At 41.8% G+C, this 144,179-nt stretch overlaps 3 protein-coding genes across 5 annotated transcripts; 2 read left to right on the top strand and 1 right to left on the bottom strand.

Annotated features, from left to right (window-relative positions):
* Positions 1 to 27,743: 27,743 nt before the first annotated feature.
* Positions 27,744 to 49,695, top strand: LOC120540135 (B-cell receptor CD22-like). The gene is made up of 4 exons (XM_039770635.1): positions 27,744 to 27,905; positions 39,943 to 40,043; positions 46,017 to 46,382; positions 49,593 to 49,695. The coding sequence occupies exons 2-4, from the start codon at positions 39,995 to 39,997 to the stop codon at positions 49,652 to 49,654; spliced, it is 477 nt and encodes a 158-aa protein (XP_039626569.1). The 5' UTR covers positions 27,744 to 27,905; positions 39,943 to 39,994; the 3' UTR covers positions 49,655 to 49,695.
* A 28-nt stretch (positions 49,696 to 49,723) lies between these two features.
* si:dkey-24p1.1 (uncharacterized protein LOC556718 homolog) lies at positions 49,724 to 90,011 on the top strand. Its single transcript, XM_039770623.1, has 16 exons — positions 49,724 to 49,854; positions 51,996 to 52,268; positions 53,772 to 54,044; positions 56,187 to 56,444; positions 59,528 to 59,794; positions 60,098 to 60,370; positions 63,909 to 64,178; positions 66,612 to 66,878; positions 69,366 to 69,641; positions 80,004 to 80,088; positions 82,405 to 82,477; positions 83,591 to 83,739; positions 85,078 to 85,156; positions 87,142 to 87,257; positions 87,390 to 87,483; positions 89,424 to 90,011. The coding sequence occupies exons 1-16, from the start codon at positions 49,743 to 49,745 to the stop codon at positions 89,634 to 89,636; spliced, it is 3,078 nt and encodes a 1,025-aa protein (XP_039626557.1). The 5' UTR covers positions 49,724 to 49,742; the 3' UTR covers positions 89,637 to 90,011.
* A 4,880-nt stretch (positions 90,012 to 94,891) lies between these two features.
* LOC120540130 (carcinoembryonic antigen-related cell adhesion molecule 5-like) lies at positions 94,892 to 143,143 on the bottom strand. Of its 3 annotated transcripts, none has more exons than XM_039770626.1 (9): positions 143,044 to 143,143; positions 124,396 to 124,473; positions 121,807 to 122,154; positions 121,374 to 121,679; positions 118,251 to 118,511; positions 115,057 to 115,323; positions 103,781 to 103,874; positions 102,404 to 102,479; positions 94,892 to 96,959 (listed from the first exon to the last, which is right to left on the bottom strand). In XM_039770626.1, exons 2-9 carry the CDS (start codon positions 124,439 to 124,441, stop codon positions 96,456 to 96,458), a joined length of 1,902 nt encoding a protein of 633 aa, XP_039626560.1. In that variant the 5' UTR covers positions 124,442 to 124,473; positions 143,044 to 143,143; the 3' UTR covers positions 94,892 to 96,455. The 3 variants fall into 3 exon arrangements, with proteins under 3 accessions (XP_039626560.1, XP_039626561.1, XP_039626562.1); XM_039770627.1 differs by lacking the exon at positions 143,044 to 143,143 and adding an exon at positions 142,018 to 142,082; XM_039770628.1 differs by lacking the exon at positions 121,807 to 122,154 and having other exon boundaries at positions 94,893 to 96,959.
* Between the last annotated feature and the right edge of the window lie 1,036 nt (positions 143,144 to 144,179).

Here is a 144,179-nt window from a genome sequence, read left to right as displayed (position 1 = left end):
AACTGGAGGAGGGCATTGTGGTGGTGAGAGGAGTTGGAAGGAAATAGATTTTTGTGTATTGGCGAGAGAAACCTGTGCTTTTGTGCTACTTTGTGGTATTGTGGAAGGAATAGACCATCCTTTATTTGCACCCGGGACTCTTTGTGTGTTCATGTTGGGAGTTTGAACCATTGACGCCCCGGTTTCCATCACAACACAAATCCCGATCTTTAGTCCACCCGCTGCATTGCGTCTTCTGTATCAACCACCACAGGATGTCCTGTTTCAGCTTCCTCTTTGTCCTGCCAAGCTCACGGCACTAACTTTTTATCAGTCTAAAAACAGCAGTGCAAATTTTGCAACATTTCTCTTGAATTTTATTTCTACAATCTTGTCTTATGTTTGAAATGCAGAACTTGTAATGAAGCAGAAGCACATTTTATTTGATGGAGAAGTCAAAATGAGGGGCATAAAGATAAAACAGTGCCGTGTGTTCTGAGTCATGAATTCCATTGAAAGAATAAAGTTTATTTTACATGTCACCACTGAAACGCCTGATCTCAGTCATTTAGGGGGGAGTCCACATACTTTTGGCCAAATAGTGTAGGAAGCATTAAGGTGTCTTACATTAAGACAGATATATCCAACCTTCATCCTCCTCATCATCATCGTCATTCTGCCCTTCCACTCATTCTGGTTATTTAAGCTCCTCGTATTTCTTAATGAGCATCACAGGGGCTGCAGCTTATCATTTGGTGTCATTTGCCCCCATGTTGTCATTAACTGTCATTATTAGGGCACCATTATGGGGCAAACTCCACAGATAAAAGCTGAACCACTACACAAATGACACAAGAACACCAAGGCAAACACATGAAACTGTCTTAGGAATATAAATCTCAAACTACTGGTCTTATGTAAGCGCAGACTAAACGGAGCAAATCAGGATGAGCAAATGAAAGGATGAGATCAATCAGAGGGAAAATGGCTGACTGAATGGGAAACCACTGGGGGTCCACGGGGAACTGTGACGTCAGGCCACATTCCTTCTTCAACAGTGAACTTGTGTCATTCATTCTTATGTCAAAACTGTCATAATGGTGGACTTGCCTTATAAATCCTTAACTCTATTACTGTTTGTTTGACAGGAGAAGGTCCCAGAAGACAAATCAGGAAAATGGTGACATCCAAGGAAGAAAAGAGGTGAGCCTTCATTTTATTTTCCTTTTCACTTTCTTTAAATAAAATCCACGCAGACCAGGTGAGAACGTACAAGTGACACACAGACGGTGACCAGGCCAACTTCCTGAAGCCATCAGACAGCAGTGTTAGTGACTTCCTTGCACATGGTGACTCCATATTTGTCCTTGTGTTGTGGCTGTGGGAGTCTGTATGAGTGTGTGGATTTGGGACCCCCTCACAGGCTCTGACATCAATGATTTAGTATTTTGACTGCACGGTGACGGCTGCCATCAATCGCACTGCCATCCTCAAGTGCTTTTAGAGCTGTGTGAATGCAATCACAGCTTTGCTTCTCGCTTCTGTCTTAGCGGATGTCTGTGTCAGACTCTGGGATTGTCTTCTTTATCAGGACCTTGAATCGTGTTGACCCCGCATGAAGTGTGCCTTGTAGTGAACAGGCGTCCCATCCAGATGAGCTTCCTGCCGTTGACAAAGAACAAGCCTGAATTTGGACTAAGCAGATTAGGAATTGGATGGATGAACGAACAAACTCCACAGAAAAAGAGAAGTGAGAAAGGAGAAGTGAGGTGGAAGACTGCTGAGCATTAAAAAATACAACTCTTTCAAAATTTCACACAGAAGAAAGTTTCACACATCTCGGTGACTTTCAGATTTTCAAATGACAACATAAAAAATCAAATTAAAGGAGCAGCTGCTTGGTAAGGCAGGAAACCCTCACTAATTTTGGAGGACTGGAGCTACTGGTGGCCCGGAAGGCCAAAGATTGTTTTAAAATTAGTCAGAAATCCTAGTAGTAGGGTGTTGTACCGTGTTAGCCATTATGAATGTAGAGAAAAGTCAAGCAAAATGACCCCTTTTATTGGCTAACTACAAAGATTACAATATGCAAGCTTCCGAGGTGAATCAGGCCCTTTCTTCTTGATTACATCTCGCCTGAAGAAGGGGCCCGAGTTGCCTCAGAAGCTTGCATAATATAATCTTTGTAGTTAGCCACTAAAAGGGGTCATTTTGCTTGACTTTTCTCAGAAATCCTAAAAATCATAACAGTAAAAATGTGGAAACTTTTTTTAGACCCCAAAAAATGAAGAATTCTAACATGAGGCATAATATGAAATTTGAAAGAGTGCAGAGGTCGCCAGGTAGCTGCGTAGTCCTCATCACTTGAGATTCTTAGTTATATAATCCGACTTCTTCATGGCAGCGAGATCCAGCGGTCACAGCTGTTAAGTGGGATGGGATCTCCTCCTCCTCAAAGTCGATTAGTGCGATGACAGCCTTACAGATCCATCACCCCTCCTCTAATTCTGCACCTGGGCTTTGTCTATGTGAGGTTCTCCTACAGGTCCACATCCTCAGACACACAGGTGGCAGGTGGCTTGCCAATCCCAAGATCCCTCTGTGTGATTATGTTCACGTGAGTCTGCCCCGTGATGGACTTGTGCCACATCCACAGATCAGATGGCTCCTGCTTTGTGCCCAGTGCTGATAGACATCTGGCCCTTGTGACCTTTCACCGAGTTACTGCAGGTTTGAGAACGTTATCACTTCACTCACCAAGTACAGTTGTTATCTGATTTTTAAAACACTACTTGAATTTTGTAGCTTTTGGAAGTGGAATGCAGATCTTCACATTGTTCCCTTCTTCTTAAGCTGCACTCTTGATATTCAGTCTCACTGCAGCTGCTTTTACATTTGGTACACAAATAAAGAACTGTCCCATATCAGGAAAAAGGAACAATTTGTCACAATTGGACTTTGGGCGGTCAGAAGAAAATGATCTTATCACCTGAAAAAACAATCACCTTTATTGCATATCATTTGTTATTCAAAAGGAACTCTTCTGAACTTCTCACAGATCATCAAAATGAGTCCAAAGGAACAGGGGCCTCATGTATAACGCCGTGCGTAGAACTCGCACTATAACATGGCGTAAGCACAAAAGCTGAAATGTGCTTACGCACAGAAAAATCAGGAATCTGTGCGTACTCCAACTTCCACGTTCTTCCGCTACATAAATACCGATCAGCGTGAAAACTAACGCTCGTGCACGCGCATTATGTTACGCCCCAAATCCTCCCAGAATTACGCCTATTTGAATATGCAAATCAAAATAAATCGCCCTTAAGCGCAGCCTTCTGTGAAAAGACAATGGGAAAAGCACGGGGAAAATATAAGAATTTCAGCGAATACCAAGTGGAGGCAAAGGAAAAACATACAATTTGTTCAAATAAACCGTGGAATAATCAACAAAAGGAAGTTGATCGAGTGACATAGCGTGTTGGAGAAACTTGAAAGCTCACGTTAACAAAATCGCACAGTGTCGGAAATAAAAAAGAAGTTGCATATCAAAGTCGCCGTGAAAAGCCGAGTTGTAGCCCACTGTCTGAGTGTCATATGAAAGATTATTAGGGTACAGAGAAAAAAGGCACACGGTGGGGAAAAAGCACAAAATGTCAACTTCAATCTCGACATTTCCACTTTAATCACGTAGTTTATTTTGTCATTAAAGTAGAACATTATAAACTTCATCTTAAAATCGTTTAATCAACCAGTTTCTCAAATCACATCGTAATTAAAGTAGCACGTTAAATGATTTGTTTTGTATTTGATCTTCTACTCGTATGTGCTCTCTGTGTGTGAATCACTACTTGCTTCTTAAACCGTCTCTCTTCCTCCAACTGGACACAGAGTCCATGACATTTGTGATATTACAGCTCTCTGAATAACTAAAATACTGAGATGTATACGTGATGTCATTTTCATGATGATAGGAGTTAAAGCACGTTATTAAACATGAGTTTCACTTCGATGAAATAATTTATTGCAGCAGTACTCAGGGGCGGCTCTAGGCTTGTGGTGGCACTGGGCAGAGGAAGAATCGGTGGCTCCTTCGTCGGCCAATGTCAGTAAGGTAGCTTATCACGGTGGATGGCCATGTCCGTTGCAGACACTGCATAGCAGCCTCGTGCTCATGACAAGCATTTAGCTTTTGTCGAAATTTGTCGCTGCGTTTTTAGCTGTGTTGTTATTTTCTCTTTCTGTTTTATATTCAATATATATTGGCGTGGCCGCCCCAAGAGTCCTTGCTTTTCTTTCCCCAAGTAACCGATCGCCACACAATCAGCTCTGTAATAGAAGTTAAGCCATCTGTAAGCTTAGCGCCAATTCTTCAAAACGTTTAAAGAACATTGAAATATCTTCGTAGTACATGTTTAATTATTCTATCCTTCACGACACTCCCAGTGAAGAATATAGATTATTTAAATGAAGTTAAAGTTTTATCTGTATAATTTAATAAACATATTTTGCTGCATTTCACCTTAAAAATGATATCGTCATCATATGTAAATACGCGCTTTATAAAGTGCCGCAGGTTGTGAGATATTATAACTGTAGTGCAAGTTTACAGTGAGGTGATTGTACTTATAAGTCCTAACAGTTCTACAAGGAGCACCTGATTGAGTGCGTTTATAGTTCTTGGGATGAAACTGTTTTGAACTGCGAGGTCCGTACAGGAAAGGCTTTGAAACGTTTTGCAGTGGCTGAGACAGCATGTCCTTGAAGCTGTATACTGATAATTCTCTTTCTGATCAGCTGCTGCTGTGATTCACACTCAGATACAGTGATATAAATACTCCGAGTCGTGCAGTGAGAGTAATATGGAAAAAGATGATCCGCTGTGGCAACTCCTAACAGGAGGAGCTGAAAGAAGAAGAAGAAGAAGAAGAAGAAGTGAGAGTAACAACACTAAAGCAGTTCTGGTATTTGAAATACTATGGCTGTTCCCTGGACCATTATATTGTTACGAGTTAATTACAATCAGATGCATTACACTAATAAACAATATGCGGTTAGTTTCTGTGTATTTATAAAGCCGCGTCATGAAAATAAAGAGTAATCACACAGGAACAGTAGCATTGCTTTGACGCTGGGTGCCGCCAGTCTGCAAAACCGAGCGGAGAACTTGCGTACGACAAGGCATGAGGTACCGTGGAAAAGTGCGTTGCTTTACGCCAAGTGTAGGTTTTATATATCGCGATTTGAACGTGGAAAAGTTCTTACGCAACATTTCTGTGCGTACGCACTGTTTATACATGAGGCCCCAGGCCATTAGTCTGGTAGGCTGTGTTTGGGCCTCGAGTGCAGTAGTAGTGGTAGTGAAGAGTGCTTGGGCGTCCCACCAACATGTCGCTCGTGTCACAGCCAGACAGAAGGCATTTCAGCCCAGTTCTGAACCACTGACAGAAAACCACTTAATTGATGTTTTCTTTAGTGCCGGGTCACCTGGAGCTGAAGCCATTCTTGCTCTGTTAGGCACAAGGCATTCATAAAGGAAAATCACTACTAATAAAATTAAACATGAAAACGATTTGGATGAGAACAGGCCGTTTAGCCCAACAAGGCCAGCAGTTTCACTCGCCTACCATTTCCAAAATAGCATCAAGTCGGGTTATGAAGGTCTTTTAAGTTGGCCAGCTGAGGCTCATTTTGAATTCCTATGGAGAGTCAATTGAGATAAGATCAGGCTGTTGAGCTGAACAACGCTTCTGTTTTCATCAACATCATTTATCAAAGTGCTTTACGAGAAGTCAAGGTTACAAGAAAAGAAAGACATGTTATATTAGGCAAGAATAATAATAAATAAGTATTTAGATTTGAATCAATCACTCATCACCCTGACATAGCCACTTTACCACTTCTCCATCCACAGTTAGTGTGTGGTGAGCAGAGCATTGCAGCTGCGTTTTTCCAAAATTACCAAAGTTCAGCAGCTCTAACTTAAAAAATGGGATTCAACAAAAGCCTGACGCACCAAAATGATTCCACAGACAAAAATCTTTGTTTTTAAAAGTTTTAATCAAAATTCAAAGTAAAACAATTCACACAAAAAAAGAAAATTAAAATAGCAAAAAAACCTCTTGTTAATATAAGTTGTGTTCAAAGCTTAAATCTTGTTACATTTCAAATCACTTCAAACATTTCTGAACCATTTCAAAATGACGACGGTCAGAAAACTGTATGCCTACCCCATTTCTAAGTTGAAAATGGGCTTTACAAGTCCCTGCTTACTGGGACCACCTGCTCGAAACACAACAGACTCAATTACCACACTGTATCTGAGTTATAGCAAGAAAGTTCAATCTTTACTAACTTATAAGGGGAAAAAACTATACCACTGACTATGACTATGAAAGAAATGTATATTCTATTCAAATTAATTAATATGAGTTTAACTCAAAACATTAACTTTCTAAGATTGGCTCTTACAAGCATATCTGCACAAAAATGGACGCCTTCGCATCATCTAAATGGATTGCTGCATATTAGTGATGGCTGATGTGGCTCCACACTCACTGAAGCACTCTGAGTATTGAATAAAAAGTGCTTTATAAATGTAAAGAATTATTATTAGGATAGCACTGTTCAGGGTCGGATACTCTGTCTGATGGTAGACATGTATGAAGATCCACACACCTCTGGTGAAAGGTTTGGGCGATTCGAAATGTCTTCACAAGTAAAATGGGTTCTGACTTGTCTCCTGTAAAAAATACAATCTAAGTATTTAGGTCTGTTAGGTAGAAGACGTCTTTTCTTTCCTTTATATGGAAATTTGATCCAAACTGTATTTGCATCAATTCTCAATCTGAATGCTTGAAAAATTATAACGGCTGGAAATTTTAGAAAAATTATTAGAACAATCTCGATGAGTACAGGCCATTCAGCCCCACCAAGACCATCAGTCCTGTCCACGTGCTTCTTCAAAAATAACATCAAGTCAAGTTTTGAAAGTCCCTAACGTCCTCCTGTCCACCACACTACTCGGTCACTTATTCCATGTGTTTATGGTTTTCTCCATGAAGAAAAACTTCCTAATGTTTGTGCAAAGTTTATAAGTTTACAAGTTTCAACTGTGTCCCCGTGTTCTCGATGAACTCATTTTAAAGTCACCGTCTTGCACCAATGGAAAGAATGGAAAGCCCTTTGGTTCAGATGACATACCTTTGGAAGCATGGAGGTGTTTAGGAGAGATGGCAGTGGAGTTTTTAACCAGTTTGTTTAATGGAATCTTGGAAAGTGAGAGGATGCCTGAGGAGTGGAGAAGAAGTTTACTGGTGGGCCGATATTTAAGAATAAGAGGGATGTGCAGGACTGCAGTAACTACAGGGGGATAAATCTGATGAGCCAAAGCATGAAGTTATGAGAAAGAGTAGTGGAAGGTCAGTTAAAAAGGGAGGTGATGATTGGTGAGCAGCAGTATGGTTTCATGCCAGGAAAGAGCACCACAGATGTGATGTTTGCTCTGAGGATGTTGATGGAGAAGTAGAGAGAAGGCCAGAAGGAGTTGCATTGCGTCTTTGTAGACCTGGAGAAAGAAAATGACAGGGTGACTGAGAGGAGCTGTGGTATTGTATGAGGACGTCAGGAGTAGCAGAGAAGTACGTAAGAGTTGTACAGGATATGTACAAGGGAAGTGTGACCGTGGTGAGGTCTGCAGTAGGAGTGACGGAGGTAGGATTACATAAGTGATTGGCTCTGAGGCCTTTCTTATTTGCAAAAGTGATGGACAGGCTGACAGACGAGATTAGACAGGAGTCCCCGTGGACTGTGATGTTTGTGGATGGCATTGTGATTTGTAGCGAGAGTAGGGAGCAGGTTGAGGAGACCCTGGAGAGGTGAAGATATGCAATAGAGAGGAGATGAATGAAGGTCAGTAGGACCACCAAGACAGAATACATGTGTGTGAATGAGAGGGAGGTCAGTGGAATGGTGAGGATGAGGGGAGTAGAGCTGGCCAAGATGGATGAGTTTAAATACTTAGAATCAACAGTATAAAGTAATTTGGATTATGGAAGAGAGGTGAAGAAGAGAGTGCAGGCAGGGTGGAGTGGGTGGAGAAGAGTGTCAGGAGTGATTTGTGAAAGACGGGGATCAGCAAGAGTGAAAGGGAAGGTCTACAGGACGGTAGTGAGACCAGCTATGTTACATGGGTAGGAGATGGTGGCACAGGAGACAGAGCTGGAGGTGGCAGAGTTAAAGATGTGAAGATTTGCATTGGGGGTGATAAGGATGGATAGGATTAGAAATGAGGACATTAGAGGGTCTGCTCAGGTTGAATGGTTTAGAGGCAAAGTCAGAGAGGTGAGCTTGTGTTGGTTTGGACATGTGCAGAGAAGAGATGCTGAGTGTATTGTGAAAAGGATGCTAGAGATAGACTTGCCAGGGAAGAGGAGAAGAGGAAGGTCTAAGAGATGGTTTATGGATGTGGTGAGAGAAGACATTCAGGTAATGAGTGTAACAGAACAAGATGACGAGGACAGAAAGATATGGAAGAAAATGATCTGCTGCAACCAAAAGAAGAAGAAGTCTTGCACCAATGGACTAATTCCCTTCATAATTTCAAACACTCAAATCGTGTCTCCTCTTCTTCCAAAAAAGGCTGCACAAACATGGAGGGCATGCAGCTTCCACACAGATTATGGGTGAATTCGGTGTCCCAAATAGTGCAGCTGAAGTCGAGACCCTGATCTCTATGTGGCTGTGCTACCAAAGAATCAAATCATTTGCAGTTCATTTCACCGTATCCATGCCATGGCTGCAATGAAATATTTTGTATCCCATAATAAATTAACCTACCGTATGTTGTATAAACTAAATGTAGCATGCTGGTTGACATTCATGGATTTCTTTCTTTGTTTTTAAAGAATTCTAAAGACAACATCTATGATAACGATATCTGCGCCTAATGAGGAACCTGCACAGCAGACTGAGGATGACCAGGGTGACCAAACTCTGAATTACGCGTCTGTTCAGTTTAAGACCAACTCAAATGAAAGGTACGTAACGACTTTTCAATTCAGCTGAGTGTCTCACCTATCCATGTGACACGTCTTCATCTGAAGAACAGCAGCTCAAGCCTCTGTTGTGCTCAGTTCGTTTTCCGATAATAAAATATTTTTTGCTTTTTTCTTAATACTGAATTCACCTGAAGGAGTCTCTCATCACATGTTGTACTAACATGCTGGAATTCTATGAGGGAGAAACAAAATAGTAGGATAAGAGTGGAGCCCATGATGTTATTAATCCAGACTTTCAGAAAGCATTTGATGAGATGCCACTTGAGAGGGTGGGCATCAAACTAAAAGAAGTGGCAGTTCAGGGTGATGTTTGTAGATGGGGGCAGAATTGGCTCAGACACAAGGAGCAGAGGGTGATGGCGTGAGGAACCTCATCAGAACTGGCCGATGTTAAGAGTGGTGACCAGCAGGGGGCAGTGCAGGGGCCGCTGCTATTTTTAATAAAAATAAATGATTTAGATGGCAATATAAAGAACAAGCTGGTTAAGTTTGTAGATGATACCAAGATAGGTGGATTAGCAGATAATTTGGAATCCGTTATATTATCACAGATGACTTGGATAGCAGACAGGCTTGGGAGATTTGTGAAAAATGAAATTTAATGTCAGTAAATGTAAAGAATTACACATAGGAAGTAAAAATGTGAGGTTTGAATACGCAATTGGCGGTCTGAACATCGAGAGTCCACCTTATGAGAAGGATTTAGGAGTCATAGTGGACTCTAAGCTATCAACTTCCTGACAGTGTTCAGAAGCCATTAAGAAGGCTAACAGACTGTCAGGTTATATAGCGCCTTGATGTGTGTGGTTCAAGAGGACTGGACCAAGAACTGACCCTTGAGGGCTACCTTGTGTGAGTGAAGTAGTGGCAGATTTGTGTTCCCTAATGAAGACATAATACTGGTGATCACTGAGGTGCGATGTGAACCAAGAAAGAGCAGCAGCAGAGATACCAAGAGCTGAAAGTCAGGACAGTAAAATGTTCTGGTTAACCGTATCAGATGTTAAAGAAAACTAGAATAGCGGCCATCCCAGAATCTGCGGATATAAGCAAGTCATTGGTTACCTTAAGTGAAGCAGTGTCAGTGCTCTGTACGGCTCTGAGTCCAGACTGAAAAGGTTCAAGCAAGTCATGCAAGTTGAAATAATCAGCAACAACCTGTTCTAAGATCTTAGCCATCAATGGAAGTTTTGAAATTGGGCGATAAAATTTTAGCTGTAATGGATCTAAGTCAGGTGTTTTTAAGATGAGGTCTACAGCATCAGCTTTTATATCACTTGGAATAACGCAGGTGTGGAAACTACAGTTGATAAAGTGAGAAATGAGAGCAGAGAAATTATGAGCACAATCCTTAATCAGTAGAGTAGGGGCAGGGCCTTGGTGGCAAGTAGATTGATTTGATTTAGTAATATAAGATGATGTAGTGGAGTTAAATTTAGATAAATAAGCTGTAGTACTAGTGTGTTCTACCGTGTTAGCCATTATGAATGTAGAGAAGAGCCAAGCAAAATGACACCTTTTATTGGCTAACTACAAAGATTACAATATGCAGGCTTTCGAGGCAACTCAGGCCCCTTCTTCAGGCGAGATGTAATCCAGAAACTGGAGTTTCCTGTGTTTATATCCACACAGTAGGACAAGAAACAACAATGGTAAATCTTCAAAGGAAAAATCTTAAATGTAAAAATGAATAGGTTCACTCAGGCTAAGATTAATTTAACAGGAGAGAGAAGAACAATGTATGGTCAAGAGATTTTGGATAAGATAACTGTCCAACAAAGTCCTTTGGAGTCTGTGATGAGTTTTTCAAAACAGTGTGGGTCTGTAGACAGGCTGTCTGTGTCAGTCTGAGAGATGCAAGCAGTCCTCATACCTGGCTATAAAACTCTTGTCTCTATTCAAGCCATGCTGTAATGGATTACATTTTAACATGAGCTTAACTTCCCATAAATAAACTGGAGATTTAGAAGTAGAAATGGTCGACGGAAGTGAGGAATGGGTAGTGGAGAAACCTTGATACCGTATGTGTTCATAATTTTTTACTGAAAATAGTCCAGAAATAGATTGTAGTGCCCAACAGCGGAATACCGTATATACTCACGTATAAGTCGGCTCTTGAAACCCAAAAAATCGATCATAAAATCAGACCCCGACTTATACGTTCGTTCAAAAATACAATATTTACAGTTTTTTTTTTGACATCTTCTTGCCTCCTCCAGTCTCTCATCAGTTTCTCAGATGCATCAAATTTTGTCGCAACAGCGTAGGTACCAATCTCTTTCGCCACTTCAGTGACGTTTAATTTAAAACCTGCTTCATATTTTCTTCTGATTGAACGCTCCATCGTAGATAAGGGATGCTCTTATGATAAAGGTGTATTAGGGTGTGACATACAAAAAACACAAATCTGTGCAAACGTCACTTCAACAACAACAACAACCACAACATTTATTTATATAGCACATTTTCATACAAACAGTAGCTCAAAGTGCTTTACATATTAAAGAATAGAAAAATGAAAGACATAATTATAAAAATAAACCAACATTAACATCGAATAAGAGTAAGGTTCAATGGCCCGGGGGGACAGAAAAAACAAAAACTCCAGACGGCTGGAGAGAAAAATAAAATCTGTAGGGATTCCAGACCATGAGACCCCCTGACCAGTCCCCTCTGGGCATTCTACCTAACATAAATGAAACAGTCCTCTTTGGATTTAGGGTTCTCATGGAAGGGCTTGATGATGATGATGGTCACGTAGACTTCTTCCTTTTAATCCGTCCATCATTGTTGGAGCATCATGAAGCTTTGAGTAGGTGGAGGTGGCGCAGGCCACCACCACAAAGAAACCGGAAAAAGAAACAGAAAAGAGAGTAGGGGTCAGTACCGATTTTAGAGCCACCATGAATAGTTGTTATGATGAATTGAACATACAGAGTATCAGGATTAAGTTAAATTAAGATTAAAATGAAGTTATAAAAAGTCCATGTTACAGTAATGTGTTTTCAGCAGTGTTTTAAAGTGCTCCACTGTATCAGCCTGGTGAATTCCTATTGGCAGGCTATTCCAGATTTTAGGTGCATAACAGCAGAAGGCCGCCTGCCCGCCTCACCACTTCTTTTAAGTTTTGTTCTTGGAATTCTAAGCAGACACTCATTTGAGGATCTGAGGTTACGATTTGGAATATAAGGTGTCAGACATTCCGATATATAAGATGGGGCGAGATTATTTAAGGCTTTATAAACCATAAGCAGAATTTTAAAGTCAATCCTGAATGACACAGGTAACCAGTGTAGTGACATCAAAACTGGAGAAATGTGTTCGGATTTTCTTTTCCCAGTTAGGATTCTAGCAGCTGCATTCTGCACTCGTTGCAAGTGATTTATGTCTTTTTTGGGTAGTCCTGAGAGGAGTGCGTTACAGTAATCTAGTCGACTGAAAACAAACGCGTGAACTAATTTCTCAGCATCTTTCAGAGATAAAAGAGGTCTAACTTTACTTATGTTTCTTAAGTGAAAAAATGCTGTCCTAGTGATCTGATTAATATGTGATTTAAAATTCAGATTACAGTCAACAATCACCCCTAAGCTTTTTACCTCCGTCTTGACTTTTAATCCTAATGTATCCAGTTTATTTCTAAAACTTCGGAACAGTTTGGGTATTACCGTGTGATCACGTTGGCACAATAGAGAGAGAGAGAGATGTTAGGATCACACGCTGATACAGCGCATTGCTGCACCCACATAGACAAGAAAGGCCATGTGCCCCGTGGTTAGTTTCTGATGTGGGAATTAGCATATCGTAATCTCTCAGACCAATAGCGGGAGTTTCCTTCATTCGACTTATATGACCGACATTATAAAATACCAGAAAATATGAGATAAAAGCAAGTCCCGACTTCTCCGCAGGAGAACTTATCAGCGAGTATATACGGTGAGGATTTTTAACAGCAGGTTGACAAAGTCTGTTAACTGTATTAAAAAGAGATTTAAGGAGACAAGTACCAAAGTCAGTAAGGGTGGAGCAGTATTGTGAACATGCAGCCGATAAGGCACATCTGTACTCCTTCAGGTGTTCAGGGCATGGACAGCCAGACCAGTCTTCTTCCCGAGCCTTTCCAAGTGGTGACCAGTTTGTTTCATGGTACGCAATTCTGCTGTAAACCATGGAGAGGTGCGGGTAGCAAGAACAATCAAGGATTTAAAAGGTGCAGAATGATCCAAAATTGTGTTCTAAAGTAGGCTATGTTGTCCATAAGAGCAACTATGCAAAATCAGGTCCCGATTGGTCAGAGGGTGTAGAACTGTATACGGAGCATGCAGAATGACAGACAGACATTTTATTTTCATTTTTTAGTTATTATTTTAAAATCTGCTAACACAGTCATCGAGTATACACTGTACCTGTTATTGTGAAAAGACACTTTGGTGTATTGTGTCAATAAAAAGGCCTTTATTTCAGGTGTATAGGCGTCCTGCCCGGGGTTTGTTTCCTGCCTTGCATCCTGTGCTGCCTGGGATTGGCTAAAGCAGACCCCGGTGACCCTCTAGTTAGGATATAGCGGGTTGGAAAATGACTGACTGACTTTAGGCGTATAGACAGATGTGAAAGGCACTATATAACAGATAGATAGATAGATAGATAGAGATAGACAGATATCTATCTATCATATAGTGCCTTTCATATCTATCTATCTATCTATCAATCATATAGTGCCTTTCATATCTATCTATCTATCATATAGTGCCTTTCATATCTATCTATCTATCTATCTATCTATCTATCTATCAATCATATAGTGCCTTTCATATCTATCTATCTATCTATCTATCAATCATATAGTGCCTTTCATATCTATCTACTGAATCTATGAAAGGCACTATATGATAGATAGATAGATAGATAGATAGATAGATAGATAGATAGATAGATAGATAGATAGATAGATAGATAGATAGATAGAGAGTGAACTGCATGTCATTTATTAATATTTTGCTTTATTGTTGTTCCTTTAGGACACGAGCCAAGGAAGAACCAAATAAAAAAGATGAAGCAGAGAACAATGGAGACATCATCTACGCTTCAGTTGCCAAGAAACGATGAGGCATGTGAGTGCATTTGAACCCTGACAACAAAAAGGTGGCTGAGCACAACTGGCTGGTGTGGAATTTAGCGAAGTGAGTGTCTTCATCAAAGAGGATGTCCATAATCAGGGGATAGATAAAACACATTTATGACCTCCTGAACTGTGTGTGAATGGCGGCCAGCACCGACCCTGTATGTCAGCCAACAGATAAAGCCAGTCTTTAATGACCATTATTCATGTCCATTCCCAGCTGATTTCTTGTCAGAAAGTGGAAGATAAATACTCCTCAAGCTAAGCTGTCAACAAGGACAGATTTTCTCAAATTAAAAGTGTGCGCCCAATGCTGTAAAGTGGCAGAATGTTTGAATCTAAAAAGTCCTCCCTTCCAAAACATTCAGTCAGTTTTTCAAAATGTCAGTGAAGGAGGAAGGTAGCAGAGCTGTGGCTCAACTGATGGCCAGGAGGTATTTTCTTTTTCTTTTTCTTTTCATTTTTTTGATATGTTAATAAAAAGATTTTGCAAAAGAAGGAGTGTCCAAGTCTTTAGAGTCCTGGTGTTTTGCTAGATGGTTGCGAGACATGGATGCTATCCTGTGACCTGAGACGAGGACTGGACCCCTACATGTGTGTCCCTTCAGGGAACCCTTGAGGGCCACTGGTTTGACTTTGTGCTGCTCACGGAGTCCCGAATGAGACACATGACCTGCATTGTGAGGGGGCATCAGTTACGGCACTACGGCCATGTGGCGCGATTCCCAGAGAGTGATCCTGCTCATTGTTGGCTGGACCAGGCCAAGGGGGGTCGCCCACGTAACACCAGGCTGTGGCAGATAGAGGGTCATTTCCAGGGGGTGCGCCATGCAGTCCAGCACATCTGCCTGGGGTGGGGGGGTGCCAACAAGGATTGCGAGCCTTTTCATTGTGTGGTGGGTGTGGCAGCTCACTATACCAGTGCAGGCTCCCCAGCCTCACCTGACCTGACCTGACCTCAACAACAAGAATTTAGAAGGCTGCCTTTGCATTCATATAACTAATGAAAGTTTAACAAAACCACCTGCCAAAATAAAAATATCAGGGTAAGCAATAAACAAAGCAAAGTCCTCAGCTGGTCATTCTGGGGGATGCCATTTAGGAATGTTAAGGTGCCCACACTCCAGACTCCAAGGGAGATCGCCCCCCAGGGTCGTAGAAGTGTGACAATGATGTCTGTGGTATGTCAAAGAAAGGTGAATGTGCATACACTACGAACACTGACTGGCAGCCCAGTTCTACCAATTCATTGAGCTCTGATGATATCGAGTGAAATTAAAGTACACCAAGGGGCATTGGGTAGGGCCGCCTTAACGCATGGGCACGCTGGGCAGTTGCCCGGGGCACCACGAGCATAGGGGCCCCATGCTAATCTATGTACGTTGTGACTTGCTGTCAATAAATAAATCCTAGACTCTACTAAACTATAAATATTTGTTTTTGCGTTACAAGTGGACATTGGCATTCACCTCGGATTTAGTATCACGGTCACCTCTGTGACCTCACGTGCCTGTATGTGTATGGAGAGCGTACAAGTGTAGATGTTAACGTCACTTCAGCTCCATTCTGTCCAAAGAAAATTCACAAATGTTTGTGTGGAACACTTGATTCATAATAAATAATTCAAAGTAATTTCATACTGCATGGTTTACTAATTGAGTATCATTTATAAGTTGAGATTTTTGTGTTCTATTGTTCAAATGTGTGTGTTGATTCATCTTTGCTGTACAGCATGTTTTTAATGTCTAAACACTGATTTTGTTTGTAAGTTCCAATACAATAAATATATATTCGATTTTATCGACTATTTACATTTTTATTCCTGTTAGTGGTTATGTAGGTAGTGACACCAGTGCACTGCTTTACCCTGGAGGGCCTATAATGCTGCTAAGATGGCTCTGGGCATGCACTCTTAAAAGTCCATGGTAAACGCACAATGGGGCACCGCTTGGGCTACTGAAGGGGCGCGTGCTCAGGACATCGAGGGGAAGCAGACCCCCAAACAGGTCATCGAACTCTAAGGGCCAGTTTATACTTCACGCTCAGAACGCGTATGTGCCCACATCATGGCTGCCACGCATTCCCAGCGTTCATTTCACACGTCCTCTGAGCAAGTCCTCAGAAATTAACGTGCAGTGTGCGCGAGTTGCAGTACCAGATAAGAGTCGGGGGGCGCAGTGTGCTAAAAGTCGTGATGTGACGTCAGAGTCTCTGTTTACTATCGACATGTGACTGAAAGCCTCCATGCGGATCCTACGGGGTTGATGTGCGCGCTTGATGTCGGATGAATGGTTTGATGTGGTGAAGCAAAATGCCGACACACAGATGCATTCGTGGTGCTTTTATATTCAAGCGTCGCATATTCCCGATCGTAATGACACGATACATTTTAAAAGTCTCAGGTACCGTCTTTTGTGCCGTCTTTTTTTTTTTGCAACGTCACAACAGCAACATGATGTACAGCGCTGTATTTGAGCCACAGAGAAAAAAAATGAAGGATGCAGTGAAATTTGTGTATTTTGTGATTAAAGTTGAAATTTCAGCTTGAATCTCAAAATGTCCGCTTTAACCTCGTAGTTTACTTTATCATTAAAGCAGACCATCGTAAACGTCATCCCAGTTTTTAATCGCTACGAGCTTCTCGGACCTGACAGCGGCGCCAAGCAGCAATAGATCGCCACACAGAACACATTAAAGGTATGATATTTCAATTCTCTGCAAATTTAGAATCTTTAGATTTATACCTGATGTCACTTTCATGATGAAATGCAAAGAAAAGCCAAGCAGAATGACCCCTTTTATTAGCTAACTAAAAAGATTACAATAGACAAGCTTTCGAGGCAACTCAGGCCCCTTCTTCAGGCGAGATATAAACATGATGTAATGCAATAAAGTATGGATGTTACATTTTACTGATAAATCGTTCATTTCGTTTAAATAATGAATGCTGTTAATAATTACACACATGGGGGTGACACGGTGGCGGAGCGGTGGCACTGCTGTCTCGCAGGGAGTCGTGTCACTGGTGTTCCCTGCTTGGAGTTTCCATGTTTTCCTGCTGGGATTCCACACTGGGCTCCGGTTTCCTTCCAAAGACATGCAGATCTGGTGACACTAAAATGACGCCAGTGTATGTGTGTTCTTGTATTCACCTTGCGATGAGCTGATGCCCCGTCCAGGGATTGTTTCTGCCTCGTGCCCAATGCTTGCTGGAATGGACAAATCCCTGGATTGATGGATTTAATCATTAAACATCCTTTTCAGAGATATTGCAGTAAGGTGTTGTCGGAATTTAATGGCTGTTCCAGGCAATTCACAACACAGAGAAGCCGAACCTGCGCTCACCGTGATGATATTTCACACTGCCACCTGGTGGATTCCTCCAGATTTACATAAAGCGTGCGCACAACTACAGTATAAACAGTACAACACTGGCGTAGCAGGAGCGTCTGCTGCAGCATACGTCACGTCACGTGAAGTATAACCCCAGCCTAATAATCCCAACTACCCCTATGGACAATGAGGGGTGATGTCAGTCAGCCTCGCCTTGGGCTCCAAATGGGCTTCCCCTGGCACTGCTCAACAGTGAATATGAGATCTGTCAAAATTAAAATGTAGCGACCCACCTCGGACAAGGCAGCAGGCCGACTCTCTTTCATTATTAACCGTCACTGTGTTGTCAACCTTCCCCATAAAAAGGATGTTTTTATTTAAAGAATTAAAGTGAAGTTTCTTCAAGTATCTCACTTTTAATGAACATCCGATTTGGATCAAATCAAAGCTGTGGACCACATTGCTTGTCACTGATCCTGTGCTCAGTTCTGCTCTCCATCTAATGCTGAGACACAGACCCCCTTGCCCAAACCATTTCTGAAGGTGAGCATTTGGACTTCTCCAGGCAGACCCCAGTCAATCTGAACTTCCAAGATAATGTCAAATTCATCCAAGTCTTGGTCTTGATGACAATCTGAATATCGCATGGAAGTGAAAGTAAATGAACTGCAGGGATACTGAGCCACTAGTCAATGAAAACACTGCGTAACACGAGGACCATGCCAGCAGGGGGAGACACGCTACACTACTGTACAGCAGACATAGTAACATCTACAGAAAGACATTTCTCTCAGATGCCAGTCTGGAATGAACTGAAGAACAGCACTGAGCTGGCGACAGCAATCCAAAGATGCGACAAGCCAATAAACACATGAAAAGCATTGAACACCATGGCAGATGCTGCAAGTTTAAAATAAGGCCATAAAAATCAAATATTATATTAACCAACAATCAGGAAATTACACTGTTTGGCCAAATGTATGTGGACATCCCTCCAAATCAATAACTTAAGGTGTTTCATTATTAGGGTGGCGCAGTGGTGTAGTTGGTAGCGCTGCTGTCTTGCAGTTAGGAGACCTGCGGGTTCGCTTCCCGGGTCCACCCTGCGTGGAGTTTGCATGTTCTCCCCGTGTCTGCGTGGGTTTCCTCCCACAGTCCAAAGACATGCAGGTCAGGTGTGTTGGTGACTCTAAATTGTCCCTAGTGTGTGTGTGCTCGCCCTGCGGTGGCCTGGCGCCTTGCTCAAGGTTTGTTTCCTGCCTTGCCCCCTGTGTTGGCTGGGATTGGCTCCAGCAGACCCTCGTGACCCTGTAGTTAAGATATAGCGAGCTGGATAATGGATGGATATTTCATTATTAACAGGTCCATTAAATCAAGTGCAAAGCCATGCAAACTCTTCAGACAAGCACTGGGTATTACTGAAGAGCTCAGTGATTTTAAACATGCCACTGTCATTGGATGCCCCCTTTGCCACAAGCCAATTTGTGTACAGTCGTGGCCAAAGGTTTTGAGAATGACACAAATATAAATGTTCACTAAGTTTGCTGCCTCAGTTTTTATGATGGCAGTTTGTATTTACTCCAGAATGTTACGAAGAGTCATCAGTCCCTCTTTGCCATGAAAATGAACTTCCTCCCCAAAAAACCATTTCCACTGCTGTTGTGAAGAAGGCTTCAGGGTGTCCAAGAAAGTCCAGCAAGTGCCAGGAGCATCTCCTAATGTTGATTCAGCTGTGGGCACCACCAGGGCAGAGCTTTCTTGGGATTGGCAGCAGGCAGGTGTGAGTGGGACAAAGACTTGTGGAGGATGGCCTGGTGGGTGTCAAGAAGGGTAGCAAAGAAGCCAAGAAAAACATCAGGGACAGACTGATATTCTGGGATTGGACTGCTGAGGACTGCTGGGTAAAGTCATTTTCTCTGATGAATCCCCTTTCTGATTGTTTGGGGCATCTGGAAAAAATAAAAGGTGAGCGGCACGACCATCAGTCCTGTGTCACGTCAACAGTAAAGCATCCTGAGACCATTCATGTCAGCCAAGGCAGTGGGCTCACTCACAATGTGGCCTAAGAACACAGACATGAATAAAGAATGGGACCAAAACATCCTCTGAGAGCAACTTCTACCAACCATCCAACAACAGTTTGGTGACCAACATGGTGGAGCTCCTGGCCAGAAGGCAAAAATGACAACTGAGTGGCTCTGGGAACAAAACATTGAAATTTGGGGTCCATGGCCAGGAAACTCTCCAGACCTTAATCTCACTGAGAACTCAAGACGTGGGGGGGACAAATAAAACCCCACTAATTCTAACAAACACCAAGCATTGATTCTTCAAGAATGGGCTGCTGCCACCAGTCAGGATTTGGCCCAGAAGTTGATTGCCAGCCTGCCAGGGCGAATTGCAGAAGTCTTGACAAAAAAGAAGGGCCAACACTGCAAATATGGACCCTTTGCAAAAACTTCATGTCAGTGTCAATAAAAGCCTTTGAAACTTCTGAACCGCTTGCCATTTGACTTTAGTGTACCATAGAAAGATCTGAGACAAAGATCTAAAAGCACTGAAGCAGCAAACTTGGTGAACACTTGGGGCATTCTCCAAACTTTTGGCCACGACTGTAATTTCTGTTCTGCTAGATTTGCTCCGGTCACCTGCAAGTGCTAGTATTGTGAAGCATTGAGGAGTAACAAAAGCTCAGCCATGAAGCAGCAGGCCATAAAGAGACACAGAGCGGGGCTGCTGAGTACTAAAGTGGGTACAAAAATGGCTTCTTATAAGGCCGTGATAAGGGAAAGATATGAATGGATGGATAGTCTTTTCTAGTTGGTCTTCTCTGGACTTTCTCGAGTGCTGCTATTTGTAATATGGAGACAAAAACTGCACACAGCACTCCAGGTGAATCCTCACGACTAAGAAGAACTTCCATGGATGTTTAGGTCCCCCTGTTGCTTTAATTATGAGATATTTAGCTGTTGACCTTGCGGGTGTGTGAAAGAAGCCAAACAGAGCAGATGCTTTCCACCCCGAAGTGGTGCAATCATCTGGAAATTACAGCAAACGTGCAGCATTGTGTAAAGTTCTGGGAAATCCCTGCGCAAGTTAAAAGGAAACTGAATCAGTATGCAAATGGTGAAGAGTCAGGCCAACTTTGCAGAGCACAAAAGAGCACAAACGTCAGTTATTACATGCTTTTGTATCCAGCCATTCTGCATCAGGTCTAATTGTAACTTAAAATGTCACTCAGCATAAAATCCCATTTTTCCTTCCTGCAAAATGAGATGAATTCCTTAGATGAATCTCCATCCATCCATTAATCGCATCCCCTTATTCCAATTTTAGGGTCATGGTGAGCTAAAGTCTGTCCTAGCAGTACAAGGCTAAGGGTGGATGTGGTGCCAGTGAATCACAGGACAGGACAGGCGCATCTATAGTGGGCCAGTTTAGAGTTAACTATCAACATGAGACCCTTCGGGATATTAATGGTGATTGGCACAGACAACGTAAAGTTAACCAGCATGAAGAAAGAAAACACAGAGCTGGCAAAGACAGTGACCAGGCCTGGACATGGACAATAACCCTGGGGCTCAGCACTACACCACTGTGTACCCCTCCTACCAATCTCACAGTCACCATATGTCCTGACACGCAGTGTGAATGGTGGACCTTCCATACACAGGAACACGGGTGCGCCATGTCCAGTCATTCAGTGTGCCACAGGTGGAAACATCTCAAGGAGAATTAAAGCAAAACAGGAGGCACCTGTGCACAATCTGGGGGTCCGCATATTTCTAGGAAGGAGAGATTTCAGTTTTTTATTATTAATAAATTTGGACACCATGTTTTCACTTTCTCATGAATGGTTTTGAGTGCAGACTGATGGCCAAAAATGGCTAATTTATCCATTTCAAATGAAACCTACAACACAATAAAGTGTGCAGAAAGTGAGGGGGTCGAAAACACTTTGTAAGCCCACTGTATCTATCCACATAAATGATTTTATGAGCCCCCATACCCAAGCACCTTTGGTTGACAGGAAGGAACCGACCCCAGTTACATGAAAGTTCATAAATGAGTTTACCCATTAGGCAACAGTGGTGGCCATTTAGGGTTGTTTTCTTCTTAGTGGCACCATTTATGAAATTTACCGAGTGAACGCTCTGGACCCCCAGGGACCATAGAAGTACGATAATTATGTCCATGGTATTTCTGAAAGCACACAATCCTGACACCAAGGAGAACCCCAACCTGGGCATCAAACTATGAAGATAAAGAGTGGGCACCGTTACTATAAGTAAAACCAAGGGACATCAAACTCTAATGATGCTGAGTTGGTTCCATTATCCGCCGGATACACCAAAGGGCATGTGCTCCTTAAAGTCCACAGTATACACACAAAGAGACACCGTTTGTGCTGTTGAAAGGGCGCGTGCTCAGGACACAGAGGGGGAACCCCCCAGCACAGGTCATCAAAGTCTACTAATGCTGACCGGCCACTGTGGACAACGCGGGGTGATGTCAGTTAACCCCTCCTAGAGTTCCAAAAGGGCTTCAACAGGGACTGGAGTTTAGGATTTAATAGCAAATGCTGACCAGAGAAAGGTGCAGTTTTTTATACAAAATATGGAGAAAGTAACACAATTGTAGCACACTGTTTGTAACTCATTACATTTTATACTAAGTAACTATATAAAATATCAAGTTCCATTTCTTATAAGTAATAAATAATGTAAATAATTTACTTTTAAAATTCAAAGTAACGCCTCCCCCCAACACCGGGGGCAGCACAGTTGTCTCAGTCAGTTGGTTTAGATGCTCCTCATGCAGGACAGTAGGCAGCTTCCTGAGTGGCCGCCTGTTCCAACACTTCCTGCAGTGAGTCCATCCTGACTTCCAAGAGTGACTCAGTCTTTTTAATCAGATGGTTTAGCCCATTGGCACCACCTGCACTGATGCCCTTTCTCCACTGCATTACCACTGCCAACCACAGACTGGTAGCAGATGACTAAGAGTGGCCTGAATACTCCAAATGACTTCGGACTCCTTGGGTAATCGAGGTGACTCTGACCCTTCATGTATGTGGATGGTCTCAGTGTTGATTCTCCACTCGAGTCTGTTGTTCAGATGTACCCGAGGTGCTTACAGTGGTGCTTGAAAGTTTCTGAACCCTTTAGAATTTTCTGTATTTCTGCATAAATATGACCTAAAACATCATCAGATTTTCACTCAAGTCCTCAAAGTAGATAAAGAGAAACCAGTTAAACAAATGAGACCAAAATATTCTACTTGGTCATTTATTTATTGAGGAAAATGATCGAATATTAGATATTAGTGAGTGGCAAAAGTATGTGAACCTCACGGATTATCAGATAGTTTGAAGGTGAAATTCGAGTTCGGTGTTTTCAATCAATGGGATGCCAATCAGGTGTAAGTGGGCATCCTGTGGTATTTAAAGAACAGGATCTATCAAAGTCTGCTCTTCACAACACATGTCTGTGGAACAAACAAAGGAGATTTCTGAGGACCTCACAAAAAGAGTTGTTGATGCTCATCAGGCTGGAAAAGGTTACAAGACCATCTCTAAAGAGTTTGGACTCCACCAATCCACAGTCAGACAGATTGTGTAAAAGTGGAGGAAATTCAAGACCATTGTTACCCTCCCCAGGAGTGGTCGACCAACAAAGATCACTCCAAGAGCAAGACACACGTGTAATAGTTGGCAAGGTCACAAAGGACCCCAGGGTCACTTCTAAGCAACTGAAGGCCTCTCTCACATTGGCTAATGTTCATGTTCATGAGTCCACCATCAGGAGAACACTGAACTACAATGGTGTGCATGGCAGGGTTGCAAGGAGAAAGCCACTGCTCTCCAAAAAAAACATTGCTGCTCGTCTGCAGTTTGCTAAAGATCACGTGGACAAACCAGAAGGCTACTGGAAGAATGCTTTGTGGACTAATGAGACTAAAATAGAACTTTTTGGTTTAAATGAAAAGTGTTATGTTTGGAGAATGGAACACACTGCATTCCAGCATAAGAACCTTATCCCATCTGTGAAACATGGTGGTGGTAGTATCATGGTTTGGACCTGTTTTGCTGCATCTGGGCCAGGACGGCTTGCCTTTAGTGATGGAACAAGGAATTGTGAATTATATCAGAGAATTATAAAGGAAAATGTCAAGACATCTGTCCATGAACTGAATCTCAAGAGAAGGTGGGTCATGCAGCAAGACAACCACCCTAAGCGCGCAAGTCGTTCTACCAAAGAAAGGTTCAAGAAGAATAAAGTAAATGTTTAGGAATGGCCAAGTCAAAGTCCTGACCTTAATCCAATTGAAATGTTGTGGAAGGACCTGAAGCGAGCAGTTCATGTGAGGAAACCCAACAACATCCCAGAGTTGAAGCTGTTCTGTACGGAGGAATGGGCTCAAATTCCTCCAATCTGGTGTGCAGGAATGAGCAAAATTTACCGGAAATGTTTAGTTGCAGTTATTGGAGGGGTCACACCAGATACTTAAAGCAAAGGTTCACATACTAATGGAATATTCGATCATTTTCCTCAATAAATAAATGACCAAGTATAATATTTTTGTCTCATTTGTTTTACTGGTTTCTCTTTATCTACTTTTAGGACTTGAGTGAAAATCTGATCATGTTTTAGGTCATATTTATGAGGAAATATAGAAAATTCTAAAGGCTTCACAAACTTTCAAGCACCACTGTATGTGTCCTCACCACCTCCACATCTTCACCATTAATGAGAGCCGGAGGGCATGGTGGGCTTGGACCTCCTGGAGTCTACAATTATCTCATTTCTCTTGCAGGTGGCTCAGTTTGCACTGATTTGACAAATTCCTCTCCTCGTGTCCTGTATTCATCCTCCCAATATAATACAAGTGTAATAAAATATAAAATTACCAGACTAAACTGTTAGCTTATTCAAGGGAATTTATAGTTGTGGAAGCACAATCACATATGAAATAAAAATTAATAAGTAATCAAATAATATCTGAATTGCTAGATTTAATTTACGCACCAGCTTCTCACTGTATGGGTGGAGTGGTGGCTCTGAGGCTAGGGATCTGCACTGGTATTCGGAAGACTGCTGATTCGAATCCCGTAAATTCCAAAAGTGACCCTACTCTGTTGGGCCCCTTGAGCAAGTAAGGCCCTTAGCCTGCGATTGCTCCATCCAGGGTATGACGCTAATCTGCATCCAGCCTTGCAAGTAGGCCCTCCAACCTGCAGGAAAAACCTGGTGATTGGAGGCAGAATTGGCACTCCAGCCACCATAGAAAGCCTCCCACTGTTCCATTCCATCTGAGCTGGTGTGGTGCTGAGGTGTCACGCGTCGCATGGGTGCACTCGGGTCCTAATCTGGGATCCTGAGGTGGTTTGTCATGTTATGGGTGCAGTAATGCCCTGTATCAGCGGGTGCTCCTTAACCTCTTTCTCTTCTCATTGTTTGGTTCAGCCTCAAAATGAACCCTAACCCTAATCTTATAACAGGTGCCCCTTTGGTCTCAGCTTTTAAATCCCGGCTGAAGACTCACGACTTCAGTTTAACACACCCTGACTAGAGCTGCTGATTAACTGTGGAGACTGCATCTCTGTTGTTAGTCGTTAGCACTAAAACAGAAGTAACATGATAGTTAGAATTGGATACTAACCCGCATTATAAATTTCGCTAACTATACTTATATGTGAATGTCACTGTGAATCACTGAGAAACTTCGTCACCTTTCTGCCTTCAGCAGGCTTGGAGGTGTTTTTGATGGCTTAAAACATTCTATTTAAATTGTTGTTTACATATTATTTGAACAATTGTGACCACAGTACTTGTATTTATTGAATTTAATATACAGTATACTGTAGGTGGTCATGAAAAATCCTATATATGCTGTATTTATGTATTATTCTGTTTCTCTTCTCAGTACTCAAATGTGACACTTGGTGCCACGGACCACCTGCCAAGTTGTTTTGCCTGTCTATGGTAAAGTCATCCCTGATGGAGGATCTCAGGAATCATGGAAAAGAGGGGTCCTATCATCAGATTAGCGCTGTTTCAGCTGTGGAATGGCCAAACAGGGGAGGCAGCGTGATGAATGAGGTCTCCAGGACTCTAAACAAATGCAAATCATATTATGGGATATCATCTACTGTTGAATTCTACTCCAAAGGACTTTGTTGGACAGTTATCTTATCCAAAAATCTCTTGACCATACATTGTTCTTCTCTCTCTTGTTAAATTAATCTTAGCCTGAGTGAACCTATTCATTTTTTACATTTAAGATTTTTCCTTTAAAGATTTACCATTGTTGCTTCTTGTCCTACTGTGTGGATATAAACACAGAAAACTTCAGTTTCTGGATTACATCTCGCCTGAAGAAGGGGCCTGAGTTGCCTCGAAAGCCTGCATATTGTAATCTTTGTAGTTAGCCAATAAAAGGGGTCATTTTGCTTGGCTCTTCTCTACACTCATAATGGCTAACACGGTACAACACCCTAGTACTCTGTACTTGTAAAATTTTTATTTTTATACTTTATTGAGGATTTGTTCTGTTCTGTGTATTGTCTTGTATTGACCCCCTTTGTCTTTTTGACACCCACTGCACGCCCAACCTACCTGTTAAGGGGTCTCTCTCTCTTTGAACTGCATTTCCAGAGGTTTCTTCCATTTTTTTCCCTACAAGGTTTTTTTTGGGAGTTGTTCCTTGTCTTCTTAGAGAGTCGAGGCTGGGGGTCTGTTAAAGCCCATTGAGGCACTTCTTGTGTGATTTTGGGCTATACAAAAATAAATTGTATTGTATTGTATTGTATGTATTTTTCATTCATCCATCCATCCATTATCCAACCCGCTATATCCTAACTACAGGGTCACGGGGGTCTGCTGGAGCCAATCCCAGCCAACACAGGATGCAAGGCAGGAAACAAACCCAGGCAGGGTGCCAGCCCACCACAGTGTATTTATTTTTGTTTTCAAAAATCAAATACATAGAAATGCATTGTAATAAATGTATATTTTGGGTGGCACAGTGCTGCAGTGGTAGTACTGCTGCCTCATAGTAAAGAGACTGGGGTTCATGTCTCAGTCCTCCCTGTGTGGACTTTTCATGTCCCCCCCCCCATGTCTGTGTGGGTTTCCTCTGGGTGGTCCTTTACCCCGCCCACTTGTCCAAAGACATGCAGGTTAGGTGAATTAGTGATGCCAATCTGGCCCTACTGTGTGTTTGCTTTGTGTGTCTGCCCTTCAATAGACTAGCGGCCTGTCCAGGGTTTGTTCCTACCTTGTGCCCTTTACCACCTGTGATAGGCTGAAGCCCCCTCCTGAAAAACCACCCTAGTCTGGATGGAGCCAGTTTGAAATGAAATATAAATCTATGTGGCCCATTTGGCCTAATTCACATGTTTATGGGATGTCAGAATAAAACCACTGCACCTGGAGAAAAGGCCCACAGTGGATGAACGTTCAGTCTCCACTTAGACAGCAGACGGCCTGAGAGGAGCTTCATCAGCATGCCACACATGCCAGTTCTATGGTCAAATTAAAAAGGCTAATAAATTAAAATTCATTCAACTGAATATGCATTAAATACAGTAAAGCACACCTACAGTAAAGGAGTACAATTGATGGTTTCATTTTTTTGTCGGCACTGTAATGAAACCTCAAGTTGCATTTCTGCTTCTATTAAAATGGCAGGCGTCCTCACCGCATTGTAACAGCGCAGCTCTGAAGTGATCTGCACCTGCGCTGACAGGAGGCTCGACTTCGACTGGTGAATTGTGTTTATGTTTTTAATGCAGTTTGTTCAGTTTCTTGTCAACTCAAAAACTCAAAAATAGTAAGCTGTGAACAAAAAAAAAATCAGAAAACGAGCTTCTGAAAGGTTTGTGTGTCCACCGCACTCGTCATTTTAATGAGTGGCCCTCCTCTGATGCCAACACTAAAACGTGACAAGTGCTGGAGTCCTTGGGGGCTGCTTTTGAACAAACTGTACATTTAAATGAGTGGTCTGTCAAACTGAGATCTGACTAAATGCTCAAGGGGGAAACGTTTTATCTCTTTACCCAAATTAAGAAAAAGAACGAGTGCCACGAAAGAAAAACACAAAAATATCATGGAGAGGAATCGCTGCTTGTCATGACACACATACCTTTGAAGGACTTTGAGAGATGAATGGCTACTGTACATCTCTACCCTTGGACTGCATGAAATTTGAGGAAATGAAAGGGCTTCCTGTTCATCGAGACATCTGGAATGAGCCTGACAAACAGCAGCAGCAGCAGCAGCAGCAGCAGCAGCAGTCGAGCGTACCTTTGTCCAGTTCACTGCTCATGCAAATCTCTGAAGGGACCCTACAGGTGCCGCTAACCCAGAGACTGCCAATGGAGATGAATGGACCCAGCCGTTCACAACTGAAACAAGGTACGTCCACATTTAGTTCATGTTACCATTCGTTCATTCAGATTATTAGTGAAGCTGGTCATGACAGGCTTGAAGAAAGGGGAGGGAAGGCATGAAAAGTCGGGGCGCATGAAATCACAGTTTTGGGAAAAATAAACCTGCTTTTTGTGCTGTCAAAAAGTCGAAAGTCTTTAGATAGATAGATAGATAGATAGATAGATAGATAGATAGATAGATAGATAGATGTGAAAGGCAATATATAACAGATAGATAGATAGATAGATAGATAGATAGATAGATAGATGTGAAAGGCACTATATAATAGATAGATAGATAGATAGATAGATAGATAGATAGATAGATAGATAGATAGAAAGGCACTATATGACAGACAGGTGCTGTAATTTGTGATTCCTTTACCCTGCACTCTGTAGCCAATCATCTGTTTTATTTCATTCTGGACAATTTTTAGTCTTTTCAATCTAAACAATCCAATGTTTTACTTGTTAGATAATCAGATGTTTTTCACCTTATTATTGTATATGAAATTTTTTCTTTGTAAAACTGTATTTTTTTAATGTGCTTCATTTTGTGTAGATATTGGTATTTTATGTGCACTGTAGCCACAGTAATTAAACTATTTTCTGTGTAAGCATTTCCATTTCAATGTTTGTTGCTGTTCAATGTAATTACAAATAAATTCATCCACCGGTTTTTCATATCCACTTACTGTAGTGCAGTTTCTTTGAGCTGGAATCTATCCAGGCAGAGCCCAGCATAAGGCAGGAAAAACCCTGGAAAGGATGCCAGTCCACCAAAGTGCATCAACTCATATGCAGTATTACTGGAACAGTTGAGAATAGAAATGAATAAAACAGACAAGTCTAAAGGATGTGTGTTGGGGGGGAGACAGCACTGGCAGAAAGCCACTGGAGACATTTCAGATTCCATGCAAACAGCAACTGGCCTGACAATTGAACTGGGGTTTCTATGAAGCAGCAGTGCTAACTGCTGTGCCACCAGGCCACCCTGCATTATACATTTAGCTAACCATACTTATATGTGAATGCCACTCTGAATCACTGAGACTCCGTTACCTTTCTGCCTTCAGCAGGCTTGGAGGTGTTTTTGATGGCTTATTTAAATTTGTTTTACATATCATTTGAACAATTGTAACCACAGTACTTGTATTTATTGAATTTAATATATACTGTATGTGGTCATGAAAAATCACATATATCCTGTATTTATATATATATATATATACTGTATATGGCATGATAAACAAGAAAATGCATTGAATTTCTGACAATATGAATTTGAAGTCTGAATATCTAAAATCACCATCTGAATATTTAAAGAAGTAATTCTAAATATATAAAGTTAAATTCTGAATACATGAAGTTATCATCTGAATATATAAAGTCATATTCTGAAAATATAAATATATATATATATATAAACTACTGAGTCATGGAGCTCAAGTAGAAACTTTTCAGAAGGTCCAGATGAGATATTAGGACAGCTTAGTTATCAATTAAACAAACGAATGACAAAGAGACTGAATGGTCGCCTCCTATTTGTGAAATCGTTCTTGCATTCTTATATAATATACAAATTTTGAATTTCTGAATATATAAAGCTCAATGTCTGAATATTTAAAGTTATCATCAGAAACATAAAGTCAAACTTTTGAATATTTGAAGGAACCATCTGATTATATATTGTAGGTTTTGAATATCTAACATCAGCGTCTGAATGGCTAGTGACAAATTCAGGATAAATGAAGTCAACATCTAAATATGTAAAGTCAAATTTGAATTGTAGATGTATATTTTATTATACCTACTTAACTTTTATCGACATTTATCTAACTCTATATTTATTGTTCTAGTATCAGAATGTAGTTTAAGTTCATTTGTTTTGGTTTTAACAGACTTTTTTTTCATATTTTTGATTCTTGTTTTCTTTTTTTCACAACTTTGTGCTCCCCTTTTTGTTACTTCGTGTCCCCCTAGGGGGGTCCGCCCCACAGGTTGAGAGCCACTGCTTTAAGCACATATAAAGTAAGTTTTATGTACAGTATATCATCAGTGTCTGAATGTATAAAGTGAACATCAGTATAAACCAGTGGGTCCCAAACTCGGTCCTGGGGTCCCCCTGTGGCTGCAGGTTTTTGTTCCAACCAACTTCTGTTCTTCATTGGACTCTTTGCCTAATTTAGTGAGTCTTTATTATTACCCAGTTTCTCTGTTTTGGAGTCAAAGTAGAAATTACAAAACTAAGTCAGGTAGATTTTTATTAAAATGTAATAAGCAGTTATATTGGAAAAATGTATTTTTTTATAAGTCGTAAACAGTATTTTCAACCTGATTTTCATTCTGCTTTTCAAAGTGTCCTGGTTATTTCATTAATTATTTTACTGATTAGCAGGTCTGACACTGAAGTCATTGCTGCTTTCATCATCCCAGGTGTCTGCCATGCCATTTGTTAATTGTCACAATTAGGGACAAATGAAGGGAGCAAACTACACAGGAAAAGGGGAAAATAATAGCAAAACAACAAAAGAGAGTTAAGCATTTATAGCTTTAGAAAAAAACAGAGGTATTTGTAAATGTCTTATAAATGGAAAATCCACACTGTGGTGTTTTTCTGAATGCAGAATAAGAGAAGAGTGAAAAAGACCAGCAAATTCAATGAGATCAGTTGTTATCGATTATTGTCACCGATTGGGCATCTGGGTGGAACAAAAACCTGCAGCCACAGGGGGTCCCCAGGACCGAGTTTGGGACCCACTGGTATACACAATATATAAAGTTAGTATTTCCATCCATCCATTATCCAACCTGCTATATCCTAACTACAGGGTCACGGGGTCTGCAGGAGCCAATCCCAGCCAACACAGGGCGCAAGGCAGGAAACAAACCCCAGGCAGGGTGCCAGCCCACAGCAGAAGTTAGTATTTGATTATATATATATATATAATTCTAAATATGCAGAACATATGGATGCTAATGTGTTGAACATTAAGGATGTACGTATTGACTTTGTAGACCTGGTCTCTTTATTTATTTGTATGGAAGCCTTGAAGTGCAGGGTGAGATTTTCTATAACAGTTATACGTATAACATATTATCTTGAACGTGCGATATAAATTTACAGTAAAACTTGTAGCAGTGTTGTTGTTTCGATGTATCTTCACCAGCTTTCGACCCATTAAGGAAGTGTGCAGATCTACACGGCGTCCACTCCAAGTGTGAGGCGTCTCCGCGAGGCCACCTACCCACATCGCTCATACATTTCTTTCATTAGTTTGTTTCATATCCAGCAGCTTTGGCACAGCCTAATCTTTTTCACTTTCCTTGCCATTCTCTTGTCCATTTGTTTGTTACAAATTCTCTACATTCTTTATTTATAAAGACTCTTCCTGTTCCTTTGTCTTCTCGAGACAGAGGTTTATGATTATTCTCTCACTTGAAGGTCATTTTTCTGTATTATTTGAACGGTTAACACTGAGCCGCACTTTGGACGTGTGTAGGCCTTGAAGCCTGCCTTTCGAGTCTGAGGCCAGACTCAGGCCTGTTCCTGGGGCAGATTTTGTGCAGTCCTGGTCTGGCTTTTGTGATATTTACACACGCCAATGTTGCCAATTTTGTTGGTTATCACAAGAGCCTCCCTGATCTTTCTGAGCTCATTCCATGCTGCCTCTGCCATTGTCAGCACATTCACACCACTGACTTTGCTTCACACCGCTCACCTTCTGTGACCCTTGAACCCATTCCAAGACCCTAGGCTCACTGACGGTGACACATCCTGGCCAATGAATTTAGCGTCAGAGGGCTCAGAGATAAGCGCTGTCAGCACCCAACATCCATGCTCTGCAGTGCTGATTTTGTGCCCACTTTTTCAGGTAGCTGTGCTCCTTCTGGTAGTCTGTGGCACCTGAACAACTTGCCTTTCTCAAAGCCAATCTGCAGACGTGACAATATTCTCTCACAAACTTCATATTTTAGAACACTAGAACAATCTTCATTCTTTTTAGGGACCCCCCTCAGTTTAGATTTTTAGGTTTTTCAAGGGATCTGCTGAGTTTATTACGGGGTACCAGAGTCCCCAGGAGCCCTTGTGTTTTACACTTTGCCTACAGTTCTAGACTATTAGACTGCTATAGTGTATATAACATTCTTCATGTATTTTTAAAATAAAATATTGTAATTTGAGAGGAATAACACATATAAAGACCTGGGGTGCCAGTTTGGTAACCCCATTTAAAGGTTTCCTTGCAAAGATGAAACAATGGAAGGATCGATGGTCCGCTTAACGTGCTTCTGTTAGAAAGCGTCTTTAATTGGAAGGTCCGTCTGCATCAGAAGCAGCGTCCACACTAGATGCAGATTTCTGGTTGATGCTCTTCTTAAGCAGGAGCCGAACCAGAAGGGCCGCAGTGGAGGTGATCTCATGGTTTGCCTGCGTTTTCCTCCTCCATTCTAAAGAAAAAGAGATACGGCCAGTTATCGACTGCGTTTCACCCGCACCCTTCTTCGTGTCTCAAGTCGGTGAAGCTCGCCCGTGACCTGCCCGTTTCACTGCTTAATAGTTTTGTCATTTTTCTTTTCCACAATGGCAGTCAGAGTTATTACTGTGTTTTGGAGGTGGTTTTGCACTTTGATTTAAAGTGTTTTTTTGTCTTCTTCTATGATGCCATTTTGATCACAGTAGAGAGTATTTTTCTCTAGGCATCGCTGTTCACATTATTAGAGGTTATCACCGAAGTGATCGGGGTCATGCAGTATAAAATTCGCTCTATCGGGTCACTTCTTTGTCCAAGTCTGCAGATATCAAAAGACAAACCAATTTTTACATCTGTACGTTGTCACAAAAATCACTATGAGACATCAAGAAGGTTTGAGGCAGCCACCCGTATATTATGTCCTGGCTGCAAATGGTTAGGATTTAGCACACAGATCTCTCCAGATCGGAGTCCAAAACTGAACTGCCAGTATAGAGACAAGATGGCCGCTTTAAAGGCCAGTGCAGGAAATGACGTCATCAGAGGCGGGACCGGGATTGACGTCATCAGATGTGGGACCGGAAGTGATGTCATCAGATGTGGGACTGGAAGTGACATCATCGAAGGTGCCAGAACCGGAAGTGTCATCATCAGAGGCGCCAAAACCCTGCGGGATTTCCCGAGAATGGTCTGCAAGGGATCGAGAAAGACAGTTAGTGCACCCCGCCACCCCCTGGTCGGACGTGGAATTACTATTATTCAGGCCCTTTATTTGTCTCCTACTCACACGTGTGTAACAATGTGTTCATCTTAAGATCCTGATTTTCTTTTTAAAGTCTCCTCCCGTTACTCTCGGCTGTGATTTCGATTCACATTTAGACTTTGATCGCTGGGTGCTGACTTCGTTGGCTTCGTTATTTTGACCTCCCATCTCTCTGGCGTTGTTTTCTCATTGCCACAGCGCACAACAATGACCCTCTTCTATTAGGATTATGGACCTGAACAATTCCTACAACTGCAGCACCAACTGATTAGCTAAAGCGCCCCAGTGGGAGATGAACTGGCAACAGGGTGGCCTCACCCAGGCTTCTTTGCCCTTTTTGATCGCACAGAACCCATTTCTACTTTCAGATTAAGTGAAGTGGTTTATTGTACAAATACAGAGTAGTTTGTTAAGAAACAGTTCAACTTTTATATAAAACCACATACTAATATCAGACCTTAACTGATAGACCTGTTTTTTTGCCATTTTTGAAGTGAATATTTCATTTTTCCGTCTTTCTGTTCCTGAAAAATGAGATGGCATGTGCTGTGAAGATCACCAGTTACATAATTAATGTGAAGATCAAGAAGCCAGCCAATCTAAACTGGGGGTAATAAAAAACAAAAAAGGGAGAGTTTGTGCCAGCAAGACGTTTCAGTTCAGAGCACAGCAGCTTGTTTTTTCAAGCAGGTTCGGGTAAAAGTTTCCCTCAGGACCTTAAGAATAATAAATACTCGGCTACGACCGAGCGTGCCCACCATATCTCTTGTCACAGTAGGCTCTCACGATTGTTTTGATTCTCTGTGCATCCTGCTCAGCATCGCATACAACTCGTCATGAATTTTGAATAAGGGAACTACGGCCCACACACCCTGAAAATAAACCCTGCGGTCCCAGGTGGCTTTAACATAACCATCTGGACTTTGTCTTTATTGCAACTTTTGTTTTTCAAGAAGTTGCTCTGCCTGAAGTTATTTTTGAGTGGCTTGATGCCCAAAGTGTTTAGTCACAACATAAATGGTATTCAGCTAGAGAAGAGAAGTTCACCCGTGTGTTATGTGAATAAATGTCTTTGTTATCTTAAACTTGCATTCATTTATGTGATTTTCCTTCACCTCAGTGCACCTAACCCTGCTTTATTTTACATTATTTTACCTTAGTGTGCCTTAACCACATCAACTTATCTCAGGTCAGGACTGTCCGAGGATTCACACTACTTCAAAGAACTTATTTTCTTACCCAGTAATGGCGGACTACTCGATCACGTGCAGTGAATACACTTGACTTGTAGTTTTCCTCCTCTTTCTCTGTACGTTTACCATTCGATTGCTCCGAGGTTGATTTGCTTGCTGCTTCCTGAGCAGCTCTTCTTTTCTCCACCCTAGCGGCCCACTTCTTCTCTTCTTATGTTGGCATCTTTTCACATTAAAACTGATTAAGTCAGGTTTGTGTTACAATTAGTTAGTATGTTTATCTTAATTTTTCACTTTAGCTGGCACTTAAGTGTTCAATCAGCCTGAAGAATGATTTAAGATATGAAGAGGTAGAGGAAGTGATGGCGAAGGTGGTAGGGCTGAGAATGGCACCGTACGCATGTGCCACACGGCTGCCCTGCTGGTATCAGCCGAGAGTTGATTCTACAATAAAATAAAATAAAAATAAAAAGAGGAATAAAAATCATCACCCTGAAAGTGGATAGCAGAGGTCACGTAGTATCTGTGCACCAAATTTCAGGTCACACGGTCACACGGTTTGCGAGCGACAGGTGATTTAAAATCCCGGACAGACAAACGGACAGCCACGGCAGCGTATTATAGAAGAAGACGGAGCTCTCGATTTTGATTCATGTCCATTTCCTGACTTGCCTCTCATGTTAGTCAATAAGCAGTCCTTGACTTCCCGGCTCCCGACCCTCTCGCCGTCTCAGATTTGTGCGTCACGTTTTGGGCTCGACTTAAAAGACTGACGTTCTTAATACCGGGTATCAACCTCAGCTAGCTTTTTAACTTCATCTCCTGAACCATCTAAATTGAAAGCCGTCGATGTCCGTTTCTTCCTGTGCAGCCTTTGCGGAGTGGGGTGCAGCAGATCAGACGTACTCTCAGTAATCTCAGTGGCTTTGGCCTGCTAAAGTAGAGTGAATTCACATTGGGGTTGTCTGTGCACACAGCCCCAGATAGTTAAGGTGCTCTCGGGGGTCACTTTAGGGCCCCCACCTTTAGTTACTTAAAGACTTTCATTGCTAAAAGATCTAAAGGCCTCAAACTCTATGCTCTACTTTAATGTTTCTTTCTGTATATTGTACATCTGTGTATATATAATAGTACTTATATTATTACTGCACATACATAACACACCTGTATGTTGTACATCTGTATGTGTATATATATATATATATATATATATATATATATATATATATATATAGTACTTATAGTATTATAGTACATACAAATACATGTATAGGTACATAAATGTATATTGTAAAATATGTATATTTGCCATCCGCATTTAGAACATTGGTATATCTATTTATGTATATCTATATATCTATTCCCATCTTCACTGTGCTCTTAACTGTACATATCGTATTTAACTGTAAATATCGTATTTAACTGTACATAATATGCACATATTATATTTATTGTACTTCTGCTCTTGCACTTCTGATTAGATGCTAAACTGAATCTCGTTGCCCTGTATTTATACATGTGTAATGACAATAAAGTGAATCTAATCTAATCTAATCTAATCAAAGGGCCTCTTGTTACCTACAAATGCCATTGTTGAGTCTGTATGATTGGCGTCAGTGCTGGCCAATCAGAGATCACCATACGACACAGGGTAACGGGGGTTAGAAAATCCCTTCAGTTTTGCACAAGTTCTCGTGTTGACCTCCACTATCACTTCTTCGTTCCTCAGCTTGATTTGATTTTAACAGGAAACAGGAAATGAAAGCAGAAAAAGCCAAGCAGTAAGTCTGTGCTGGCAGTGTGCTTCGGGACAGTCTTCAGCTTTGTATCAAGAATGGAGAGCGACGCTCTTATTTTTGAGCGAGTGAAAGCACTGCCCTCAAACTAAACACACTGAACTGTACGTCTATCCTCACACTCTTGGCCTTAGGCGTTGTGCCATGCGGCTCGCGTCACGTTTATTATGCCAGGTCGCAGTTCACTGGATTGGCTGCTGCGTGCACCTGCAGGCCCTTTCCATGTTTCTGAGGGTTTTCTCTGAGAGTTGTGGTTCTTCTAATATTTAAAAACTAACTTGGTGTGTGAGAGAGTGCATCACCATAATACAAAAGCTGCTCCATCCATGACTGCTTCTTGCCTTACATCGAATTCTGAGCCTTCAGCTCATAAGACCCCATGACAGCAAAAGCAAATTCATGAAACGAATGGAAGATTTTAAGGAACATGTTTCATGTTTCTCAAAATAAAGAATAACAGGCTCTTCTGACATTTGTAAAATGTTATAGAAAATGGACAACATGGCAACGTTAACACAACTACTGAGCTGCCATCCCCATCTCAGCCATACCAGTTCATTTTTTCTTAAGGTCTTCTAACGACTTGTCTTGCAGTTGAGTGCCCTGCAGGAGCGTCAGCAGCGATGAATGCTTAACATGTGAGGGCAGAGTGCTGGCACTTCATGCTGGTGCATTTCCCCAAGACAGGGAATGCCCAGTTTTTATGAAGCTTCCCTCTTTGTATTGTTTGATAGACCCACAGAAACAGGTTCACTTCTCCTAGATCTACCTTAGTCCCACCAAAGGCTCATCTTGCTTAACTGTCAAAATCCAAATCCACCTCTCTTAGCTCAGTGAGGTCTGACATGGTCTCAAATCAGACATAATGACATTCTCCCCTGGGAACATTGGAAGAATTTTCTAGAATTTGACAAGAATTCTTCTAAAGGTATGCTAAGGCTGTGGTGGGCTGGCACCCTGCCCGGGGTTTGTTTCCTGCCTTGCGCCCTGTGTTGGCTGGGATTGGCTCCAGTAGACCCCGGTGACCCAGTAGTTAGGATATAGCGGGTTGGATAATGGATGGATGGATGGATGGGTATGCTAAGGACTTTACTTAATCATTGCTACCTTTATGAAACGTGAAGAATCGCGTTAGGCCATCAGCTTATGTATTTCTTTATTTTTGCCAAATAGCTCTGTGATGTGGAAAGGGAAAAGGAGCCTGCATGTTTGTCTTCTAGTCTGAAGGCGTTTTTCTTACATTTCTTTTTTTGCTGCACAATAGTTGCACTGCTGTATGGCACAAGGGAGTGTATCACTGCATTACTGTGTGTGTTTTATTCTTTATAATAAAAGTACATTAAAAAATGTTTACTTCTGAACTGCTACTTTAAAATCTGCTTACACAGTCATTGAGTATATACATTTATTCTGTTATTGTGAAAAGAAACATTGGCATATTGTGTCACTAAAAAGGGCATTATTTCAGGCATATAGATAGATAGATAGATGTGAAAGGCACTATATGATAGATAGATAGATAGATAGATAGATAGATAGATAGATAGATAGATAGATAGATAGATAGATAGATAGATAGAGTGAATGAAAGGCACTATATAATAGATAGATAGATAGATAGATAGATAGATAGATAGATAGATAGATAGATAGATAGATAGAGTGAATGAAAGGCACTATATAATAGATAGATAGATAGATAGATAGATAGATAGATAGATAGATAGATAGATAGATAGATAGATAGATAGATAGATAGATAGATAGATAGAAAGGCACTATATAATAGATAGATAGATAGATAGATAGATAGATAGATAGATAGATAGATAGATAGATAGATAGATAGATAGAGATAGATGAAATTTAGCCTTTGTTCATAATGGCCATCAGTTTTGTCTTCATTCTCTCCTCCACTTCTGCTTCCATCGGGTCCAGAGACCCCCCACCCCACCCCTAACTCAACCTGCCTTTTTAAAGAGTTTCTTCATTTGGTGGGCCTCTCCTTTCGTGATGTGATCAGCCCAGCACATCACGCTGGCTGTCACCGAGTCACAGAACAGAACATGTCAGGGATGTTCCTAAGCAGATAGCGTCTGCTCTGCCTTTTCTTCTCTTGTTCCTCTGTGTTACAAGACGTTGTTGATGTGGACCCCCAAGTTCTTGTAGCACCTCCACATTCACTCTAAATAATGCTCAGGTGGCCAAAGTCAGTAACCAGTTCCTTGGTCTTGCTGATGCTGAGCAGCACCTAACCACTGCCACATTTTTTTGTTGAATGTACTTTTGATTTCATTGATCTTTAGCTACTGTAGGTTCACAGGTTTTGCACTGGCTGTATCGCCGTGAGTATTTTTTGGTACCCCAACCAAATGTCCGTCAGTGTGAAGTTAACACATTCTTCCTGTAAGGATGTGGGCGACTCCTATGGGTGCTCCAGCTCACCTCACTAAGATGTGTTTGTTCAGTAGTGATGAGTGAACCGGAGCAGTTTCATTTCACATGTGGTTTTGCTAAATTGAAGCTAAAAATGTTTTTCTGAGTAGTTTGCATTGACCACAGCACACCAGTAAAACCAATGGCATTCTGAGGCTGTCGTTCACTGCTGCCAAGGAAACCAGTGGGTTTTTTTTTTTAAAGTGTTGCATATTTTCTGTACAAAGAGCACCAAAGAGCACCTTCTTGCATGTTATACGTTACACAGGAAGCCCACCCTTTGTCACTTTTTAGCAAGTGCTCAAGCCTGTTTCCTGCAGATGAGGAGTGTGCACTCCAAGCACCATGGAGGTCTGTTTATTTGTATGACCGATCTTTAGGATTGTGATCACCAAGGTTGTCATCATTATTGGCAAAGCAGGCATTGGACCACTGGAACGACCACAAAACACGTCTGTTCACTCACTAAATGTCTACATGTGACAGAAGAAACATTCAAATGACAGATAGACTCATGCAGATTTAGTGCAGGAAAAGAGAGGAACCAAGACAAGTGTGGGAAAGTCGTCATATGAATAAAATATAAATTATCAGTACTATTATTATGATTATTAAGATAGGAGCCAAACACTTTTATTATGGAGTCAATGGTTTGAATGTTTCTGCTTACAAACAACACGGGTTTCATGAAATTCAGTTTATTGTGAATTGCTGGCTAATGGCTACTCTTAGCTTGAGTGGGAAACCCAAACCTTCCCAGCTGGTATGTGAGTGTGCCCCTGTGCCCCACGACAGACTGGCATCCTCTGTGAGGTTGGTCCTTGCCTGATTTAGATGGGATACATCATGGACCCCTGCACACATTTTATGAAAGGTTTATGGTTATTTCACTGTATCGCTCTTCCTCTTCAACTGATAATGTTCATTTTTCTGTTCTCTGTTTTCTCCTGAGACCCTGTTAACGAAATTGGATGGATGGACACTCTACTTTTACACGTTTGTTTAAAATGCTCTTTTCTGTACTTGTTCCTGTATAATGCATTTACTTTAAATTGATGTTTTGGGCTGTAAGATGGCATTGTGGGCAAAAATAGTACCTTGTAGATCTTGTTTGAGTGTGACTGGGCCGGAATCCCATCTGAGGATGCCTCCAGTATTATCAGGGTGGACTCTGACCCCTTCTGATCCTAAACTGGATCTGGCAGGTCGGAAAATGAATTTGGAATACATGAATAAGGTCGTCTTTCTAAACACATTTCTTTTTTTGTTTTAGTAATAGACTTTTTTTTGTTATTTTCCATGTTGTAAATCGACAGCCATGGTGAGACAATTCTGTGTGATCAGTGAACTTTCATTTCAGGTCTTTAGGGCTGTAACCGATACGAGCAACAAAGACAGAACAAGAAGAAACGATGAGACGAGAAAACATGCTTTTCTTAATATCATTATTAATGATTTCGGGTAAGGAGCACTCATTTAATTTTTGCCTTGAAATTGTGTTTTCATTTTATTTCGTTTCTGTTAATTTTCTGTGGTTTAATAGCCTCATCGGTATAATAAGAAAGTGCGCCGGCTAGCACTGGGACTCATGATGTGTTGTTGGACGGTTAAATAATTTAGCAATTAAAAATAAGATAAAGAAGGAGCATCGGTGACAACTGATCAGAGTTTGCTATTCATCTTTAGTGATTCTCCCGAGTGATACATCTTTAGTGGGTTTTGTAGGTTTAAAAATCAGAACTGGCAGCCATGTTCTCACCCGAGTTTACGGATCATCACCGTGTCAGGGTTCGATTCTTTTGGTAATAATTAACTTTCCAAACTCCACTCTTTAACTCAAATTTTGGGTAGCGATTTAACCTTAATGTCCGATAGGCTTGACGTTTGGTTCTTATTTCGACTTGGTCTCGCATTACTTTTCATCTTTTGATCCGCTCTGAGTCAGCCCAATAATGTCTGCTGTTGTTGACATTCCTACTTATCCTTTGATGCCCCCTTTTCTGTGTAGTAAATGCCACCTTGTTTTATCGCTCTGTGTTCCTTTAGATTATTTAAAGCTCTTGTATAATGTGGCAAGAATTTACTGTATAATAAAACACTACTGTCTGGGTGCGTGTGCGTGTGTGTGTGTGTGTGTGTGTGTGTGTGTCTGGTCCATCCGAGCAATGTGATTGGTCATTTTGGCTGTGGTCTGATTGGTCAGTTTGGCTTTGGTGGCTTAGTGGTACAGAAGATTCCCGATTGCAGCAATTTTTTTTTTTTTTACAACAAAGGAGCATTTCAACTCACCTTTAAAGATGAAAAGCATTCGCAAGAATACAAAATGATATTTTCACAGTGGGTAATGGGGGCCTGTCTACCATTGGTGGCAGTCAAAAGTGGACAGGAGTTGAGCAGGGCACCTTGGAATAACAGAGACTTATCAGCCTTCTTCAGATTTGAAACTCTGGGTTAAGTCTTATCTGATGGTCGTTTCCTGTGCTAAACATAATCACATGCCCGGGCCTTAGAGTGGAATCCAGTTCAAATTCAAGCTTCATGTCACGTGTCCACTGTACAGTGAAATTCTGACTTGCACGTCTCCAAGAGACCAGTGACACTTGTATAAAATTTAGAGAAATGTCAGCGACATGCAGTGAACACAACACCGTACATTAAATACAGGATCGGACGACGGAGAAGAAACACCCATCAGGCACACTGATAAAGTGCTAACTGTGGAAACGAACAGCACAGATGGCAACAAGTCAAGTCAAGTCAAGTCGGGGAGCCTGCACTGGTACAGCACATTGCCGCACCCACTACACGACAAAACAACTTGGGATCCCAGTTTGCAACCCCCCAGGCAGACACGCGGTCCAGTCCCACCATCCAGAAATGACCCTCTATCTGCCGCGGCCAGGTGTTACGTGGGCGACCCCTTGGTCTGGTCCAGCCAATCAGGTCCCCAGCAATGAGGATCTTATGAGCCGGATCACCCTTTGGGAAACGTGCCACATGGCCGTAGTGCCGTAACTGACGCTCCCTTCACTATGCAGGTCATGTGCCTCATTTGGGGCTCCGTGAGCAACACAAAGTCAAACCAGTGGGACCCAAGGATTCTCTGAAGAGGCACACATGCAGGAGTCCTGTCTTCATCTCAGGTCACTGGATAGTGTCCATGTCTCGCAACCATATAGCAAGACAGGAAGCACCAGGACTCTAAAGACTTGGACCTTCGTCCTTTTGCATAGACATCGGGAGCTCCACACACCTTTCCAGCGACCTCATGACACCCCATGCTCTCCCAATCCGTCTACTGACTTCATAGGAAGAGTCACCAGAGACATGAATGTCACTGCCGAAGTCAGTAAACCTCTCAATGAGGTCTACACTCTCTCCGCAAACAGACACACTGCTGATGGCCGTGTCCAAGAGGTCATTAAAGGCCTGGCTCTTTGGTTTTATCAGGACACTCACAAGCCCAGACACTCAGACTCCTCACTCAGTCTCTCGAGTGCCCCGATCAGAGCCTTATTGACTCCGCGAAGATCATAGCATCGTCAGCAAAGTCAAGATCAGTGACTCTCTCTTCACCAACAGATGCCCAACAACCAGTCCATACAAGCAGAGTAGGAGCAGAACACACCCCTGACGAACCCCAGAATCAACTGGGAAAAACACAGAGGTCCTGCCTCCACTCTGCACAGCACTCACAGTACGAGTGTACAGGCCGGCCATGATATCCAGCAACCTCGAGGGGATCCCGCGAACCCTCAGGATATCCCACAGAGCAGCTCGATCAACTGAGTCAAACACTTTCTGAAAATCGACAAAGGGCTGCAAAGGCACTCTGCCGATATTCGCGTTTACACTTCATGAGACCCTCAGTGCCAGGTTACGATCGATGGTCAACTTCTTAGACATAAAACCAGACTGCTCCGGTCGCTGGTAGGTGAGCAAGTGATCACGGATCCTATTGAGGACGACCCTAGCAAGGACCTTACGTGGCACCAAGAGCAGTGTTACCCCGCTGTAGTTGCTGCAATCCAGGTGATCACCCTTCCCTTTCCAAATAGGGACGACAAGTCCCATTTTCCAGTCAGTTGGGATGATGCCAGTATCCCAAATGGAAGCAAAGATTGCTTGCAATGCCAGGAGGACAGCCTTACCACCAGCCAGGAGAAGTTCACCCCGGACACCACAGAACCCTGCTGCCTTTCCCACCCTCAGCTGGTTCACCACCTGTGCCATCTCAGTGAGACTGGGGGGTTCACAGCTAATTGGAGGATCAGCCTCATGGACCGTGGACCCAAAGATATCCAACGTCCTAGCTGGAGGATCAGCTTTGAACAACTGCTCAAAGTAGCCAACCCAGCGGGTCACAACTGCAGTGTCATCTGTAAGGACCGTTCCATCAGCCACCCTGGCTGCGACCCTCTGAGGCAAATGGCAACACTACATGTCAAAAACACACAAGTTTATAGGAATGTTTTCACCAAAAACATCGGAATGCAAGCCAATAGTCAACTGTGCACTACAAAGAATATGAAAGGCAATGTTTGTGCTGATTTTGACACCTGTGAATTATTTAAGAAAGGTTTCACATAAGTTTAGCAGTGTAGCTGCTGAAGTGTAAGGCAGGATCAAGCACGGGTCAAACGAGTGCCGAAAGAAATCTCTCAGTCCAAATGTTCATTATAAAAGATTTAATGAAAATTCATAGCAAACAGTCCACACAAGAATAAAGAAAAAAATGGTTGTACGCTCTAAACGTACGGCGCTGCACGTTCAATAGAGCACGTTGCATTTCATACTATTAGGCACAGTTTAAAACCGTGTGCCCCTCCATGCCTCACGCTAATTGAGACTACTCTATAGTCAGAGAGGCTAGAAATAGTTAGAATATAGCAATTTAATTCAACTTATGTGGGTTGTAAGAACCTCCCATAGACTGTGAACGAATATTTAGGCATTCATGTAATAGAACTTAAATTGCTAACAAATGGCTCCTATAAGTAGTTTCTACTTGTTTCGTTCTGAATTAAAATGCATATTTTTCAATGTAATAAACTGTGGTGCTGCCAACTTGTACACTTTGTTCAGTTCCACATTTCACTAAGGTCGAACAGGCTGCGACTCTTTTCATTGGTTAATGGCATGGCCCAATGGTCACATGGTCCTCACAGGCAGCACGCTATTATTGATCACATATGGTTATATCCTGGCATCATCCAACGTTGTGAGCAAATGTCGTGTTTATGTGTGGCATGTACCCAAAAGCTAATCCTTCTTGGATTTTGAATTTCTCTTCAGTTGTTCTTTTGATTCTGAATTGTCTCCGATTTTTCTGGTTACAGACATTATGCTCATTTAAACTCTGATCTTTTGGCTCCATCTCCTAGTTTTTCTAATTCCTGCTAGGGCTGTTTTAACAGTAGCAATACAGTGCTATGCCAGTTGCAACTTGTTATGATGTGTCTGCCCTCAAATTGGCAAAAAGGTGTGAAGGCGATAAAAGACCCATAAAACCTGGCCAGGGCCTACTCTAGCCTCCCTAGTATAGGCCACAACCTCAACAGCCTAACCCCAAACTAAACACGCTGGCTTTGGCATATGCAGATCCAAAAACTTAAATTTCAAAAGTTCAAAATTCACATTTATAAGTCCCAAAATACACAAAAATACTGTAATGGCGTTAACAAATTACATCAGCTCAGGATGAGTCACCCGTAGAATGAGCTGGCATCCCATCATGCAAATGAGCAACTTCAAAGATAGAGGGCAGTGGCACCTATAAAAATCCTGGAAAAATAACAGGTTTCCTATTAATGTGCCAAAAGGCAAGCAGTCCTTCAAAGGGTAGCGAGTCACCTCAGACAGCCATGTAAAGAGCCAAGGAGCCATTCTGTGCCAGAACATAACTTAGATGCTCCACAAGGGAGAGAACCCATATAAACCTCTGGCTTGTGGAACAAATTTATTTTAGGGCAGATATCAACTAGAGGACAGTAAGCAGCTGGAAATTGCGACAAAACTTGCTGTTTTGTTTAAGTTCAACTCTCGATACTAGAAGGAAATTTAGCTTCGTTGATTTGATCTCAATTCCCTGCACGTGCATGAGTAGTGAAGAGCAAACAACCTCTATGACTTTTGGAGAGTCACCAAAGTGAATTCGCAAAGCAAAATACTTCATGGACAATGTTTTACATATTATTGCTGAACCAGACTCTGACTTCTCGGACTCCACTTTTGATGCAAGTGATCAGGACATGGAGATCGAAAATGAAAGTGAGTCACCGGTATCAGCTGATCGGTCCCCAGGTGATCGTGGTGTTAAACACATTTGTGTAGCTGATGCTCCTACAGTAATGCTCGCCTGGGAGGACGGCCACTTAGGATGAAAAGAGGTGCCAACCTGATTGCATAGCACTGCGACTTCCACCGCTGCCCACCTGCTGTGATGAAGACAGCCAGGCAGCCAACCCACCTCACATTCCTGCTGGACATCAAACTGACCCCACACCGCCGCTGCTCCCAGAGACGCCAAACAGACGCCGACAACAGCCACAGCGTGCAGCAACAGATGCTTTATGTTGATTTATGTGTGAAACCATTGCTTTGCGAGTTCTTTGGAAAAATATTCAGCGCTCAACATGAGGTAAACAAAAGAAGACCATAAAAGAAGCACCAAGGCCAAACTGCAAAGGCAAACAGAGTTTTCCTAACAAAGCACCCGTAGTGTTCTGGCACTGATGTGGATTGCTGTCCTGATGGCGTTTCTTCATTACAAGACGTCCGACTTGTCACGTCTGTCAGAAGAACACCACATGGACATTCATCACCATCTACCAAACATGTCGTGTGCAACAAGTGTGGACAATGCAAAGAAACGCGTTAATGTGACAGCACGTGTGCTTCTAAGGCTGAGCTCTGTGAGGTGCCATCCTACAAAGACTCTCATTCAGTTTCAGAGTTTTAGTTGTGTTGCTGGGCAAAATAAAATCATTAAGGGTTTCTTTACATATTGACAGTGTTACTGAACAAATCCAAATCGCATGATGGGATATCATCTGCTGTTGAATTCTGCTCTATGCTTGTAACATTTCTATTGCACTATTATATTGTATTACTTGTAATCTTGTTCTGTGTATTGTGTTGTGTTGATCCCCATTCTCTTTGACACCCACTGCACGCCCAACCTACTTGCCCAAACCATCAGACCGTAATTTTTGTTATAACATGCCATGCATTTTGGCCACACTGCCCACTGCTAGAGCCAATAAAGGCAGAAGGGGATTCAGACGATGGATGGAGTTGAGAACTTCACAAGTCACCAAAACGTCAAAGAGGAAAACTGATACTGCAAGGAAACCAAACTCAACTGGATGTCACATTTACATTTCTTTTTTCAAATTATGATTAAAAGTTGTTTTTCTTTCTTCTCTCTTTCAGATGCAATACAGCCCAATAAACATAGAGTCACGTTTCAGAATTATACAATGGATGTCAATGAGAGCTCCTGTGTGATAATACCTTGTGAGTTTATTCAAAAACCTGTTCAAAAAACAATTTGGTTAAAAAATCCAGAGTATGATAGCGCCATTGGCGAATTTGTAAGGACGATAGTTTACGATAGTGAAACAAGCCTCATTGACCCAGCGTTCAGAAATCGAACTGAGTACCTCGGCAACAAAGACGGCAACTGTACCTTAAAGATCAACGATCTGCAGCTGAATGACACGGGCAACTACAAATTTAGATTTAAAACAGAAAGAGAATGGTGGATAAGTCAATCCAATGTCAGCATCACTGTTCATGGTAAGTGGCTTCTCAGTTTTTGCATTCCATGTTTATGCTGGTCCACAATGTAAGGCATTTGAACTGTCCTTGCCCTACTCTTTGACTTTTCGCTTCCTCTCTGACTCTTTTGTATTTTGAAGATGTTTTTTTTTTCTTAAGCAAGTATAATAAGACAGTTTGACAGTAAGTCCAGTAAAACAGAAATCTAATACATTTACACCAGAAGAATGAAGGAAGGGCAACCTCAGGAGCTTGAGCTGTTTGTGAGACAGGCCGATGGGTATCAGGGTCATTATTGGGCTTTGCTACCTTTGGTGAAGAGACGTTAGTGGGGTATTTTAATAAGAGTTGGATGTCATGACACAGTGACTGTAGGACACCGGGCATTGAACAAGGACAAGGACCGTAGCGCAGGACAATTTGGTGCAGAAAGTCCATGAAAAGCATCATTAGGCCATGTGAAGTGAAGCTGAGGAATAGGAAACGCACACGCACTCACAGTTCTGTGCCATAGAGGAGGTTTATAAGCCTAAGCAGCAGTCACGCCAACATATCAGACAAGCTTTACTTAGGCCCTGTCTACAATGCTACATTAGTCTCCATTTCCACCTTTCATCCTCACTTACCCAGCATTTTTAACTCCTGAAAATGAAGACTTTTGAAAATGCTCTCCAGAGTCGTATACATCTGAGAACGCAGCCTCAGCGTCGCAGTGTGGATGGACGAACACGCAGAGACTCTAATCGTCCTCTGATTTGTTTGTACTTATTACGTGACCCTTCTCTGATTAGATCCTGCTCCTTATAATGCCTTATTTTTAAAACACGTAGTGTGCTCCACGTACACGCGACACACTTTTATATGCCTACTAGGGGACAAGCCCCCCTGGCGCCTTTGGCGCCCAACCCAGTTGTGGCCAGAATATTAGTAAAATCTATAAATGTACAAAAGAAAAATTATTATTTATTGGAGTCAAGATCACAAAATTCTATAAATATGTAGAAGAAAAATGAATTATTATTTAAAAAGTAAAAATCATAAAATGAGAATAAAATATCTACTACTATCTACGACGATTGGAGTATCTCCATTAAATTGAGGTCCACTATGCTCGATGCACGACTTTAATATTTTAGTTTATAATTTAAAAACAGAATAACAATCTGAAAATCTAAGCGCATCACATTAGAGTTCAATAAATTCTGAAAAGAATGATACCAAACATATATATGTAGGTTTTAAAATAAATCTGAGTTAAAACGTGACATTAAAACGTCACATAAAATCGCTGCACAAAATCGTTTAACTTTTAGGCTTAGGATTTTATATGGAGAGAGTAGATAAAGGATTTTTTTTTAATTTTTCGACTGTAGACGGTGTCATCTACATGTCATCTGTCATCGACAGGAGCTTGCTGTCTGGTGAGCCAGGTTAATGAGAACACCGCCCCTACTTTGAGTGCCACCTTCATGAGGCGTTGGATTGGCTTAGAAATGTGACACTCATTGAGTCATCCAATATTTCCTTCCCACCCACTTTTAAGTAAAATTTACTCAATGTTGTCTCCAGGTGTGTGTGTATATATATATATATATATATATATACATATATATAAATATATATACATATATACAGGCCAAATCTCATGATAGCGAACACCAAAGTAATGAAATTTTTAGAATAATAAATATTTTTTGTTGGCCGAAACAAACATTAATACAACATTATATTTAACGAATTTCATTTTATGAAATGTAAATTTCAGTATGAACAAATGTTTATTCGACCAAAAATGGCCACCAAAGATAACAATGTGATGCAAAAAATACTTAATGCCACACCTACACTTTAGCCGAATCTTGGGAACCCTACAACATACATGTTGTCTCTTTCTTGTCAGTCTGTTGCCAAATTTCTGGTCTCAGGCTGTCTCAGTGAGTCTTGGCGAGAGGGTAGGTGAGACGTCATACAGGTACAGATGAATTCTGAGTCGGTACTCCACTGAACGTCTGTGTTGGTAGTTACTGTACTTCGAGTATCATAGTGCTTCTCAAAGCGATGTGATGAACAAAAAAAGTGAGAAATGGCGTCAGTTTACGCTGGAAGAAAAATACTTTATTACTGTACAGAGAAGGCAGGTACAGTCTTAAGACTTCATTTTAAATAAGAACTGTTACTTCAACAACTCATACACTCAAGATGGGAGCTACGGCATGGGCAATCATCCTGTTTCAGCTCCCGTCTTCAGATTAGAAGAACGCCAAACACTCAGAATCGCCGCTATGGCAGACGCGGTCTGATGAGTGTGAGGAAGAGCAGGTCTGAGCCCGATGTTAAATGTTCTAAACATCGTGTGAAAAGCATGTTAAGTGGTAAGCCTGATCCTGCAGAGGACAACCAATTACTTTGCTCTTGGTTTACGGCTGACCAGACGCTGCAGAGCAGCTACGGAGCTGCCCTTACAGATGGCGGTCACAATACAGGTATACATATTTTCACGATATTCATTATAACAAAATCTCAGTATAATGAAATTTCTTGACGATCCCATGAATTTCGTTACAATGCAATTCCACCTGTATTTATATTATAGGCCTGGTTTCAGCAAGACTAATAATTAACCTCTACTTGGAGGTATGCAAGGAAGCTCTTAAGATGTTTCTGCAATGTGAATTCTGGCAGCTTAAGTGAGGATCTGAGTTTTGCCGTTGAACTTTTTAAATTTCATTGATGGCTCGTCTCTGTGGATCCTGAATTTATAAACACTGACATGCTGCACTTATTGAGTGTTTCAGTGGTAGCACTGCAGCCTTACAAAAAGAGTTCATGTACCCGGTGCTCCCTCTCTGTGTGTGGAGTGCGTGTCCTCCCCGTGTCCATGTGGGTTTCCTCCAGGTGCTCTGGTTCCCTACCGCAGTCCAAAGACGTGTATGTCAGGTGGACTGGTGGTGCTAAACTGGCCTCGGTGTCTGTTGACCCTGCACTGGACTGTTGACCTCCCAGGTATTGTTCCTGCTTTCTGCCTGATGCTTTCTGGTTAGGCTCCTGTGTCCCTGCTCTGGATAAGCAGGCATAGAAAATGGATGGAAGTTGCATTTTTGAGAATATTCATGCATCAACATTTGAAGTCTTCGCGGTGTGAAGTGAAACCTTAAGGCAATTCCTGGCTGTTATAATAGGGAAAATGACCAGATGATTTACTTTTGTTTCATTCTTTCTCTTCTGTAGGAAATCCATGCAAGGTCATCATTACTGGGCCTCCATCAGTGACCGAGGAGGGAGTCCGTTAGCGTAACCTGTGCCACTAAAGGGCAGTGCCAGTATTCTCCCGAATGGAAGCTCCCTCCCAAGTTATCAGTTTCCTTAGATGATAAATCAATGACAGTCACCTTTACTCCGACCTGGCAGGATCACCTGAAAACTCTGACTTGTCAGCTTAAAGGAGACAACGACAAATGCAACAAAAGGTCATTTGTGCTGCTTGTTCAAGGTACAGTCGTGTCATGATGGCATTAATGGGAGTCAACTTTAAAATGGGCTCACAAGACAGCTTGGGTTTAGGTCTGCGTTCAGTGCCGCCTTCAGAATGTCTTCAGACCCCGTCATATTTTAAGACATTTTGTTATGCTGCAGCCTTGTGCTAAAATTGTTTCTATTCGTTTTTTTCCTTCTTAAAGCAACACTCGATATCCCAGAATGACAAAGCGAAAAGAGGATTTTAGGAATTTTTGTAAATTTATTAAAAATGTAAAAAAATGAAACCACACCAACTCTTTAGAGTCTTTCATCAGTGCTTCGTTCATTCCAGTCTCCTCTCTGGCCGGATTAGGCCGAGACTCTTCCGGACAAGCCGGTGGGCATTCCGACCTGTCATTTGAAGGCATTAATCACGGCACAAAACACAGTGCTGATCAAGCGGCGCTCGACATACTCTACACCAGTGGTCTTCAAACTGCCTAGTGGGGGCTAGCCAGGCTGACTCATGGCCATGGACCCCCTGCAGATTTGGTTTTTTTCTCCAGCCATCAGAGTTTTCTTTTTGTTTTTTCTGTCCTTCCTGGCAATAGGACCTTACTTTATTCTTATTTTTTTTTTCCTTTTTCTTTCTTCATCTTATAAAGCACTTTAAGCTCCATCATTTGTATGAAAACGTGCGATAAGAATAAATGTTGATGTTGTTGTGCACTGAAGGGGCTTCTTGAAGGGGCACCCTGAGAAGTAGAAAGGTAAAATAATTTAAATTACTAATCTAACAAAAGGATGGAACTGCGGCACAGTCGTAGCGCTGCTGCCTCACAGTAAGGAGACCAAGGTTTGTGTGTTGGGTCCTTCCTGTGTGGAGTTTGGATGTTCTACCCGTGGGTTTCCTCCACAGTCCAAAGACATGCAGGTTAGGTGGATTGGTGATGCTAGATGATGCCTGGTGAGTGAGTGGTGTGTGGAGGATCTGTGCTGGTGTTTGGAAGGTTGTCAGTTCAAATCCCGTTACTGCCAGAAGGGATCCTACTCCGTTGGGCCCTTGAGCAAAGCCCTGAATGTGAAAATTGCTCCAGGTGTGCCGTACAATGGCCGACATAACACTCTGACCTCCAAAATGTGATGCGAAAAGACAAAACCAAACATGTGTGTGTGTTTACCCTGGGATGGACTGGCACCCAGTCTGGGGTTTAGTTTCTGCCTTGCACCCTATGCTAGCTGGGACCCTTAGTCTGGATTAAGCGGGTTAAAAAATGATGATGAATATAACAAATAAAATACTATGCTATCTGTCCTGAAGGTTAATTCCAAGCAAAATTTCCTTAGATTTGATGCATAAAAAAATTTAGAGGGCGTTCTTGTTGTTGACATCTGACTTTCCCAAAATGTCCTCCTCTTCCTCTGCCCTGTGGAGCCTCGTGCAGTCACTGCAGCCTTTTCATGACCGTCAGAGTGCATGCTGGTCACACAGGAGTCACCCTCTGAGCTCACGTTCTTCCACTAAGATTAGATGGTGAAGTCGTCTTGACGCAGTGGCTGACAAGAGAGCCCAGTTCAGCTCCATGTAGCCCAACATCACGCTCCTCTGCAGCGCCAGCTGTGACTTATTATTTATTTATTTTCTGTGTGTCTTTTTCTGATATTCTTTCTTTTTCTTCTTTTGGCTGTGAAGTCATATAATGTTCCATACTTACCTAAAAATTAAATATGTTTTGAATATACACTTTATTCATTTTCATTTCCTTTCTTCTGAAATAATATCCTATTCTCAAAGGACAACAGTGTTGGAGCTTCTTCTCTTCCAACAAAAAATCTTAGTCCAGTGTTGTCGTCCATTGCTCTGACTTGTAGGGGCACCATGAAGACTGAGGACCACTGGGTCTCCACAAAACAGCTCAATAGAGACAAGGTTTGGCACAAAAAGCTTTGCATCTTAGTTATGGAAGCTGACATTCAGACAAATAAATCGCACATGATTCTTTATCTGTGATTTTTAGCAGTTAAATTTAAAGGAACAAACCTTCCTAACGATGCATCCTCTTCAGGCCACTATTTGAGACTTTATGAGATTTCTGCAGCATCAAAGGCTTTTCAGTTTGTCACTTTGTGTCTCCCTTCACGTCTACGTTTATTTATTTCTCTTTTATTCACCAGGCTTTCCAAAGGAAGTTCAAGTACGGTTTAACCACACAGAGAACAATGAAGTTAAGGAGAATGAGACTCTGACCGTAACCTGCGAGGTTAAGCACAGCCATCCTAACGTTATTTTTTACATCTTCATGAGGAACGAGGAAGACCTACAGAATGGCAGCTCCTCTGAATTTGTGATCAGTAAAGTGTCTGAAAACGACGCTGGGGAATATTCCTGCAAAGCGTGCAATAAAATTGGAAGTACAATGTCGCCAAAATTGAAACTAGATGTGCAATGTAAGTAGAAACCAAGACAAGTGTATCTGTACAGAATGTAGTGGTGGGTGAATACAATGTGTGGTGGATTAGGTGGGGAGTCCAGTGGTCCATTGAATACTGGGATGTGTGGAACAGGAGCAGAAAATGAGGGTTGGGGTCCCAATGGGTACCTTGGTCAGTGTTACTGGCTGAAGGACGTGAAATGTGAAAGAGGGCTAAGATAGGAAAGAGACATGGCTACCACGTCTGTCTTCTGGTGTCCTCCAATTTATGGGAAAAAAAGCTAAGTGACGGTGTCACACTCTATTCCTTCTCCATTTTCATCCAGCACAAACCCGTAAAACATTTCCCCACACTTGCACACATTAGCTTCATCAAAAGAAGCAGGATTACAGAATATCTTGTTTCACAAAATACGGAAGCCTTGGTACACAGTAGATTGTTATTAGAGGTCCCAACACAAACAGCACATACAGTATGTAGTAATATAATCAGAAGGAGTGTCGAGGTGAAAGTAAGCAAACGCAAGGAAACCGTTAAAGAGATAGAGAAGCACCGGCAGAGAGAGACCTACGTGGTGTGCCAGTATGGGACGGGGAGCCCACCAGGTACAGCAGAAGACAGAGCAGGAGATAGGGACTGGCACCTTGGGTACCCTATACCATGATACCCCAAGTCACTACAGGCAAGTAGTGATAAGCAAAATGATTTGCATAAACTGAAGCTGCGGTGAAGCTCGATGTTTCGCTTCACAAAAAAAAAAGTCCACAAAACAGACGGTGTGTCATTTCCTGGGCATTTTGTGCCATTGACATAAGAAGAAAGGTGTTTATTTCCTGCCTGTAAGCGTCTCCACAAACGAATTACCAGGTTTATTTAGTACAGAAAAAAAGTGAAAAAAAAACCCATTTACCTCTAGTAAAGAGTCATCTTTGAACAAAAACAGATAAACACGGAGCCCAAGCCAGATAGGATGAGAAGGACTGCTGACATAAAATTTGGGCTCCAGGAATTTCACATATAAGAAGTGATGATGTGTTCTCACTACTCAGAAAAGAGCTCGACCGATCTCCTCCAGTGCTTGACGTGGGCCGATCCTCCGCCTTATTCTGTCCCGGCCCTTAGGAGTCCCGGCAGTTCATGTATCTGTGCACTTCCCACAATGCACTTCTCACTACCAACCCTGATGAGCTTTCACACCTACAAGGGCGACCCCCCACACCCCCAACTCCTCACTTTAGAGATTGTAATGTAACATCAATATTGGGTCTGGAATATTAAATATATAGAAGGTGGAAGAGGAGGAGGAAGCCGACCACCAGTTATAGTTTTCCACTTTGATCATTCAGATGAGGTTTTGTACATTTGATTACATGACTGTATCTTCATATTAAAGTGAAGTTTTAATCTAAGTTATGCACCAAGTCATGCTTCAGGAAGACTGGTTTTTTCGAGCACAGTATTACAAAATAAACCAACGTCATTTATACTTCACTCTTCATGTTATTTTTGCCTTTTCAGACCCACCTAAAGAAATGGAAATCAATTCTATAGAAGACAAAGACAACCTTAAGGAAGGACAATCCGTCACTTTCAATTGTAACTTCCAGAGAAGCAATCCTACTGTGACCAAGTATGTTTGGTACAAAAACGGAATCGCAGTGTCCAATGAGAACATGGAAAAGCTAACAATAAAGAACATCTCCTATACGAGCGACAAGGGGAAAATTGAGTGTGAAGCTCACAATAAAATAGGAGGAACCCGGTCAAAGCAACTGACGTTAAATGTGATGTGTAAGTTGAGGATCAATACATTTTTTAGTATTTTCCATATCTGTGTATTGTAATAAAAAGAAAAAATAACAAAATTTAGATCTGAGTCATCACCCAGTAGTAAACCTCATTTATTTGGCCAGCTGAAGAAGCCCAAAATAAAAAAGGTTGGAACAAAGAGAATTTCAGCCAGCGCTGCTCTTTGGCGTCTTTTTCAGACATGAGCATTCAAAATAACCGGAGACCACTGGGGATGTTGGCTCTTAAATACCCCGGGATCCAAAGGGCGGGACTTCCTGTGGTAGTAGAGGTGACATCAAGGTTCCTCAAGCCTTCTTTCGTCAATTATGAGGGCAAAAGAAGGAAAAGCATAAGTGACACCGCCAACCTGTGGCTCGGGGTGGAATTACAATTAATGTACGAACCCTGAAATCATTTTCTACTCACATGTGTGCGACTGCCTTGATCTGTTACAGCTTATCTTTAAAGGACAATTCTCTTTTTAGTTTGATCTTTACTAAGAATACCAGATGCTGGATGTCTGAAGTATCTAAGTCTTGCAGTATAATAATAATAATTTACAGTAAATCATCTAAACTCAGTTCTTTGCTTGGTACAGTATATACTGTGAATAGTTTCAGATGTCAATACTATTTTTTCCACTTGTTTACTTTGAATTTTATTTAAATCATAATATTTATAAATGTCTTCAGCACTCTTGTAAATGGAAATCCTCTGGTTAAAAGTATATTCAATCTGGGCAAACCGAATTTAAAGTTTATTGTTAAAAAATCACGATACTGACGTGGCAGCAAAAGAATCATGGCAGTCCGTGAGATCAAATTAAGAAATGGACCAGGAAGTGAAGGAGAGAAGAACTAAAAATTAAAAAACAAAGCTGGAAAGCAGAAACTTCTAAGATGACCAAGCTGTATTGCTGTGGACTCGCACAACAAGCCATCTTAGTCTGGAGATTCGCACTGAGATTACCACTGGTGGTCAACTGCAAGGCCACAATGGCTGGGGTACATCAGCCCCAAGAAGTGGCCTCTCTACAGCTTTAGCTTAAGAAGAGTCCTTGGCCTCAGCTGCCCAGAGTCTTTTTCTAAACCCTGCAAGTGAAGGGCTTCCTGGAGACTCATTGCAAAAACACTCGACATGTCCACGGTGCAAAGGCCGCCGACTATGCCAAATGTATTGTAGTGGACTCACACTGAAAGCCATATCAGTTCGTAGACTGTGATCACCACTGGCTGGCAACTGCAAACTCACAACGTCTGGATTACAACGACCCTCAGAATCCACTTCTCTACAGCTTCAGTTTAATGCTAGGATTATCAAATAACTCAGAGAGTGTTTCTAAACACTGTAAATGGAAACTCCAGCTGAGCTTTCTATTCAGTCTTCACCATCCTGTGCAGCGCCACAAAACTCTCTACCCATCCACAGTGCAAAGGCTGCTGACTACGCCAAGTGTATCGCCATGGACTCTCACCCAAAAGCCAGTTTGCTGACTTGCACTGTGATTTCCACTGGTGGTCAACAGCAAACCCACGGCATCTGGATTACCCTCAGAAGCAGCCTCTCTACACTTTAGCTAAAGAAAATGGATAATTTCTAAACACTGCAAGCAGAGCACTGCAAACAGCCGTGGACTCACACCATAGCCATCTCAGTCCGCAGATTTACATGGTCTTCTCATCCGGCATCAGAACCTGACCTCATGCATGTTTCTTTGGCTGAATGGACACAAAGCCCCTCAGACACGCTCAAAACAAGAAGAGTGAAGGCTGTTACACAGTAGGGGGGCAACTTCATATTAATGCTCATGGTTTAGGAATGGGATGTCCAACAAGCTCATAGAGGGTGATGGCCAGGTGTCCACAAATTGGCCATATGCTTTAACTGGGTAATCCAATCCACAAGAAAATGAATTGGCTTGCAGAATGCACACACTAATTACTAGTCATTGTTCAACAAAAATTGTATTGCATATTCCTAACGCTTGCTGAAAGCTACTTGCAAAATAATTCATTTTCATTTATAGTGAATATTCTTAATAATGTTTGAAATGATGAAATAGCACCTAATAACTTGCCAGTTATTTTTATTGTTTGCTAATTTATTCATGCTATAAAGCAGAAATCTAATTTTATCTTATAGATTCGCCGAAAGAAACCAATGCATCAGTGAATAATCCCATTATTAAAGAAAACACGAGAGTAACAATCAAATGTGTCACCAAAGCCAACCCACGGGCTTCTTATCACTGGTTCAAGGATGGAAGGCCCTGGAAGAAGGCTGAGGCATCTGAGTATATATTTAATAAAATTATGATATCAGACAGTGGGAATTATTTCTGCCAAGCTTCTAATCAAGAAGGAACTCAAAACTCATCAGTCATTCAGCTGGATGTGATATGTAAGTGACTCCCGCCAAGGAGTGAAATGCAGTTCCTCAAAGGAATTTTGATTATTTGTAAGCAGCTTTCTTTTGGCATTGTGACTCTCATCCTGGTTCAATATAAAAGTAAAGCTGTGGTGGAATCACTTACTGTATGGCATATCACAAACACGTCAATAGTTATAGAAGTAAAAGATGTTTACCTGTTGTTTTAGCACTCCATCAAGGGATGACGTGGCCTTTGGTGTCTCCCCGTGAGTCACTTAACTGACTTAAAGGCCTACAAGTCATAATGGGCTCAAACCGGCATGATGCGGAGATCTTATGCGATTCCCAATTGCGCTTCCAGGTTCAAAACAGCCAGGCACCAAGGCACACTTCTGAAACCACTGCAGCAGAAAAGAGTGAAGTGAGAAGAGCGTCGAGTTTATAGGGATGAAAGTAGAAACATGAAAATGAAAGATAGAGTGAAAGAAGGTGAATGTGGATGAGGTGATTACAAACGTGAATGATAAAGGTCTGAGAAAGTGAAACTGCACCCTGAGCAGTGGTGGACACAGTGGTGTGTGACTTGTTAAAGGGTAACCCTAGAAAATATGAGTGAGGATTGGCTACAAAAAAGGGCTAGCGGTATAAGACTAAGGTCCTCACCGCCTGGGCTCATCTTTTTGACTGGTCTTCGTACTGGTGAGTACTGGTGAGTACATCTGCACTGCTGAACAATTTAGTATAGTAGTAAAGCAAAGTGCTCCATTTTGTACGTATCTGTGAAGGCCGCTTTCATTTTTTAGGGGAACTAATCTGTGGTTGTGGGCGCTCATTTTCTCCTTATTGTCTGTGTGCTCATTTGTTGGTTATTTTTCTGTCCACCCTTCGTGAACCGTCTGTGGAGGAGAAAGGAGGAAGAAGCAAAGTCTTTTTGTATTTGGTGTATTTTTCCATTTTGAGCCCTTGTAATTATTGTAAATAACCCCTGCACTTATTTTTTTGTTTTCTGTTAATGTTTTTGCAATGGTTAGGTTAGGTCAGGTTGGGGAGTATGCATCCGTACAGCACGTTGCAGCACCAAACACACAATGAAATAACTTGAGACCCCCCCCCACTCCATGCGGACACATGGTCCAGTCCCACCCTCTGGAAATTACCCTCTATCTGCCAAGGCCAGGTGTGACATGGGCATCCCCTCGGCCTGGTCCTGCCACTCAGAGTACCTCAACAATTAGGATCCTATGAGCCGGATCACCCTCAGGGAGTTGCGCCATATGGCCATAGTGCCATAACTGATGCTTCCTCACAATGCAGGTCATGTGCTTCATTCGGGACTCCATGAGCAACACAAAGTCAAACCAGTTGTGCCCAAGGGTTCCTCGAAGATACACAATACTGAAGACGACCAGTCTTTGTCTCAGGTCACTGGATAGCGTCCATGTCTCACAAACAGGAAGCACCAGGATTCTAAAGACTTGGACCTTCGTACTTTTACAGAGATATTAGGAGTGCCACACACCCCTTTCCAGCGACCTCATGACCCCCCTATTAAATAGTTTTTGGCACATCTGGAATAAACCTAAATTCTGTTTTTGAACAGTTGTCATTGTCGATGTCTCACTTGTCCCATCCCCTGGTCGGTCAGTTACAGCGTTAGGTCCCCAGAGTCTGAAAGTGTGCCATTGCACAGAACAACACACAACGGTCGTCTATAGACTTGAACATTGACACTTAGAACAATGAAGTCAAAAATGAGCAAAGGGTACTCATTTCAATAATATTCTGCTCTGGTACAACTAACATGATAATCATGGAAATGAAAGAAAATGTCAACCTGTGTGAAAAGAGCAGGCCTCCAAACAAGAGATCTGTGATACCAGAATAATCCCGGAAAGATGCAGAGCCCTCCATTAGTACTGGGAGAGTGAAGTCAAAACTATTGTTTGTAAAGCATACACAAGCAATCAGTATTTTAGATGTTGTGGTCTTTAAGGGGCATCACTGATCGCTGAATTTCAGACAAAACTGCTCCGACTCAGAGTTCATACAATGCTGTAATTTAAAGGAGATGTCTTTAAAATCCAGATGAGATATGCCCTCCTACTCTAGTGACGTGGAAGAAACACTTCCAGGTCAGGAGAAGCCCCCTCAAAATAGGGACATCTATTCTTGGCTGCTCCCTCTGGTGGCACCAGTGGTAATGCACATGTGTACGTTTGCATGATCCAATAAAGGAACACTACCACCTAGTGGATTGAGAGGGGAGTACATCCCTGATAGGCAGTCACCTCTTTAACTTCCACATTGTTGGTCCACCCAGGAAAAGGGGACACAAGTCACCCCAGTCAGGACATTCATCCACATTCATTAATCCTGCATTCACTGTTGCCAGGTCCACAGTTTCCTCGCCCAATTGGGTTATTTTTGATTGTCATCTGTGGAAAGAAATTTCATGGGTTGCATTTTTTGGGCAACATTTTTTAAAAACAAGGTGGTATTTTGAACTATTTTTCAACCCCTAACAGCATTTTTACCAGGTTTTTCATCCATCTGGGACCCTTCCAATGCTATTCGTGTTTGTATGTGTTCTTTGTCACTGTGACATGTCCACCATTGCTGACGGTACTGCATATGACCATCTGATCACTTTGAAATATCTCTGAGGACATTGGAGGGCTTTGATGGTATGTACCTGACCCTCTTGCTCTGATACCGCTCCCTATATTCTGTTGTATAATTGGGCTATTTTTGGCCAAATTTGTAAGCTGTCCTTGGGCTATAAATTATTTTGGGATCTGGCAACCCTTCGTCCATTATATGAACCTTCCACCCATTCCATAGAGGAAGCCAGCCCATGCCTGCCTTCCATTACAATGAAAATATGAGGATGTAAGTGAGGATACAAAATCCCGCTGTCCCAGAGTATTCAGCCCCTCATTTTTGTCTTCTATCACTCTAAAGGGCATTTCCAGCAAATATCGGAAATAAACCAGGGTTTAATGTGTGTTACGGTAGTGCTGGCTGCAGCAGCATGTCACTTTAGCTACCCATGTGCTCTGGAAGGAGGTGGAAAAAAACACATCAAATATGACGGGCCATTTCTTGTCTTTCAGATGCCCCCAAGGATGTTCAACTCAAAATGAATCCAAGTTCGATGGTAAAGCAAGGAGACCTGGTCTTGTTAAATTGTACCATAGGAAGAAGTAACCCGACAGTGAGCTCCGTGACTTGGTACAGGAATTCAGTTGAAATTAAAAGAGGAACGACAAGGAGTTTAGAGTTCAAGGAGATACATCATAACCAAAGTGGCACCTACTACTGTGACGCCACAAACTCTGTTGGAAAAAAACAATCAAACACAATTGAAATGAATATTTTATGTAAGTTATGGCAACTCATCTTTAATAGATAGCAATGAATGGTTCTCAAATCGGAAGGCATAGAAGAGAGAGACCCTGACTAATGTGTAAATTAACCAAAATCCACTATTGTCTGTTTTCATCATTTTCATGCTCCTCACTTGGTGGGCATTTTTTTACAGATGCATAACCCACATAAGTGCAAAACATCAATTCTGCCATAACGGAGAATATCATTTTTGGACAGAGGAGTTGTTTTGAAGTAAATACTGTAAACTCTGCACAAAACGCATTCAATGACATTTTATTTGTTTTTTTTTCCAGATGGACCAACAGAAACTTATATTGAAGCAAATGTGAAGACGAATCAAGTGAAAGTGGGCCGCAATATCGTCTTAGAATGCCGTACAAGCAGTAATCCTGCATCTCACTTCACGTGGCATAAAAATGATTCTGGAGGTTGGAAACAACAAGAACCTGTCGGATATCAGCTTACATTTCAGCAAATAACCATCAGTAACGGGGGCTATTTTTTTTGCACAGCGGAAAATGATATTAACTCTGCAAACTCCAGCATCTTCCACTTGGATGTCCTTTGTAAGTTCGTCTCTGCTTTGCTTGTGTTTATTCAGTACTAGCTGTGTAAGCCTGTGCTGTAAAAAGCCAGGACTCCTAGAAACTATTGAAATCGTCAGAAAAAAAAAAACTGAAATGCAGAGTCAGCGGTTTCGTTTTATGGATGTGCTCGCCCCCTTTGTCTATCCGCGGCTAAGCCAGTTTCCCTCTCTCGTTTGTCTTTCCTCAGCAGTTTCATTTTGGCAATGGAGTCGCTTTCTTTCAGCTTCATGCTGTATCTTTGCACTTCTTTCGTCTCGTTAACTTGGGGCCACCTTTCCGGCTCTTTGAGCTTCATGCCATTGCTGTAGCCTTGTACTTCCAGGCTGGACAGACAGACAGACACATACATTTCTGCACGTAGACGTTTCTATGTAATACTAGCTGTGTAAGCCTGTGCTGTAAAAAGCCTGTGGAAATCGTCAGAAAAAATATGAAATGTAGAGATGTCAGGTAATTGAAAAGAACAACTCTGGGCATCTCTCTCCTAGGACAGCGTTTCTCAGCCTTTACATATTTGCGGCCTGAGTTTTCGTGACAGTTTTAATCACGCCCCCCTAACATTTCTTTGAAATGTAGATACAAATTTTATTATACCTACTTAACTTTTATCGACTATATTTATTGTTCTAGTATCAGAACATAGTTTAAGTTCATTTGTTTTGGTTTCAACAGATGTTTTTTTCATATTTTTGATTCTTGTTTTCTTTTTTTCACATCTTTGCGCCCCCCTTTTTGTTACTTCATGCCCCTAGGGGCCCGCCACTGTCCTAGGAGGATTTGTCTTGCCGACGCGATCGCATCGCTTGTGCATTAGCGGGAGGAGAAGTTAAAGGGATACCGTTTTGGCAATGTTAGCAGCTAAGCGACTTTGCCTTTCTTCGGAGGTTTCATTTTGCTGAAGTGCTTGGCTCATTTGTATTATTAATTAATACTAAGCGAGTTACTGTTTCTCTTACCCCGACTCCATCTCTCATGTCCAGCCCAGACACACACACACACACACACTTCCACGCTTAGACGTTTCTATATAAGACACAATGAGGCTGCGATGGCCCTCTTTGGTCATACAAAGCATTAAGACCCACCTTACTGGGTCCCACCAGATGAAGGCCATCGTCTTAGAGAATACGGCTGTTTTTAACTTTTGGAGTGCTTGGCAGGCCATGTTGGCCGCGCTCACCTGACCACGCGATGCACTTTAATGACGTCGCAGCCCACGTTTAAATGGTGGTGCACTTCAAACTAGTCCATCAAGTAACATTTCAGACAGCACTTTCTCCTTCACACTTATAGAAAGCTTAAAAAAGGAATTGTTTTATTATTCCTCAATATATTTTAATCCCAAAATTAATTATTCAACTGTTTGTTACTGATTTTTTTACCTATGATTTGGCAGTATGGAGGTTGGGATATTAAGGAATCCAGTTGCAGTATGTCATGATTATGTTTGAAGGATTTTATCTTGAAAACTCTAACATCTTGACCGTTAATTTCAGGTCCTTCTATCGCCGCCAATTTGAGAGTCGTCGTCGGCTCCACATCTTGCGTTTCTAGGGGCGTGGCTTCAAGGGTCGTTTAAAAGGTCCTTTCGTTATCCAGTCTATGGTTACAACCTCTTAAAAACAAGAATTCTCACGACTTTCATTCCATTAGTTCTCTCTGCCCGTTTTCTCAACTTCATTTCTAATCTATCATTAGAATTTAGTTGCTAGGTTTATTTTTATTTCTTTTGGTTTCATTTTTTATGTTCATCTCCTATTTAGCTCAGTAAAATATCCTCAGCAGGACACACTATTCATTTTCGGGTTTGGTTTGATTTAAATGAACTTCAAAACAACACACGGTATCCTGCAACATTATAAAGTTTCACATGGATACCACCATTGAAATCCATGGACAAACAGAATATCGTGAACTAGGAGTCCTGAGTGTTAAAGATTTCCAAAGCACGTAGTTCCAAATGCTTTCATTAATGCCCACTACAGGGGGATATCACCATCAAACACTGGTTAGTAAAAAAAAAAAAAATACATATGTATAAAATATAATATAAAATACTGATTCTTCACAAGTGGAATTCCAAACACAATGAAGCTTTGTGGAGCACAAAGGCAAAATGGAATTGCCTGAAACACAAAGTCAATGTAAATGAAACACATCCCAATTCAGATTCCAAAGCAAGAGCAAAAAACAGAGCAGAAAGTCAGAAAAACAAACCCAGATAATTCACAAAAATGACACTAAACATAAGTACGCTCACCGATTTTCTGTTGGATTCACAAATGAACCACCAGGGACTGCGGTAGACCATCTGCGTCTATCTATCTATCTGTCTATCTGTCTGAACTTATAGGGTGGAGAGCAGGTGGTCCCGCCTCTTGAGGGACCACCCACAAAACATAACACAGGCAGCTTATATACTTAAACAATATCAAAAACAAAGAACAATGCACATAAGCAACATTCAATAATCAACATAAATCAAAAATGAGACGTAAAATATAACTTTGAACCCCAGCCAGGGAAGGAGCCCCGGGTGAGACGTGACACAGAAGTAGTGAAGGATGTCACTGCTGTGACTTTATACGAGGTGTGTCGTGTCGTAAAATGATGTCACTTCGCTGGATTGGCACGGGACCACCTCCCAACAACCCAGGAGAACACAACACGGTGGCAAACTTTCTAGAAAATGACACATGAAATGAACACAAAAATGTAGCAATAATAAATCACAGAAATGAAATCTGCACAAGTCCAAACCCCAAATTGTGACATGCAGTGCCATCTTTTATAGGCAGGGCAGAATGACTCACACTGGCAAACGACCAGCTATGGGGACAGCATCCACTAACAACACAGCCACTTCTCTTATAAATATAATGGGAAACGTGGTACTTGACTAAACTGCTGCTTTATCAAATAAGAATATTTGAATTTAATCTCATCATTTGTATTATATTGTCACACTATCCACATGTGTCTGTCTGTGTGTCCATCTGGTTATGCTGTCTCTTTAAAGTCCAACAGATGATAAATCAGTAATATCAGCACTGACTTTCTAAATTACTGGCAAACACGAGATGCACACACTGCATGGTGCACTGCAAACATTAACGCTGTGGTCTGCATTGATTACTTAGATGGGCAGCACAGCCAGCCTGCCAACCTTGGAAGGGTGTAAATAAATATACATGCCAGTGTAAGACAAATGAAGTCTCCTGTTTCATATTCCCCTTCATTGTTCTTGCCAGCCTTGGGTGTCTCCACCAGTCTTTCCATTGTCAGACAGTTAGCCTTGTCCCATAGCTGGACTTTGTAAGCAGATGTTCATCAAAAACATTAAAACCAGTTTGGAACAGAATTTTAATCAAAAAGAATTTTATGTGCCCGGGTGGAACAGTGCTTAGAAAACATGATGACTGGTGGAAGCATCTCTGGTGATCTGAAGTTAGTCAGCTCGCAATGCTCATTTCTGAAATTACGTTCTTGACCATAATTTGTATGCATTTCTTAACAGATCCACCAACAACACCCAAGATGACCTTTGAGAACAACGCGAGAGAAGGCTTTCAGGCGTTCATAGAATGTCAAGTCGAAAGTAACCCTCCCGCTCAACTCTCCATATCACACATTGATAAAAAGTCCAGAGATGTCAAAATGATGCAAGACACCAACGCTCTGAAAATGTGTTTCATGAACTTGACAAGCAAGGATGCAGGACAATACCTCTGTACAGCGGACAACACGGAGGGGAAGAGCGAAACCAAAGGAGACTTCATCGTCAAGTGTAAGTCATGGACATCTATGTGTATTGGTTCAATTTAAAGAAATCCGTGAGGACATTTATATCAGTGTGTTTTTTTTTTTTCATTTTATATTTCATTAGGCTTAAAGTAAGTTTAGATAAAAGAAATCAAAATAAGCAAATGTTAATTTTGTTTTTAAAAATCTATTGAAAAGAAATATCAAGTGTTAGCAGTGGAGTCTTTCTCATAATTGGGTTATATTCTGCTTGTTCGTTTCTCTACATTTACCATATGCACATAATATAAAATGTTGGAATATAAAGGCAGGACAACCATAAACAGTTGGGACACCAATGACAAACTCCATATAATTAATAGAAAAATGTATTGCAAAAAAGAAAAAAATAACCAGAATGACTAAATTAACAGCCAGCACTGCAGTAAGACATCCTCTTCAAACGAGGACTCCTCAGACACTGAGCTACTGCTGGTGACGTCCTATTTATATCAGCCCTGGAGGAAGGGGCGTGTTCATGGAGGCGGAACCAGAAGTGACATCACCGTTCTTCATGCCATGGATCTGCTAGTCTGTAGAGCAGGGGATCCCAAACTCGGTCCTGGGGTCCCATGGTGGCTGCAGGTTTTTTTTCCAACCAACTTCCATTTTTCATTGGACTTTTAGCCTAATTAAGTGAGTTATGATTTCCCAGTTTATGTGTTTTTGGAGTCAATGTAGAAATGCAAAATTAAGTTTGGTAGATTTTTATTAAAATGTACTTAGCAGTTATATAGAGAATATGTAGTTTTTCAACCTGATTTTCATTCTGCTTTTCAAAGTGTCCTGGTTATTTCATTAATTATTTTACTAATTAGCAGGTCTGACACTGAAGTCATTGCCGCTTTCATCGCCCCGGGTGTCTGCCCTGCCATTTGTTAATTGTCACTATTAGGGATAATTGAAGGAAGCAAATTACACAGGAAAAGGGGAAAATAATAGGACAACAACAAAAGCGAGTTAAGCATTTCTAGCTTTAGAAAAAAATTGAAATATTTCTAAATGTCTTTTAAATATAAAAACCATACTATGGTGTTTATTTGAATGCAGAATAAGAGAAGAGTAAAGAAGCCAAGCTAATTCAATGAGATCAGTTGTTATCGATTATTATCACCGATTGTGCATCTGGTTGGAAGAAAAACCTGCAGCCACAGTGAGCCCCCAGGATCGATTTTGGGAACCATTGAGACAGAGAAACAAGAGGCATTAGGAGATAAATGTTCTTTTATTTTATCCGTCCACCTCCATGTTGACCTTTTACCATTGGCTAAGATTAATTATTAGTATAAACAGGAAGATAAAGAAATTAAGGTGTGAATCATCAGTTAAATTCCACAAAATACCAAATATGTTTGACTCTGAAGAAGGCTCTTTGTATCCTTGGAGGGGATGGACATCACAAGTGGTTGCTGTTATGGAGTCAAATAACACTGTGAGAGTGGCATCTGACCAGCAAACACCGGGGCACCAGACTGAAAGAAACAGAGCGCTAAGTGGAAAAACACATTAGACACAGGATGCTTTTTTATTTTATTTTAATGATCTTGTCTTGTTAATAATGAACTTCTGCTAGTGACCGTTACCATGGACACCCCCCTCTCCGCAGTCCCATGGGCCCCATGCACCCACACCGCCTATAGTTATATTATGGTGTGGTGGACAGTAGGAGTTTGGGGAGCTTCAAAACACGAGGTGATGTTCTTCTTCCTAGCATTTGTCTTCTGCTGGTCCTGTGCCTTGCATGTCAGTCTCCACTTATTCCAATCCAAGGGCACTGCTGGCTATTCACGTGTCTTGTATCTGCCGGCCAGGCCAGTGCTTCTTCGGTCACCCATGTGCTGTTTTCCTTGTGGACTGAGACTCTTGGGGTCTCAGCAACCAATTGGTCATTACTGCTGATCATCTGTTGATACCACTGGAGGCACACTTCAAGCACTTTCTCCGTGATTTGTGCCATGCCCATAATCCTCTGCACATCTTTATTCGTAACTTGGTCGGCGAGGTAAGACCAAGTGTCTAGTGGAGTAGGCACATTTCCCTGACATGGAGCACCTGTTTGTGCTTCATACAGTGTGACTGAGTGGACAACAGTCCTATAGATCTTCACCTTAAGTCAAGTCGGTAGGTCACATAGGACTCCAGCAACCAGGTGCCACTCATGGCTGACATTGACCTAAGCTACTTGAAATGGGCAATTTTGCTCAGTTCTTCACCATTCATGTGGAGGGTACTACCTGTCTGTGGGCCGCAATCCACGTACTTTGTCTTCTTGATGTTACGCCATTGTCTGTACTCTCCCAACCTTGATGCCCCCTCGACTTTCCATTATTTTGGAGAAATTGACGAGTTTTGTTTGGCCAAATGGTATCTTCTTGGTCAAGATTGCTCTAACGATCTAGTGTTGTATGCTTGATTTCAGATTCACCAAAAGATGTGTCACTTACCATATTGACTTCAAGAGTAATTGAAAACAAACCGGTCAAGCTTGTGTGTGACAGCGTTGCGTACCCACCAAGCAGCAGGTACAGCTGGTTTAAAGAGCAAGGAGACTCACAGCACAAAGTGGGAGACAACAAGGAACTCTTCTTCAGCTCCGTGTCCATTCAGGACTCTGGTCAGTACTTCTGCACTGCAGATAACTCCATGGGACAGGGACACTCGAAAACATCCTACCTGGATGTGTTATGTAAGTATCGTTTGCTACGATGACCAATGAAGGTAAAGAGGTTGGACTCTGCTGCATTACAGCTGCCCATTTCCCTTTAGAGTGTGTAGTTTTAGTGTCGATCCTTTCACTTTTCTTCCACCCTTTGTTTTGAGAGCACCAGTAGAGTTTAACAAACTACCAAATGAGCGACTCTGGTAACGTTTTATACACAAATGCACATTTGATCAGTTTTAATTTGAGATCTCTGCCCGTGATGACCACCTCCTTCATGTCACTCAGTCTGTACTTCATGCTGCCAAACGCACTCACAGACTGCAGGGTTTCCTTCTGAGTTCAGCCAACAAGAGCTGAACTCCCTCCTAAATGATGGAGGCACCGCACTGACGGCTCGCTGATCTTCCGTGATTATTCACTGTGGGATTGTGCTGTCAAAGCAACTTCCAGGTCCATTCAGACAGAAAGTTGGAAGAACTGCAGCCTTCAGATTCGTGTTTATGTTGGCAGGCTATCTCTGTTTTATAGCAGAGCAATATGTCCTCCCGAAGGACTGAACGCTTCCTGAAAAAACAATTAACTAAACAGGAGGAAAAACTGTAAGAAGGGCCATTTAGTGTCAATCCAGATTGTGACAGTAAATTAGCAGGGTGACGCCGCACATCTTTAAGAAGCCTTCTGTTACCTAATTGCTTAACTGGCACAACGTCAATAAGAACTCACTGACCATATTGAATGGGCATCACGGAGTAAGAAAACGGCCCTAATTGGCTCAAAAATCAGAGTGACATAAATCTTGTCCAACATTTAGAATAAAAGTAAAGTAATTTATTAATAAAAGTTCTTTGTTGGGCTGAATGGCCTGTTCTCGTCTAGAGTGTTCTAATGTTCTAATAGCAGTTTATCAGTTCTCCAAATTGAGCAGACTCCACCAGAAATTAGAAGAGAATGTGAGCCATCGGAACTTGCCAGGATCTGCCAGAAGATGGCATTCAGACAGAGGTCGGCACGCACGTTTTAGAAACACTAGGCAACGACACACTTGTAAAAAGATATTGATAAGGCAGAGACGGAATAATATTCATAACAAATATTGTACGTTACATGGTGGCTCCATCTACAGTACATTGAGAAGCCATAAGCTGTCAGCCAAAATGACATTTTTGGTAATGCAGCTTTGCAATATGTTTTATCTTGGTGGAGTAATATATTACTCAACATTCCCCTTTTCTATTATAAATGTGTAGCCTTTGTCAGAATGCCTCCAATCTCACAGACCTGCCACTGTATATAAGGTATTGTACCATAAAACATCTCCTCACCTTCCCTTCTACATTTATAACCTCAGGCAATTAGGTGTAGTAAAAGATAAGCAGTGTTTACACTTAAAAATAATGAATTATTGATAATATCCATAAATAATAACAATGAGCAAAGTACAAGTAAACACTGGCAACCATACAACCTGATAATTGCTGATGTGTAGTTTCAGGTGGCACACTGACTTGTCTCTAGTTAAGGTCGCCATTTTGCGGTCAGCTTTCTTCAGAACAGGCCGCATGCCTGTCTCAATATGGTTGCCCAGCTGTGCTCTTCATTGTGTTGTCCATTTCAGTTCATGGTGTGTGAGATGGTCTTTCATCAGTTTGGTAAGAGAGAGAAAGCAAGCAAATTTTTAGGTTTGCTGTCCAACCCCTAGAGCCAATAGGGCATCACGATACTTAAAGGCTTTTGATACAAGCCAATTCCAAACAGCCATACTTCAGACCAATGGGGGAACAGAATACCTTCACATCTGCCCCCAAAACCATATGTTGAGTTGGAGTTTGCCAGCTAGGCAGTCTGGCTTTCCTGTGGGGGTTGATTGAGAAGGTCCTGCTGGGAAAACTTTGCCAGACTTGATTAAGGCGGTTCCCCCAATCCTGTCATAAAATTCAAAGAGACTCATTCCTAAAAGCCGGGGAAGGGGTTCTTAACCATCTAACCATTGCTGTTCTTATTAATGATAGGCATTAGTGTTACAAATTACCATTAAAGACATACAAAATGTGTATCAGTGTATATGCAAAATTTCACACCATAACACAATATGTTATATCTTCACTATGCGACTCTTCAGTTCCAGCCTTGGGGGGACAAAATTATTGTCTGTTTTTTATACCTTCATTGTTATCACTCTTTAATTTAATATTGCTCTTTATCAGTATGTGAATGTCCCCTTGGGATTAATAAAGTATCTATCTATCTATCTATCTATCTATCTATCTATCTATCTATCTATCTATCTATCTAATAGCAATAACTTGGCTCTGTTCTGTTTTATTTCTCTTCCCTTATAAGAAATGAAATCTGTATCGTGCACAAAAGAATAATATTCATAAGAGTGCAAAGCTCATTGAATACACAGAGCACTGTGTCACACAGAGTTTTGGTGGAGCTTCATAGCTCTGTTGATGTCGCTAGTTGTTCCCCTCAGTTCTGAGCTTCACTGCTTCTCTTTTCGTTTAACAGATCAACCTAAGAAGGTCAGGGTCCTGCACAACATCGGGAGATCTGGCGTGAAACAAGGAGACACCATTGTCCTTTCCTGTAGCTGCGTCAGTAACCCCCCAGCGAACGTGTACATGTGGCACAAGATCACAGAGAACGACATGAATAGCATCGTGGACAATGAGCAGAACATCACAATACACGACTTTTCAGTTCAACACGAGGGTTACTACTACTGCACGGCCCACAATATCGTGGCAAGCGAATCGAGCCAGCAAATATCCCTCTTTCTTTTCAGTAAGTTTGTCTTATTCTTTACAAAGTTGAACCTTTTACTGAGAAAGGAGATTTAGTTTGACAGCAGAAAGATGTGGAGGAAAACTACAAACCAAAGGGTCATCATGCAGGGCCATGTTACTCTCCGTTGCTATGGTAATTGTCAGTCCTGTGACTGGCATTTGTGTAGAGTTTGGTGTCACAAACCCACCAGTATAAAACTTGGCACTGCTCTTCATTTGATAGCAGAGGTTTAGTGGCAAATCCCTAAAAGATCTGCTTGTGATCTCGGATTGTCTTGTGGTTGACCTTTTGGGCATTTTTTTGTTTGACTTCCACTATTTGGTTTCATTTTGATTTTGACTTCCTGGTTACAAACCTTTCTAACTTGTTTTTATTTTTCCTTTGGATTTTTCCCTCAGGTCATCTACTGGTCTGTTTCTCTAACAGAGCAGCATTGTCTTTTTTTCTATCTTGGCAGTACATTTGCTAGTTCCTTGTGTTTATCTATTTAAATTTTCTCTGTTCGGTGTGGATTCCATTATTAGGTTTATTGAGTTTGGAAGGAGAAAATTTCTCAACTAGGTAACAGTCGTCAGGTGCAGTGACTTGTCTGCCTGCAGTACCCGATGGTAAGATGGACTTTGGGCAGCCCTGCTTTGTGGCCGTGGCATTAGCTCCTCTAACAGTCTTTTCTGCCCCGTCCCCATTGTTTCTTTTCTTAGGTTTTTGGATATTTGGATTTGTTCTTAGGGTTTGGATTGTAGATGTAGAATTATGGGCCTTGTAGTTTTTCCATTACTTTTGTGTAGTTTTATTCTATTCTTTAATATTTTACTTACTTTAGAAATTTTGCTTTATTTTGCATTAGAGTTTATTTTTATCTTTTTTTTTTTGGATTTTTGATTTCTAAATTTATTTTTTAAACCCTTATGCTCGTTTTCTTGCCAACCCAAGGGGGCGGGTGCAGAGTGCCGGCTATCCCACATCTGAGCAACTCGAGGGGCATCGGGGTGCCCCCTTGTTAGAGAATTATTTTTGTATTGAAAGAGATTGTATGCAGAAGAGTATGTGGGGCACGGAAGGATGACGGTTTGGTCCTCATTTATTATTATCAGAAAATCGGTTACTTGAGTATTTCACTACAAATGTCTCTTTTAAATACCAATCAATAGTAAAATGTAGCAACAAGTAAAAGTAAAAAGTACAAGTAAAATGTAATGAAAAGTAAATAAAAAATTAAATTACAATAACACCTAATCAAAAACAATAGTATGAATTACTTTATCCTCTAATTGAATGTAATGAACTCCAAAAAAAAGAAAATGAACAAAAAAGAGCTGCATATAATTAAAATGAAGAACAAAGAGAATTGTCCAATGAACGACAAAGAGAAAAATGACCCCAATAAAACGCAAACAGAAAGGCAAACAAACAACATTTATAGAATGTAAGTTAAGCCATAAAGTAATTCATAATATTGATTTTGACGAGGTGTTAATATAATTTATTTTTTTATTTACTTTTTTACTTTCAATTTTTACTATCTTTTATTATTCATTGCTATTTAAAACAGACAGTTGTAGTGAAATACCCAAGTAACTGATTTTCTCTCTATAATAACTAAGCCCCAAACCGTCCTCCTCCCGTGCCCGCTTACTCTTCTGTGTGCCACCTCTTTAAATTCAATCACTTCCTCTAACGGCGGGACTCCGCTGAGCTGCAAGGGGCTGGCGAACAAAGAGAGTCGGGGGCCGAGCCCTCTAGTCACCCCAAATAAACCCTTTTAATGAGAATAAAATGGTTGAAAATCTATTTAATGAGGAGAGTGCTTTAATTAGAAGTGCTCTTTAATATTTTACACACAAATTGTATTATTATTGTTGAATGAATCCATCCATCCATTTTCTTAATCCTCTTATTCAGGACAGGGTTGTGAGGAAACTTCTTATTACAGAAGTCATAGCGTGCAATGAAAGAACAACACCTGAAGGGAGCGCAAGTCCTTCACTGGGTCAGCACACACATCCAGGGCCAGTTCAGCACCAGCAGCCCACCTAACCTGCATGTCCTGGGACTGTGGGACTCCCCCAGAGGCATAGGGAGAACAAATTCTGGAGGCAAACCAAAACTGCTAATTGCAAGATAGAAGCACTGCCACAGAGCCACCATGTCACCCCAGTTAAATCAATAATGAAGGAATGAAAACTAGCAGCTCTTCTAGGACCCCACTGAGTGCCATAAATGAGCTGTGCACTGATGGCTTTGTACTTGCACACGCTGTTCATGTAACTTCTGCTGACGCTTCCTCCTTTTCTGCTGCTATGTGTTTGTAACACGTAGTGGTTACCAAATTCTGTGGTTCACCGGCTCTTTTGCTGTGAAGCCATTTAAATAATTCGAAGCAGTTCACTTTGCCTCAGGCTCTGCTGTATTTTGCCTCAGCTTTGTTCTGCTTTACTTTCACAGTCATCACTTTACGTCCCAGCATCTAACATGATTCTTCCATGATCCGTTTCTTAATCCACATTAAGACGTTGTCTTCAGAAGAACTACTTATGAATGCTTTGACATCACTTCATTTTGTTTTCTGTTCAGGCTGTTCTGTTGGACTCATCGACGATGTCTGTTGGTGCAAGACATCAAGCTTTGTGGGGTCCCTATTGTTGGCACTCTAGTCCTGGAGAAACCCTTATTATATGCAGGAAATTACACCCTGATAATAAAGAAATGTCTTCAGGAAAAATAATCAGAAGGACCTGAAGTGGTGAAGGGCACATCAACAGACCCCCTAACATTATTAATAAAATGGGGATCAGTAACGTAGGCCTGCAGAGTGTCATTTGCTACTGTTCTGAGGTTGCTGATCGTGAGTAGGATCGTATTTTTGACATTTCATTCTTTACTGGTGGTCCTAACCCTATGAGCGCCACTCCCAGACGGTTAAACATAAGCATGTGACATATTGTTTCAGGCTATTTCAAGGTCATTCATTATGAATAGGGGGTCATTTTTGATTTTTGATCCTTTACTAGGGGTCTAGACCTCTGTGGACCTCTATCAGAGGGTGGGAAATGACAAACATATTAGAATTAAGAATATTTAGACTTTAAACATTTAAATTAAATCACACATTTGAATATTTCACATATTTGACGACACTGTTCCTGTTTATTGTGTATTTCCAACTCATGAAGTAAACCGTTACATTTCTTGGGATCAACCCGAGTTTGGGTGGCTGACGCTAATTCAGACTTTTTGCGGTTCAATGTAAGAACCAGGCCTGCTCAAATCACAAGCCCGTCACGCAGGACGTGCACGTTTGCCACTTTACCTAAGAACCTGTGGTTGGACTGAGCAGGACAATGTGCTAAATTCAGAAATGTCAGCCGCGTCTCTTGGACCTCCACATTAGCGTAACAAGTTTGAAATCAGAAGTTATGTCAGTTTAGCGCCCCCTGTCTGGTCACATCACGCCACGTGCCCACCGAGGTCGGGATGGGTGGCTCCGATTCTCTACATCCCTGCGTTAGATAAAACTCATTCAAGGAAGTAGATGGACTGCCTTTATCATAGTTGTCTTCCTATTGTTACCTTGCCAAGCGTTTTGCAGAGTATTTCAGGAAACCATTTTGTAACTAAAAAAAAAAACGACATTTTTATGTGTTCCTTTATTTCATTTGGTGATAATTCTGTTCAAACTATGGTGGCCAGCTCGCGATCTTCAGCCTCACATTTCCTGTAACACTTAAGAGTTCAGATGTTAGTTTGGGTTTGTCTTTCATTTCACATCCTCCTCTTCTTCATTTGGAGGTTGGGATTGAGACAAGACCTCAATGAAGACACTGCTAAGGTTCACAAGGTGGTTGCAATTTTTATTTTTGCTTGTTCAGCTGATAGATTGTAAAAAAAAACCAAAAAATTTTTGTTCTTGTTTTTCTTGCCTCGCCTTTTAGTGATTCACTTACCTTTGAAGGAATTCTTTAATCATACAGGACCGTTGTTTTAGTTTTGTCTGAGAAAAGAAGCCTTTATAGAGTACCCCGTCAGCCTTAACCCTTTGGACCCAGCAGGCCAGCCTCATGGTGGTATATAACTGAAGGGCTGGTAGAACTGCCCACCTATCTACCGTCTTTATCCTGCTGTCCTACTGCTTTGATACTCTGCTCTCTAAATCTTGCAGTCCACTGCAGTAGATGTGATTTCCTAAAAGGTCGCTGCTGTCATAACCTGACTGGCTGGAATACCGGCCTTCGCTATTTTAGACTGCGCACCTAATATACTGCCGTCTAGGTGCGCTCTTATGCTGATGGGTTTTTTAGCTGCACGTCAGTTTTTGCTTTTTTCTTGCAGGTTTCCAAAAGAAAATGGACAGAATTTCAGTTACATTTTAGAATGGGAGCAAACAATAGATGCTGTAAAATGATACAAAGAACACAGCTGAAGAGTCGGGGGTACCACCTCGGTAACCCCGTAAATTTTTGACCAGTATTATGGAAATAAACACACAATTAATTCAGGAGATGTCTTTAGAGACATGAGCCCAAAACAGAACTGAAGTGGGTAGCTGGTTTTGCGAGCTATTAAGAAAGATGGTGGGAAGGGTTGGGTAAAGAAGAATGAACACTGGAGATGACATCGGTGATGGAAGGGTTAAAGTTGGGAGAAAGGAAGAAAGGATCAGAAAACAGTGCCAACCCCTGGCTCGACGAGTAACTACATTCGCTAGATACCTCAAGTTGTCCTCAAGCACAACTCCTAGTTTGCTCAATGAAGTACAAGCAGACAAAGAGAGCGTTTGCTCTTCTGCTCCATGAGAGGTTTCTTTCCCCCCTGATCTCACCTTAGGACATCTGTGTTACCACCCCAGTCAAACTCCCATCCTGTCACTGTCCCTGGAGCGGGCCATGCTGCTCACGGGAGAGTTTGGGCACTTGATACCAGCAGCAAGAGTCCTACTGGGAAGGGGAGACCCCGGGGGGGTTAACTGGGAGATGAAGACAAAGAATGTGATGTGTTGTTTGTTGTGCGTTGCTTCTAGCAGTAAAGACCGTCCTGAAGCACATCACTCTTAGGTGCTTTTGGTGTTATGTCTGCACAATCAATGGTAAAAATGGCTGTAATTGATGCAGCTGCTTTTAGAGTTTCAAATCTCTTGTTATCGCATTTTGGATTATCATCATATTGTCATTAAATAATAAACATTTACTTTTAGAAATCAAAATGTTTGGTTTTCAAAATTGCTGAAAGTTGCTGGGGAGGCTCAGGTAATGGTGCCATTGTGGCCATTTTAAAAGCCCTTTCCCCATTTTTGGGCTTGCGTAGGCCAGAGCCTGCCATTTGAGTACAATACAATACAATTTGTATGGCCCAAAATCCGCAATGGGTTTTAACAGGTCCTGACTTTTGGCAGCCCCCCAGCCTTGACTCTCTAAGAAGACAAGGGAAAAACTCCCAAAAAATAAACCCAAGTAGGGAAAAAATGGAAGAAACCTCGGGAAAGGCAGTTCAAAGAGAGACCCCTTTCCAGGTAGGTTGGGCGTGCAGTGGGTGTCAAAAAGAAAAAGGGGGTCAACACAACACAATACACAGAAAAGAACACAAGTCATCCTCAATACAATAATAGGGCAATAGAAATATTACAAGTACAGGGCAGAATATAACAGTAGATGATATCCCATAATAGGATTTGGATTTGGTCAGAGTCCAGGAGACCTCAGCCATCAAAACTGCTTCCCCCTATTGGCCATTCCAAGCTGAGTCAGGGCTGGGCCAGCCAATCCGATGAAAGGCCACCTCTACCCGATGATTCCTGCAATCCTCTATCAGAGATGACTTGACCTTAGGCAGGCAAAACAACTTGGCAGGTGGGCAGTGGCACCAAGTGCCACATTTGAGTACCGAGAAGGGAAACAGAATAAGTGAAGGTTAATAACAAATTAGAACTGTCATATTACTTATGTTTTGGTGCTAATGACTGACAACAGAGATGGAGTCTGCACAGTTAATCAGCAGCTCTAGTCAGGGTGTGCCAAACTGAGGTCGTGAGTCTTCAGCTGGGATTTGAAAGCTGAGACTGAAGGGGCATCTCTTATAGTAGCAGGCAGACCACTCCACAGTTTAGTAGCCCTGTAAATAAAAGCTCGACCTCTCACTGTTATTTTATTAATCCTTGGAATCATAAGCAGACCGGCATCTTGAGATCTTAATGTGCGCTCAGGTTTGTAAGTCATGATAAGTTCAGACCAGTAAGCCATTTAATGCTTTATATTGTTAAAGGAGGATTTTGAAATCTGCCCTAAACTTAACCGGGCACCAGTGTAAGGATTTAAGAACTGGAGTTATGTGTTCGTATTTTCTTGTCCTTGTAATAATTCTTGCCGCAGCATTTTGGATTAACTGGAAGATGAATAAAGAACAGTTTGAACAGCCAGTGAACACCGCATTGCAGTAGTCAATCCTACTAGGGGTTAGGTTGCCAGGGGTGAGGCTAACTCCAAGGGCCCAAATTTGAATTAAGAGCAGACACGGGTTTTTTGTGTTGGTTTTCTGAAGGCTTGTTCCCCTTTTCCTGCTTTGTGGTGGAAAGATTTTCTTGACAGACAGCAACTCCTCCACTTTTAGGAATTTTGTTCATTTACATTTTTCTTGCTCCTTCTGTGTGAGTTAGCATTCAAATTAGGAATGTTACACCTCAAGAATTCCAGTTACTCAACGTAAGGTTTAGTTTTGTTTTTATAATATCATTTGAGCTATTTTAGCTGCCATTTTGATTATTTCCTGGAGCAGCACTTGGGTTGTTGGGGACGCGTTCTCTAAAGTTGTGAACCATCAATCATAATACATTAGGATAAACGTTTACATTTCCTCTTCTGAGTATGACTTTGCTTTTGCTGAAAACTTTTTCTAAGGATCTTTCTGGGTCAAAACTCTCTGTCTGTTTTCTTGACTGGCTAGGAGGCCATATATAACAGAAATGTGAGGGATGGATGGGCACCCCAACTTGGGTGGGGGCTGCTCAGTACCTCATTTGGGGGCCAGGAATAGTGGATGAACAGAGGAAGACAGTTGTTCCCCCAGTATGCTAGGTGGCAGTACTCATCTGGTGTGGATACCCGAAGGTCTGCATGAGACCTCTGGTCGAGGAGGACCGCCCTATCCTTGGGTGCCACCAGAGGGTGCTGCCAGGAGAGAACTTCCCTGCTTTGTGGTGGTTCCATCTGACCTAGAAGTTCTTCCTGGGTGTCAAATATCCATAAAAGCAGCCAGTAGTCCTTACCCAGGGAGTTGGGGTCAGGAAGAGGAAGATGAAAAAAATGCCTGGGAAGAGTGGAGGAATTGAAATGAAAGAGAGGATGATAGTGTATTACCCGTTTGTGAAAGGTATCTGCTATAAAATGGTTGGTTTTGAACCTCGGACTGGCATCTGTGGAGTTGTGTCAAGGATTTGGGGCTCTGCTATGCGCCCACAAATATATTTATTTATTTTTAATCATTACATGCAGTTCTAGCAGGCTAATTGCAGCGCTTTCTTGTGTATTTTTATGCCAAATATCATTACTTAACATTGGTGCTCTGTAGCCTTCAACTTCCGACTTGGCTAGCTGAGCTCATTTAGTTACTATAAGTACTTCCTGTTCCAGTCATTGTCTATTTTTATATTTTATGAATCATTGTTCCTTGAGATGAAGATAGGGGATTTCAAGGATTTTGATAATGGGCAACACTTCTGAAATGACAAGAAAACACACACAAAGAAAACGAATCCAACAATAATAAGATCTGTTGGTCGAGGACCTTAAGTGCCTGCCACACTGCGCTTTCCTGACTCCAGGCACATCCGTCTTATGACAAGGAAACTTCTTCAGTCCTCTCCGTGTTTCTGCTTTCTGTGTCTATTATTCCAACAGGGTCAGCAAAACAAGATTGTGTGGCTGCTCAAGAGGTTGAGTTTGTTTGTTTTCCCTTGTTGTTAGGTAGATTGGGACACAACATGGCACGGTGGCACTCTGTCACTTCAGTTTGACTGACGGCCCAGTCGGTCGTGCCAGTCAAAGCAAAAGCCGTCACAAGGAGCTGTGTACTCAAAAATGAATTTCAATTATGTTGTACATTAAAGCACTTTGATATGTCACCCTGATTAGATGATCGCTTAGTTAAGTGTAAGTCTAGTGTGGTCTCGGGGGCTATTCACACCCCAAATCCAAGACACAACTGACCACAAAGACTCTTTCAATAGGGCACAGGTGGAAAACACTTCAGTCTCCCACAGGGCTCCACTGGAGTTGGAGTTGGATACAGCCATGTTGGGATCTGTGGGCGCTGCCAGGGGGTGCTGAGCCATTATGGGCTGCTCTTCCACCACACCCGGAGGTATTGCCAGAAATGCGTCATCAAGCACCTGGAGCACTTCTGGGTGCCTTATAAACGAGGCCGCCTCACTCCGTTTTAGGAGCCACAGTCGGGTGGAAATGGACAATGCTTGCTGTAGGTGTGAAGGAGAAAAAAAAGAAATAGAAAGAAAGAATAATTGTATATTGTGCATTTAGTCGTGGCTGTGGTGGTGGAGAGCACTGTGAAGGAAGAAAAAAGGAATAAAAAAGAAATTCTTGGTGCTTTTAACTTGTGTCCTCAGTGTCTGAATGTCGGGTTTGAGGAGAAACAGTGCCCTCTAGTGTTCCCAATATCTATATATATAACATGTATATAGTGGACACCAGGGGGCGTACAGCTCCCAAATCCCCGGACTCAACAGACACAGAGCCCAAGCTCAGCACACAACACGTGTTTATTAAGCATGGGAAATGTTTTATGCTCATTTCCCACCTCTCCCGTGCAGTACCAACAAGCACCAATACACAGTCTCTCTCTTCTTGCCTCTTTCTCTCTTTTTTCCTTCTGCCTCCATTCCTCCTGGCAAGCTTTGTCCTCCACCTCTCGATTGTGGCTTCTTGAATGGAGTGAAGCGGCTCCTTTTATAGATCACCTGGATGTGCCCCAAGTGTCCCGTGATCTCCTTCCGGGTGTGGCACCAGTCCTGCTGAGGAAGACTCAGCCGTTCCCCTTGAGCCCCCAGAGGGACTGCCCTCTGTCATCCCAGGTGAGGTATTGCCCCATGCAAGCTCATTTCCTCATTCTTTCCCTTAAGAAGGCATTCAAGCCAGGCAAGAGTCCCGGTTATCCATCACAATGTATATATATATATATATACTGTATATATATAGATAGATAGATATGAAAGGCACTATATGAGATAGATAGATAGATAGATAGATAGATAGATAGATAGATAGATAGATAGATAGATAGACAGATAGATAGATAGATAGATATGAAAGGCACTATATAATAGATAGATAGATAGATAGATAGATAGATAGATAGATAGATAGTCACTATGAGTGTTGTAAGATCACCTGCGGGACTAAGCAGAAGTATGTAATACCACTCCGGTACACAAGGGGGTGCTGCCGTGAACATTATCACCTGCTTCTGCCTCCACAGCTCTGAGAAGACAAAGAACGCTGTAATAACATCTAACAAAACAAATAATTGCAAAATGATATGAATAAGGACAAACTCAAAAAAAACACATCAGCCTGCTATGGTTCTTCTGTTGTCGCCTGCTTTATCAGTCAATGCTGTGCTTGGCACCTGATTGGCATGAAGTCGCCACCTTTCGTTAATTTTTATAGTGGAGTGACTGTGAAGGACAGGACTTGTTGGTGACATCACAGCTGGTTGTAGGCGTCTTTAATGGGGGGGTCTTCTGTGGGTTGTGTACAAAGAAGAGGATGTGATATGCAACAGCGCCCACTCTTGCCCCGGAGTGGTAGTGCTTTCCTCAGCCGAGCTTGTCAGGGGACGTCTTGGCTACTTCAAAATATACATACAGTACAGAGCAGCACCTACAGAGGTCTTCTTTGCAGCAGCCGCAGTTAAGCTGATCCCCTTTAAATTTCCTCCAAGTTACAAGCCTTTGGCCAGCAGCTCCCGTTCCTGTTTTCTGACCCTCCTGAGGTCATCTGGTTTCCTTTCTGGAGTGTGTCTGGCACACCATACTGTACTTCTGGTTCTTTGCTCAAATGAGAACAAAACAAGGCTGTCAGGCGTCTGAGTTTTCTGTCCCAGTTTGGGAAGTCGCAGCTTTGTTTGGGACGTGTCTGACAGGAGGTGGGCTGCTGCAGGGTGTTGTGTTTATGTGTGTTTGGACTTTCTCATTCTTTAATAGCTTTGGTGATCTGGTCGTATATCTGAACAGTATAATAAAGTGAAGAGTCATAATAACAATTACAATTCTTCTTATTTAAAACATGAATAAGCTGCATTAGAAAAGCAATCCCCTGATCATTCTTTATTTCCTTCAACTGTTGTTTGTTTCAGACTGGGGTGCTCTGAAGATCATCGCCTCGGCGCTGATGATGCTGCTCTTTGTATCTGTGCTTGTGATTGTCATTTTCATGTACAGGTCAGTAAATGTTCATCATTTACACAAAGTCCTCCTATGGCACATTAATGGCTTCCCAGCCAGGTAAGGAATCACTCTCTACCCCGGTCCATCCATTACATCTATCACAAGGGTGGCACAGGACTGGAGCCTACCCTGGAAGGAAAACAGCCCTGGGGCCTCATGTATAAACGGTGCGTACGCACAGAAATGTTGCGTAAGAACTTTTCCACGTTCAAATCGCGATGTATAAAACTTACACTTGGCGTAAAGCCACACACTTTTCCACGGTACCTCATGCCTTGTCGTACGCAAGTTCTCCGCTCGGTTTTGCAGACTGGCGGCACCCAGCGTCAAAGCAGTGCTACTGTTCCTGTGTGGTTACTCATTATTTTCATGACGCGGCTTCATAAATACACCGAAACTAACTGCATATTGTTTATTAGTGTAATGCATCTGATTATAATTAACTTGTAACAATATAATGGTCCAGGGAACAGCCATAGTATTCCAAATACCAGAACTGCTTTAGTGTTGTTACTCTCACTGCACCTTCTTCTTCTTCTTCTTCTTCTTTCAGCTCCTCCCGTTAGGAGTTGCCACAGCAGATCATCTTTTTCCATATTCCTCTCACTGAACCACTCGGAGTATTTATATCCCTGTATTTGAGTGGGAATCACAACAGCAGCTGATCGGAAAGAGAATTATCAGGACACAGCTTCAAGGACACGCTGTCTCAGCCACGGCAAAATGTTTCAAAGCCATTCCTTTCTATTACAGAGCTGATTGTGTGGTGATTGGGTATTTAGGGAAAGAAAAGCACTGACTGCAGTGGCGGCTACGCCAATATATATTGAATATAAAACAGAAAGAGAAAATAACAACACAGCTAAAAACACAGCGACAAATTTCAGCAAAAGTTAAACGCTTGTGTCATGAGCACGAGGCGGCTATGCAGTGTCCACAACGGACATGGCCATCCACCGTGATAAGCTGCCTTACTGACATTGGCGGGCGAAGGAGCCACCGATTCTTCTGCTGCCCAGTGCCACCACAAGCCTAGAGCCGCCCCTGAGTACTGCTGCAATAAATTATTTCATCGAAGTGAAACTCATGTTTAATAACGTGCTTTAACTCCTATCATCATGAAAATGACATCACGTATACATCTCAGTATTTTAGTTATTCAGAGAGCTGTAATATCACAAATGTCATGGACTCTGTGACCAGTTGGAGGAAGAGAGCCGGTTTAAAAAGCAAGTAGTGATTCACACACATAGAGCACATACGAGTAGAAGATCAAATACAAAACAAAGTATTTAACGTGCGACTTTAATTACGATGTGATTTGAGAAACTGGTTAATTAAACAATTTTAAGATGAAGTTTATGATGTTCTACTTTAATGACAAAATAAACTACGTGATTAAAGTGAAAATGTCGAGATTGAAGTTGACATTTCGTGCTTTTTCCCCACTGTGTGCCTTTTGTTCTCTGTACCCTAATAAGCTTTCATATGACACTCAGACAGTGGGCTTACAACTCGACTTTGATATGTGACTTCTTTTTTATTTCCGGCACTGTGAGATTTTGTTAATGTGAGCTTTCAAGTTTCTCCAACACGCTATGTCACTCGATCAAATTCCTTTTGTTGATTATTCCACAGTTTATTTGAACAAATAGTATGTTTTTCCTTTGCCTCCACTTGGTACTCGCTGAAATTCTTATATTTCCCCGCATACTTTTCCCATTGTCGTTTCACAGAAGGCTGAGCTTAAGGGCGATTTATATTGATTTGCAAATTCAAAGAGGTGTAATTCTGGGAGGAGTTGGGGCGTTACATAAAGCGCGTGCACGAGTGTTAGTTTTCACGCTGATCAGGATTTATGTAGCGGAAGAAAGTGGAAGTTGGAGTACGCACAGATTCCTGCATCTGTGCGTAAGCACATTTCGGCTTTTGTGCTTATGCCATGTTATAGTGCGAGTTCTACTCACGGCGTTATACATGAGGCCCCAGTTCATCATAGGGTCCACACTGGCACACATCCACAAGGCCAGTTTACAATTGCCAGTTAACTTAACACACTTCACTCTGAATCCCAGTCAGGGTGCTCACCCCTCTATTACAACTATGACATCCTGAACTGGAAGAAGTGGGTTTGGAAACATTAGATTATTTACAAGTCCTGTACATACTGTGGAGTGTCTCCAAATTAAGGTGCCATCAAGGTCTTCTACTAAATTTGCTTCTGTGGCACAGTCAGATGCAAATCAGTGTATAATTTAATTAGGCATATTATATTGTACTCTTATAGAGATGTTTTTGATTTAATTATAGGAGGAAGAAAAGGAAATCAGATCAGAGTGAGAGCAGAAACAACAGCCAATGGTCCAAATTTCCTTTTTGCCTGGTAAGACCCTGTATATTCCATGTGACTTTCATGAAAGGAGGGGCAGTTAAGGACAAGGACATGTGCAATGAGTATGTGTGACAGATACCCGCTAAATAAGAAGGAAAGTTGTCTTCTTTATAAAGGCAATTGCTGATCAGAAGGTACCCCACAACATTATATACTTATATGGCCAATTGTTGGGGTACACCTGACCATATCACCTACATGACAGTCCAAAAACACATAAAAGCTTGACTTACCTGTGAAGATGATGGTGCCTTCCCTACCTTGTGTCTTTGTCATTCTTCTTTTTTGGACTTTTTTGTGTTTCTTCTTACTTCTTATGTGCAGCAGCTGCTGTGTTAATGTGAGCTGATAATGTAATGCAAAAAACAAAAAAAAAAACCAAGATAAAAAACAATTGTGTTCCACTGCCCCCTAGTGTCAGCACACATTATTGAATCTTGGGAAAAAGTGTATGTGCTTCAACAAGACAAAGCAGATACTATAGATAGATAGATAGATAGAGTGAAAGGCACCATATAATAGATAGATAGATAGATAGATAGATAGATAGATAGATAGATAGATAGATAGATAGATAGATAGATAGATAGATAGATATATATGAAAGACACTATATAATACATAGATACAGTGAAAGGCACTATATAATAGATAGATAGATAGATAGATAGATAGATAGATAGATAGATAGATAGATAGATAGATAGATATGAGAGGCACTATATAATAGATAGATAGAGTGAAAGGTACTAGATAATAGATAGATAGGTCAATCACACAGGATGGAGTTCCACCACCACACCAGACCTGCCCTACTGAGCGTTGTTCCTTATTCTGAGGTGCCCATTGTCTGTTGTTTCAGTTATTTTGTTGCCTTTGTGTTCTCTTGTGCTTATGGTTTTGCATTAAACTGGCTGGCACCCCAACAATTTTTGGAGTTCCTGATGTTTTCCCTCAACTACAATAGATAGATAGTTATAAATGGCACTATATTATAGACAGATAGAGTGAAAGGCACTATATAATAGATAGATAGATGGATGCTTTTTTACATTTTTTTTCTCTTTCATTATTCATTTTTTTGCTATTATTTGGACCCCAAAGGGCTACACCAACGCTATGAGTGAAAACCTCATGATGAGAAGGGTGAGCAACCAACAGCACAGTCAAGAGCACCTCACTGGGGGCCTCCACAATCCAGCAGGATTTGAGAATTCAGTGCAGCAAACCCCTGACTGCCCCCAAAGGCCCAAGTAAGCGCTGCTTGTTCTTTTATCCTCATATTGTACAAACATGTCATTTTTAAATTGTGAATTTCCCTGAAGGAAACATAAATGGTGGTTGGGGAGATTACTGTCTTTGAGAGCATCATTATCTGATATATAAGACTGATTACACTGATAATTGTTATGGCCACCTCACACTGTGTCTGAATGACTACGCGGTGGGACAACAGAGAGTGAGGGTCTTCACTATGGAGCAGCACGCTGCGTGTCCACACATGGATCAAAAGATTTAGCAAAGCCCTCTCAAGTTGGGGTGTCCCAGAGGCCTGGTCTGTTAGCACTGTTGTCCTCATCCTATTCTGGTACCACTGGGCACAGAGCAGACACCAACTCTGGATAAGGCACACTCAATCTTTTACACCCATGTTGGGCCAATGTAGTCACCAGTTAGTCTATCATGTGAGTCTTTGGGATGTGGGAAGTAAAGTAATAATAATAATAATAATAATAATAATAATAATAATAATAATAATAATAATTTATGCAGCACCTTTCCCATATGGCCACTGGGAAGACATGCAAACTGTACCCAGTGAATGGCCCAGGCGTGTGAGAGATGGAGGAACTGAATTTACCTCTCAATGCCAATTGCTAGCGAGTGACCACCCTAAAGAGGTGGTCTGTTGGCATCTTCAGCGCTGTTTCCGCCCACCACTCAAGTCTTCAGTGGCATCACACGCTCCCAGATGCTTGTCCCTTTGTCCCATCATGCACGGCGCCCAGGTCCACCTCACCTGGGGTCAGAATCATCACTCATGCCACACTATTCCACCGCCTATATGTGATCTAACCCAACGCCTAACGCCAAACAGTCTGCCTGGATGTCCCACTGAGGTCCGGACCCCAAACTTTAAACATGTATGAATGAAGGAGGGCACGAGAGTGGGGAGGCAGTGTCAGCCCCTCAAAGCATTGCCCCCTCATCCTCTGTGTGTCATCAATGACACTCATAACCGATGTACACTTACTGTATATGCACATCCCGTGCTGGTACACCCTATACCTTGTGTTTTAATATGATAGTTAACTTGTGCAGTTGATCACTACAGCCATCTGTAAAGTCAAGACAGGATGAACATTTTTTTTTTATTTTTATCTAAAATTCAAATTTTGCCAAAACATCTAACAAGGTGTGTTACTAAAAATTAAATTTTTAACACAAACAGGTATTTTGACGTAGTTAAAATGTTAGAATGTGTAAAAAGTTGTATTGATTTTTTTGATTTCAGTGAAATGTGACTCCATAAAGAGTGCACTAAAACACGGCCTGCTCCTCACCCTAACGCTTTTTGTCTTCTTGACCAGGCCTTCACCACAGAAGAGGATTGGCAATGAACCCGACGTGGTCTACAGCACGGTGGTCAATTCTGGATGTGATGAACAGGTAACACAACGGACCTTGGTGTTAAGGGCTCAGCAGCCCCTCGTCATCATATAGCGCCACTGCTCTGGCAGTAAGAAAGTAGAAAGGATGACACTATATGGCCAAAAGTATGTGGACCACCCTACCATCTACTGAGTTTCAGGTGTTTCATTGTTGACAGGTGCATCAGATCAAACACATAGCCGAGCCTTCTCAATTGAAGAGCTCAGTGACTTTAAACATGGCACTGACATAGGATGACACCTTTGTCATGAGTCAGTATCTGATACTTCTGCTGTGGTAGATGTGTCCAGCTCAGCTGTAAGTGCTGTAATTGTGAAGTGGAAGCATCAAAGAGTAACAACTTCTCAAACACAAAGTGGTAGACAACACAAAGACACAGAGAAGAGCTGCCAAGTGCTGAGTTAATAAAGTGTGCTGCTCCTCTGGGGCATCCTTCACAACAGAGTGCCAATCTACCTCTTATATGAAGGAATGTCAGCAGAAGAACTGTGCATCAGGAACTCCATGAGATGGGTTTCTATGACCAAGCAGTTGCACATACAGTAGGCTTAATATCAGTGTGCACAAGTGGTGTGAGGACTCTGGAGAAGTTCAAACATGTCCTCTGGAGTGACACATCAATCCAACTCAGGGCTTGGTGGCAGGATTGGCCTCCCACTGTTTCACTCCATCTGAACTAGGGTGGTGCTGAGGTGTCACCTATTGTCCAGCTGCACTCGGGTCCTAATTTGGGATCCTGAGGTGGTTCGTCATGTGGCAGGAACAGCAATGTGCTGTAACAGTTGTCACAAGAATGAATTGTAGACATCAAAGGTTTGGGGCAGCCACCCATATATTATGCCCTGGCTTCAAATGGGTAAATAGGTTGTGTTGGTCACAGGTCAGAGTCCAAAACAGAACTGATTTAGGTATGTCAAAATGGTGGCATTAAAGGCAGAGACCAGAAGTGACATCATCGGGACCGGAAGTGACATCATCGTAAGCGCTGGAACTGGAAGTGTCGTCATCATGAGTGGTTAGAAAAGGGATGTGATTTCCCATGATTGGTCTGAAGAGGATCGAGGGAGAAAGTTGGTGCACCTCACCACCCCCTGGTTTATCATTTTTCAGGGCCTTTAGCTGCCTGACATGCACACATGTGTGACACAGTGCAGCCTCCCAAACCTCACTGGTAGACAAACCTGGGTTTGGTGGAGGTCAGGACAATGGCAACTTCCAGAACATCTACTGTAATGTGTGGTGAATGAGGGATAATGGCAGGGCTTGGGCTCGGTCACTGAAAGGTGGACCCTACTGGTCCAACTCCATATTAATGCTCCTGGATTCGGAATGGAATGTCCAACAAGTTCATATACTGTAGGTGTGATGGTCAGACGTCCAGAACGTTCGACCATTTTAGTGTATTTATTTTCAGTTGAGTTCCAGCTGGTTACATAAGCGGTCTGAACGATTTAATGGAGACGAACCTGCTCATTCATAACAGTGGTAGAGCATCTTGATAAAAAGTCTAGTAGTGGAGATGAGCTTATAAGGAGCATCACGATAGCTGAGGGGTCCTGCTGCTTACGTTTAAATCCTGCGGTGAAAATGAAATCAAATCCAGCATTTACTTTAATATTCCACTTTTTCACAAAGCTATCAAGCTTAATCTCAAGTAAAGTGTACTGTCTTCCTAATCGTAATCATTTACAATGGTTATAATCTCCGAGGATTTCACCTTGGTGAAGCTTTGAGTCAAGTAGGCAGTATTATGGTCTGTGGTCCCCTCAGTCCTCACAAGCAGCTGGACCAGGCCAAGGGGACGCCCACATAACACCTGGCTGTGGCAGATAGAGGGTCATTTCCGGGGGGGTGGGATCTGGACCCTGTGACTGCCTGGGGGGTTGCTAACCAGGACCCTGAGCTGTTTATTTGTGTGGTGGGTGAGGTTCCCCGACCTGACCTGACCTGACATCTCGGACTCTTCTGCTTTGTAATTACAGGCCAGAGAATTAAACGAAAATCTTCATTCAAACGTTAAGAAGAAACCGACTTACGACAACGACACGCTTAATTACGTTTCTTTGCCATTCCACCGTGAACACAAAGAGAAGGAAGAGTGAGTTTTATTCTAAAAAGCGATTCTGCAGTCCATGTGGCTCACAGTATAAATAATAACTAAAAAGAAAAACAAAGATTTGTCAATTCATGTTACATTTTTAGATTTATTGTTGTTGTTCTCTTTTTTTAGATTGCCAGGGAAAAAGGAAGATAACAATCATAACAGCTTAGGGTCGCCTTCCAATATTTACAGCAAACTGCAGAAACCTTTGAAGGACAAACAGGTAAATGTTTGACTGCACTCATATTCTCCTAATGTGTTAAGTTAAGAAATATTCAGTTATGAATAATTTAAGGTCTTCGCACAGCATATTTGATGGGTAGATATGAGCTGTTGTGAAAGAAAGAGATAAAAGATAAGACTCTTGGAGTAAATTGTCCCATAAATTAGGCTCTGAAAAGATGAGCTAAATTAATAAATTTAAAAGGATTACTCAGTGAAATAAAACCGTGACATGACCACCATAACCACCTAACACAGGACCTTTGCTCAACTTGTTTGGTTAAAGTTGTTTGTCAACTTGTGAATGTCTACGATTAGAAGATGGACTGGCATAACTCAACCTTTTAATTGTTTAGTCAGCCAGCACCAGGACACAAGCATGGGATGGAAAAAAAAGTCAAAACTAGGAAGTCAAGAGACACGGTCGTCAATTTAAGACGTGAGACAAATATTGCTTTCAAACAAAGGTTAGAACCTTATCTGACCCTGTCTTCCATCACGATGGCCTCCTGACTGGGTATTGTTCTTTGATCCCACCCTGTTGGGACCCCAGCATGTCCACATCTGCTCTGGCATCCTCTGCCACCCTACTACTCATTCTGCTCATTGGTTACGTGGGGCTTCTGGCCAGTTAAGGAAAGGGAGTCCATCCGGACAGGGATGCCCTCCCTTACAATGGCTTTAGAGAGTAACATAGAAGTACGTTAATTAGTGATGAGATGACTTTCTCCAGGATGTAGTGAGTAAAGTGATGATGTTACAATTTGAGAGAAGTAATCTCTATGGACGGGGTCCTCCTTTCTCATGTGCCAGCCTTATATTCGCTTAGCTAGCGAATGAGAGAACTACTTAACGGATATAGATTGGGTTTTCATCTAGAAATTGAGATTGCAGGTTCACCACTGGCCACCAACAGTTCACCACAGCACAAATTTCTGAACTGAGACAATTGGTGACAAATGTGGGATTTGCACTGTGGGCAGGTAGGGTATAGTGACGATTCTTTGCTGAGGTAGGAGCTGAAACAAAAAGATCAGCTGACATCACAAGGAAGCACGTCACTCACAGTGTTCACCGAATGGCTCTGTGTAGCTGATGGATGGAGTTCTCCATCTTAGCTCACACTGCAAGGTGCTGCTCACCTCTGAGCCAGAGACTACGGATTTGCATCTGCCCATCGACAGTTTATCACACTGCAGATCTTCAGACTGGGCCAACTGGTAACAGCAGTGGGATTTGTACCTTGGATGGGTGGACTGCAATGACAACGCTGTTAAGAGGAGGTGGAGGCTGACGTCACCAGGAGGTTCAGCACTTACAGTAGTCAGAGGTGGGCTCTGCGTGGTTAACGTATAGAGCTCTCCAGTTTAGCTCAAGCTGCAAGGCATTTAACTCTGGGTTAGAGTCTGCGCATGTGAAGGGCGCTATATGAATAACTTTTATAAGTATTTATTATTATTATTGTTGGTTTGCGACTTCCCACTGACAGTTCACCACCACAGCTCAAATCTTCAAACTGAGACACATCTGAGTGGGTTTTCCTCCCATGTCCTCACTTTGGTAATTCCTGTGATAGATTAATAGTTTATCCAAGGCGGTTTGCTGCCATGTGCTGCCCACATCAGCTCTGGCACCCTGCCACTCTGAATTCAGCAGATCTGAGAAGAGGTTTTCACTTCACTGAGCCCCCAGGTCCCCATACAAAGCCGTACGTCTCCAGCTCCTATCAAATCCACACAGTTGAGACTCTGCATGCCTTCCAAGTTTCTACGTTTTAACTTTTGAGGGGTTTCAAACACTAATTTGCTTTGATATCAATGGCATTGTTGCACTTTGTGGTTAGTCTTCAAGTCCCCAGCTGCCCAGATGTGAAAATGGCGCTGCGCAGATAAAACCATTTACTTTCATAGTAAACTTTTATTTTTTTTTTCATTTTAATAGAAAGACAAGTCAGATTATGAAAATGTTAAGATGCCCCTACAAGCCTGTCAAGAGAAGCCCACCGAACATGATGGGGCTGCTAGAGCTTCAGAGGATTTACACTATTCCACTGTGACGTCGTACCGCACCAAAAAACAGAACCTGGAGTGGGAATCGGAGTCCAGCTCTGAGGATGAAAGCAAAAAGACCGTGTACTCCGCCGTCAGGCTGTAAGCACAGCACGAAAACCGAAATCCTGTGATGGGGACGACTGAGCGGACTCCACAGTTGGCGTCTATGCCGCCGCAGCTTTCTTGTGTTAAACAGAGCTTGGCATTTTCTTGGCTTGTGTGGACTGCTTCCTTTCTCCCACTGTTTTTACAACACCAGTTCTATCTGTGCCATCTTGTATGTTTTCTGCCACATGATGATTCCTTGATATGCACATGGGAACTTGAAGGGCTGGACATCTTTTGTGGAATGTAAAACTCTGTTCTTAAAGCACTAGGATCCTTTCTAACTTGGTTTGCTTCAAATGCACATTCAAAGGAGGCATTAAACAATATGCCCAAGTCATACTACCCATGTTAATAAAAAGATTTAAGTGTCTGTGTAGCTCTGTGTGTTTGTCTGGTTGCCATGTTTCTGTCATTCCAACAGATGGCACATCACCAACATTTGTAATGATGCATTTTATTTCTGCAAATGTTTATGATGTGCCATCTGTTGGAATGACAGATGCAATGTATTTTATTACTACATGCATTAAAAAGATACATAGTGAACTACAAATGTTAACACTGAGGTCTACTTTGATTATTTAAATTTCAACCCATTTCAAATGAGTAACACAATTTGTTATTAAATATTTGGCTACCTTACAATACCAGGGTTTGTTACAAGTGGTTAAGGTTAACATTTACTCGTTGATCACATCTAGTGACTCACTAAGGGTGACAGAGTAAACTGAACCAGCAGCCTTGGAGTTCAATCATCCTGTACCATCCTGTACTGTAACTCATACAACTGCAAAGAAGCCATGAAGGAAAACATATAAATAAATGACAAATCTCAGTGTGGCAATGAGGGATACAGTATGTGGTATCTTCCATGGACAGATTTAAAACGCAGTATAAAAGATAGACAGTGCCACACATGCATGTCAGAGGATCATCTTCCAGTCACGCCAAAGGTACGTATTTCCACTCCAGGACAGGAGGAGGCGCTGTTGTTAACAGTATCATCTCTTTTCTCATCTACAGTGCCGAGAAGATGCCTCTATTAGGGCAACTGACTTCTCCCCTTACGGTTGGAGTCCAATAAAAGTAGACCACCCCTGTAAGGAGCACCCCAGCAATTTTTGGAGTTCCTGATGTCTTCCCTCAACTACAATAGATAGATAGATAGATAGATAGATAGATAGATAGATAGATAGATAGATAGATAGATAGATAGATAGATAGATAGAGAGTTTGGTGTCATTAACAATAAGAAATAATTCAAATTGTTTCTTGTAAAATACAAATAAGACAATGATCAACAGTCATGGGATGACAACTGCAATACGTAAAATCCTCCATTATAAATCTCCACGGGACACCATAACCAGCCGGGAGAAGAACAGCTAAGAGCTGATGTCCAAAAGACGCTGATCACATAGGTAATGTCAACACTGCTACATTTAATTTAAAAATGTTGTTTAAAAAGAAAAAACGATCTTCATCCACACTAACATTTTTAATAAAGTGTCTCTGTTCACACTAAGAGGACTGAAACTGCTTTTCTTCTGTGTAGGGCAACCAATCAGGGCATGAGACGTTGTAATCGGCAGGAGCCAATCAGAGAAAGACCAATCAGAGTCTACATTTTCAAAACTCTCATCCACACTGTAACTTTCAGCTGCCGTGTTCAGATCTGTACGACTGTTTATCAAAAGTTTCAGTTTTCAGGGGTTGAAAATGACAGGGTTGTGTTGACAAAAAATGAAAATGTGTGTTTTTTAAAACACAAACATGGCAGTATGGACATGGCCTAACAGCTTACCCTCCTGATTTGTAAGAGTATTTTATTCCAGAAGCAGTGCAGCGTGTCTTGATAAACCAGCTATTACATAATGAAGACCACAAAGGGGAAAAACACGACATATCCAAAAAATCTACTATATGGTAAAATGCTAAGGGCTACCTACGTGTGTGCAATCCCTATGAGTAATCTTATTAATCCAAAAACAATTGTGACACAACATATCCAAAAAGCCTGCTACATACTGTAATAAAATACTACGTTCCATCTATAAGTGTGTGTGTGCATCTGTGAGGTCCCAATGAGTGATCTTATTGTTCAAAAGGGAACAACAATGGAGACACGAAAGATGTAAAAACTCTACTATATAATAAAATGCTAAGGTCTATCTATCTATGTGTGTGTGTGTGATCCCTTTGAGCAATCTCATTGGTCAGTTTGCTGTTGGTGTGATTGGTCAGTTTAGCTTTGGTCACACACCTGAAACAGAAAGTGTGAGTGTGAGACACACGAGAGATAGAAAAGGCATAGGAGGCACACTGAGAGTCGCTGTTCAAAGACAGGAATTATAAAAGTGACCAGAAGGTAAAACTGGAGGCTCGCAAATTCCAACAGAGTCTGAGAAGCTGAGTTTACGGGAATGTGCTCGAGAAACAGGGCACGGCAGTCAAGGGAGGTTCAGACACACACGGATATCGAAGGAAGGCGCTGCGGGTACTCATAGGGCCAGAGGTATCAAATATTTTGAACTGTATTTATTACCTGTCCGTGACAGGTCACACTGCTATTAATGATAATAAAATTCTATTTCCTTGTGGTTAAATAATGAAAACAAAACCCGCAAACACTAACACCCTCTGGTGTTTGGAGTCCTCGTAATTCCACAAAAGAGGAAACAGGAAATGTGTATTTGAAATAAAAAATATTAACAAAGCCTCCTGGTTTATAGCAGGCACACTGGGCAAGCCACCCCATTAGATGATTCAGGGCAAAAACCTGCGACGAGCGAAAGGCTGCAGGACCTTCGTCAACTTTGTTTGTTCATCGACATCCTGTGTGTTTTGTGTTTTCAAGAAATGAAGAAATGTCCCTTTATTGATATGGCTGTCATAAATCTTTTGAATGACTTTCACTTTGAGTCCTTTAGTTTTCAACAGCCAGCCTGGAAAGAAGAAAAGAATGAAAAAGGAACAGTCTGGACATATTTTGCAAGACGTATTTGGTGGGACGCCAGATTTCCCAAATAAGAAAGCAGAAAAGGAAGCAAAAGTTCCTCAAAATAACGCAAACGCTGAGGCGGCTCAGTCTGCTGAGTCTGTTTTTACTGCGACTTTCACAACAGCGGCTGACCTCCTGAATTCTCGATCTGTAAATCTCACATTGACAAATGCACACCGAGAGGCCGTCTCATTAAAATACACAAACGTATCGATAAAGAAATAAAACTCACAATTCACGAAAGCAGGGCCGTGTAGCGACGGCTTTCAGAATCACAAGCAGGGAGTTTAGCAAACTTTGATAAAGTTGACAGACTGCTGGCGACTCAGCAAAGAGTGAAAGAGAGGAACAGTGAAGGCTAGCAGAGGCCATGTAATCAGAGCCAGTCAGTCCATTAGAGCCCCACACGAGGGGCACCATCTATAAAAGGGGGACCCCCCACAGTCCTCGAAGTCTAATGTGATTGGATGGACTCTGAGGGGCACCTTTTATGTACCTCAAGTGACACTCTGGGCCTTTCCACATCCTCACCTGTCCACGCTATTACCATTTTGGTAACTGAAGGGCCAGTGTTGTGTATGAACGAGTTTTAAAGAGCGCCTTCCTTTGTCTAAGAACGGTGAACTCAACGTAACGTATTTGTAAGCGAAGAACTTGAACGTGAGCTACTTCAGTTTTAGGTGACATTCTGCATCAGGTTTAGGCCCAAATTAAACATTTTGCCTTACCCGGTAATGCAGGAGTGGAGCCGAATCCGGTATTTAGATAAACACAAATACTGGGATTTTACGAATATTTATTTTGTGCAAATGTTTTGGCAAAATTTTTAAAAAAATAACATCAAATTAAATCAGCGCTGTCTGTGGTCTTGTGCTTAAGCTGCACCCCCGCTGACACGAGCACGCGGTGAAGCTCCACTTTCGCTTTTAGGAAAACGTTGAACTTCGTAAGGCCACTTTATATTTTTCCCCATCGGACATGCAATTTGTGATGTAAATTGTGACCAGCAGCGTAATACGTTAGTTCACCTGCACCATTTGTGTCACACAGTTGTAAATAGAGTGCTAATTTATATGTATACTTGCATCTATTTAATTTCTTTTTTGGATATTAGCATATATGGTGTGGAGGTTCAGCCGCTTTACACACACAGACAGACCACAGAAGTATAAAAGTCCACACACGTTTAATATTCTCTTCGGCTTTTCTTCTGCCACCTCTACTCCTCTTCTCACAAGTTCTGTCCTCTGCCTCCCAACTCCGGCTCCTCTAATGGAGTGAGGCGGCCTCTTCCATAATGTCATGGATGTGCTTCAGGTGTTCCATGATGATCTTCCAGCAGCACTTCCTGGTGTGGCAGAAGTGCTGCAGTCCAAGGCTCTGTAATCATCCGGGCGCCCCCTGGCAGTGGCCACAGGCCCCAACAGGGTTGAGCTTCTATGCTGTGATCCCATACACCCCATGCAGACCACGGAGGCTGCCCTCTTGTGTCCCGGGGGAGGTATTGTCCCTCTTCCGGTTCTTCCACCTTCCAGGCGTTCCGGCTGGGCAGGATCCCCAGCCATCCTCCACAATGGTTACACGTGTTTGTTGTTGGGTATAACTAAATACAAAAGTCTTCATAATTATTGTATTTTATTCATGTAATAGCCTAATATAAGGCATGCAAAATTTTAAAAAGTAAACTCGGGGGTCATTTATTCTCACTCCTTAAAAATTACAAAATGAACTGAACATGAACGAGATCAAAATTGAGATGAACTGTGAACGTGAATTTATTCACTTTAATTGGTGTGAACTGAACTTTGAGCGAGTTCTTGTGAGGTGTGGACTTGCACAATACTGTCAAGAGATGGACCCCCTGGACCCCTCCACTCGTCTTGGGCTCCATACGGGCCTCGACTGGCACTGATTGTCATCTCGTTAACACAGAGTGATGAGTGAGGGTACTGAGCGTGTATGGAGTGAGCTGAGCGACTTCATGTGTTGTGACCTCAGGAAGGATTTCACAATTTGGGAAGCAGCATCGTAACACAAGGGCTCTCTGTATGAAGTTTCTTTGCATTTTAAAAATGACTTTTCTTATAAACAGATTGTTGTCTAAATTCAATGAAATACTTCTGTATTCCCAATAAGAGTTAACAGACCATAAACCTCAGTGTAAATAACAAATTCCCTTAAATAAAGAAACTGAGCAGCTACATTAGTGAATGAATCAACAAGCAAGCACTTTAATAAAAAACGTTCACACACAAAAAAAGGTTGAAAACTGTGAAAGAGAATTTCTGTATTGACATGGAAAAAATGAAGAAAAATGGAACAACAATATGTCCAAGTAAAGGAGACATCCATTTGCCTGATTGCAGAATTGGGTGGGAACTAAAAATTTGAATCCTTGGTCAGACTCCGGGTCTGAATTTGAGAAACCCCGACGCTACGTTGCAAACGTCACTGCAGTTGTTTCAAGTGCCTTTTCGACGTATTTACCCGTCTGTTAATTATACAGCGCCTTCAGAAAGTCCTCAGACCCCTTCACTTCTTACACGTGTTGTTACGTTGCAGCCTTGTGCTGAAGTCATTTCAGTTTCTTTAATCTTATCAAGCAACACTTAAATACCCCAGAGTGACAAAGCAAAAACACAACTGAAGAAATTATTGCAAATCTCACTTCGAGTACGCAGAGGGTTTACACAGCGCTTGGCTGTGGCAGCCATTCCAGCCTGGCATCTCCTTTGGCCTGACGTAACAAGCTTGACACTCCTGGATTTGGAGGATTTCTGCCATTTGTCTCTCAAACTCAGTCAGTTTGGATGGAGACCTTTGGTGTTCTGTTGTTTTAGGGCTCTGCTGAGGTGTTCTACCAGGCTCTGGAGGTGCCACTTACAGACATTCACAGGGTAGACACCCAAGTCATGGCTGTCTTAACGCATGGGCACACTGGGCAGTTGCCTGGGGGCTCCATGAACATAGGGACCCACGTTTTTTTCTGACTCCTAGGTATGTTTCTGTTTTGCTATCAAGGGCCCTGACACAAGCCACTCGTCTGTTGACTTTGCGTGGTCCTGTTGGAAGGTGTGCCTGTGGCCCAGTTGGAGGTCCAGAGCATTCTGGGGCAGGTCCTCATTAAGGTGATGGTCTATTAGGAACAAAGCTGGAGTGAAAAGGTCCCTGATGTTTTCATTCCCACAAATCCATTAAGCGAAATTCTGACTTCTGTACTTCTATGGCTCTTATATGCTGACGTATCACTCTGATGTTGCTCATCCGTTAGCTGGTTTGAATTTCATTTCACACAAGAGGAACTCAATTTATTGTTTCACACCAGGGCTCTTCTTTCATATTCTAATTACACCACTGGATGGACGAAGCCTGGAAATATGAAGAGAGTGGAAACTGTGTAACTGCCCTAGCTTGTCCTTCATGGTGTCCACTCGGTTGGGTGGCCTACAGTACACTTTCATGTTAATGTGAGCGTGCGAGGCCTATCTACTGGTATTTCACAATTATTAATATCTGATCAATTTTACGGTTGTCGTTACCTGATCAGGTTCCTTTTGAGCAGCACCCTTGATGGGATCGTATCAGTTGAAAGGCTGCTCTTGGACTTGATTTGCTCACAGTTTACGATGCCTCCAGTCTAACAGCTGGGCTCTCTCTTCCAGATGTGTCAGTGCTGCCATTTAGAGTTTGGTTGTGGTTGTGTTTCGCCCCCTTTGCTTTCATAATTGAGGTTCTGAGATGTGCCGCAGAGGAGAAATGTGAGAATAAGCAGAAACAGCGAAGCCCAAGTCCATTCCCTTTGTGTGCTCCACCTCAGTGTGTCGCACTGCTCCTATTGCTGCTCCCTTTCTTTTTAACCTCTGCGTACATACAGGTGTCCTCCGGAGCGGGCGAGTGCTCAGCCTCCTTACACGGGAGGACATCATACGCGGTGACATCTGGGGAGTCGTCCTTCGCCATCTCACCGTCTTCCTGCTTTTTGAATTTCAGGAAACTTACCGAAGCATATTGGAGTTCTTCATCCTCGCTTTGGGATTTTCCCTTTGAAAATTCACAACAGTCATACATGACATTATCTACAAATCCTTTATCATGGTCCTGGATTTCCTCAATGTTGTCACTGAGGGAGCAGTTATTGAAGTATAGTGCCATGTCGTCTGGATCGGCCGTAGTTTGGGTTTTCCTCTTTTGAGACTCAGCATAAGTCAGATGATTGTCTTCCTTTACTTCTTTGCGGTTATCACGTTTGTTTGTAACTCTGTTAAAGACCAGGTTATTGGAGTAGACAGCCATGCCATCATCTTCACTCGTGGTGTCCTGCACATTGAAAAACACACAAAACAAAAAACACCAGAGGTCATGGGAGGACAGCGTCTGTCTTCATGTCTATGAACACTGAAATCATGGAGCCTCTATGACACTGGAGTATATAGCGCCCTGTCTTCTTCATGACACGTGGTGCTCTGCACACTGAAAAACATTAAAATTCCAGGTCAGCTTAGTGCTGAGTTTTCATCATCAGACCTTCATTTACAAGAAAATGTAAGGTCATTGGAGTTTATTTTTATAAGTCACCCTAACAAACTCTACAATGACCTACAAGAGTCTTTACGACCGTCGGTTACGTGTTCAATTTGACTTTTAGTGTTTAGCCCGGGCCCGCTCTCAATAGTTGTGACTTTGCAGGTTTGACCGACAACACATCCCAAAGATTGGGCCGATGTCCGCCCAAAATAGGACTCTGTGGGATTAAGTTGATGTCCAGCATCCTCGAGGAGTCACGAGACAGCCACTAGGTGGTGCCAGTGCTCCTTCAAGATACTGGGATGTCTGACTATGTCGTCCAGGCAGGCAGAATTACATGCAGATGGGGGCTCAAGCAATGAGAAGGGTCTTACTGTAGCCTGCAATAGCTGTGACATAAGTCAGGTAATGGCCCACAACGTCAGTCATGAAGCACCCTTTGAGTGAGGAAAGCCTCCCACAAGCCAAATCTTAACCGGAGTGTCACGGGCACCTAATGTTAACCAGAGTCTAATGTGATGGGTGTTTCGTGATGTTGGGGCATTACATGACGGACCTCTGCAGTTACACTCCGATGGAAGCAGTTGGAACACCAGCATTGTTGGAAGGTTGCTGGAGCACCACGTGGCTCAAAGACAAGGACATTGTACTACCAGAGCCCACTTGAGGTACTAAATGGATTTTTTTCCTTTTCTCTTCTAGTCAAAGGTCTTGCTGCCAGGTGTTTGGCATGTCTGAGGTGGCTAGAAAATGAGCCTTTCCAAGTCTGTTGATAAGACCACCAGCATGTGAAAACTTAGAGGATTAACCTGACGTCTCTGTGGCTTTCCAAGACATTAGTAAGACAATAATCTGACACGTATGACGTTTGATGTCCACTAGTAAAAACACACTGTTGCTTCAGAATGAGCCTGTAGTCAAGTGAGGTCCGCAGCTGATTGCTGCACGCGTGGCTTTATGGAGGGGGGGAGGCGTGGTAGTGTGGCGAGAGCGTGACACGTGCAGTCCTCCACTTAAGTGCACAGGTGCACAAGTGCATCGCCCGTGGCTATAATCTATTCCAGGAGCTGCTAATTGTCACATCTGTGCCATGTCCCCATTTTAAAAGGGAGAAGCATGAATGCTAGGGAGGAAAAAGAATGGAAGGAAGAGGAGGAGGAGGAGGAGAAGGAGAAAAGAAAGAGCCAGTGTGGGAGTATGTGAGCGAAAGACAGCAGGATGCTGCGAGAAGAGCCCCTGAGGAGGAGTGTGGCCGACACTTGGTGGGGGCATTTAGAAGAGGTCACTCCAGCTGAGCAGTTCCGAGAAGCAGGAGAGACCTGGAAGATGAATGGATCACCGCGTAAGTCCAGGAAGACAGCGGGGGTCGAGGAAGGTTGGAGAGGAAGAGCACCAGCGTGAGCACCCTGGCCGTTGGGGACCCTAGTGGCAGTTGCAGTGAGGGACCCTGTATGTAGCCTGGGACAGAAGGCAACTGGACCAGTTAAAGGTCAGCTGTACCTGCTGATCGGACAACTCCTCTGCTGCAAGGCCTGTGAAGGACAAGCAGAGGATCCAGCAGAAAAAGGGAGAAGCATTGTTGTGTGTTTTTTAATGGATTTGTTTTTGAATTTTTAACCTTCATCAGTTCACCTCTTTTTATTTATTTATTTATTTATTTATTTATTTATTTATTTATTTATTTATTTGTTCACTTTGAGCACAGCACTATGGACACTCTTTGTTTTGTTTTTTTTTGTTGTTAATGAAAGCACTGGTCACTTCTGCACCTTCCCCTTGTTTCATGTGCTGTCCGCCTTTGTCCAGCTCATCCCGGTGATGACTATCAATGATGTCGGCTTCAAGAGACTCCCAAAACTGGAAGGGGGAGCACCTGCACCTACAGAGCACCCTGCCCCTCAAACTAAACTTTACAATCCCCAACTTTATAACCTGAACTTTTATAAATTACTTTATGACGTTACTTACTGTGAAAGCTTCTTCGTGACCCTCATTACAGTAAAGCGAAAATGGAATGGAAAAATGGAACTTGCTATATGAATGTTGCTATATATTGAGTATTATATACTGATTACATATATATATTTACGCAACATATTTTTAAATTTGGTTACATATATTTAAGAAACCACAAGTCTGTCACCTCTGAGCATGAAGGCTGCCAACTCTGTCACCTCTTTTGCAAAAGGGACCACCAGCTGCTGGACTTGTAGGGTCACTTCCTCTACCATCGAACGGGAAGCCCCATCATGTCCACCTCGTAGCAGGAAGTGGGTGTTCAGTTGTGGATCCCACGTCTGAGAAGGTACTTTGACTTTTCGATAGCGATTCTCTGTTTTGATTTGTGATCATAATGACCTTTGTGTCATTTCCTGATTTATTGTCTTAGTTTTTTCTTTTTATTTCCATCATGTGGTACCCCAACCTTCCTTCCTGTGGTTTTTGTTCTTCTACTACTAATATAGCACCTTATGCCTGAGTGCTTTTTCAAAATGGCTGAATGTCCAAAACAATACGAGTCCACTTTCTGCGTCAATGCTTATAATATGTACAGGCACAAAAATGGCTGCCAGGTGGATGCTGCACATTAGTGGTGCTTGAAATGGCTCTCCACATACTAAAGTGCTTTGAGGAGTGAGAAGAGTGCTATATAAGTGTAAAGAATTATTATTATGATTATTATAACCAGCCTGTCCTGGCCAACATTGAGAACACAAAGGAAACAAAGACCCTCATCAGTCAACCTCTAGTGAGACCCTTTAATTCTGTGGGTCTTAGAGGCTGTCAGTTGGGCACCTTCACCCATCTGTCTGTCTGTCTGTCTCTCCTTCCATGCCATCCACCCTTCCATCCAGTATCATTTAACAAACAGAGAGGAGGCCATTCCATCCATCGATCTCCTTGGGTTAGCTCACAGCTCCACTACGTCACTCATTTCGTGTATTTCAGGGTCTGTTTAGGTAACACTGGGCAGAAACCAACCCTGGACTTGGCACCTGGCCACCCTGGCACAGGAAGCCTACAGCCAGCCCAGATCGTTTATCTTTAGTACATTCTAAAATGACAATCACAAAGATTGCTTACCACATGAGTGCCATAAATAAAGGTGTGTAAAGCAACACTAGCGTGATAACAGTTGTGAGGGAAGTCCCAGACTGCTGCTTTAGAAGTTCCTCTATTTAGTAATATTAAAAACAAAAAGACATTTTATTTATAGAATGGCTTTCCTGTGCAAAAAAAAGAATATTTTCAAATTAAAAATTCTATTTTTGTAATTTTATGAGTCAACCTAGAAATGAGGATCAAAAAGAAAAAAAATGCAACTGGAAACAGGCGTCTTTAAATAAAAAGGGTGCAGAAAAACACAAAACAAGGACCCCCTGAGGTGCGTTACTCAGGTGTACATCGAGGGCTGCGCTTCAGTAGGCATCTCTGCTGATGCCCAGCCCTGTGAGTCGGCCTCCATCAGATGGGGACTTACAGTCAGCGGATCAAGGCTGTGAGTATCACTGCAGAAATGAAATACGAGCAGCAAAAGCTGTGCTCAGAGGGGCCCAAAGTGTACTGGGAAAAGTGACTGCACTGATCGGCGGTCTTCAGGGCCCAGTTGGTCTGACTCAGCCAGTCAGCAGCCAGCACTGAAATGGATTTGCCGCAGGACACACAAACTCACACAATCACAAACCCGTCCTGTGCCAATCAGCTTAAACCACACCAGTTTAGGGTCTGGAAGGACACTGGGAAAACAAGCCGAGGTCACTGGAGTTCTGGTTTTTGTCTGCCATGACAGATGGACCCTTTAAGTGGAAATTTTCTCCATGCAGGCTGTTAACTGATCTTCATCAGCTTGCCATCAGCTCACTCAGAATGGGATTTGACTGAATTACTTTACCCAAACTGGCATCACTCTGTGCCACTGTGTGTCTGCAATGTGGTGGGTGTGTGTTCATGTACAGTATGTAAGCTTCACGGAGTTACTGTTGATGCCACGTAGCTGTAAATCTGAGCCTCTACTCAGTGAAGGGTACAATACTCAAATAAAGGAGGAAAAAGACATAAGAGACCTTGTAGTTTCCTTGGTGAGTAACAAGGATCGACTGATCTGTCTTGTATGTCGTGCCTTTTATGTCTATCTCTACAATTATATGTCTGTTATATAGTGCCTTTCATGTTATGTAGTGCCTTTCCTATGTGTCTCTCCCTGTTATATAGTGCCTTTCACATCTATCTATCTATCTATCTATCTATCTATCTATCTATCTATCTATCTATCTATCTATCTATCTATCTATCTATCTATCTATCTATTGAGGCATATGAATGGGCATCCTGCCCAGTTAATAGAATAATTATTACCTGGACGGCAGGACCGAGAGAAACATCATTGGGCAGCTGGGCAAAAAGATCATATTGTGCCCAGCCAGTATAAAATAATGGAGGAAGCCAGAGCTTGGGAGTGGGTCCATCCCCCATATGCTAGGTGGCAGTGGTCCTTGTGTTAGAGCCCAGCTGGGACACTTGCAGGGGTGCTTGGTAAATGGAGTGTGGAAGTGCAGCCCTGCAGTCCTGTAGGGGTCGCTTGGGATCTGTAGAGGGTGCTGTCCGGCGAGGTCCACTCTACTTTGTCTATGATCCGGAAGTGCTTCATAGAGGGGAACAAATGAAATTGGAAGCATTCCTGGATCTGACATAAGGAAGTCTGCTGCCACAGATGGGTGAGTTGGAGTTGGGAGGCAGCGAACGAGGAAAGATAAGAAGACACAGCAGATCATTTATTGTATAATTGGTGGTTTATTATTATTATTATTATTATTATTATTATTATTATTATTATTATAAAGCTCATTCATTAGACAAGAGAACTGGGAAAAGGTGGCTAAGAGAAAAATAAAAATCTTTATTTTACTCTATTAAACGTGTGGTGTATTGCTGGGACTGTGGTTTTGGGCTCTCTGGCACCCTCTATTATTTAGTGTCTTTCATATCTATCTATCTATCTATCTATCTATCTATCTATCTATCTATCTATCTATCTATCTATCTATCTATCTATTATATAGTGCCTTTTATCTATCTATCTATCTATCTATCTATCTATCTATCTATCTATCTATCTATCTATCTATCTATCTATCTATCTATTATATAGTGCCTTTTATCTATCTATCTATCTATCTATCTATCTATCTATCTATCTATCTATCTATCTATCTATCTATCACAATAAGACTTCATACCGTCTCAGGCTTCTTCACGTTGGTCCCCTCAGAGCTCTGTGTTTCTTTTCCGTTCTCCATTTTCATGTTCCTTTTTCTTAAAAGAGAAGTATATAAAAATCATTAATGACGCCTTTAGCAGCTTGAAATGTCTTCCTAACAGGACAAGTCAAATTAAGGCAACAATGAAAGAGTCAACAGGTTAGCAATTCTGAAATTGAATCAGTTAATGTCTGGAAATAAAAGTAGAACCTGCGTATTTCTTCTCACACTCATGGACTCTTTTGATGGTCTGCGTCTTTTATTCATTTAGAGAACGAGATGAATAGAAAGTGCAGCCTTACCTTTAATCGTCTCATTACCCCAGTCAGATGGTCTTGGGGGTCTTCACTAGCCTCTCTTTCTCTGGCCCACCTTTTACTTTCTTTGTCTTCTTCTACCAGAGACCATTATGACCTTGTTATATTAATTTAATTTTTATTGGATTTAGCAGTGAGTACATATGAGTTACCCATCCATCCATTAGCAGGCTCACTTCTCTAAATTAAAAGCCTCAGCGTGTCCATGCAGCAGTGGGCACAATCGGGTACTCAGTCCGAGGAAGTCACAGTCTATGGCAGGGCACGTTCTCACTTACTCACACTGGGCTAATGTGGGATGTGGGTAGCAAATCCAGTTACACAGAGAAAAGCCCACCCTGACACATCAATGGCAGAGCTCAGGGTGAGACTCACAGAGAGGCTTGTGGGGCTGTCAGGCACCAGAAGTGCTAACCACTGCACCACCGTACTGTCTATCAAAGACAACTTGACTGATTAAGAATGTCATGTGTTAATTCATTATCTGCGCCCACTTATTCTGATTAAGTAAGCCTAAGTTTTAAATAAAATGATATCTGGGGTGTTGTTTCGTGGTTAGCACGGCAGCCTTATGGATCCTGAATTCTGCACTCAGATCCTGCCCTGGCCTGTCTGTGTGGAGTTTGGATGTTCTCCCTGTGCCTCTGGGTATTTCTGTTGTCCTCTTCATCCATCCAGGTTAAGGGTTCAATCAAATGAAGGGTTCAAGTGCCATACGAATGACTAGAACCCCATCTCAATCAGTTTCCTGCCTTGTGCCCAGCGCTGCTCTCCATCACCCTGGACTGAGTTAAGAGGGTCTCTTCATATTGTGGTATGCATGTCCTCATCTTAGTAATGAGGTGCTTGCTGAGTCGTCTTTTAGGGCCTAAATGGTGGGAGCCTGACTGGGATCAGTGACTGAGTAGCTGGGAGATATGAAGAGGCTTTTTATGGGTTTGCATGTCCTCCTCCTCAACTGACAGACCCAGGGCTCTCCATTTATTTTGTTTTATTTATGACTATTGTCAGCGTGTCAGGCGTGAGAGTGTGAACTTACTTTTGTAGATACGCAAGCAGGCACAACACCATCATGACTATCAGGGCCACTGATGAAATCGAAACAGCAATTGCGGTGATGTTCTCTTTATCAGCTGGAATACACAAGAGACAAGTACTTTGAGTTAAACAGCCACCTCTAACACCAATAACCTGTGAGGCCTAACACCAGTGTGTCAGCACTGAAATGCCAAGGCTGCGGGTTCAAAACCCACCTGGCATTCCACTACTCACAGGCTCAGCCTCAGAGGGAGCTGCTCCTCCAAGAACAGTTCAGGGAAGGCCCATCCATCTTGATGCATGTGGGCTTCGTGGTGGAGGGACAACCAGATCACCCGTCTCTCATTCCCTGGCTAAGCGGTGAGGGATGTGGAGGCAATGGTGGCCTTGTGCTCTTGAAGGACCTCTGGACCTGCTGAGGGGGCTTTAATACGTTTGGTTTACCTGTCATAGGCCTGCTAAACCCTTCAATGAAACGTCCAATCTGACACCTCACACCTTAACTTATGACAACTGAAAGATGTAGAATCTCGACCAAATGAATATGAAAAAGTTTTATCGTAATAACTAAAATGCAAAATAAAATCCACCTTAATAAAAGGACAAGTGTCTGTGTGTGTCGGCCTGGGGCTCTGTCTCTGTCATTATGCCATTTGGTATGAGATTCATCACAGCAGTGCTAATGTTTATGATGTGCCATCTGCTCAAATAAAACATGCAATGTATTTTATTACTACATGCATTAAAAAATACATTCCAACAGATGGCACACTGCAAACTTAAATGTCATCCGATAAGAGGAGCCTGTCACACACGTGCGCAACGGAGGCAGCTAAAGGGCCTGAATAACGGTAGTTCCATACCAGCCCAGGGGTTGGCGAGGTGCCTTGACTTTCTCCCACATGGTTCTGGTGCCCGTGAAGATGTCAGTTCTGTTTCTGACATCAATGACGACATCACTTCCAGCACCTCTGCCAATGATGACATCACTTCTGGCCCCGGGTGATGTCACATCCAGCCACCATCTTTGCACCTTTAAATCAGTTCTGGTTTGGACTCGAACCTGAACACAACTCAACAAATAATAGCCATTTTGCAGCCAGGGTGGCTTCCCCAAACCTTTTTGGATGCCTCATGTCATTCCTTGTTACAGGTCCCTTTAGGTTTTGGCAAAGTCCCAGCATGCTTATTATAGAGCAATGTGAATGAATTCCTGCCGATTTCCAAATAAGTCTTCAATCTTCCTTCACTAAGATGATGTCCTTTGTCCCAGATCAAGATAACTGAACACATGCGTTTCCTGTGGCAGGTAAGTTTGGACTTGGAGAGATAAGTAAAGCGAGTCAATTCAGTATTGGACACCATTGTAGATTCTTCATAAACAAGTTATGTCTTCTGGGGTTTCTCTTGAGATTGCTGTTAGAGGACTAGAAGTGACTTTACACCTGAGACGTACGTAAAACGTTTAGCGTCTGAGCGTAGGGCATTCCTGAGATTTGAGAACTAGTGATGTCAGTGATCTCAATTTGGATCTGCTTTTGGGCGTATTATAGATCATTTTTAGAGTTTCCGGTATGATATACAATTTTTATCTGAATTACAGGGAACAAACAAGTGCATTGTGGGATTCAGCCTGCCTGAACGGTCCTAACTTTTTTCAAGACTGCGTATGAATTATATTGTGTTTAAAATCTGATTAGTGATTTGCATTGGTAATTCTATACTGTACATACCCATAGCTGCTCATTCCCAAGTTTGGCTAAACATTCAATCCTACTAATAACAACAATATTTATTTCTACAGCACATTTCATACAAAGGCTGGAACTCAAAGTGCTTTACAAAATGTCAAAGAAATACAGAAGGAGGCCTGAATCTGCAGATGATGAGTTCCAAGACTGACTGTGGGTGCCAGAAACTGTAGAGAGTAGAGAATCCTATATAAGAGTCATGTTTCATTTATATACATAACTATGATAAAGTTCAATTGATAAATTACACACAATAAGAATAAAATACATCACACATTATTATACTTGTGCTCTCTCTGTCTCTCCCGAATGAACAGAATTCTGACATTTTAGCTTAAAGTGGTGGCTCTGAGGCTGAGGATCTGAGCTGATATTTGGGGGGCTGCCGATTCAAATCCCGCTACTGTCAGAAGGGATCTGACCCCTGGAGCAGGACCCTTAACTAAAAATCACTCCGAGGTGCTGGACAATGGCTGACCCTGCTCTCTGACCCCCATAAAGGTCATACAAAGCCACAATCACTGCTCAGGGATTAATAAAGAACATCAAATCAAAAAGTCAAACCCTCAAGAGACGATGGAGAAATGAAAAACATCTCATACACATCCAAAAGTTAAAGATGTTTTTATATTACAATGTTATAATTATTTTTTTAAAAATATCTTAGCCTATGGTGGGTGCTCACCGGCCTCTCCGGTCTTTGTTCTTTATCATTGACTAGCTGTCCCCCGCAGCTTCGTCCATATAGAAGTGAAACGGGACATTTAGGAGGGCCCTGCCTGGCTCCCCACACCTGACGTCACGCTTCCCCCTCCCCTCGACCCGCAGTCTCTGTCTCAGATTATCACAAATATATCACTTCTGCAAGCGAACTATGATATTTAGCATGATAAGAGAAATCGCAAAATCAAACACAATGTTCAAGAAAATTATAGAAAAAAAAAACCAATCTTAATGTGTTAAGTAGTTGTCTCGTTCACTAACTAAGCAGAGGTAAGGAGCACCCAGAGGCTGATGTGTGCGTGAGAGAGGAGGGTCCCACCCCTCGGCCCACTGCGTGTCTCTCAGATTCACACAAATAAACTGGTACCACAAGTGAACTATGACACATAGTGCGATGAGGGAAGTCACAAAATCAACCGGAATATTCAAGCAAGTGGCAGTTCAGGGTGTGGGGTGCTGATGGGGGCAGAATTGGCTCAGGGTGATGGTGTGAGGAACCTCATCAGAACTGGCGATGTTAAGAGTGGTGACCAGCAGGGGGCAGTGCTGGGGCTGCTGCTATTTTTAATATATATCAATGTTTTTATAAAAAATATAAGTAACAAGTGGGTTAAGTTTGCAGATGAGACTAAACTAACTGGATTGGCAGATAATTGAGAATCCGTTGAATCATCACAGAAGGACTGGCACAGCAGACAGGCTTGAGCAGATTTGTGGACAATGAATTTTAATGTCAGTAAATTTAAAGAATTACATGTAGGAAGTAAAAATGTGGGGTTTGAATACACAATGGGCCGTCTGAACATTGAGAGTCCACCTTATGAGAAGGACATAGAAGGTGTAGTGGACTCTAAACTATCGACTTCCAGACAGAGTTCAGAAGCCATTAAGAAGGCTAACAGAGTGTCAGGTTATATAGCGCCTTGATGTGTGGAGTACAAGTCACCAGAGGAATTGCTCAGCCTTTATAACACACCAGTGAGGCCTCATCTGGAGTCCTGGGTAAAGTTTGGGTCTCCATAAAGACATAACAGCACTAGAGAAGGGCCAGAGAAGAGCGACTAGGCTGATTCAGGGCTACAGGGGATGAGTTATGAAGAAAGATTAAAAGAGTTGAGCCTTTAAGAAGATTAAGAGGAGACTTGATTGAAATGTTTAAAGTTATGAAGTGAATTAGTCCGGTGGATCGAGACGGTGACTTTAAAATGAGTTTATGAAGAACATGGAGACACAGTTGGAAACTTGTTAAGGAGAAATTTCGCAGACACATTAGAAGTTTTTCTTCCCACAGAGAACCACAGAGACTTGGAATAAATGACCATGTAGTGTGATAGACAGGAGGACTTTAGGGGCCTTCAAAACTCCACTTGATGTTAATTTGGTGGACTGCCGAGCTTTCTTGGACTGAATGGCTTGTTCTCGTCCAGATTGTTCTCATGTTCTCTTAGGCTTTGAAGAACCACCAGCATCACTACATGTAATTTGGTGCCCTGGGGTGGTAATTAATCAAAATGATGGGGTCATTGGCACAAAACAACAGTGTGATGACGCAGTATGGACAGTAAGGGTGCTGGAGGCAAAAGGCTGGTTCATACTGTTCTTAACATGTCTGGGTGGCAAAAATGATGTGAGACCCTGAGACCTGCCACCGCGCTCAACGCTGAAGGCCTGTGCTGGGTTTTCATAGCACACTGCACACAAAATGCAGAATTTGTTTGTTGCTAGAATTTTCCATTTAAATTTCTTTCGGCCACAGTAAACCACACCTAGCAGGGCTCCACTTTAGTTACAAGCAAAGAAAAAACAAATTGAAATTAGATTTCAAAAATTGAATGCATACAACAAATAAATGATTCACACTTACATAAAAACAGGAATGTAATTCAGAGAAGTAAAGTTCTTAAATACAGAATTTTTTTATGTTTCTGAATGTGAGTTGAATAATAAGGTCAGCTGGCCAGGAAGGACAGAAAAAATAATAAAAACTCCAATAAAGCAGGAGAAAAAAAAAAAAGCAAAATGTGCAGAATTCCAAGGCCAAAAAACCCTGCGGCCCCTCACAGAGACGTCCTTAAGTTGTTCCTCGCTATCTTTAAGGCTTCGTTTTAAGAGGAGTTAATGCAGCGGATCTCATGACACGTTGGGGTATCTGCTGTCATTCAGACATCACTGGCGGTGGCTTAGGACTTTGATCAGGTGGTGGCGTCACAGAAGAACCTGAGGACTCATTTGAACTCCGACTTTCAAGTTTCTTTTAATTTTTACCCCATGCGGGTTTGGCTCCTGCGTCACATTCGAGGCTTTTGTCAGCAGATGGTTTTTCACTGGAGGTCCCAGATCTTGGCTGACTATGTGTAGGCCCTCACATGTGCTGCTCTCCTCTTTCCTGATTGGTCAAATCATTTTGTCCACAAGTGACATTAATCTTTGGGGACGTCATTTCCAGGTGTTGTGAACTTTTGATCAATGTGACTTGTTCTCTGAGATTTAGTCCCTTCATTTTTTAAGGATCTTTGAAGGCTACTCAGGTTGTTCCTACTCAGCTTATCTCTTTGCTTAAGTATATTTGCTGAAACTGTTGTACTTTTGTTTGATGAATTTGTTTAATTTTTCATATTATTTACCAAATAGCAATGTGTGGTCAGACATGCAAAAATGGAATTTTACTGAACTCCATACACAGGACTATAAACTCGACCAAGTCCAGGTCTGTTCACTCTCCTCTCTGCCATTCTGCATTTCCATTTATTCTGAAGAGTGCAGCTGTTTGTTCGGTCATTTGTTTCTTATTTCCCTCTTTGTTTTTTCACTCACCTGTTTTGTTCACTGGTTTGTTTTCTCTTCTTGTTTGTTTAGTTTGTTTAATCATTCACTCTGTCTGTCTGTCTGTCTGTCTCTTTCACTTGTTCATTCATTCACTCACTCGTTCAATCATACGCTGTGTTTCTGTCTGAAGGGAGCCCTGGCTGTTTTAGGGGCTACACTTACAGAATCTGCCAGGAGGTACAAACTAAGCAGGGGGGACAAGACGTTGAGACTGACAGAAAAGAGAATGAAGAATAAAGTAACCAGACCCCCGTATGTTCTCAGTTCAAGACGTCCTTCAGGACGTTAAAAATCACCAATCAGATCAATTCGACTCAAAACAGTCAAGAGCAGACCAGTCTGATATTCACACTGGGAACTGGACAAGCGACATCGAGGGGCTGAGCTCTGGGGTGGCCTGCTTTAGCCACACGCTCAATACTTCAATATGACTACATGTTTGTGCCCCAGTAATGAAAAACTTCATAGAAAAAAATGGTGCTGAGAACAACAAAGTGATGTGCCACACACGTGGAGGTAGATGTTGTATTTCCCATGGAGGACACAGAAGTAATCCTCAAAATATATCAAGATGCTAAAAGAGAGATAGGGTGCCAGGTAGGTCAGGGCTTGAACCAAACACAACTGACGCCAGCATAGAGCTGTTTGAATCTCATGAATAAAATATGATCTGCGTGGCTTTCTAATTCCACTAAGTTATTGAACGTACAAACTGTGTCAAGGTGGTCATACACTCTTAAGAATGAAGGGACCAGAGTGCTTCTTCTGAGCAATGCCATAGGGGAACCATTTTTATTTTTCAAAAGACCTACATGAAGGTGCCAGAAAGAACCCTTTATTAGAACATCAGAACAATCGAGATGAGAACAGGCCAGTCCTGTCCACTTAATTCTTCCAAAAAAACATCAAGTCGTGTTTTAAAAGTCCCTAAAGTCCTCCTGTCTATTGTACTACTTGGTCGCTTATTCCAAGTGTCTGTCGTTCTTTGTGTAAAAAAAAACTTCCTAATGTTTGTGCGAAGTTTCCCCATCACAAGTTTCCAACTGTGTCCCCGTGTTCTTGATGAACTCATTTTAAAGTTACCTTCAGATCCACTGCACTAATTCCCTTCATAATTTTAAACACTTCAATCATGTCACCTCTTAATCTTCTTTATTTAAACTATGAAGGCTCAGCTCTTTTCATCTTTCTTCATAACTCAACCCCTGTAGTCCTGGAATCAGCCTAGTCGCTCTTCTCTGGACCTTCTCTTGTGCTGTTATGTCCTTTTTGTAGCCTGGAGACCAAAACTGCACACAGGACTCCAGATGAGGCCTCACCAGTGTGTTGTAAAGCCTGAGCAGAACCTCCTTGGACTTGTACTCCACACATCAAGGCGCTATATAACTTGACAGTCTGTTAGCCTTCTTAATGGCTTCTGAACACTGTCTGGAAGTCGATAGCTTAGAGTCCACTATGACTCCTAAATCCTTCTCATAAGGTGTACTCTCGATTTTCCGAACGCCCATTGTGTATTCAAACCTAATATTTTTACTTCCTATGTGTAATATTTTACATTTACTGACATTAAATTTCATCTGCCACAAATCTACCCAAGCCTGTCTGCTATTCAACTCCTTCTGTGATGATATAACGGATTCCAAATTATCTGCTAATCCACCTATCTTGGTATCATCTGCAAACTTAACCAGCTTGTTACTTATATTCCTATCTAAATCATTTATAAATGTTTAAAATAGCAGCGGCCCTACCACTGCCCCCTGCTGGTCACCACTCTTAACATCGGCCAGTTCTGATGAGGCTCCTCACACCATCACCTCTGCTTCCTGTGTCTGAGCCAATTCTGCACCCACCTAAAAACAGCACCCTGAACTGCCACTTCTTTTAATTTGATGCCCAACCTGTCATGTGGCACCTTATCAAATGCTTTCTGAAAGTCCAGATCAATAATCTCATCTGCTCCACTCTGATCGTATCCTTTTGTTGCCTCCTCATAGAATTTCAACATGTTAGTAAAACACGACCTCCCTCTTCTGAACCTACACTGACTGTTCCTAATAACTCCTGTCCTTGCCATGTGTTGCTCAATCTTATCCTTAATAATTCCTGTGATGTTTCATGTTAAGCTTACTGGCCTCTAGTTGCTCTGATCTGCCCTGTCACCCGTTTTATATAATGGGATGATATTTGCCATTTTGCAGTCATTCAGAATCTCTCCTGTGGCCAGTGACTTATTAAAAATATGTGCCAAGGGTTTATATCTGAACTCGCCAGCCTCCTTAAGAACTCGAGGGTCAGTATGATCTGCTCCTGGTGATTTGTGTATTAATGTTGTGTATTAATTTAGATCTCTAACAGGCTCTACACAGTGAATAACCAGGATGGAAATCAGGGGGTCCTGATATTAAAGGGGCTCTCGCTGAGCACAAACACACAGGATGACTACAGGTTTTCTTCATCTGTTAGTGTCCTGCTAGTGGCTTACCGTACATCAGCGTTTCTCAGCCTTTAAGTATTTGCGACCCGAGTTTTCATAACAGTTTTAAAACCTCTTAACGCGCACACGTACCAGTCCCGGGACATAACAGCGTTTTAAAAACGTTACAGTAATGTGTGCATGCCCATCTGCCATGCATCTCGACACCCTACCCATCAAATGAAACTTCAAAGTCTCGTCTTTCCGATGATATAAACCATTTTGACACACAACAACCACAGCACTGACACTAAAGCCTTTTTTACAGAGAAGTACATACTTTTAAGAGTTGACTTTCCCTACCTTTGAAGACCCCCTGCAAGTCAAACATCAATATTTCCGAGCAGTATTGATCCCATGGTGTCCGTAAGGCTCCAGCAAATATAATCCAGTAAAACGATTTAGGTCCAAAACACACGATATATTCTCAAAGGGACAAAAACTCCAGAAAACGTTTCATAACTTGAGACCACCTAAGTAATTTTTTTTCACTTATATTGCTCATATTAGACGTAATTTGTTTCTGTCGGCGATAACCATGCTACTGCATGAAACACGGAAGTGTTAGCTTTCGAAAGACACCTAAGTTGCCCAATTACGACGAGTCTGGGGTTGACTGGCACCTCGTATAGCCAACCAGTGTCACAGAAAGCTTGCAGGGTGACGTATAGCTCTGAACGCTGGTAGAATCTACCAGTTTGATTGGACACTGTGACTGACACTCAAAACTTACAGCCAATGAGCAGCCGAGCATTTTGATATGTAACTTGCCATACTAACTTGTAAAAAAACGATCGGGCTGCGTGAAGGTGGCATTTGTGCCAGTCTGCAGAGTTGGTGCGTGGTTGTTTATTGTGATTTCGCCAAGTTTTTTCGCAGTTTAAATATGAATAAAAGTAGAAGTTTAAACATAAATAAACGCTCGATTAAATAATAGATGCATGTACGCGTTGCAAAAGTATTCAACCGGCAACCGCGAGGTATAATGGGAGAGAGTGACGTGACATGCCCTTGTGCTTTCTGCTTGCTAGTGATTGCTGCCATCAAGTGGCACATGGAAAAACGCTGAGCTGTGTTGTAACAGTTTGTAAAATAAATGTATATAGTTTGTGTGCATTTTATAAAAAAAGTAAAAATAAAAATATAAATATATTTTTGGCCCATAACTTGTATTGACTATTTTTACATAGAAATGTGTATTTTTATTGTTTTATTATGGAACATGAATTTCCATAACTAATAGAGTGACACTGTGTGTAGATATAGATTCCTTTAGGTGTAAGCTTTCAGTAGAGCCCTCATTGATATCTGTGGGTTGAAGCATTCAAAAGTTATTACACTTTTAACATACGGTCCAAAATGTGGATAATGGTCCCTCTAAAAAGCCCCTGGACATGCCCACATAAAAACTGGTGTAAAAATGTCATTTGTACAGGTATTCTTTTCAAATTTGAAATGTGAGTAGTCAACAAGTTATTCTGTTGGTACATAGTGTGTTTCTGTCCCCACCTACCTACTGCAGCTTTATTTTCCTTTATTTTCATAAAAAAACTTAGGCGAGAACAAAAAAATTTGTTTTTTTTGTGAGTTCTAATGTGCATAACTTTTGATCAGTCACACCTACAGTGATTCTGACTACTAAGGGTGAAACTAGAGAATGTTACCTTTACAAAGAGACCAGACATGTGTTTATACTCCAGATAGTTCAATAACAGCAATGATTCTAATTTGGAGAGGTCGAATTACAAGCGATTTAGCAAAAATGACCCCGAATGATAAGGGTAATCGCGCTCCCCCTAACGTTTTTTTGAAATGTAGATGTACATTTTATTATACCTACTTAACTTTTATTGACATTTATCTAACTCTATATTTATTGTTCTAGTATCAGAATGGAGTTTAAGTTAATATGTTTTGGTTTCAGTAGATGTTTTTTTTCATATTTTTGATTCTTGTTTTCTTTTTTCACATCTTTGTGCCCCCCTTTTTGTTACTTCGCACTCCCCCTAAGGGGGTCTGCCCCACAGGTTGAAAACCAATGCCGTACATTAAAGGTTTCCGTTTTCTTCAACATATTAGTAAGTTATTTAAAGCACCAAGAACCAATTTCACAATCAAAAAATCCATCCCATAATGAAATGGTCATGCAGTGGTTCTACAAGGAGCCACACAACCCAGTAAAGAGCCATAAAATGCCATTACAGAGTCCTTCATTTTAAGAGTGTAGATAGCATTGTGATGGAGCAGCGCGCCCAGCGTCTTCATGAGCCAACAGCTAATAAACGATCTTATTATATGAGGGGCTTTGATGGTGGCATTGCTTTGATTTGAGTCTTCACGGTTGTTGTGTACAGCACTGGAGAGGCCATGACACCCCCAGTCTCCGCTCCCCAGTAACACCCAGATGTGCCTTCCTATATTCATGTATTGAGAAGCTGATCACTTTAACAAATAGACAAAGCTTAAGGAAAAAAATAAATAAATAAAAATCATGACCACCAAAGTAACAATAAATATATTCCCTGACCTCAAGTGACAAACATCCACATCTGAAATGATGAAAACTCCAATCCTGTTGGGAGAACCCAGAGAGCCGAGACACAGACACTCACTTGTTTGCCCATCCAGTCCTTTTCTAAACCCACTTATTTGAACCCGAGGTCATGGAGACTGGCTGACTGCTGTGTGTCCTCCTATGTGACACTTCAGTGTTTAGTGACTCCGATCCTCTCCTCTGTTCTCGCATTTCTCCTTGTAGTTTGTACTGTTGTGTTGTGTTCCTGAGGCGGCCATGACAGACTGGCCATCTAGCTTAGTGAAGAGGATTACTGGATGAAGAAAACAAGAAATAAAATGTTGTTGTTGACTGAAATGTCACATTAGGAGTTTGAATTTTCTCCTTCTGTCTGGGTGGGTTTCCTGCTGGTGGTCCCGTTTCCTCCCACTGTCCAAAGACATGCAGGTTAGGTGAACTGGCGATGTTAATATGCCTAAGGTGTGTGTGTGTTTGGAGTGTGTGTGTGTGTGTCTGTGTGTTTGCCCTCTGATGGACTGGCACCCTGTCCTGGTCTGTTCCTGCCTTATGGCCCATGCTATCTGGGATAGGCTGCAGCCCCCCACCTTGTGACCCTGGTCTGGTTATAAGTCGACAGGACAAAAGCATCTCCCCCTGCAGTTTACTGGCACTACTGCCACACAACACACTTGGCATTGGTTCATATTTTCAATTTGTGATTGGCAAAGACCAGACGTGCCCATGATACAATTGTCAGCAGAGGCTAAAATATTTGAACTAGAATTTGAAAATTTGCAAATATCACTGTGTATTCATATTAATCTGTGACACATTTATAAAAAAAGAAAAATGTTAAATTAGGGTAGACTTGTAAGAATTTGATGCTGTAAAATGAATAATTTGCTTTTTAATAAAAATAATTAACCTTTCAGGGTGAATAAGAACAGCAAAGAGTTGAGTTTTTCATTTCAGGACAGTTTACTTACACATGACCTCCAGGGTCAAAGCTGTCGAGTTTTCTCGTCCATACTGATTCTCCGCCTGACAGACGTAACTCCCGCTGTCGGTTTGCGTAGCTTTACGGATGAGCAGCTCCTGTCTGAATCCTCGGGGTGAATCGGAGGGTCCATCTACCTTAAACCAGGTGTAATTGGCAGGTGGGTTGGCCTTGGAGGTGCAGCTCAGTGTCACAGACGTGCCTGCTGGTATCACTCCATGAACATTTGTGACAGCAGACGTGTTTCTTGGACGATCTGAAACAGAATTGAAACGTTTCTACTCAGTGGACGCTCTAAGAAAATAAAAGGACTTGATGTTATGAACATCCTGAAAAACTGAAGCACAAGTTTCATTGTGACGATGAGTGTACAGTAGTTAGGATTTTTAAGAGCATTTGTGAAATGTCTGAGGAAATGAAATTGAAATATGAAGAATAGAAAGCAGCCCTGCGACAATAACAAGCAAATGAAAGTAAAGAGCAGTGGAGTTAATTTATAAAACTGAAAACCACCCAACCTCCATATTACTAGAAATATGAAATAAAATTCAATGAAATACTAAGGGGTCTGGCAATTCTACATCTGAGCACACACAGACTTCCATATTATGCTGTTATTTCACATTTTAATAATAAATGTTTTCAAGTCAGGAAAGCAGAAGTTTCGAGTTGCAGGAGCTGCACATTCATTACTAGTGTTGATTGGTGAAGTCTCCCTAAACACTTTTTGAAGTGAATTTGGGTTCACCAGTGTCCTTTGTAGCGGGGCGAGTGATAAGGCAGAGTGAGACCCAAAATAGTTGTGTGCCAACCGGACAACCCCCATTTAAAAAAAAACTCAACACACACATGTTGGCACCACAATAAACAACGGGCTCATAGCCTCTTATTGCCCTCTAGTGGCGTTCCTAGGAAGGACTTCTCTGGAGTCGATCCCTGACAGTCAGGCTCTCTGTTCCAAATGAGACCCCGCCTTCCTGAGACATCTCCCTATTAAATCAGCCAGAATGAAAGGGGAGGGGCTTCTCCGGCTCACTTGCTGTCAATAGCTGGTTGATGTAAAGAGGACAAGACTGTTATCATCAGTGCCCCCTCTCGTCTTGAGGTGCACCACATACCATAGGTAAGCCTGGAAGGCGACTCTCTGCCACACGTCTGAAAACTTGACATGTGCCCAGTGTTGACAAACTTGTTTTTTAATCCTAGAGCCCCATGATACTCTGCAAGACCAGTGTGACATCACAGAGCTGTAGCGGTCATGTTGGATGGGGATGTCACTACCTGATCTGAGCTGCAACTTTCACTGAATTTGACAAAATCCAACACGTCTTCATTTTGACAAAACTTCAGGTAAAGTAAATTGATCAGGGTTCAAAAATCACTATTCATTAACACATGCAGACACAAATGTCACTGCACTACACAGAAGTGTCTGTGACTTTCGCCTCTTGTTTGGATTTATTTTGGACCTCAGCATTGAAACCCCTTTTCAGTCTTTAATGTCCGTCTCCTGGCTGACTCTCAAATCTCGTCATTTTGCTGACATTACAAATCTGCTTATCATTTATACAATGCTAGTGTCATGTCACCTGACCGCCGTCCTCACTTATGTGACGTCACTGAAGGTGGGTTATAAATATGGCAGGACTTCCTCTGTGAATGATCTCAACTTATTAGGGTCAGTTAGTTGTTTCTTCTTCAAAGTTGGCCGAGCCTCAGGTATCGGTTTTGGTTTCTGGACTTTTTTTATTTTAATTTTCTTTTTGCTCCTCGTTTTGATCGTTCATTTTGATTGCCTTACTGACTTGACTGGGGCTGCCAACTCTCTTATTCTGGCAATGAGGACATTTGGGTCGAGAGATGAGGACTTTTGAGGAGGCCTTTGATGCTGTAATACGCCTTTATACTGTCTGAAGGTTTTTAAAATGATATAAATCTTCAGGATCAGATTATCACTCTAATTATGATGTGATGGCCACAATCACAGTCACTGGCAGACTAATAAGCCATTAAATATTCTGAATACGTCGAGCCTCTTAAATTAACAGATAACTTAACTGTCGTAAACCTGTAAGAATGATACATGTGGAAAATTCACTTCTAGTAAAATAAAAATCATTTTACTCTTTTCAATTGAGTTTATTTGCATTTTTCTACATTCTTTATTATTTTTCCACTGAAGTTATTTGTCTCAATAAATCTGATAAATCTGATAAAACGAGGAGATTGTTGTTCATGTCGTCTGTGAACTCACACTTTCTGTTTAACATAACGGGTATTCATGAACTTAGGTAAATGAAAGAACGATGAAAATATGAAATTATTTGACAAAGTGACTTATTACTTGATCAAGTGACAACTAAAAGAAATTATTACATTTAAATGACAGAATAAATATGTGAATTTCTTGTTAATTAACTGAAACTATAAGAGTTGACTCATTCATTTACAATAATAAATCCATTTTGGAACAACGCATTGTAATAACACTATTTTCCATTAAAATATTACAAAGCAGGACTTAAATATGACAGACTGTACCTTAAAGGATGAAATTAATTGTTTAACCAAACTTCTGAAATTCAAACCTCACATAGAAAACGTGAAGTTACAGTTTCGATTTTGAATAAATTCACTTAGTTACGGTGAATTAGGATTACAAATAATTAAGGAATAGAACAACATTTATAATGAACTGCCTACTCGCCAAGAAGATAAAGTGGAATTCAAAAGGTGAAGTGAAAAAGCCAAGTTGGAAGAGAAAAGCCAAGAACTCGAGGGGCTGTTTCTGTTCTCATCGATATCTACGCTGTTTACAACCGGAACAGAAGAGAAGATTCTAGAAGATAAAACAGTGAGCTCACGACTTCCACAGATACTGATTGGTGAACGGCGTTCAAATGTTACCAATTGTAAGGATAAGAAGATTTCTAAACTTTAGGAACCTTTCGGTTTTTCACCGTTATTTCTTTCCTTGTGTTGTCATCTCCTGGTCAGTTCAGATACTCATAATAACCTGTCAACACGTCTGTGTCATCATTAAAAAGAAGTTATGGATGTATGGAAGGCACTTTGGTAAATGAAGGGTACTCCATTAAATTCAATGTGATACACAATAAAATTTAAAGAAACCGTTCAAGTTGTCTTCCCCAGCCACACGACGGTCACTCTTAAGGTACCTACACAGCACGTCCAGTGTCACAGGCGGTGACGTCTCTGCTCCATGTGTGTTTCTTGCCTGACAGTAATACGCTCCGGCCTGACTGATCGTCACTTGACTGAAGGTCAGAGTTCGTCCTGTGCCTATCGGGGTCTCTTCATTCCCTCTGAACCAGGTGTACTGGCCCACCGGTGGGTTTGCTTCTGAGCTGCAGTTCAGAGTCGCAGACTGACCTTCTAAAACTCCACCAGCTTGACTTGAAGCTGAGGTCTTCTTGGGTGCATCTGAAGTAGAAAACACATTTAATAATAAAACTCCATAGTTTACAATACTTTATTCTGCAGTAAAAGTAAATAAAAGATACAAAAGAACATCCAGTGGATTCAGGAGGTTTTCAGAGCTCTTCACTTTCTGAACTCTTTATTGTGTTGTGGGTTTGTAATCAGAAAGAAGTTTAATATGTCGCTGTGCTCTGTGCAGATATTTTAAATCTGCTTTTCTTTTCTTTCTACATGCACAGCTTTAGATTTAGTACAAAGGGGCTCAGCATTTAGAACTGCTAGGCCAAGCATAGGATAAGCCAGACAAAGACAGATGGGCAGCGTGCACTGTTTCTGTGTGTCACAGTCAGCGTGACGTTGGATCTTCTCTTTGCCTTGATTAGAATGGCGTGATTTACATAAGTACGGGCCTGCACATGGAGAGCGAGTATAAAGCCTTGGAACATTGCCCGGCACACCTTTGAAGCCGACAGACGGATGGATGGCAGATGGATGAAAATGACAGACTGTATATATCGAGATCCCACCTCAGTGATAGTCTTGTCATTTTCTTCATCGTCTGTAATGCTGCGTAAGTCGTCATTAAAGAAAGCCAAGTTATTTTCTCTTACGTGATTTCTTACTGCCGTATCACTATGTTAGGGGTATCACCTTTTAATATTACATCTATTTATGTTCAGGTTACTTAAAACACCACAATTAAAAAGAACTTATTCCAACCAGGGATCTAGCGCCCCCTAGAGGAAAACAGGGTTTCACTTTAAATTAGTCCTTCAATCTTCACTCAATAACCCTTAATGACAAAGTGAAAACATGTGACCAGAAAGGTTTGTAAATGTATTAAAAATTAGAAACTGAACTCTCTTATTCCCAGAAGTATTCTGACCCGTCATACAGGACTTTCTAGAAGCCCCTTAGGCAGCAATTCCAGCTTTGAGTCTTCTTGTTAAGCCTCTACAAACTTTGGACACCTGAAATCGGTCAGTTTATGTCGTTCTTCCTGCCTGATCCTCTCCATCTCCATTAAACTGTCTGTGATCTGCCATCTTCAGGTCTCTCCACACACGTCCTGTGGGTTTTAACCCTTTAAACTCAGCGTCATTGTTCTGGACCTGCCGATGGGACACAAAAATAATGTCAAATTTAGAAAACTGCTTAAAATCATTCATTTCCTCATTGCTAGAAATAAAGCATAGCTTACCTGTTTTGAAGCTGTACAAGAAACAGGATTATTTTGCTCTATTTTTACTGTTTTCAGATCAGTCTCCACAGCTTACTTATCTGTTATTGAAGACCCCTGAGCTACATGCATTTAGAAGGACAGATCTTACTCTGTCAGAATTAGGATAGTTGGTAAAGAAATTATACAGAGTATTCAGATTATAAGATTGAAAACCATCTTTAACAAACAAAACAAAAAGAATAATTCTGAAATATAGAAAGTTGAACCACCGTCTCATTTAGCAGGTAGCAGCGTGTCCATCAAATTGTACACAATTAGTACGTTCAAGAAAGATATTGGGGGTCCGGGTCAAGTGTTACTGTGAGGCAGCAATTCATCCATCTATGAGAGAAGAAAGAAAAACCAGCAATGAGGTATCAGGTATGCAGTGCAGCATTTGAACTCTTTTAACTAAACGAGACGGGTCTTTCAACTTTCTGTATTTCACAATATTTCTTTTTGTTTTATTTTTTAAGACATTTTTAATCTTGCAGCTCTCGCTGTTATAATCTGAATACTCCATATAATTTCTTTACCAACTACACAAATTCTGACAGAGTAAGATCTGACCTTCTAAATACTAGATAGGACATTCAATAATGGATATGTGTGCTGTGGAGACTGATTTGAAAACAGTAAAATAGACAAAAAGTAACCTGATTTGTGTCCTGCTTCAAATCAGTGAAACTAGGCTTTATTGAGAGCAATGAGGACATGAATGGTTTTATGCAGTTTATCAAACCTCCTGTCAGAGGGTCCAAAGCAATGAGGCTGAGTTTAAAGGGTTAAATCCCAGAGGACGTGTGTGGAGAGACCTGAAGATGGCAGATCACAGACGCTTCCCATCCAGTTTAATGGAGCTGCAGAGGATCAGCTGGAGAGAACGGGAGAAACTGACCAAGTCCAGGTGTCCAGAACTTGTGTAGACTTAAGAAGAAGACTCAAAGCTGGAATTGTATGAGGGGTCAGAATACTTCTAGGAATGAGAGATTTCAGTTTATGAGTTTTAATAAAATTTACAGACCTTTCTAAACACCACTCTTCACTTTCACATTACGTGTTACTGAGTGTAGATTGATGGCTAAAGGGACACATTTATCAGTTTAAAATGAAATCCACAACACAATAAAGTGTGCAGAAAGTGAAGGAGTCTGACGACTTTGTGAATCCACTAAAATTCAACATTTCTGTCAATACTCCAACAGGATAACGATGGCTCAAGAGGGCCGATGGCTTACAGTCCACCTGCTAACACCGCTGTGTGTCCTCATCGTGGACAAAGGAGGCTGAGCTGTGTGGTTGGACTGAGAGCTTCAGCCTACAAGGCCATGCTGGTGATGACACAACTGAAGACCCCGCTGATTCTTTAGGGGTCACCTTATCTGTACAATCACCGGTGTGGATATGTGGTGTTAATAAACAGCCATCAGAGTTTTAAATCTTTATAAAGACGTCTTCTTAGCTTGAGTGTAAATGAATTCACCTGTGATTACGTTGGTGAGATAACAGACGGACACATTTATTTTCATTTAATTTAATCTCTGTAATCAAAAGCTAATTTTATATTGTGTTGTGTACACTTTGTCTGTTCCCAATGTGCTTATCTGTGAGATGAAAGTCTCTCTAAAGTGAAATACTCTTACAGAGGACATTAAGGGTTGTGGTCTCCTTTGCTGTTTTGTTCACAGACCCCACGGTGTACTGAGCTGTGCAGGTGAGGGTCTTCTTGTTGTGAAGAAAGGAGGCTCTGAAAGTCAGGATGGACAGCACGTCTTTGTTTCCATCAGCCCTGGTGGTCTCGCTCTGAGTCGCATTCCCGTTCAGAAGGTCGTCCCACCGGATGGAGGGATTCTCGTCAGCACAAGGAGCGGCAGCAGAGCAGTTGAGAGTTACGACTGTGTCCTCCATCATCTGAGCTGGTGTGTCGATCACTGGCTTGTCTAGAGAGTCTGATAAAGAAGAGCAAAGTGTTAGTGAGCAGCAAATATGAAAATCTGAAGAGAGTTTGGTGATTTGAATTTACAGGATAAAGAGAGACGTGAGCCGCTCAGGCAGTGCTGTGTTCCTCCTTCTTACCCTGAATTGTAAGTTTAACAGGCGTTTTAAAGGTATATTTAAAGGTGCCTTCTACTCTGAAGTAATACTCTCTTGTGTGCTCAGGTTGGATTCTGTATAATAAGGTCGTGCAGTTCTTTTGTTTTAAGTCACCAACCAAGGAAACATTGAGGTTACTCCATAGGTTTAGTGATTGGTTATTTCTTGAAACCTCCGTGCCATGATATAAAGGAAACCTCCAGATGCCAACAGGTGAAGACCCCACTGGATTAGGAGACGTGAATTGACATGGAATCAACAGACAGGAGCCGCTGTGAGCTTTTACTTCCTGAGGCAGGCTGATTGAATAGCCATCATTACAGAACACACCTGGAAAATAAAATAAAAAGATCAGAATAAAGACAATTAGTAGAAATGTGCAGCTCTTGTGAAATGTGCAGCGTGGATTCAGCAAATCGCAGAAGATAACCACTCAGCTCATCAACTCCTGATGACTACGAAGAGCTGGAGACTCAGAAAACCTCAAAGAACTTGAAAGAAAGAAAAATGACAGTTGAAAAAACAGAAAATAAAATCATTTATTAAGGGAGCAGGCGAGAGAGAGACAGAGAGACAGAGAGACGTCACAAAGCCAGGCGTTGAGCAGGACATGCAGGACTTTAATTTGTTATCAATGTTTGTGATTTTTCTCATTTGCTTGCTCCCCATTCCTTTAATTTAATAAAAAAATGTAAAAAAAAAAATCTGTTACAACATCATTAGAGTCGTGACACAAAAGCCACTAAAACAACAAGGGCCATTGCTGTAAACAGTATGGTGGCACTCAGACAAACAACTGGCACCATTTTGACTTCAGTGATAAAAGAACACACTCAGTAAATTATAATAACTTAAAGAAATGAATTAAAATCACCGGGACACTGAATAACAAGCAGCAAGTAGCAGGCCTTAGCAGGGTCAGCCTGTCGGACCCTCAGTCCACCACTGAGCAGACTAAAGTGCACACGAGGCAGGAGAGCCAACACCTCACTTAGTGAGCACAGAAGATGGCTGCCTGACTGAGCCGCCTGCCATTGGGACAGCTGATTGCTTGTAATGAAAGTCTGCTCAATGACAAGGTGACCGCCATGGCCAGTGCTTCCTCAGTTCTATATCTGTGTGCTCTGGGTGTCATCTGGACATTTATTATTTATTTATTTATGGCTCCTGTAGATCAAACCAGTGGCTCTGAGGGTTAGTCATGGTGACTTTCTGTGGCTACATGGCACAACCGGGGCTATCAAATTAGATTATTAAATGGTAAATTTCAGGCAGTTTCATATTTCCAAAAGGGCAGTACATTTTACAGGACACTCGACATGAAGGTTACATCCGCACTGCTACTGTTTCGTTTGTTTTTGCCCTCACCACACCCTGATAGGTTTGTGCTTATTACATACGGTAGCCCTCTTCTGATTGGTTCCTGCTCATTATGTCTCATTCTCTGGTTGGTCACCCTTCACAGAAGATTTAAATTGTGTTTTGTTCCTTTTGTAGTTTCCCTGGTGAGTAACATCAATCGATTGATCTGTCTTGTATATCATGCCGTTTATAAGTATCTCTAGAATGATATGTCTGGTATATAGTGCCTTTCATGCTATGTAGTGCCTTTCCTATGTGTCTCTTCCTATTACATACTGTCATTCACAGCTATCTATCTATCTATTGTGACATGTGAATGACATTACAAAGCTAATTCATTAGAAAAGAAGATTGTGAAAAGGTGCCTAAGAGAAGAATAAAAATCTTTGTTTTTTCTATTAAATGTGTGGTGTGTTGATGGGACTGTGGTTTGGGGCTCTCTGGCGCCCTCTTCTGGTCAGAATATCTATCTATCTCTCTATCTATTTATTTTATAGTGCCTTTCATATCTATCTATCTATCTATCTATCTATCTATCTATCTATCTATCTATCTATCTATCTATCATATAGTGCCTTGCTTGTTGATATGTCTGTCTATTATTACACCTGATTTATGCTCAGCTCCACAAAAGCAGATGTCTGACTCATTCACAGAAATCACAATAGTCCTCTACAGGCACAAAAACAAATATGGACCCTCACATCTTCAAGTGCTGCTCAGTTTAAACGCAGTCTTTGACTTTTGTGACCTGACCGCTGCATATGAACGTGTCCACACTAAATTCAGTTTCAGTGAATTTCATTGTCTGCTCTTCTCCGTTCTAGACTATCGAGGATTCTCTAATTTTGTTAAACTCATTGATTTCTGGTAGACAATTCTTTGGAGTGACCCAAATCATGAAACTCATTGCCACTTCTTGAACTCCTGGGTTTTCTTCTCCAAAATGTTTCTGAATGAACTGAAGGATCAGCTTGTATTGTTCTTGTGTCAGTTACAAAAAGCAGCAGTTTGACAGAGAATATCGATCAGTGATCAGAACTGGCCCTAGTAATCTCAAATGATGATCCACAGAGGGTCACAGGTGATCTGCTAAAGGGTTTCATTTGACGTCATCTGTTGTTGGACTCTGATGCATATCAGGATCAGACATCATCACAATCATCACAACCACAAACTCAAGATGTCAATGAACGCCATTTAACTCACCTTGAGAGAGCAAAAGTACAAGAAACAAAGACACAATGAAGAACATGGCCGTCTTTTTCTGTGAGTTTCAGGCAGGATCTGTCAAAGACACAATGGGAAGAGAAACTGAAAGGTCTTGAGAAGAACACAAGAAATACAAATGAGAGGAGAGCATTCAGTCCATCAGGCCCGTTTGTTTAGCTCATAACTCAGCTGTCCTAAAATTGGCTCTGTGGAGGTCTGTGTGTCAGTGGGCTCTGCAGTCAATTGGCATCCTGTCCAGGGTTTGTTCTCCACTTATTCTATATTCTGCCAACTGTGAAGTTCAATTATGTGGTTTTGAGAACCTTAATTTAACATTTCTAATTGTATTTTGTGGTCTAACCTTGTAAGTCATGTCATACATCCGTCTCAGAGGATCATCTTCCTGGTTTATCGGAGGTCAGCGATACCAAGCCAGTTGAGTCAGTTTCTTACAGTGAAACCAGCTGATATTTTGGTGAATTCATCTCAGTCAGTTGACCAAAACTAATCAGCAGTATCTCAAGTTAATAATTCATCAGTCTGTACAAACACCAAATATCAGCCTTATCCGAATTTCTAAAATGATTTCCATTTGAAAATGTGAACAGCTTGTGTTTCCTGAAGGTGCCAACTAAGTGTGTGCTGATGGAGTCCTGAGCACCTGAGCTGTGGTCTGAGTGAAAGGTTAGAGGCCCTCGAAAACTGACTAAGAGAGTTCAAGTGTTTGAGTTCTCCAAACTACCAAGTCATGGAGTTGAAACAGAAACCTCAACAACCTTTAAGAAGAATCAGGATGAGATACCACAACGCCATATTTGTTAATTATTAGTGCTGCCATTTTGTGCCCATTTGTTTACAGTCACCATGGCAAGTTTAGCTAGAAATCACTGGCAGTGTGTGGCTCATGATGTCAGCTCTATTTATTATTTATCTTCGGCCCCTTGGTCATATCTTCAAGATATTTAATATTCATATATTACGCTGTTATGCTGACGACCCCCAGCTCTATCCGTCTACTAAGCCTGATTCCACTCTTTCACTTTCTGCCCTCTCTGACTGTCTGCTAATTTTCTTAAATTAAATAGTGATAAAACAGAGGTTCTTCTGGTAGGAGCTAAATCTGTTTTAGATAAATGTCATAATATTTCATTGACTGTTGATAATTCTCTGATCTCTTCTCTCTCCCAGGTTAAGAGCTTTGGTGTTATTCACAAGAGCACCTTAAAACTCGAGGCACATATTAATAATGTCACTTGGTCGGCATAATTCAATCTACGTAATATCAGCCATTTACTTCCACCTCTTTCAGCTACCAGCACTGCTATTCTCATTCATGTTCTGGTCACATCTCGTATTGATTATCGTAATTCTATCCTTTCTAGTCTTCCTCACAAACTCCTTTACAAACTCCAACTGGTTCAGAATGCTGACGCTCATATTATTACCAGAACCCCGTCCATTGAACACATCAGTCCTGTCCTTCAGCAGCTTCACTGGCTCTCTATTAAATATCTCATTGATTTTAAGATTTGCTGATTACTTACAAGACCCTCCATAATTGGGCATCTCCTTATCTATTTGATCTTCTTCACATCTCCATTCCTTCTCGTATCCTTAGATCTTCTTCTTCTCTCCATCTCATTAGATCTCCTGCTCACTTGACTATCATGGAGTTCAGAGCTATCAGTCGTGTGGCCCCTCGCCGGTCCCACAAGACATTCTTAAGATCGACTCTCTTCCTACCTTTAAATCTCAATTTTTAAGATTGCATATTCTGTCTGATAATTTTATCTGATAAATTGAAACTTAATTTTAGTATTGTATTTATTCTGATTTTATTGTACTGTAATATTTTATTAATTTGATGTTGTGACTGTTGTTATTAATGTGCTCTGTAAGGTGTCCTTGTGTGCCTTGAAAGGCGCCTATAAATAAAATAAATTATTATTATTAACATCCTGGAAATCTATAAGAAGCACAGGAAGGAAACGACCAGAGTGGTGCATTTGAGATTATTTATCTTGAATTTCAGAAAGCATTTGATAACACGGCACACGTTAGGCTGGACATCAAACTAAAAGAAGTGGGAGTTCAGGGTGTGGGGTGTAGATGGGGGCAGAATGGGCTCAGACACAGGAAGCAGAAGGTGATGGTGACCAGGATGTCATTAGAACTCGGTGAAGTTAAGAGTGGTGTCCAGCAGGGGTCAGTGCTGAGGCTGCTGCTCTTTTATATACACGTAAATAATCTGAATAGGAGTATAAAGAACAAGCTGGTCGGAGTTTGTAGATGATGTCAAACTACACGGAGTGGCAGATAATTGAGGACCAGCTGAATTGTTCCAGAGGGACTTGGACAGCACACAGGCTCGGGCAGACTTGTGGATGGTGAAATAAAGTATTACATGTAGGCAGTAAAATGTTAGATTTAAATACACAAAGGGAAGGAAAGAAACTTGAGAGTTCCCCTCATGAGAAGAACCAAGACAACAGATGGAAGTCATGCAGTAGGCTAATAAAATGTGTGGTTATATAGTGCCTTGATGTGGAACTCGCACAAATGTTTTATAACACGCTGGTGAGGTCTCATCTGGAGTACTGCATGCACTTTTGGTCCCCATATTACAAAAAATATATCACAGTGCTAGAAAAGTCCAGAGAAGAGCGACTGGGCGACTCCAGGGCTGAGATATGTGAACTATGAGGAGAGATTGAAGGAGTTGGACCTTTAAATATAAGCAAAAGGAGATTAAGAGGTGACAACTCTGAAATGTTTACAATTACGAGAGGAGTTAGTCCAGTGGACTGAGACTTTAAAATGAGTTCATCAAGAACACGGAGACACAGCTGAAACTTGTGAAGGGTGAATTTCACACACACTTTAGCAAGTTTTTCATCACATAGGGAACCACAGACACATGAAACAAATGACCAAGTTGGTGTGGTGGGCAGCAAGACTTTAGGGGCCTTCAAACCTCAACCTGGGGCCACCTCTTGGCCTAGAGGACTTCTGATCTTAATCCCACTGTGTGAACCTGTTTTTTCCTTATTTCCCTGCCTAATGGGTACTTACCTCTTGAGTCCTGGATAACACTGTCCTGATGGGAACCTTCTGATCAAACCAAGGGTCAGCCAAACTGGTAAAACATGTTTTCTGGGCTATGTCATAAAACTGAGGGACACAGTGCTCGCTGTTGGCCATTCGTCACCCACTTTCATCACGTATGTCTACCTGGACCACTGGCCTCGGACTGCCCACCTGCCACACAATTAATGGAATCCACTGTGGGGACAAATCACCAAATCCTCAGTGTGACCGGACCTGTCTCTTTGGTGACAGCTCATTGCTCCATCTCTCACCTTCTGCTCTTAAAGGACATTTACATGTAGATCAGGTGTATTTCTGTCGGCTAGTTTGATTATTCATACATTTTGACAACAGAGCCACCTTTAAATACAGAGAAGATGTGTGAATGAGATAAAGTGGGCTGTGGTTTGAATGTTGCTACTTCACTTTCTGCTCTTCAGACTGCAGGGAAAAGATAACATGATAAAAATAAGAAAACTAAAAATATTTAAAGATAAGCAGTGGGCTGAGGTGAACATGTACAGGATGTGTGAATGAGTGTACAGTATATTCAGGGACTCAAAGTTAAGAAGATGACTCTCAAATGAGAAGACACTGAGATCAGAATCAGTCTGAATAAGTCTGAGGGACTTATGATCAGATCATATAACACAATTGTGAGACCACATCTGGAGTAATGTGTGAAGTTCTGGTCACCACAATACAAAAAAGACAGAGCAGCACTTGAAGCTGTGAAGAGGAGAGCAACCAGGTGCATCAGGTTTGAAGATAATACCAAGATAGGTGGATTAGCAGATAATTAGGAATCCTTTAGATCATCACAGAAGGACTTGGACAGCAGACAGGTTTGGGCAGACTTGTGGCAGATGAAATTTAATGTCAGTAAATGTAAAGAATTACACATAGAAAGTAAAAATGTGAGGTTTGAATACTTAATGGGAGGTCTAGAAATTGAGAGTCCAACTTATGAGAAGGATTTAGGAGTCACAGTGGACTTTATGTTATCGACTTCCAGACAGCATTCAGAAGAAGGCTAACAGAATGTCAGGTTATATAGCGCCTTGATGTGTGAGTAAAAGTCACAGGAGGTTCTGCTCAACTTTTATAACACACCAGTGAGGCCTCATCTGGAGTCCTGTGTGCAGTTTGGGTCTCCAGGCCACTAAAAGGACATAACGGCACAAGAGAAGGTCAATGTCAATGTCAATTTATTTCTATAGCACATTTAAAACAACATAGTAATGCTGCGGCCAAAGTGCTTTACAATAATAGAATAAAAGAAAAAAACAATAAACAATAAAACATAAATAGTAATAACATATATGAACATAAAATAAGATAGATAATAAATAGAAATAATGTTATATGATCACAAAGAGGAAAACATCAGTATTACTGAAGATCACTGAATGCAAGTGAACAGAAGTGAGTTTTTAATCTCGTTTTGAACAGTTCAATTGTAGACGACTCCTTAATATGATGAGGTAGGGAGTCCACAGGCGAGGGGCAGCAGCTGCAAAGGCCCTGTCTGTCCCCTTGGTTTGACACTCGGTACGAAGGACAACAAGAGACAACTGACGAGAAGATCTAAGCACTCTGGATGGCTGGTGTAAAACACACAGTTCAGATAAATAGGCAGGAGCGAGCCCATGTAATGATTTAAAAACTAGCAGCAAGATTTTAAAATCAATTTGAAAACTGACAGGCAGCAGCCAGTGTAAAGAAGCTAAGATTGGAGAAACAGAGTCAGACTTTCTTGCCCGAACCAGAAAGCGAGCGGCAGCATTCTGGACCAGCTGTAACCAGTGAATCAGAGATTTGTTAATCCCAGAATACAGCGAATTGCGATAATCGAGGCGAGAAAAAATAAAAGCATGAGTAGCTTTCTCAAGATCTTTAGAAGATAAGAGGCTCGATCTTACCTAATAGATGAAGTTGGAAAAAGCAACTCTTGACTACAGAATTGACTTGTTTCTCAAAAGAGAGGTTACTATCAAAGGTAACACCAAGATTGCGGACTTGAGGTTTGGAAAAGGCAGAGAGAGCCGAGAAGTCCAAGACCAATTTGGGCTTTAGCTGGTGGACCCACTATAAGCACCTCCATTTTATTTTGATTTAGATCAAGAAAATTATTGGCCATCTAGGATCTTAGTTCAGAAAGACAGTTGTGGAGTTGATTTGTTGCAGACGGGAATATAAACCTGAGTATGATCAACAAAGCAGTGAAAAGAAATGTTAAATTTCCTAAAAATCGCTCCAATAGGGTGAAGGTATATAGAGAATAAGATAGGACCCAAAATGGATCCCTGAGGAACACCACATTTAAGAGGAGCAGTAGATGAAAAAGAGGAATTTAAAGTCACTGAAAAGTGTCTACCAGTTAGATATGACCTGAACCAGTTAAGAGCAGCCCCTTTAAGCCCAACAAGATGTTCGAGCCGCATCAGCAATATTTCATGGTCAATGGTGTCAAAGGCAGCGGACAGGTCAAGGAGGACAAGGACTGCCACGTCACCTGAGTCAGTAAAAAGAGAGTCGTTGAACACTTTCAGGAGTGCCGTTTCAACACCATAATACCTAAAACCAGATTCGTAGGTCTCAAATAAATTATTGGAGTTAAGGTGATTGACCAATTGATTATAAATATTTTTTTCTAGTTTTTTAGCCAGAAATGGGAGCTGGGAAATTGGACGAAAGTTGGTTAAAACTCCAGGATCTAATCCTGCCTTTTTTAGATGGGGACGGACTGCAGCATGTTTAAAAAATGAGGACACAACCGCCGCACTAATAGAATCATTTATAATGGCTAGTAAAGATGGGCCCAACACATCAAAGGCTTCCACTAAGAGACGTGGTGGTACAACATCGAGGTGCTGGAGGCTGGTTTAAGGGTGTCAACAGTTCTTTTTAGCATTGACAGTGAGACTTGATCAAAGGAATCTACAACAATGTCATGATTAACAGTAGGAAGTTCATAGCCAGTTTGAACAATGCCACGGTGGATAGTATCAATCTTGCTGACAAAGAATGATAGAAACTGCTCACATGAATGAACAGTGCTATTTAACCCCATCACAGAATGAGGGAGAATGGCCGCATTAATTGAATTAAATAAAACCCTAGGATTGTTTGAATGGCGGGGTACTAAATAGGCAAAGAAGTCATGTTTCGATTTCTTAACTTCAGCCTGGAAATTGAAAAGAGAAGTCCTGAAAATCTGTTTAGAGACAGTCAGTCCATTTTTTTTCCAACGCCGTTCAGCAGTTTGACAGGCGCGGCGCAGTGATCGTGTAGTTTCATTCAGCCAGGGAGCAGGCCTTACCTTATTACTGCGTATCTTGGGCGGAGCAATTGCGTCTAAAACCGTTTCACAGGAGGAATGAAATTTTACGACAGAGTCATCGATATCATTCTAGAGAAAATGGTTTTAAAATTAGATATAGTAGAAGAATTTAAAAAGCGCGTGCAGCATGGAGGACGGCTATTAGTCGTGAGATCAACAGTAATATTCAGATCCATCATTACAGAAAAGTGATCAGTGAAAGAAACATCACATGAATCAATACTATTCACTGAAATATCACGAGTAAGAACGAGATCAAGGGTGTGACCTAGAGAGTGAGTTGGCGTATTAATATGCTCTATAAAATCAAATGAGTCCAATAGTGATAAAAAGTCTTTGACCAAAGGTTTCGATTGACAACAAACATGAATGTTGAAATCACCAACAATAAAGACTTTGTCATGGGAGAGGGTGATATCAGCCAGGAGATCAGAGAATTCAGAAATGAAAGTGTCATTAATCACCAGAGGTCTATAAACCACAGCAAACAGCAGAGAAGGGGAGCTGCACACTTCAAAAAGTTGAATTTCAAAGCTGCTAAACGGACCCCTTGTAAGGCTGCGACACAAGAACATACTTTTAAAAACTGTGTCAGTGCCCCCCATGACGAGTCAAACGAGGAGAGTTTAAAAATGAATAACCTGATGGAACCAAGTCAGTAAAACATGAAGAGTCACCATTTAAAATCCAAGTCTCAGTGATGAAGAAGAAATCCAGATTATTTGATGTAATAAAGTCTTGCAGAATAAAAGTTTTATTAGACGCTGATCTCGCGTTCAGGAGAGCAGCCTTGATAGACGTAGAAGAGCTCGTTGCAGGATTAGCACAGGTGAGAGTGTGAAGATTAGCAGCGTCCACTGCCCGATAACACACTGAGGAAGAGTGATGCTGTCTTGAAATGGACAAATTAAATCCGGTGTCCAGCACCCATGAATCAGTGATGGATTCCTGAGCAGGAGAAGATGGGTCATAGACAACTCGCAGGCATCGGGAAACAAAGTTCTGGGACTTGAGTCGGCGTTGTTTAACAGCAATTCCCACGACGGCGGCAAGTGCGTTTGCGTCTCTGAGGAGCATTCAACTGACTTATACAGGTGAACACCGGCGTCCAGGTGAAGAAGTCAGGAGATGAAAAAAACAAAGGTGGAGGTTCACAAAAAATCCACTCAGAAGATGAAAACTGAGAGAAAATTAGGCCAGAAAATATGTTAAGTAAAGACTCCCGATCATAGGACAGTGATCGTTGGGATGAAATAAAACATAAAAACAAAGTTAAGACATAGACTAGAGAGACGAGCAGACGGCCAGCCACACCAGTCGGCGCCATCATGTGTGTCAAGAGATGTCCAGAGAAGAGCGACTAGGCTGATTCAGGGCTACAGGGGATGAGTTATGAGGAAAGATTTAAAGAGCTGAGCCTTTACAGTTTAAGAAAAAGAAGATTAAGAGGTGACATGACTGAAGTGCTGCGGTGGGCTGGCGCTCTGCTCTGGGGTTGTTTCCTGCCTTGTGCCCTGTGTTGGCTGGGATTGGCTCCAGCAGACCCCCATTACCCTGTAGTTATGATATAGCTGGATGGATAATGGATGTACAAACATTAGGAAGGTTTTCTTTATGCAAAGAACGATAGACACTTGGAATAAGCGACCAAGTAGTGTGGTTGACAGTAAGACTTTAGGGACTTTCAAAACTCGACTTGATGTTTTCTTGTAAGAAATAAGTGGATAGGACTGGCGAGGTTTGTTGGGCTGAATGGCCTGTTGTCGTCCAGATTATTCTAATGTTCTAACGTTCTAATGTTAATGGAATTGAAGGACATGTCCTACTGTGACTGACTCAGAGAGTTAAACCTGTTTAGTCTCCAGCAGAGCAGGCTGTGAACAGACCTAATTTAGAGCTTGACAATTCTTGAGAAAGACATTGATAAAGTAGATCCGGTCACATGCTGTCATCTTGTCATCTTAATGTGACTCATGTGTGGAAGGACACACAGATGGGAATTCAGGGGAAGTGCAATGAAGACTGATGCCAGAAAACACTTCCTTATGTAAAAAGTTGTGGGAATCTGAAACAAACTACTGACTCATGAAGTGGAATGAGAACTGCTGACAATCTTTGAGAAGGATCTGAGTGAGATGTTGGGACATGTTAGCTGCTAGCTAAACACGTGATCCACAGATGGACTGAATGGTCTTCTCTCGATTGTCAAATTTGTATCCCCTAAGCATTGAGATTCCTGTATTTTAGTATGAATGTGATGAATCTAAAGATGTCCATTCAGCCTCATGTTACCCTCTCAGCCTGTCATTTACATGATAAGGCATCAAGAGCCACATCTTCTACCTGCAATGTGAGGATCCCATCAATAGGAAAGCCAGTTGATCACAGGACACTACTGGATCCAAAACCCTGGACGCTGTGGTATATAGTGCCTTTAAGGAGGTGTCCCTCGCAACAGTTCAGCGAGTCTTAGCCAAACAGTAACAAGATGCTGAGATTACAAAATGACGACATGACGCACTTAAACAGCAAAAGAATTTCCACTGGTCCCAACACACATTATTAATACAAAGCACTCTCACTCATATACCTCAAAGGTTAAGGCTTTCCAAAGACCCTCAATAAAGAAGAAGACGCCAAGAGAAATTGACAAACTGGAATAAATCGTAGCACTCTTTTAACAGTCTTCTCTTTTTGCAGTTAAAGTCAAAGAGTTTTGGCTTTGGTTTTTGAGGAGGGCGGCCTGAGCTGAGATTGGTACACTCCTTACCCGTGATTAGATAGAGCTTGATACAATGACGTGCTGTGCCATCAAGTTCCTATAAGGTCACATTTAGAGAGGATCCTCACTGCAGGACACAGGATGGGGGTCTTGCTGCGTCCGGCCCACAACCGGAAAATATGGCCACCCTTGTTGAATGGCATTCTTACGAAATGTCTACTTTGTGTGTCTGGACAAGCTGGCCATTAATCCTGGCCAAGACCTGCTTTCAGCTGAAACTCTGAGCTGCTTATTTACTACATTAGACCTTTTAGTATGAATGAAAAATTATATTGGAATTTTAAAAAGTGATGATTACATTTTGCAGCTCTTAAGATTTTGCTGTTTCACAATGAAATGCCGTTGTTATGTAAGTTGTCATCTACTAATAATCTTATTGACATAGCAGCTTCTCCATAACATGTTGTGTCCTCTTCTTCTCGGCGATGCTGTATAAAGTACCCAACCGACTCACTTGAGTAAAAGTAGAGAAGATGACTCAAGTAAAAGTAAATGTGGCTCTGATAAAAACACTCAAGTAGAAGCTTTAAAGTTTCTGATTTTAAGGGTCCTTCAGTATCAAAAGGGGAATAAATGGAGGATGTCTCCCTGTTTAAATATACACCAAAAAACATTCAGAGGGCTGAAAATAGTTGAGACTTCCTCCCTGTTGCTTGTGAGTCGTATTACAATCGCCAAAGTGTGAGCCACGAAAGTGCAACGTGAAATCACGACATTCAGTGTGAGCGGAAATCTGAATAATCAGGAAGGCTCTAATAAATCACTTTAAGAAGAAGCTTATCGACACCTGAGGGACAAATAAAGATCTATCTATCTATCTATCTATCTATCTATCTATCTATCTATCTATCTATCTATCTATCTATCTATTATATAGTGCCTTTCACTCTATCTATCTATCTATCTATCTATCTATCTATCTATCTATCTATCTATCTATCTATCTATCTATCTATCTATCTATCTATCTATCAATTATATAGTGCCTTTCACATCTATCTATCTATCTAAAAACCTCTTTCTAAAGTGAACACCGTTACTATTAATTCAGATGAAAAACATTCTTAAGCGTTCAGTGGTCCTAAAAGTGTCCCTCAGTTTTGTTCAAATAACAACAAACTATAAAATTGACAAAATTAGTTTAATTCTGTTTAAGCACATTGAGCTCCGTCCTGTGTAGGAAAAGGAGCTAAAGAAATGAATGTTGTTGTAATTGTAATAATAATATTCATCAATAAAACAAACTCTGAAAGATGTTGGCCTTCATTAAATATTGTTGAATTATTAAATTACCTGGAGGTTATCACTTCTAGTGTCACATTCACAGGATGGTCTTTTGATTTTTCTTGTGTCTTTCTGTCTCACTTCATAATCTGTCTTGGAGTCTTTGTGCCCAGAATAATGTGAGAGGGGACAAGGTGACAGACACAGTATGTGAAACACCATTCTGAGAGCTGACATGAGGACATCGTGTGAATACAACATGGGCTATGGAATTAAACAGACTGCATGACATCAACATCAAGCCCCACCCCAAACATCCAGCCCCGCCCCTTTCTACAGCCTGCAGTGTGGTGTACTTGGAATGACTGCATAGATTATCAGGTGTTAAAGGCAGCGGTGCACATTGAAAAGTCGTTCCAGATTCTACAGATTTGTGAGTTTCTCTTAAGCTGTTCTCCCTAAAGCCCAACTTGTACTTTTCACGTTAAGGTTGCTTGCAGACCGCGACTCAAAGTGCATGCATTGTCACTGACAGAAACGCTTTTATACTTGTGGTGACGTGTTCAACCAGCGCATCAGTAATCTTCTAGTCAGTACATTGCAGTGCTTTATCAACATTTCATACCTAAAAATTAATTCTTTACAGGATTGTTTAGCGAAAGATGGCTACACTCGATGACACTCTGCTAATGGAGGAGGAGTTGTGGCTTTAATGACAGTAGATAACGAGCCCAAGTCTTTTTCACCACTTGGAGCTCCACTATTTCGCTTTGACACAGTTGTTCCTTCATTTTTTGAGGTCTTCTTGCATTCAGCTTCATTTTGTCCAGTGCTATTTGTAATTTCCATCCATGAATTTGAGTGTCTTTGAGGTCTCAGAGAGAGGAATCATCAAGGTGCATACATTGCCTCACTTCTGTCACCAGCCTCTTCTTGAAATATGACATTTTCGATATGCGGCATCACATAGTCAGGAAAGTTTCTCTGAAAACCAGCAACACCATGGGTGAACAACGTCAGTGGTCAGTGGTCCTAGAGGGCCATAGAGGCTTTGAGTTTTTGTTCCACTCCAATTTTTTAATGAGAAGTCAGTTCTTGCTGTTGAAGCACTTGTTGCTTGAGTGACATTTTCCTCTTCACTTTAGTTGTATCTGGTCCCTTAACAAGATTATATAGAGGGCATGTGATTTATAGCAGATTGCATTCCCTTCACTGCTGGCTAGAAACCTGGTGTGCAAATAAAAGCAGAGCCTTTGTGAACAATTGGGGTGATTTTTTGGAAAGGCCTGGATTTTTCAAAAGACTGGAGGGGATCTTATGTGTTATCCGAAAATATGGCAACAAAACTGCCTGGTTGACTGATCAGAGCAATATCCAGGCCGCAGTCATGTGATGTTAAATCACAGGCTGTTGTTTATCCCACCTGTTACTATCCTGAAGCTGTTACCCATAATCCCTGTTGTCTTGATACAAACCTTAAAATTTTCTGATAAGAGGTAGATCGACTGGTAAATTGAGAGCTTTGCCTTACGGCTCAGCTCCTTTTTCACCACGACAGACCGATGCAGAGCCCACATCACTGCAGATGCCGCACCGATCCGCCTGTCGATCTCACGCTCCATTCTTCCCTCACTCATGAACAAGACCCCGAGATACATGAACTCCTCCACTTGGGGCAGGATCTCGCCCCCAACCCTGAGAGGGCACACCACCCTTTTCCGGCTGAGGACCATGCTCTCGGATTTGGAGGTGCTGATTCTCATCCCAGCCGCTTCACACTCAGCTGCGAACCGATCCAGAGAGAGCTGAAGATCACGGCCTCATGAAGCAAACAGGACAACATCATCTGCAAAAAGCAGTGACCCAATCCTGAGTCCACCAAACCGGACCCCCTCAACACCCTGGCTGTGCCTAGAAATTCTGTCCATAAAAGTTAGGAACAGAATCGGTGACAAAGGGCAACCCTGGCGGAGTCCAACTCTCACTGGAAACGGGCTCGACTTACTACAAGCAATGCGGAACAAGCTCTGACACCAGTTGTACAGGGACCGAACAGCTCTTATCAGGGGGTCCGGTACCCCATACTCCCAAAGCACCCCCTACAGGATTCCCTGAGGGACACGGTCGAACGCCTTTTCCAAGTCCACAAAACACATGTAGACTGGTCGGGCAAACTCCCAAGCACCCTCCAGGACTCTGCTAAGGGTGAAGAGCTGGTGCACTGTTCCGCGACCAGGACGAAAACCACACTGTTCCTCCTGAATCCGAGGTTCGACTATCTGATGGACTCTCCTCTCCAGAACCCTTGAATAGACTTTTCTAGGGAGGCTGAGGAGTGTGATCCCTCTGTAGTTGGAACACACCCTCCGGTCCCCCTTCTTAAAGAGGGGGATCACCACCCTGGTCTGCAAATCCAGAGGCACTGTCCCCGATGTCCATGCGATGCTGCAGAGGCGTGTCAACCAAGACAGTCCTACAACATCCAGGAACTCAGGGCATATCTCATCCACCCACGGGGCCTTGCCACCAAGGAGTTTTTTTACTACCTCGGTGACCTCAGTCCCAGAGATGGGGGAGCCCACCTCCAAGACCCCAGGCTCTGCTTCCTCATAGGAAGGCATGTTAGTGGGATTGAGGAGGTCTTTGAAGTACTCCCCCCATCGACCCACAACGTCCCGAGTCGAGGTCAGCAGTCCACCACCCCCACCATATACGGTGTTGACACTGCACTGCTTCCCCCTCCTGAGACGCTGGACGGTGGACCAGAATCTCATCGAAGCCATCAGAAATTCGTTCTCCATGGCTTCCCCAAAACTCCTCCCACGCCCGTGTTTTTGCCTCAGCAACCACCGAAGCCGCATTTCGCTTGGCCTGCCGGTACCTATTAGCTGCCTTCAGAGTCCCACAGGACAAAAGGGTCCAGTGTCCACCAACGGGTTCGGGATTGCCGCCATGACAGGCACCGACCACCTTGCGGCCACAGCTCCAGTCAGCTGCCTCAACAATAGAGGCACGGAACATGGCCCATTTGGACTCAATGCCCCCCATCTCCCTCGGGATGTGGTTGAAGTTCTGCCAAAGGTGGGAGTTGAAGCTGCTTCTGACAGGGGACTCTGCCAGACGTTCCCAGCAGACCCTCACAACATGTTTGGGCCTACCAGGCCTGACCGGCATCCTCCCAAACCATTGAAGCCTACTCACCACCTTGTGGCAGCTCCGCCCCTCTCTTCACCCGAGTGTCCAAGACATGTGGCCGCTAGTCCAAAAACACGACCACAAAGTCGATCATCGAACTGAGGCCTAGGGTGTCCTGGTGCCAAGTGCACATACGAACACCCCTATGCTTGAACATGGTTTTCGTTATGGACAATCCGTGACAAGCACAGAGGTCCAATAATAAAACAACGCTCGGGTTCAGATCGGCGGGGCCATTCCTCCCAATCACGCCCTTCCAGGTTTCACTGTCATTGTCCACGTGAGCATTGAAGTCTCCCAGCAGAACAAGGGAGTCCCCAGAAGGTATGCCCTCTAGCACCCCCTCCAGGGACTCCAAAAAGGGTGGGTACTACAAACTGTTGTTCGGCACATATGCACAAACAACAGTTAGGACCCGTCCCCCCACCCGAAGGTGGAGGGAGGCTATCCTCTCGTTCACCGGGGTAAACCCCAATAAACATAGAAACTGTCCCTGGTTTAATGAAAACATACAAGCTCTTAAATTAGAGTGTCGAAAATTGGAGCACAGATGGAGAACAGCAAAGCTACGTGTCTTTCAAATTGCATGGACAGAGAGTGTTAAAAAATATAAAAAAGCTCTCTTTAAAGCTCGCTCAGAATACTATTCTACATTAATAGATAGCAATAATAAAAATCCTTGGGTACTGTTTAGAACAGTTGCTAAATTAACAAATGGAATTCAGATCTACAGTGCAAAATACCAACAGATATTAGCAGTACAGACTTTATGAACTTCTTCAATGAGAAAATTAAAAATATAAGATCCCAGATCTCAGCATCACAGTACAAACCAAATACTAGCTTAGCAGACCCTGCCTCACATTGCATTCAGCACTTTAGTAATTTTAATCCTGTAACTGAGCAGGAAGTCTTAACTTTAATTTCTAAAATGAAGCCCACTACTTGTTCCCTAGATCCAGTGCCAACAAAACTAGTAAAAAGTGCAATGGATGTTCTTGCAGTGCCTATTCTAACCATTATCAATAGTTCATTACTGCATGGCACAGTACCTGATGCACTAAAAGTGTCAGTCATTAAACCATTACTTAAAAAGTCAGACCTAGACCCACACATACTAAATAATTATAGGCCTATTTCAAATTTACCTTTTCTCTCTAAAATACTAGAAAAAGTAGCCGCCAGTCAGCTTCAGTCACACCTTACGCATTACAATTTATTTGAGAAATTCCAGTCTGGTTTTCGCACTGGTCATAGTACAGAAACGGCACTAACACGGGTTGTAAATGACATTCTGATATCCTCTGATGAAGGAAACTCCACTGTAATTATGTTGTTGGACTTAAGTGCAGCATTTGACACCATTGACCATTCTATTTTACTGCACAGGCTAGAAAACGATGTTGGGCTTACAGGCCCGTGCTCGCTTGGTTCAGTTCTTATTTATCAAATCGATTCCAATATGTACAGAAATGTGCAGACAGTACTCCATCATTATACACAGAAGTTCAATATGGTGTCCCGCAGGGCTCAGTACTGAGACCTTTACTGTTTTCACTTTACATGCTTCCACTGGGATCTCTCATTAGGAAACATAATGTTAATTTTCACTCGTATGCAGATGACACCCAGTTATACCTTTCATTTAAATCAAATGAAGTTTCTCCGATGTTGTCTTTAATTAGTTGTGTTAGTGAATTAAAGGAATGGATGAATGAGAACTACTTGTCTTTAAATACAGATAAAACAGAGATGTTAATTGTTGGAGGGAATGATGCTGATCACAGCAATATTTTGTATCATTTAACTCAGTTGGAATCCCAATTAATTTTACTGAATCAGCCCGCAATCTCGGAGTTCTCTTTGACCCTAGCATGTCATTTAAACCGCATACTACAAAGTGTCCAAAACATGTTTCTTCCATCTTAAAAATGTTAGGAAATTAAGGCGCTTTCTAAATAAACAGGATTCAGAGAATTAATTCATGCATTTATCTCTAGTAGGATTGACTACTGCAATGCGGTGTTCACTGGCTGTTCAAACTGTTCTTTATACAGCCTCCAGTTAATCCAAAATGCTGCTGCAAGAATTATTACAAGAACAAGAAAATATGAACACATAACTCCAGTTCTTAAATCCTTACACTGGCTCCCGGTTAAGTTTAGGGCAGATTTCAAAATCCTCCTTTTAACATATAAAGCATTAAATGGCCAAGGTCCGGCTTACTTGTCTGAACTTATCATGACTTACAAACCTTAATGCACATTAAGATCTCAAGATGCCGGTCTGCTTAGGATTCCAAGGATTAATAAAATAACAGTGGGAGGTCGAGCTTTTAGTTACAGGGCCCCTAAACTGTGGAATGGTCTTCCTGCTACTATAAGAGATGCCCCTTCAGTCTCAGCCTTTAAATCCCGGCTGAAGACTCACTACTTCAGTTTAGCATATCCTGACTAGAGCTGCTGATTAACTGTACAGACTGCATCTCTGTTGTTAGTCATTAGCACTAAAACATAAGTAACATGATAGTTATATTTGAATACTAACCCTCACCTATTCTGTTTCTCTTCTTGGTACTCAAATGTGGCACTTGGTGCCACGGCCCACCTGCCAAGTTGTTTTGCCCGCCTCAGGTAAAGTCATCCCTGATGGAGGATCACAGGATTCATGAGAAAGAGGGGTCCTTTCATCGGATTGGCTGGGCCCAGTGATGTTTCAGCTGTGGAATGGCCAAATGGGGGAGGCAGATTGATGGCCGAGGTGTCCAGAACTCTAAACAACTCCAAATCCTATTATGGGATATCATCTACTGTTAAATTGTGCTCCGTAATTGTAATATTTTAATTTTTATACTGTATTGAGGATTACTTGTGTTCTGTTCTGTGTATTGTATTGACCCCGTTTATCTTTTTGACACCCACTGCACGCCCAATCTACCTGGAAAGGGGTCTGTCTTTGAACTTCCTTTCCTGAGGTTTCTTCCATTTTTTCCCTACAAGGTTTTTTTGGGAGTTTTTCCTTCTCTTCTTAGAGAGGTGCTATCAAGAGTCAGGGCCTGTTAAACCCCATTGAGGCACTCCCTGTGTGATTTAGGGCTATACAAAAAATAAATTGTATTGTATTGTATTGTATTGTTTGTTAGGACTGCCCACCCTTCATTTAGTCTTAAACAGTAGCATTCCCTGTTTTAATGGCTCCTTATCAGCAATAAGATGCAAATGACAAAGGAGCCAGCAGCTCTCCATCCAACTCCATTTCCGCCTGTGTGTATTCATCTGGTTTAATAAAATATTTAGAAGGAGACTGAAGAGTAAAAAGTGATGGACTGAGAATTCCTCACTCATTTCAGGCTTCAAATCATTTGGATGACATCCGTGGAAAGGAAATCATCTATGATAGAACACAAAAGTGACATGGCGGAGTTAAAACACTAAGAAGACTTGAAATCAAAGAGGAGCTGCGATTGACAGGAATTGGTTTTTAATGAAGAAACTGAGTTGGAAGAAAATCCTTCAGCCGCTGCGGCCTTCTGGGACCACCGATGTCACTCACCCCTAAACTGCATTGTAACGGCCGACTTGCTCTCCCAAACCAGCAGCTACACCACCAAGACCACTGGCCTGGCAAGCTGAGGACGTTAGACCCGACAAGCCGTAAATCTTCCAAATAAACTTCTCCCATTCGACAATTAAAAATAAGCCAAAAATCAAACAATATGTAAAATAATAAAGTGAGTCTATATTAATAACAGAAAACAAATGAACAAATGAACAAACAATCTATCTATCACACCCCGACCTAACATTCAATACCAAAAGTGTCCAGCAGAAAGTCCTAATAAAAAGAGAAGGTGCAGCACAAAGTTAATATCCAACACAAACCCTCCGTCGACCCCACACTGAACACGAACTCACTTAGACACACAGAGAGCACGAAACGCACATAAAAGTCCAGAAGATTTAATGGAAAATGGATAATGATTGTCAACCTGATTCAGCTGGAAAAAAGAGTCCTACGGAAATGACACGGATGATAATGATGGCCTGCGACTCTCTTCAGACAACAAGAAACACTCTCACTGTAGTTATCAGTCTCACTTGTCATATCAGCAAGGCTAAGAAGAAAGCAAACAACAGAAAAATGTCCTGCTTGTTACTTTTATTTATTTATTTCACTTTTAATGTGCTTTTCTGTCGTTTGTTTTTTTAATCACAATGCCAATCCATGCACGTCATGTCATTTTTGCCTCCACCCTGCCAAGGACCCCACAAACAACTGAAAGGAACTGCGATGAGTTTTCTTGTCTGAAGAGCGGGGGTCTTTTACACAAAATGCTGGCTGGGACGCCCCCCTCTCCATTCTCTAAATTACCATAGAGGTGCAAATAAAAGGGGCTACAATATTACTGCGGACGAGGTGGGCTCAGCTGTAGGTGACCGAGAGGTGACCCCGCCGAGTGTCGACCTAAAAAAGGTCGGTTTGACTAAACACGAGACGAGTTTTCTGTCACTCGACCCATGGGACGTTTTGGTCTGCAAAGTGACGGGGAGCTGGAGACGTGACACGGGAACAAACCGACGAGATGCACGCGGTGATTGTTTCATCCGTAAGTTACACGTCACACGTCCAGCCAGCGAGGAATCAGAAACGAGCCCGTCTGTACGAGCTTCTTTATACGATGTGACAGCTGACTGTGACGGACTTTATAAATCCACGATGGGACAGTCCTGAGCTGGAGTTGCTCTACTCTCTTAACGTCTCTCACGGGTTTCTTGAGGGTCCGTTCTTTAAACGTAAAAGCGGCACAGACACTGATAGCCAGCTGATCACCAGGGGACTCAAACAGGTGGACACCCGTTAAGGTCGAAACTTTAATGATGCCGTCTTACAGAGACATTTTCTTTTAAACTGCAGATTTCATACGTTGCTTACATTAAAAAGGGATCCAAATAACAAGTCGTAAGTAATACCGGAATAACAATACAATAATAAAAAGCCTTCAGTTCTGGCTTACCTTAAAATTACATTCACTAAATCATCCAAAGCGCTGCGCGGACACTCTGGACGGACGGGTCACCTCCTCGGCTCCGCGGCACGACTTTTATTTTTATTTTTATTTTCTTTCCTCTTATCATTTGAGGAACTGCGCGTCATTTAAACTGCCCGGCGTGTCACGGAGGGGAGGGGCAGCGCGGCGACAATGCAGGTGTTGACCTTTATGTGCCAAGAGCGAAAAAAAATGACAGAAATAAAAGCGGCGCTGAAAATAATATATATATATATATATATATATATATATATATATATATATATATATATATATATATATATATCAAAAGGTATATATCAAAAGGTACATGTGTGAAAGGGGCTTGGCAAAGTCACGGAGTATCGTAAGATTATACTTCAAAGTTAGACGCGCATACAGTCCACATTTATAATATTTTAAGGTTACATAAAACAAAGGCCAAGTGTTTGCTGATTCCTTTGTCTTCTTCTTCCAAGAAAACAAAACAAAAAACATCTTTACTGACGGTGTATTCTCAAGGAATTCAGAGCCCTTCACTTTCTGTACACTTTATTGTGTTGTATATTTAATTTTAATTACATGTTCCAATTTTGCCCATCAATTTATATTCAGTAACCCATAATGACAAAGTGAAAACATATTCTATCTATCTATCTATCTATCTATCTATCTATCTATCTATCTATCTATCTATCTATCTATCACATGTATTTATTATATAGTGCCTGTTATTCTATCTATCTATCTATGTTTGTGAGAGGAATACCTTCCAGGCTCATCTACTATAAGGTATGTGATACCCCGACTGGAGGAGAGGGGGCGCTGTTGCTGACAGTGTCATCTTTTTTCACTCCTACCATACTACGCCCCCTGCCATCAGGGCACATCGGAGGTCTCCGAGTGTCTATGCCATCTCACTTGGACCCAAACTTGCCAAGGCACAGATCTCCTCCTGACTGACTCTCTCTTTACAGCCATCACCTCTAAGAAGCCAAGAAGGCTGTCAGTTTAATTTAACGGTTCTGTCCTGTGCATCTGTTTAGTTTAATTGGTATTACAGTTCAAAGGGGCGACCGAGCTGGCACCCCAACATTTCTTTAGACTCACACTGCATTTCTTTC

This window comes from Polypterus senegalus, chromosome 12, assembly GCF_016835505.1.
Source record: "Polypterus senegalus isolate Bchr_013 chromosome 12, ASM1683550v1, whole genome shotgun sequence".
In the NCBI taxonomy this organism is placed as follows: Eukaryota; Metazoa; Chordata; class Cladistia; order Polypteriformes; family Polypteridae; genus Polypterus; species Polypterus senegalus.
The sequence above is the reverse complement of the archived record's forward strand: the minus strand, read 5'-3'. Positions and strand labels throughout refer to the sequence as shown.

What these genes read in the sequence shown, in the direction of transcription:
- si:dkey-24p1.1 (XM_039770623.1), top strand. Translation starts at nt 49,743, where the DNA reads ATGACAGTCACCTTTACTCCGACCTGGCAGGATCACCTGAAAACTCTG. An exon ending in AATATCCCTCTTTCTTTTCA is followed by an intron (nt 69,642 to 80,003) that starts GTAAGTTTGTCT and finishes TGTTTGTTTCAG; the next exon opens with ACTGGGGTGCTCTGAAGATC. An exon ending in CCAAATTTCCTTTTTGCCTG is followed by an intron (nt 82,478 to 83,590) that starts GTAAGACCCTGT and finishes TGGACCCCAAAG; the next exon opens with GGCTACACCAACGCTATGAG.
- LOC120540135 (XM_039770635.1), top strand. Translation starts at nt 39,995, where the DNA reads ATGAGACGAGAAAACATGCTTTTCTTAATATCATTATTAATGATTTCG. An exon ending in ATCATTATTAATGATTTCGG is followed by an intron (nt 40,044 to 46,016) that starts GTAAGGAGCACT and finishes TCTCTCTTTCAG; the next exon opens with ATGCAATACAGCCCAATAAA. An exon ending in TGTCAGCATCACTGTTCATG is followed by an intron (nt 46,383 to 49,592) that starts GTAAGTGGCTTC and finishes TCTCTTCTGTAG; the next exon opens with GAAATCCATGCAAGGTCATC.
- LOC120540130 (XM_039770626.1), bottom strand. Translation starts at nt 124,441, where the DNA reads ATGTTCTTCATTGTGTCTTTGTTTCTTGTACTTTTGCTCTCTCAAG. An exon ending in TGTACTTTTGCTCTCTCAAG is followed by an intron (nt 122,155 to 124,395) that starts GTGAGTTAAATG and finishes TTTATTTTCCAG; the next exon opens with GTGTGTTCTGTAATGATGGC. An exon ending in TGTGACACTGGACGTGCTGT is followed by an intron (nt 115,324 to 118,250) that starts GTAGGTACCTTA and finishes ATTCTGTTTCAG; the next exon opens with ATCGTCCAAGAAACACGTCT.